General features: G+C 40.5%; 7 protein-coding genes and 1 long non-coding RNA gene across 11 annotated transcripts; 5 read left to right on the top strand and 3 right to left on the bottom strand.

Annotated features, from left to right (window-relative positions):
* The first annotated feature begins 9,692 nt into the window (after window positions 1–9,692).
* On the top strand, window positions 9,693–11,000 carry pou3f3a (POU class 3 homeobox 3a). Its single transcript, XM_085920516.1, has one exon. The coding sequence runs from the start codon at window positions 9,693–9,695 to the stop codon at window positions 10,998–11,000; it is 1,308 nt and encodes a 435-aa protein (XP_085776642.1).
* Window positions 11,001–18,330: 7,330 nt separating this feature from the next.
* gpr45 (G protein-coupled receptor 45) lies at window positions 18,331–20,097 on the top strand. Its single transcript, XM_085920777.1, has 2 exons — window positions 18,331–18,417; window positions 18,857–20,097. Exon 2 carries the CDS (start codon window positions 18,937–18,939, stop codon window positions 20,095–20,097), a length of 1,161 nt encoding a protein of 386 aa, XP_085776903.1. The 5' UTR covers window positions 18,331–18,417; window positions 18,857–18,936.
* A 2,655-nt stretch (window positions 20,098–22,752) lies between these two features.
* On the top strand, window positions 22,753–24,592 carry tslig2 (tRNA splicing ligase complex subunit 2). The gene is made up of 4 exons (XM_085920779.1): window positions 22,753–22,917; window positions 23,080–23,243; window positions 23,882–24,140; window positions 24,464–24,592. The coding sequence occupies exons 1-4, from the start codon at window positions 22,777–22,779 to the stop codon at window positions 24,518–24,520; spliced, it is 621 nt and encodes a 206-aa protein (XP_085776905.1). The 5' UTR covers window positions 22,753–22,776; the 3' UTR covers window positions 24,521–24,592.
* A 790-nt stretch (window positions 24,593–25,382) lies between these two features.
* On the bottom strand, window positions 25,383–30,994 carry fhl2a (four and a half LIM domains 2a). Its single transcript, XM_085920778.1, has 6 exons — window positions 30,938–30,994; window positions 28,607–28,781; window positions 27,443–27,617; window positions 27,187–27,356; window positions 26,921–27,107; window positions 25,383–25,911 (listed from the first exon to the last, which is right to left on the bottom strand). Exons 2-6 carry the CDS (start codon window positions 28,760–28,762, stop codon window positions 25,760–25,762), a joined length of 840 nt encoding a protein of 279 aa, XP_085776904.1. The 5' UTR covers window positions 28,763–28,781; window positions 30,938–30,994; the 3' UTR covers window positions 25,383–25,759.
* Window positions 30,995–45,669: 14,675 nt separating this feature from the next.
* On the bottom strand, window positions 45,670–46,461 carry LOC147050620 (uncharacterized). 2 transcript variants are annotated; one of them, XR_015067286.1, is made up of 3 exons: window positions 46,080–46,461; window positions 45,880–46,017; window positions 45,670–45,741 (listed from the first exon to the last, which is right to left on the bottom strand). It is a non-coding gene; the product is annotated as an uncharacterized LOC147050620 (long non-coding RNA). The 2 variants fall into 2 exon arrangements; XR_015067287.1 differs by having other exon boundaries at window positions 46,150–46,461.
* Window positions 45,940–73,162, top strand: nck2a (NCK adaptor protein 2a). Its single transcript, XM_085920871.1, has 4 exons — window positions 45,940–46,228; window positions 64,723–64,964; window positions 69,874–70,652; window positions 71,256–73,162. Exons 2-4 carry the CDS (start codon window positions 64,739–64,741, stop codon window positions 71,448–71,450), a joined length of 1,200 nt encoding a protein of 399 aa, XP_085776997.1. The 5' UTR covers window positions 45,940–46,228; window positions 64,723–64,738; the 3' UTR covers window positions 71,451–73,162.
* Window positions 73,163–75,840: 2,678 nt separating this feature from the next.
* On the top strand, window positions 75,841–80,875 carry ecrg4a (ECRG4 augurin precursor a). 2 transcript variants are annotated; one of them, XM_085920086.1, is made up of 4 exons: window positions 75,841–75,952; window positions 77,846–77,899; window positions 79,288–79,460; window positions 80,541–80,875. In XM_085920086.1, exons 1-4 carry the CDS (start codon window positions 75,883–75,885, stop codon window positions 80,688–80,690), a joined length of 447 nt encoding a protein of 148 aa, XP_085776212.1. In that variant the 5' UTR covers window positions 75,841–75,882; the 3' UTR covers window positions 80,691–80,875. The 2 variants fall into 2 exon arrangements, with proteins under 2 accessions (XP_085776212.1, XP_085776211.1); XM_085920085.1 differs by having other exon boundaries at window positions 79,285–79,460.
* Window positions 80,876–81,475: 600 nt separating this feature from the next.
* Window positions 81,476–106,305, bottom strand: uxs1 (UDP-glucuronate decarboxylase 1). Of its 2 annotated transcripts, none has more exons than XM_085920083.1 (15): window positions 105,594–106,305; window positions 101,432–101,459; window positions 101,254–101,302; window positions 99,106–99,149; window positions 98,242–98,302; window positions 97,745–97,925; window positions 95,092–95,196; window positions 94,732–94,791; window positions 94,018–94,139; window positions 88,432–88,551; window positions 87,271–87,314; window positions 85,365–85,425; window positions 85,130–85,187; window positions 83,752–83,855; window positions 81,476–82,020 (listed from the first exon to the last, which is right to left on the bottom strand). In XM_085920083.1, exons 1-15 carry the CDS (start codon window positions 105,679–105,681, stop codon window positions 81,889–81,891), a joined length of 1,257 nt encoding a protein of 418 aa, XP_085776209.1. In that variant the 5' UTR covers window positions 105,682–106,305; the 3' UTR covers window positions 81,476–81,888. The 2 variants fall into 2 exon arrangements, with proteins under 2 accessions (XP_085776209.1, XP_085776210.1); XM_085920084.1 differs by having other exon boundaries at window positions 105,637–106,305.
* Between the last annotated feature and the right edge of the window lie 5,203 nt (window positions 106,306–111,508).

Here is a 111,508-nt window from a genome sequence, read left to right as displayed (position 1 = left end):
CTACTGTTTAACCATGTACTCTATTGTACTCACATTATTGCTGATCGATATTCATACGCAAATCCATCCAAGTCCTCATCTTCTGTATTCAAATTAAACAGTTGGGCAAGTTCACCATTAAACATGCCAAGTTCCCTCTCGTCATTGTCTCGTCGTTGTCACGTTGCTCTTCTTTCTTTTCCAGAAAGCTCTAATTGTGCCTCATAGGCATGTCTCTTTGTCTATGCCATTTAAGAAGGACCTAATGCTGTTTTCTTTGCACAAACCATTGTATTTATTTATGAATGGCGGCGTCGGTACGTACTCTACGTGTTACGTGGAGTCCTCTGATTGGTTTACCGCCCGGATCTACGTAAAACATAATGTCCTCTGATTGGTTCATTGAATCTCCATGTCAAAGTCAAAGTCAAAGTCAGCTTTATTGTCAATTTCTTCACATGTTAAGACACACAAAGAGATGGAAATTACGTTTCCCACCGTCCCACGGTGACTAGACACATTACACAACACATACAATCAAATAGCACAAAGAGTAAAAACGAATAGACAAGAGCGATGAATAAGTAATAAGCAAATAACCCAAATAAATAAATGAATAGATAAATAGATAAAATGTGTGTGTGTGTGTGTGTGTGTGTGTGTGTGTGTGTGTGTGTGTGTGTGTGTGTGTGTGTGTGTGTGTGTGTGTGTGTGTGTGTGTGTGTGTGAGATGCATTTATTGTTTATTATTTACATCAGCACACTCAGTTGAGAATTTCAGTGTTCAAATCTCAGCTCGGGCACTCCTGTGTGAGGTTTCCATGTTCTCCCTTTGCTTGTTCAAGTTATGGCCGAGTACTCCAGCACTTCCTCCCACATCGTAAAACATGGGTAAATAAATGCTTGTCCTTAAAGTGAAGGTGAATGGTTATTTGCTCTAATTGACTGGTGACCAATCCAGAGTGTACCAAATGATAATTCAAAATGCCACCAAGCTTTCCGCACTTATACCAACCTATCTTTTCATGACTTGAACCCGGTGGGCGCCAGAGGGCCTCTGTGACCAAATGGACCTCAGTGGGAAGGTTCACAGAGAATTCTGTCCTTTCACGAATGGCGCTGAGCTGGCCAGAGGAGGCCCCTGGGGGACACCTGCTGTTTGACTTGGCTCTCCACCGCACACTGCTACACAGGCCTGCAGTTGTCTGTGGGCACAAGCTGCCGAGCTGCAGGTATTTCCTGAAATCTTTCTCTTTCATACACTATGCAAGTTAGGTGAGAGACGGCTAAGCGGTCATTAGATGCAAGTATGAGAAGACAACATTCCTCCATGCAGACACAATGTGATTTTAGTGCTGTTGTAGCATGTGCCTTTCTGTCCAGCTCTCATCTGAACAAACATTGCAGGCGAGGGCAAAGTATGGCCTGTGGGCAGTCTTGAAGTGTGACCTAGTGAAAATACTTAGTTAAGAATTGACTTAGCTTGTTATTTATATTTCTCAAAAGTCACGATACGTTTCCCTTTTTTCTATTTTGTTTCAGGTATCATTCGTACCTATACCATCAGCATTTAAGATATTTTTTTGTTCGCGTATCATTCCCCTAGCCCGAATCACACCAACTGAAATCGGAGCAGTGTTGCAAAATTGCCATCAGACAAAAAAGTTCAGTGCCAATTTTAAAAGCCACATTGTCAAATTGCTCTGACGCATGGTAGAATTTATGCTGTTCGTGGCAAGTTTCTTGAAACAAGATCTGTTTTTGATCAAGACTACAGCAGAAGGCACAAACAAACCAACAGCAACAACTTGTAACTTGTAGTACGACAGACACTGAATTGATAGCCCCCTAAATAGGCCCTGCGCAAACACCTATTCTCAGAGTTTGATGTTTTCATGAGTGGTGGTAGTAGTAAACCTTTTGCTGCATGGTCTGTCAAGAAGAAATCCTGTTTTCAAAAATGATCCACGGCTAGCTAGCTAGCTCGCTTTAATTCTACTACAAATGGGAGAAGTGTGACAGCTATATAGCTGATGTAGTCCCGCAGTTCGATGCGAAAAAAAAACTTTATAAAAACTGTAAAAGTTGAGCTATCACATGTTGATAGCCTTAAATCAGTTCTGAAATAAAATTATAGACCAACAAGTGCATAGGGAGACCCTTTATTTGTCATTAGCGTTAGACCAAGTTTGTCCTCTGATGCAGCAGATGTTTCTTTCGTCTTTCTGAACTCTGTCACGCCAGCATCAATATGCATGTTCCTCCATTACCTTAAAACACTTAGAGCCAACAAAGTCATCTCTGAACACCTGCAAAGACAGGTACACACATAGAAAACACTAAAAGTTCTTCTCATTCCCTCAGTGGAAATATCCTCTTGCTATTTCTTGTCCATTTGGCCCTTTTCAAATTATCTCTTGGGATTGATGGCAGTAATTTTCACGCATTAGCTCCCTCTTTCATGCATAATAGGGGACCCGCCAACCAGTTTGTGCAGTACATCTGTCCATCGGGTGTCATTACTTACATCCCAGCAGGGGCACGTAATTGACAATTGTTCCTAATTAGCAAACATGATTGCACCCACTCGTTTTGCCCGTCCTGTAAGTCACTCCACCAAGACCACTCAAGATTATTTTACGGCAGAGTGTCCGAGAAAAACCTTACTGTGCTCTTTACACTATGCTAGTAAGAACCCAATTATGTTCTTCAAAATTAATGAAGAAAAAAAAAAATCAAAGTACTGACAAATATGAACAACTGGAACTTTTCAGCTGTATATTTGGTCTTTTTTCAGATAAAAAAAAAACATTTAAAGAAATTATTCAAAAGAAAACATTCAAAAAAATAAGAGGGAAAAACATTTAATGACATCAGGCAGTCATTTGTCAACGGGTGGTCCGCGGCCCTCTAGTGGTCCGTGGTAGTTTTGCAGGTGGTCCGCGAAATTTGAAATGGAAAATAATTGAAAGTTACAATCAATTTTGTTTTTAGAAATGTTACAATTTGTAACATTTTTAAAAATAGAACCTGACTTGATAAAGACTTGATTTATTTTCCAGTTAATTTTGTGAATCATTTACCCATCCAAATGATGTCAAATGTTGCTGAGATTCCCAAAATAGACATACAGATGCAAATAAATAGCCTGTATAGGTCTATCCTCGTTCGGTGCCAAATAAAATTATTTTCCGCCAAAGCAGTGGTCCCCGAGTTGCTTCTTGGTGATAATGGTGGTCCCTTGGATAAAACTAGTTGAAAACCCCTGACCTAAGAAAAAAATATGTGATGCTCCCAGATTTTAGTTTGACTTAAAGGGCTTTATGTTTGTGTCTACTGCAAGTCTGGGGAGAGATGTGGGGTAAATCTGCATAGGGGCGGGCTAGACTAAGTTTAGGTATTTTTGCAGACCCGTGTAAACCAGTGCAGCGTGGTGCATATTAAAAAGGGTGTTTTGCACCAGTGTGGGCGAGAACACAGCAAACTCATTTTGCCGGAGTACAGAAACTGTCTGTCAGGACCTCCATTAAATTCACTAAAATCGTGTTCAACTCCCTGCGCCAATAGACATTCTTGAAATTCCGGTAGTTTTTCGTTTTATGTTCAGGCACCAAATTGTCAAGGGTGACAGATGCATGTCCCTTGGTACGCCGGAACACCCAGCATGTTGGCAAGAGATGAATGAATTCTCAAACAAGCGAATCAAACCTTCCGTAGGAGCGAATATGAGCCAGTTGTTGAAGCTGCACCTTTTACAAGCATACAGATCCAAGAGAGCGGTTCAGTGGTTCTCTGGGTAGCACGTCCGCCTCACAGTTAGGAGGGTGCGGGTTCGATTCCACCTCCGGCCCTCCCTGTGTGGAGTTTGCATGTTCTCCCCGTGTCCACGTAGGTTTTCTCCGGGCACTCCCATTTGGTAAGCCGATCGAGCACTCCAAATTGTCCCTAGGTGCGAGTGCGAATGGTTGTTTCTCTCTGTGTGCCCTGCGATTGGCTGGCAACCAATTCAGAGTGTCCCCCGCCTACTGCCCGATGACGGCTGGGATAGGCTCCAGCACGCCCGCGACCCCCGTGGGGACTAAGCAATTCGGAAAATGGATGGATGGACAGACCCAAGATTCTCAACTTTATCATTGCTAGTTTATTTGTTAGCTGAATTACAATTTTGTGGTTTTTTGCTTTCATGTCAAAAAATCTTTTTTTTTTTTTCAAAGATTTGTTTTGAGCTCACATAGAGTTATTCGGTGACTAGTACATAAATTTCACTGACAAAATTCCAAAACATGCAATTCAGATTAAAATTGTTGACCTTTCGTGGGGGTTGTTGCTGTGATGCCAGTATTATTTATGTGCTGCATGTGGCAAAAGGATAAACCAAAATATGTCTAAAATTATCCAGTCAAAGGCTAATTTTTTCATATGACTTCCTACTATTCGTGCTGCGTTTCCTAACCTCTGCAAATAAGGGCCTGGCATTTACATCCACCCTGACCATTCCTCCATTTCCCCCGTTTCCCCTCCGTCTGAGCACGACTGGCCCCGCTGAGCTCATCTCTCGTGCTCCGCAACGGGGCCTGCTTCTGATTTAAAGCACCCAGCGGGGGGCATGTGGAGAGAGACTCACGCTGTGAAGCCTCGCTACAGCTGAAGGTCAAAACACACTCGTGATCGCAACCACGGGATGACACCACGGCAGGCTGAATTAGACGAAACCCAAGGAGTTCCCCCTTGGTGGCAGTTTAGTTAAGTTGTTTATTTAAACACAACATTCACAAAAATGTATATGAACTCCCAACAGGGATACTATAGTAGCTTGTTACAAGGCTGCGAACAATAAGGATCCGCAATGAATTAAAGACAATTCACTCTACAATCATGGCCGATCTGAAATTGACGACATTTAGTCACACTTGGGACTCTATCGATTGCGTAGATCTACTTCCTGTTCTATGGTGAGCACCACAATTTTTCTTGTTTGACACTGTTACACAGTGGAATTTTGAAAAATGTCGCAAAATGTTTACTAAAAACCAAAAAGAAAAACATATTTTCTTTGTATGACTGAACAATCTTTTTTTTTTTTTAATCAATTTTCACCAAAACATTTTCTGTGAATTACAATTTACTGGAATGAGGTAGCCTACTACCTTGAAAATTCTTCTGACAATAGATTAACTGAAAACAAACAGGCAAAAGATAATACTGTAAAGCAGCCATTACACATTTGTCCAACATTCCTGAATAATTTCACAAATATTCTTCAACAAAAATTTGAAAAGGCTCAAAAAAAATTATACAAACAATATAAATCCATATGTTGTAATTTTGGAGTAATTTTAACTTGACTGGTGAATCGGTTGAATTTCCACTTTAGAACTTGTCACTTTTCTCCTACTATTCAATTTTGGTGGCTATCCTACAAAATTTTTTTTTAAATAAGCTCCACATAGTACTACAATTGATTTCAACAAAACATGCTTTAACATATTTAGAAATAAATTGTGATGGCATATAAATTGAAGCGTTAGCAATGTTGATCTAAGTAACTCTACGATAATTCCTATTCATTACAGCTCATTTCTGAGCATTATTTAGGTAAATTGTCATGAGAAGAGGTTTCGAATATACGACATCCACTTAAAATCAACAACAACCAACATAGTGGTGTAACGGTCTGCAAACTTTCCTGAAGTTAGCAGGTCTGTAATAATCCAAAACATTTGTTTTTCCTCTGTTCTGCGTTACACTGTGTTTCTTAATGACACTGGCTGATGGCACAAACAAAAGCACGAACAAGGAAAAAAAAATACATCTGTTTCTTTTGATTGAAATCTCCAGGAGTCAAGATGAAGAATTTTTTTTCCTGCCCTTTCCGACTCGGCTTTTTTTTTTTTTTTTTTTTTTTTAAACATTCAAATATTTCAAAAGTCTACCCCAAAAAATAGCCCGGGGGCTAAAATGGTGGCCTACTCGCCTCGTGAAGATTTAACCTAGAGCAAAAAGACGTAAGAGAGAGCTTAACTGATTTGAGAATGATCTTTGATAAACAGCAATGCCAATTAGCTGACGATATTGTGCTTATTAAGCAAAGTTTAATTGGCAAATTCATTGCAACTCAAACACCCGCAAGAAGAGAGTGCAGTGAGAGAAAAACACGCATCAGAAGTCGGCCTCTTCACCCAGCTTCCTTCATGAATAACAAATAAGACGGGCAGCCAGCACAACACATGCAAAACATTACTGCGTCCCTCCACACTCATCTGGCTTCCTCAACATTCTGCCGCCGGACTTGGAACTTGGGTTGCTGCTTTTGGACCCGGCCGCACCGTTTGTATTATTGTTTTTATTTCACAGCTTCGACATGTAGTATTGGGAACATGGTCACAGCATAATCAATCATTCAAGTTGAAGGATTCAAAAAGAAGTGCATGCAACTGTAACTCTTCTTTTTCTTTTATTGCTTTGTGAATAATTTACTTTAAAGACTTTACTTAAAAGTTATTCAAACTCGTTTAAAGAAGAATTCAACTGCTTTTTTTTGTACAATGAAGTACATGTACAGGACTTCAGGTTGTGTGTTGGACAGCATTTATTTTGATAATTTAACATTTTGTAAGAGAATATTGTGAGTGTTGGAAACTGCATTTACTTAACTGTTACTTTTCAAACTTCTAATAAAGTAAAATAGATTAACTGAATTATTAAAGGTTTTTTTTTATTTTTCACTTTGTCCAAATGGAAGCAATTCAGTCAATTTGTCTCAACAAATGTCAATATACTGAATGAGAGTTATTATTATTATTACAATTGTAAAGCAAAACCATATATATATATATATATATATATATATTTAGATATATATATTTAGATATATATATTTAGATATATATATTTATATATATATATATATATATATATATATTACAAGATTATGGAGATTAGGGGTTCATTGGGAAATTCTGATGCCCATGCACTACTCTGAGAATGTTTGATTGTTGAGAGGCAGAATGCAGGACCCTTTCGAAACGCTGCCTATGTTCTATACAGATTGAACAGTTTCCATCTGGACTGCCTGACACACTGGTGCACTTTGACCTCAGTTGGAGAGCCTGAAATGTGCACCGGCACCTTATTTTTTGTGTACGCTAAATAACAAAATGGCACATTTCAACAATATTCTGAGTTTTCGAACTGTCGGCGTAAAACAGTGCACAGTCCCAGAATATTTTTGAACGCACCCTAAAGCTCGTTAGGCCCAAAATCCCTCTTCCCTTATCATTGGTGTGTTTGAGAATACACACAGACCTTTCAGAAACTAAAAATGTGCTTCAAATGTGTTGTTTGGTATTCAGAGTGCCCCCCAAAATTGAGCCCAGCAGTGTAGGAAGTAAACAGGAAAGTCAACAGTTTACTACAAGCAAGTAAGCGGCTGAGCATAGCACGCTGTGCACCCTGGCAGCAGACAACAAAACATCGGCTAACTTTAACTATGTTAAAGTTTTTCTTTTTCTTTTAAAATGTCTAACTAGAATCCCACGTCACATTGTAGCCAAAGGTACGATCTTGGTAGATTAATGGACCTTGGAAATCCTTGTACTGTAGTTGTACAAACTGAAAGTTGGTTGCCATGACTACCTCCAAAGAAGTAGTAGATGAAGAAATAGAAGAAACAATAGTGGAATGTACATTGTCCAATTTGGGAACGTGATTGATCTGCCTTTCTAATGGCTAACATACTGAATACAATTAATGTGAAGTTCAATTTCAACTTGTAGAGTTGAAATGTCTCAAAGGCATCTTATGGCGATATTGTCTAGGCAAAATTCATTAGTCACATTTCAAGTCGACCCAAGACCATGGAAGTAAAACGTTTGCAGCATAGTGTCTGTTCCGCTTTTCCTTTTGAGAGAAAAAAAAATCCCTTAGCACGTTCACGCGTCAGATCATCCTGTAAACTGGACCAGTGTTGGAAATACCCATGGTTTCTCAAATTGCATGGTGGCAGCTTTCTTTTTGCACTTCAGCAATGAGGCGCAACTGTGTTCTTTCTTTCCAACTTGAAAGGCAGAGCACATTAGCATGCGAAAGGCGTGCACACCTTATTTGTGTCCAAAGCTGAAGATCCTTGGGAAAAGTTCCAGCTATTATGCTATCTCATCTATATATTTGTATATTTATTCTGCGAGACAAGCATTCACACAGCTTTTGTGTCACAAAAACTACATTTTTGTTTTCAGTTTCATCATTTTCCCCACACATTCACTCAACAATTACAAAACAAAACATAAAATAAGTTTCTCTTTTGGCATGTTTTGTACTTTGCTCGCAACTGCAACATGATTATGCATTTCTCAAATCATTGAGAAAAGAACTGAAAGATAGGAAAGGAAATGTGACAAGTGCTTAGACATGTTGTTCCAATGTCATCAATTTGCGACCTGCAGTCTCATAATGTGCATTTGTGAAAAGTATATATTATATACAAGTATATAAATTAGAAATTATTATTACAGTTATCCGCCACACATTTGCTCAGATGTCATCACAATGCTACTCGTGGGCCGAGATATTGCGGATTGCTATTGTACATTTAGGTCATGCAATAGGAGTCATCAAAATTTACATACGTGCAATTTTTAGCTTTTCTTCCAGGCATTTTTAGCAGCATAACCTCTCGACCCCTCAAACTCAATCAATAAAGGAATACGGGTCCAATAATTCAACACAGGTGATTCCCCCCCATCGCAACACTAATCGGTTGGACATTTTTCAACAAAAGAACTTCAAAGATGAATGGGGAAAATGATGCACCACCATCGCTACAAAATTACCAAGTAGATAAAATATCATGTCATGATGTCGTTTTTCCCAACAACCTCAAGTGGGCATTTGTGTGATAGAAGGGATTCGTCGGATATGCTGCAATGTATTTAAGTCTACCATTTATTTTCTGCCTTTGAGGCACCTGTTGTTAATGTTTTGGTTATCTAAATTAGCTACATGACAAAATACTAGAAACAGTTCACTGCAACATTGTGGTTCTACACCACAGCAAACTCAACCTCACCATAACCAAGCTGATAAATGAATGCCTCCAATCAAAGGCTGACTTTTTAATAGACTATGTATTGGATCTTATCAGAAGGTATAAATTGCACATATTTTAATGGTCACTGGGTTATGCGTAAGTCATAAGATTTTCATATTATGATGTTATTGTATGTATATATAATAAATTTAGTGCACACTACCCAGATTAGACTGCCTCCGTACATACACGCAACCTCTCAGGCTGAGCGTCCAATCAGCGAGGACTCAGCGGGCTAGTTTGCACCTAATTGGCCGGTGATGGGGAGAGGGAAGCTCGGCTGTGGTCTCAGTTAAACACATGTTCGCCTCCTTTGCTCCGTGGAGGATGCGCTTCGATTCAGCGGGGAGTCTTCGACCTTATCATTTCGTCGCGTTCTGGAAAAAGAAAAAAAATAGACGAGGGGCAGACTTTTACGCACACTCCAAAATCAGGCACGGATCAAATTGTAGTGTCTTGTGGATTATTCACAACTGGGTAAACTTTTTTTTTTTAACTGAAACTTTTGCTGTCCCTTTGCAACCATTTTTAATGGCTGTTTTTGCTCTAAGGACTGTTTTGTTCTTTTTCCACATAGTGCTTTTGTGAGTAAATCGACTGTCAAGGAAAAGAAAAATCCAGATTTATGATTTGGGGGATGGCTACAGCCACCTCCAGCCCGTACCTAGCCAGCAGCAGGGTTTTAACCGGCCCGGTCGCTCACTCTGACCGGAGAAGCGGGAGCATGCAGCCGGCAAACGGTGTGGTCACCTCGGTGTCTTCCAGCGCTTTCAGAGGGGACCCGTCGGTCAAAATGGTGCAAAATGACTTCATGCAAGGGGCCACCATGGTGTCCAGCAACGGGGGGCACATGCTCAGTCATGCACACCAGTGGGTCACGTCGTTGCCCCACGCCGCAGCCGCGGCGGCCGCTGCTGCTGCGGCTGCGGCAGCTGCCGCCGAAGTTGGTGCCGCGTGGCCGGCCAGCTCCCAGCCCCCGGAGACGAAGAGAGGCGGCGGCGGGAGGGAGGACCTCCATTCGGGCGCCGCTCTGCACCACCGCGGCTCCCATTTAGGGGGTCATCAAGCACACCCTGGTGGCTGGGGAGGCTCCATAAACATTACTGAGGGTCAGACCCAGCAGCACCAACAACAACAGAGCCTCGTTTACTCCCAACCCGCCGCCTTCACTGTCAATGGGATGCTCAGCACCCAGAGCCTCATGCACCCCGGTGCGCTTGTACGCGGGAACTCTCCAGAGCTGGACCACCCTCATCACCATCATCACCACCACCACCATCCTCACCATCATCATCCTCATCACCAGCACGCACACCATCAGCACCAGCATCACCACCAGCATCATCACCAAGAGGCGCACTCGGATGAGGACACGCCGACCTCAGACGACCTGGAGCACTTCGCTAAGCAGTTCAAGCAGCGTCGCATCAAGCTGGGTTTTACGCAGGCCGACGTAGGTCTGGCCCTGGGAACACTGTACGGCAATGTCTTTTCGCAGACCACCATCTGTCGGTTCGAGGCGCTGCAGTTGAGTTTCAAGAACATGTGCAAGCTGAAGCCACTGCTGAATAAGTGGTTGGAGGAGGCCGACTCGAGCACCGGCAGCCCGGCCAGCATTGACAAGATCGCCACGCAGGGACGCAAGCGGAAGAAACGCACGTCCATCGAGGTGAGCGTCAAAGGCGCATTGGAGAGCCACTTTCTCAAGTGCCCCAAGCCGTCGGCGCAAGAGATCAACGGGTTGGCGGACACGCTGCAGCTGGAGAAGGAGGTGGTACGTGTCTGGTTCTGCAACCGCAGGCAGAAGGAAAAGCGCATGACGCCGCCCGGGCTCCCGCGAAGCCCAGATAACGCGTACTCGCAGGTGGGCAGCATGGGCGCGGACACGCCGCCACCCTCCATAGACTGCAAGAGGATGTACAGCGACACGTGAACGCGACACCAAAATATCCAAGCTTTATTTTTTTCTTTGTTTATCTCACGATTAATAATCATCGTTTTGTTACAAACTCCCGTGTGTCCTGTAATCCGCTATGACGTGCGAGTGTTTGAGTGTCCGAGTGTCATTTCAGAACAGCACACATAAGTCAAGTTTTATGCATCATATTGAAAACATGAGGACCATTAACATTAAACAAGCTTGTCGCTTTAATTTAGCACTGACTTGTTCCCGAAAGCAATAATTAAAATACGTAACCCCATTAAGTTGCTTACAACTGTGTTTTGTGGTAGTAGATTTACAGTGGAAGCAATTTATTTGTTTTTCCATCTATTATTAAGATACGTTTTTTAACATTCCTTTACATGTACAAGTTAAATGAGCATTATTGTGTTTGCACTATTTATTTCCCCCTTATTCTTACAGTATTTGCAGTGAAGAAATTAAATATTTAATAAATTGGAGTGACATGAAAGAGTTGAACGTCATTATTACACACACGTACACTGACCCGACTGAAAGGTTTTCTGTATTTATATCTCTATGCAGCTGTACAAATACTTTTTTTGTTCATACCGCTCAATAATTATTATAACCATAATTCACTAACTGTAAACTGAAAAGGACAGATGTAACCATGCAAAAAAAAAAAAAGTCCTTACTGATGATGTCCCACAATTTTGTGTCAGTTGTGGCCAACAACACTCACAAGCACATTATTGAGAGCAAACTTTCCTCTTAGTAGTTGATCTTTTCAGTGGCTCTGTTTCCAAATGAGCCATTTGTTTGAATTACCACTTGTAACCTTCAAAAGGGCACTGTGCCAACATGGGATATTTTACTAAGACATAAAAAAGTGGCATGAAAATTGACTCAATGTGAGCTCAATATTTGGCTGGCAAGACGTATCATTTCCAGCCTTTGCGGTGAATGTCAAGGCTTTATGTAGGGTTAAAAATCAATTGCATAGTATTTATGAAATTTTTATGTATGAAACATGCATGTAGTGTAAATGGACAACAAGAGTACTAACATAAAAAAAAAAAGTCTAGTTAAGCAAAAAGTCAAGTAACACTACTTATGTCGTTATATTGGAATTTGGTTCATTGGAGTACATACTAAAGTTTGCATTACATTAAATTAGCAAATTAAATCTATATTTATATTGTACTCCATGCATGTGAACAAAAATTTGTATCTAGTGTATCTGAATATTTAGTACATAGATACAGTGCAGGATTCTCATTTCAGTTTGGGGCTCAATTCTTGCCACCACCAAACCACATGGCAAAAACAAGACTGCTGGTGTTGGGATCATGTATTCAACGTACGTAAAGTGTAATGTGGTACCATTTTCTGAACTGCATTATCCTCACAAGGGTCGCGGGCAGTCTTTGGGCGGTAGGTACACCCTGAACCGGACGCTCACAATCACACCTATGCACAATTTGGAATGGTCAATCTGCCTATCATTTTAAAAACAATTATTTCTCATCTTAAAGCAGAACTAAGCAATGTAAGACTGTAAGACTTGTACTGCACAAGAATCACAGACTTATTGGTTTCTTTGCAACATATTAATTCTACCAGATACATAAATATAAAGTGAGTGGAAACAAACAGCTGTGAACATAGTCTAAAACAATTGCTGGAAACACATACTATTGACCACAGCATTAAATTCAACCTACTATTCAATTTGAAAACCAAATAGTACCTCAGATGAACAGTGAGAGCAAGCCCAGAAAAAGTTAATGCACAAATATTCATAATTTTGTTCGATAACTGAAAATAAAATGGGCCCTAATAGTGATCCCAAAACCAGCAGTCTTGTTTTTGCCATGTGTTTTGGTTGTGGCAAGAGTTGAGCCCCAAACTGAAATGAGCATCTATGTATTAAATATCAGATACACTAGATACAAAAGTTTGGCCTATTGTCATAACGAGCTGGGCCTACAGAGACTCAGAGAGCTAAAAAGAAATCAGCAGGTTTGAGAGTATTCTCTATTCGAGTTCTTGTAGCCTGGAATGCCTGGGGAAATTAGAGTGGCTACATCAGTGGAAATGTAAAGCGGGGGTAGGGTGGGGGGGTCACACCCGGATGCACAATCAAGGTGGAAGAGGGTCTCCAAGTCCCCAGTCCAACTTTAGACCATCTGCAAGTGGAGATCTTCTTGAAGTTCTTTTTCAATGAACGCATCGATCTCCTGCATGAATTGGTTTATTCATCTGCCGTGCAGACTGGTCACCTGCATTGAGTTCAAAGCGAATGAGAGAAGCCGTTTCCATTGGCTGGGAAGCAAGTTGACTGTGTTCACTCCCACAACGGCGCAAACACTCTTTTTTTTTCACCGCGTGCAAAAAATAAGATTTTTTTTTTTTTACCCATGCGCACAGTTGGACTGTGCTGTGTTCTATGCGTAATATCTTTATACACACTGTGTATGGACTGAAAAAGTTAACCACATTGCCTCAATGTGTTCTTCTGGTCTTTTCGGCATTTTGATGTGAGGCTGATCGCATTCAAGCACAATCCTGTGCCAGCCAGCAAAGTTCAGCGCTCCCAGCTGGCAGGTCAACGTACAAGTGGTTGCCAAGGTGACAGAGTGACACCAGGCAGCAGATCTTTGGCTACACATGATGGATTATGGCGATGCGTGCTTCCACACCCTAATCAATATTCAGTCACACACAAACACATACACACACACACGCGCACACAGTCTCACACACAGACACACGCACAAACACACACACTCACACACAATGCACTTCGAAGTGCACACACTACTCACAATAAAATGAAAGAAACTTACCAATGACAATCAGGAAGTCGAGCCAACAAAAAGCACAGGTTTCTGCTAAAGAGGAATAAACAATACTGTATGTTAATATTTCACTTGTGGTGTCACACTGAACTCACACAAATAACCATCAGGCCCTGTTATGATTCCTTTTTTCCTTGGCCTCATATGCACCTTTTAAAAATATACTCAGTAATGTGAGGCTATCCAGTGTATTGTAGCGCCAATGCAGTATGCCACAGTGTGCATTTTAAGAAGTGTTGTGCAAAACCGCATTGTATCATACTGGAAGCCGCTTCTAATTTCTTGACCTTCACAAGTAGCTCAACAAGGCAACCACAATAACAGTAACATGATGCAGCACAGTTTAAAATTGCTGCGTTAAAAGTCACTCAAATAGAGTGAAATACCAAAATCAACGCTGGGTCCAAAAGTCAATGCTGAGTGGGTTGAGCATTCGACCCAGCAAGTTGCGTCAAGATTTTAATCCAACAAGTGGTAAAAAGTACACATACTGATGAGCTGAAGTTACCAAGACATTTGGTTACCAGGTTTCCATTATAGCAGTCGTTAAAATTAATATTAATTTCAGAAGCAATATTTTCCAAGAAGAAGAAACAACTTACTCTTGTTGAGGGTGGACACAGCGAGTCATTTCAGAATACTGAAACTGTCCAAAGTGGCAACCAGCTTCAATCTTCCGGTAATGGATGGTATGGAATTCCCAAAGAATTTTTGCTTTTTCTTTGTCCCTTTTGGTGTAAGGTTGCAACATAAAAATAGCAGTGATAGAAAAGAGGAAAAGTACAATGCTGACCTTAGAACCGGTTAACCTGGCAGGAAAGCAACGGGCTGCTCAGTCAAATCTGAGCAACACACTTTGACAATCACAAAGCAGATGCTAACATAAATCCACCCATCATACGCTACACAATGAATGTTTTATTCCAGTTCTAGCTATAAAATGCCACACTGCAAAGCCATTCCTGTTGGCTCACCACTGTTGTTTTATTTTAGTTTTTTTATACACTGGAATGATAAAATATTATTTAAACATTGCTTGGCCAAATAAAGGTCTTCATAAACATGAAATGGACTAATTTACGTTGCAGTAGTATATTAATTTACAGTACAAGTGAGCCAATTAGTGATTTTTTTTCAAGATACACTGCTCTTTGCCATTTTTTTTGTCTTAAGTGGTTACATGTTAATTTCTGTATACTGTAGTAATATTGTGCAGTATAGTTGGGTTCAACAACACGGTGTCTGGTTGCAGCAGGTAATAGCCCGTGGGCCTAATGTAAAGTCTTTTTACCAGCTGAGACATTGTGATTTCCATGGGATTTTGTACACGTGTGAATTTGAGAGATTTATTGAAATAAAGTGCTGCATATCGATAATGGATCTATCTCCTTCTTTCTTGAATTATTCTTGATAATTATAATGAGAAAACATAAATATGATCTATTTTTTTCCACACAGATGACTAATCCTAACACAACCAAAAGCGATTTATTCAAGCTAGTTTGTTTTTTCAGAAGAGTGTATTAAACTGGAAGCCCTTTACATTAATCAGTACTCATGAAGTAGCTCTCAGTTTCAAATATGTTGGTGGCCGCTGTAGTACACTGTAGTCTCTATACTAGATTACTATTTTGTGAAACAGGGCTTTTTTTTCTCAGACACCTATCTTAAAGTTCCACTGAGGTTTGCACATTCCCCAATCTTGTTAATTATTCTCACTTTGCCCAGAATGGTTGACCACCTCGAGTGTTTTACCATTGATTAACACCTTCCGCGGAATCTAAATTGACTCTCATAACTGGGAGCTGAAGTCACAAGCAGCAGTGTGTCAATACAAGATTCAAGAGGTGTATTTAAGTTAGATGTTGTGCAAAATGTCCTAAATGTAACTCTCTGTTCTGCGTATGTGTGTGTGTGTGTGTGTGTGTGTGCGTTTCCTTTTCACTCTCAATATTCTGATTTAAGGAGAGGAACATTTTTCATGCAGGCAAGCCAGTGTTTGCTTTTTAGCCGAATGATGGAGTGGCAACGTCTCGGTAGAGGTGTGGAATAAAAGAAATTAATTCTCCCTCCCTATGAGCTTGCCAGTGGACGTGATATGCATGCATGCTTCACATCAGTGGAGTGGAACTGAGGTGGGCACGTTCAACACATGGGCACCGTGCCAATTTACACTATGAAGGGAAGATAATACAGGACTGTATTCTAGTGCCTGCGCTTAATGGAAAAACACTAACAAGACTATTCATAAAATTGTCAATAATTACTGAAAACATCTTTGTGGATGCTATTTTGCACATGTGACCTGTCGTCAGGGGTTTGAGGAACTAGATATACATGGTGTAATGCTGCTATCTATAGGACAGAATTGTCATAGCATGTGAGTTTAACAAAATATTTGATCATAAGTACTATATACTGTGCGATAGTTACAAATTTTATATTAAAGTGTGGTTCATAGCGAGCCAGTCAGCCAACTATAGATGCAGACAGACAGACTGACTGACTGACAGACAGACAGATAAATGGGATAAATGGTTACAAGAAAATTAGTTCTAAAAAGGTGTGCTAAAGACCAGAAAATTAAAATGTGGCATTTTAGTATACAGCAAGTAATTATTTTACTACGTTACACTAATATTTGAGCCTGCCATTAAATATCTAGGCTTTATTTTAATTCTATTAATCCATTTACCGTTTCTCACATTATCACTTGTACTCTATCCTTACAATAAGTAATTACTACATAAATCCCGACTATAAGACGTGATAGTTTTTAAAACCAATTTGTTTTACAAATTAATTAGTTACAATAAATGATTCATTACAATTGTATGGTCACTAATCATGTTTATTAAAGTAATTACTGCAACGAAACTACTAACACTTAACATATTACACTGTAAAAGTTTGACTAATTTGCACATTCTCCAATGGAATCCAAACTTACTCAGTTACTTCGAAAAGTAGAAGGAAAAAAAAAAGTGGTTGTGTTGGTGTGTGTTTTTAAGACTTGCGCGCACTGTTCCTTTAAATCTGCGTCCACCTGCTTTTTGTGGCGTCTGCATCGTCTGCAGGCGGCAGGCTGACGACCGAGCTCGCTCAGAAATGTTCTCCTCGGGATATTTCTATTCATCGTGATTAATTTATATTTTCCGTATATGCCACGGAGGAGGGCCAGTCACTTCACGTATTACTGAGAAGTCGGACCATGATGCTGTCACCACTGCTCCACTGTGAACATTTCAAGGTGGGTCTATTTTTATTTTATTCTTTCATATACTGAATACACATTTCTCTATGTAGGTGCTATTGCACTCCCCATATTCCCCGGCAGGTGAAATGATAAAACGGAGACAAAATAGGCCCGCCAAAGCCATCATGAGAAAAAACCTGCATTATTGTGTTTGACTTCATTTTATGTAGGCATAGCTACTAGATATTATTCAGCATTTTTAGATATCATCTAATTTAAGGCAATTTCACACGTGCCTATTTTAATCCTATGAATGATAAGCAAGCTCTTCCTATTTATAAATACATAAATTTAGTTACTGTTCGAGTCCAACAAGATCAGGTGACCTTGTGCGTAATCATAAAGTTGGCAGTAGTAGGCTGTGCTATCGAAAATATTTGGTCGTAGAAACACGAGTATATGGGATGCTTGTTGCCATGGAGCTGCTAATCCTGTTGCCGTGGCAACAGCAGCAAAACTATGCAGCGGTTTTGGAGAGGGTTTTGTGTAAGAATGTCGCAATAGCAAAGCCGTTATTTGTCATGTTATTTTAATGCTTATTCTTTGCTCTGGTGTGTGAATAGCGATAACTTTATATTGAGGTTGGGAATTTGTTCAAATATTACCTAATATACATCAGTTTTTACCTTAGTTTGGATGTAATCCTGTAAATATAAGGAATAACATCAATAAAAGTATAGGTTGGCGGTGGGATTCCTTGCCATTACGACCATTTCAAAGTATCCTTGAGCAAGATACTGAACCTACATTGCTTCTGATGCTGCATCATCAGTAGGTGAACGAGGAATTTAGTGTAAAGCGCTTGTGGCAGGGGTGTCAAGCATCTTTTTTTCGCAGGCCACTTTGTAGATACGGCTTCCCTCAGTGGCCCAATTCAATATTTAATCAGCTCATCACATATTACACAAAAACTTGATACATTACTAGCTTTGAAATCAGATAGCAGTTCAATTATTGTTTGTTACTGTAAAAATGGTAAAAAGAAGTTCTTGTAAAATCTCAATGTTATTTATTACACGTGACAAACATTTTGGCACATATTTTAGCGAGGATCATGAAGGTTGACAGACAAGATTTGCGTTCAGGGGCCACGTAAAATGATGTAGCAGCACGCATCTAGCCCCCGGGCCTTGACTTTGACACAAAGACAATTTACCAAGTTAGTGGCAACGTAGTCTTAATGGTGATGATCATATTCATAAGCAGCTCTTCCTTCCCCTCCCAGATGCCGGCATCCACCATGGTAACAGACAGGTCCTGTTTGTGCTCCGCCTCGACGTCTCATCCGGATTTGATCTGATCCTGAAGCATCCTCGATTGTCTGGAGGTGTGAGAAATGACACGTATTGTGTAACGGGTGGGAGGAAGGAAGGTGGTAGCTCAGGTGTTAATATTCAACCGAATTAAAGCCACTGAGATGCACATCTGTCTCATGTGACTGCATCTATTCTTTTAGATCCTACACAATACATTTTCTTCAGTTTTGGACAAAATAATTTAACAGCTTGCTTTTTTTGTATTCTATATCTATATGTTTCTTCTGGGGCTGTCATGATGTTTAAGTTTGGTCAAGGTAACGAGAACCATATTTTGTATTGTCAAGTGGGTATGTTTGTTAGATGTCTTTACTGATTGGCTGGGAGACATCACATGGTTCTCCTGTTTCATTTTCACCTGATTTTGAACCTTGACTTTCATGACCAATTACAGTTTCTTGCCTGGGACAGCTAACCTAAGTTGGTCTATTTTTTTTTTATGTGTTTCAGATGGATTACAAAATGTTGCTATGCCTTTGACAGAGCTCTCACATTTCACCCACGTTAGTATTTGCTGATAAAGTGCCACTATGGCTTTTTGCAATGAAAGCCAGCTGGACGGATGTGACTTCATGGAGCCGGACGATGCTATTATGGCCACCAGTAGTCCACCGGCCGAACCTGGAACTCCTCTCATATCGGTCACCCTGCGTGTAACTTTGGCCGCAATTATGATCTTCATGATTACCATTGGTTTCCTGGGCAACTCCATCGTGTGTTTGATAGTCTACCAGAAACCGGCCATGCGCTCCGCAATCAACCTGTTGCTGGCGACGCTGGCCTTCTCCGACATTATGCTCTCGCTACTTTGCATGCCCTTCACCGCTGTCACGCTGGGGAGCACCGACTGGAGTTTCGGAAGCGGATTTTGCCGTGCCTCCATCATGCTCTATTGGCTCTTTGTCTTGGAGGGCGTCTCCATACTGCTCATCATCAGCGTGGATCGCTTCCTCATCATCGTGCAGCGTCAGGACAAGTTGACCCCACACAGGGCTAAGGTTTTGATCACAGGCTCGTGGCTGCTTAGTTTGTGCGTGTCCTTACCATCTATTGTGGGCTGGAGGACGGGCACGGCAGGCGTAGGGGTCGTCTGGGTACCGCAGTGCGTGCTGGGATACAGCGAGTCCGTGGCCGATCGCGCTTACACCGTCCTCTTGGCGGTGGCGGTCTTCTTTGCCCCCTTTTCGGTCATGCTCTACTCATACATGTGTATCCTGAACACGGTGCGACGCAACACCCTACGCGTTCACAGCCACGCCAGCGAGCCCTCCTGCCTGCCAGCCCTCAATCAAGTCAGCAAAATGAGACTCATCGGTCTGCAGAGACCCCCGCAGATTAAGGTGGACATGAGCTTCAAGACCCGCGCCTTCACTACCATCCTCATCCTCTTTGTGGGTTTCTCCGTGTGCTGGCTACCCTACACCGTGGTTAGTCTGCTGGCTGTCTTCAGCCGCCAGTTCTACTTCAGTCCCAATTTCTACCCAATCAGCATTGGTGCCCTGTGGCTCAGCTACCTGAAGACAGTTTTCAACCCGATCATTTACTGTTGGAGGATCCGAAAGTTCCGGGAAGCCTGCCAGGAGTTCTTTCCCAAAAGCTGCCGCCTGTGTCCCAGGGCCGGTGGCCGCAGCCGAAGGAGAGTGCGACCCAGCAACATCTATGTCTGCAGCGAGACTCAGTCGGCTGTATGAAGGACACAAATTGTCCTGGGATTCTACTTTTTTTTGGTCTCAGATTTACAGAAGTGTGGAACTGCCAATGGGAAGTAAAAAAAAAATGGTCTGGGCTATGTCATTTGATCATAGTGAAAAGTGTATTTGATGTACTACTAAGTTGGTAAAAAGTCAGCTATATACATTTCAACGACTTTACCGGTATGTTTGAACGACTTTGTTCAAATGACTTTATCAATACGTTGAATGACTTTTGCAGTACGTTTTAACGTCTTTGCAGTACGTTCGAACAACATAGCCCAGTCAAAACTGTTTCCTTCATATTGGCAGCTTCACACAGATCTGATGGCCAACATGGCAGCAAAACAACTTCATATTGTCCAATGTAAACATTTCTTTCTTGTTTGTGAACAATTGTTGATGAGCTGCCATTTTGTACATTGAGTCACAATGGTGGTAAAGGATGGGTATTGGATTAACTGAGTGATTTTTAGTATTGAAGATTATTCTTTTTACTGGAAAGATTTGCTTGGGAGACACTGACTTGGTTGTAGATACATACAGTGTGAATGTGATTGTAAATGGTTGTGTGTCTCTATGTGTGCCCCATGATTGACTGACGACCAGTCCAGGGTGAAGTCGAACTTTTGCCCAAAGTCCCCTGATATAGTTTCCAATTTACACGACCCAAAAATAGGACAAAATGAAATGAATGTCTCTGAATGTTTCATACTGCTGGCCCCATTGTTAAGGGGAAAGTCAACACCAACATTTTCTTTACAAAAATATCTTGTCTCCCCCACTAGCCTAAATATGGCATTCCAATTAATATTGTGTTTGTGAAATATGAGTTAAGCAGCAAAATGCATCTGTATTTATCTATCTCAGGGGCAGCCAGCTTCAGAAAATAGGAGAGCCATGATTGGTTGTGCCTTGAGCCATGGGCACTGTGATGTCATTTTCAGTGGCAAGTGGCAAAATAGCCTCCCTCTGAGATGGATATAAACTGGTGGATTTTGCCCATTTAATTTATATTCCATCAATGAAAAATGCATCAACACACTGTGTTTTGACTAGTTGGGCTGTACAGAGCATATTATTACATATACAATTTTGGGGTTGACTTCTTAAAGCGGAAGTCAACCCCAAAATTTTATTTAGAGTGCTGTATGTGCCCACACAAATCTAAACACAGCATTGTGATTAGAATTTGCGCTTGTGGAATGAGTAAAGCAGCATTTTCAGTCGACAGCAAGTGGCAAAATGGTAGCGCCCTGAGACAGGTGAATTTTACCCATTTAATTACATATTTCACAAACAAAATATTAATCAGAACCCTGTGTTCTGACTTGGAGGTCTGCGCAGAACCTAAATTTATCACAAAGAAAACTTTAGGGTCGACTTCTTTCTTAAGAAAGAATCCTTGGCTGAAGCTAGGATTGGCTGTACTTAGCGCCTCTCAAAAGATTAATTTGGCTGCTTAATTAGAGGTTTAAATATTGGAAAATCTGGAAAGTCAACTACCTGTAAACCATCAAACATCCAGTTTCCAAGATAAATCTCCCCAACAATTACTCAACAGTAAGTTCCACAGAGTTGAGAAAATATGTAGTCAATTTATTGGTTCTTTTGCCATTTCGAAATGCGATCATAATAATGTCCGTTATGTTTCAAATAAAAAATAAGGGGAGAAATGTGATTATTGTCCAATGGTGTTCTGAAACATTTGTGCAGGAAAACAATGTCATTAATTAAGCTGTAAACATGTACTTGGATACATAATGTATTAGCAAGAACAGAAACAGACAAATAAAGATGATTTTTAGAGGAGTGGTGGTGCACGTCGTGGCAAAAATACAACAAAACATTGAGGTCATCCACTTGCGCAATGTAAACAGTGTTGATGTCATATGATGTGAATATATTGCCATGTTGCTGGGATACGATAGACCTACGTTTCCTACGGGTGTCCACTTGACTGAAAACTATTGAGGCAGGTGAACTTACCAGAGTGAGGATAATCGTGAATAAATTGAAATGATGTTTTGATTACTTATTGTGGACCTCAAGCCCAAAAATGGACAGACATCACATTTTGTGATACATGTATTAAATGTATTATACATGGGAGTAACAATATTATTTGGACTCCAAAAGGCTTAAACATCCAATAAACAAAAACAAAGGTGGTGGGGGCTTAATTTGGGATAGATGGAAGCCTTAGGTAAGGTTTGTGCCCACGCCACCGATAAAATACATCAAAGTCTTCAAATTAAGTCAACCAAATCAAACGAGTAGTATAATCAAAGCTGTAACAAATATTGAACGACAGATATCTGACATTAAAGACCACAATAATAGTAATAATAATAATAATAATAATAATAATAATAATAATAATAATGGGCAAATGTAAACTCTACAAATGCTTTAAATGCAGTAAAACAAAGTATTTTAGATATGATTTTACATAAAAAAAATTGAAGAAAATCACCACGTAAGAATGACCGGCATCTGTCCGTTTTCAAAACAAATGTGGCTCTTGAGCTCCAAATTTTGCCCACCCTTGCTTGAGAATGATCTTAAGATTTATTTTTTCAGTGGGGTATGGACTGCTCAGTTTTGTGCTGCTGTGTTTGACTGGCTACCGCTAGATGACAGTCTTGCAGCCAAAAACTATTAAACAAGAAGGCAACGATGACGCGGAGCATGCTGGGAAATACCAACATGGCGACCTCCTGTGAATTAACCGGCAAAGCTATTTACGCTTCGGACGTGGATGTTTTACTATACCCTGAATTGCTGTCTCAAGATTTTCTTCAGTTGATTTTGAATGAGGTGAGATATAATATCAAAACGATGCATTCACATTCCAATTTAATGAATGAATTAGTTCGAGGAACGAAACAGTCGCGTTAGCATATTTGGCTAAAAACTCAATGCATCTCCTCTGGTCATGTTCGTACTTAAAAGATGGTCTCACCAGTGTTTATGGCTTAGAAAAAGATCAGTTCCAAAGATTGTGGGAGTCGGAACCAACTCATAGACCTCTACGTACGACACGTTATCCCGCGACCTCAGCGCACTTTACCCGACAACCGCTGGGGAAAGAGGATGGCGAAGACTCCAGACAGACAAGCCCCAGCCGGCCTGCGACCGGACAGGTGAGTCGCCCTACCAATGCACCTTCAAGCGGAGGGATCACACTGAGGTGTAGAAAGGGATAAGGCAAGGTCTGGGAACAGAATTGCGCCTGACTGAAAAGAAAGTAGTGCGATCGCGAGACAAGAAACTATTAGTGACGTCATCATTCTGTAGGGAGTGATTTGAACTTTTCTGAGAGCAGTGTGTGATTTATTTTTTGGGTATTTATTTTGCGAAGATGCTGGCTTTTACACAAATCGTGGGCTTTCTTACATTTTGTCATTTAGACAAAAATAATAAACCATTTTGGACTAGCATCATATCTCCAGAGACACACTTACCCTTTACTTGAATTTCAAACTAGCCACCATCACATTCAAAACAATGAAATGACAAAAGGTGTCAGTAATGAATTCACAAATAACCAATTATCATAGCATGCAAAATAAACTATGAATGAATGCGGTATCTCACCGGAAGAGAGAAATATGACCATAGCCCAGTTTATATGAAGTCGCTGTTTTTTTTATACGCCGGCTCACGGTTCCCCTGCTTTCTAAGTTTGGTTATGGCGTTCACTAGCTGACCTGTGATTGTTTGCTACAGTTTACTGTTTCTGTCTAATGCTTGGTTGTGCCTGTCGTTCCTTTCTTTCCAGGGACCACTTTAGGTCCTCTCATTCTATTTCCTATGGCTCAGCTAAAATCAAGAAGCCGGAAATGAGTACAATGTCATCATCAGGGGTGGCTGACAGGCTAAAACCCCCACCGGCGCTAAATCTGGCCAACCCCATTCGTCGTTTATCTGGCAGTTCATCTACATTGTCACCATCATCATCGTCGTCAATGTCTTCTTCCAACCAGAGGTTTTCACGCTGCCCTGACACAGCAAGCCTAAAGCGGGAGGCAAACTGCTCTGTAAGAACCATAAGTTATGCTATTGGACTATTCGTGTTTTGGAATTCCAGTCCTTCCAGACTTACAGTGGATATAACAAGTCTACACACTCAAAAAAAATTTAAATGCTTGCTCTTTTAGTGTCATGTTTACAAATCACAAAAAGAAACTGCATTGGGAGTGTGTTGAAGTTCTTTCTTTCTTTCTTTCTTTCTTTCCTTCCAATTTAGAACGTTCATAGTATTTTGAAATATTCTTCACGATTGGTTCAGTCACTGACACTTCATTTTATGGTTGTTAATTTTCTTGACTGTTCTTTCATTGTTTATCATTTTTGTCTTCAGGGTGTTTCAATGTCTCCAGAGGTGAAGAAAAAGATTCAGCATGTGACATGGCCATGACGTTACCCTTTTCAAGACTTGCTAAGTGTGATTTCACAGGCTGGCTTCAAATAAACTTTTTAAAAATATTAATTCACTGGTCATCTCACTGGTAATGCGCTATTATGTGATGCTGGTGGGGTTGTTACAACTTTTCACTTGAGACCAGTAGTAGTAGTTCTTCATGTAGCATTTTACAAGTTTTGTGTGTGTTATTGACGAGTGTGTGTATATATAATACTTTATATATTTCTGTACTGACATTTTCTGAAAGCTTGTTTTGTGTGTGTTATGTGGTTACTTAACGTAATAACGCTGTCATTTTATAATTCACAGCCAAGTAGCTCAAATGGAATTAATAATAAAATGGCTCACTGTCAAGAGAAATTCTTATATTTTTCACAAAAATGGGATCAAATTCACCTTTAAAAATAGCACTCTTACATTTTTAAGGCACCAGGTATGAGCTATAAACATTGACTACTTTTTTTGTTTTGTGGACTCTGTTGACTTTCTTTTTAGATCAGAGATACCAACTTCATACTTTTGCCCACAACTTTTTTTTGTTAAAATCAATAAAGTGTGCCAAACGAAATGATCAGCGTTACTTTTACTAGAGAAGGGGAAATCAATGTTGCATTTATGACCATAAACGCTCCATGTGAGGATAAATGACAGTCGTGGTCAGGGATGAAAATCAACTGGTTCCCAATCATTTGATTCCCAGGAATAGAGCTGATCAATTCCTGAATAAGAAACCTTGCTTTAGTGTTTCATTCTCGGTTGTTTTGAATTGTGAAAGAAATTGCACGCTTGTCTTTTGTGGAAGGCATCATGAAAATCTCCAAAATGGATTGATGGAGTATGAACGAGTGACGCTATGCCTTGTTAACACTTTATTTTGGATCATTCTTAAATTCATAAATCTGACTCCATGCATTTCTACATTTTACACAAGTCAATAACACCAAGTAGCACATAGGCGAATCCATGCAAGATATTAGTAACATTAGAATCGTGCAATCTGAGTTCATGTCCATTCTACACAATAATTCATATTTTCAAACATGTCCTCTACATTCATGCAAGTAGTTAACTTTGTTAGCGTTATTCTTCGGTTCTTGTCATATACTGCAGTAGCTATGCCGTATACCCCAATGTACATTAGAATGGAGTAACGAGACTGCAGCGTGTGCCGCGTATGCTCGATGAGCATTTCTATGTGTGTATGTATGCAAATTATGCGTGCAGCGGCATCCTTCAGATCTCTTTGCCACACTCCGGGCACAGGATGTCGTCACGCTCGGTCAGAAAGCCGCGGCCCACCAGGGACACTGAGCACTTCTTACAGTTGAAGCAGTCGTTGTGCCACTGGCGCTCCTCAAAGGAAATATACTTGCTGCCTCCGAGGCCTGAAAAAACAAAAGTTGCACTGATGGGAACTTAAAGAAATTCATGGGAATACAATAAAAAGTGTAGCTTGGAGGTTTGTCTGGAACAGGGAACTTACAGGTAAGTCATACTTTAATTTATTTAACCTGATTTTGTTTTTGAATAAAATAAAAATGCGTCTTAAATTGGTTTTTATCATCATTTTGATCTTAATCATTTTTCATTGAGGGCTATGGACGTCAAATATTGATTTTAACAGAGCTGGCAGTCAATGAGTTAAATATGTAAAATGTCCAACAATGTAGTGGAAACTAAAGTTGAAAAAATCTGAATTTGACAAACATTTTCCTAATTTTGACAAAAATTCTTCACCATCTGAAAGATTATCATATTATATATGAAATCTGTCAATGATTTAAGTCTTGCTTAATGACGAATTAGTATTTTTGAAATTTTCTTTCCTGAATGCAAACAAATCAGCAATGAAAAAGCTTTTTGGGACCTCAGAGATTCCTCTGTATTTTCCCTATGGGAAATATTTAAAAATTAATTCAATCTAGATCTATAGACCCACTGCTTTTTCTAAAAATATAATGAAAAAGTCTTGGCTAAATGTAAAGTTGTTCATTTTCAGAGTAGGATTGAAAATCTATTTTGAAATATAGCCCATTTTGTCGCCCCCCCCCCCCCCCCCCCTTTAAAATCTTTATTCCCAGTATTTTAAACTTACACTGCATGGGCCAGCGTCACAGGTTATGGGTTCAAATCTCATATCTTGATTATTTTGTGGGTTTTATGTATCTGTGTATTCAAGTTTTTTTCCACATTAGAAAAACATGCACAATAGGCTAACTGAACACTCTAAATTGTCCATATGTGTGAGTATGAATCAGGATTCATTTCATATTTCACTCCTCAACTGCAATGGAGAAGAAGGATGAGGTGTGGAGACTCCAGCTCAACTTAATGAAGACAAGCTATATATTTTTTTAAAAAGTAGGAGAGGATGTATTTAGTTGAACTGTTTACCGCTGATGGGCGTGGTGCAGGATGCACACTTCTTGGCGTAGAGGTTGCAGAAGCAGTTGAGGCAGTAGGCAAAGTCATCTCTGGAGGTGAACCTCTGGCCAGACAGCTGCTGCTTGCAACTGGTGCACAGGAAGCAGTCCTTGTGCCAAGGCTGGTCATGGTAGGTCACGCCGCCAGTGGTAATGGGCTGAGATAGAGTATCATGTGGCATTATGGCACTGGCGGTAAGTTATTTTCGAAGAAAACTTTCTGGCCCACCCCCCTACCTTCTTGCAATGCACACACTGCATAGCGAACTGCTTCTCGTAGCAGGGCACGCAGAAGTTGTGGTTATCCTTGGGGATGAAGCTCTTGGTGCCAATGGGCTGCTGGCATCGCTTGCAGGTGAAGCAGGTTTCGTGCCAGCTGTTGCCCTTGTGCTCCATCTTCCTGGAGCCTTCAGGGCAGCAACAACAAAGACCGCCAAGATGAGAAAGAGAACCGAGGAGGGTGTCGATACAGTGTTTTTATTTCCGTCCCCACCAGGCATGATGGTTTTCTTGCACTCGTGGCACTTGGAGGAGTATTCGTTGGAGTAGCACTCGGTGCACAGGAGCTGCTCGTCCTTAGTGGAGAAGGGCTTGTCCACCAGGGAGCGCTTGCACTGGAAGCACTTGAAGCAGTCTTCATGCCAGTGGCGGTCTTTATAAGACAGATCCTGCCGGGACAGGGATTCTTGTTCAGTGGGTTCATGAGTGGATGTGCTGTGCAAGATGAACTGGGGATGCAGTATCCCACCAGATTCAACAGATGGGGCTGTTTCTCTTCATAATATAGGTTTTGGATCTACTACAGACGAGTGAATTGTGGAATTATTGTGCGTGAATAACAATAGTACTACAGACGAGTGAATTGTGGAATTATTGTGCGTGAATAACAATAGTATCAATATGAAAAATATTTGTCTATAACAATATTTACCCTTTACTTACATTAACATTTCTCACTTTTCTAATGCATATATTATATTATATGCATAACTAACTAACTAACTAACTAACTAACTAACTAACTAACTAACTAACTAACTAACTAACTAACTAACTAACTAACTAACTAACTAACTAACCCTGTAATAATGATCTATTACATTTAATAAATTTTAAATGAATGAAGAGAAATTCCAGGCGCACTGGGTATTACATCCGCCTCACAGTTAGGAGGGTGCGGGTTTGATTTCGCCTCCGGGCCTCCCTGTGTGTAGTTTGTATGCTCTCCCCGTGTCCGCGTGGGTTTTCTCCGGGCACTCCGGTTTCCTCCCACATCCCAAAAACATGCTTGGTAGGCCAATTGAAGACTCTAAATTGTCCCTAAGTGCGAGTGCGGATGGTTGTTCGTCTCCGTGTGCCCTGCGATTGGCTGGCAACCAGTTCAGGGTGTCCCCCGCCTACTGCCCGATGACGGCTGGGATAGGCTCCAGCACGCCCGCGACCCCCGTGGGGACAAAGCGGTTCAGAAAATGGATGGATGAAGAGAAATTCCAGTCAATTGTGCTGCCTTTACTTACCAAAAGTTATCTTAGCCATATGTGAAAACAATTGAAGTCAAAGAATACATTCTGTTGCTCACATTTGAGCAAAGAAGAAAATTATTTGATATTGAATCCAGACTTAGTAAGTTTTTATGTGTTTCCACATGCATACTCACTCTGGTATTGCAGCCAATGGGCTTCTTGCAGTCCTCGCAGGTGTTGGAGTACAGACTCTCATAACATTTTACACAATAGGGATTCTCCTCTCGCAGGACATACTTCTTCCCAAACAGGGATTCCTTGCAGTAGTGGCAGTCGTAGCGTTCTGTCATTTTTACCCGCGACTGATCACTTAGGATTGTAAAGAAAAACACAGAGATGAGAGTGAAAGGTCATCTATTGTTACTGGGCATGCTTTTAAACATTTCAATGTTCTCAATGTTTTTTTTCTCTCTCTCTCTCTCTCTCTCTCTCTCTCTCTCTCTCTCTCTCTCTCTCTCTCTCTCTCTCTCTCTCTCTCTCTCTCTCTCTCTCTCTCTCTCTCTCTCTCTCTCTCTCTCTCTCTCTCTCTCTCTCTCTCTCTCTCTCTCTCTCTCTCTCTCACTCAGCAGGCTTCTATTTTGTTCTGGCTCTAAATGAGGATGTTATAAATAAGCCCTATCAGTCTACTTGGTGTATGAGCGAGCGAGAGTCCACGCACATACACACACACAAGTTCTGCATACCACCAACTCACCCCACTATACTGTATACATCCATCAACTAACCTCCAGCTGTCAGCACTGCAGTATCCCTTGTCACTGTGTGTATAAGTGGCTTGAATGGCACTTGGAAAAATGGCTACTCACTTCCACAGCTGCTCACCTTGGGTTTCCCACCTGTGTCTAAATGTATACGCTGGGTAATCTTTTGTCATTAGGCGAGCAGTATGGATTCAAATCAAGGGTGGGATATTCTTTTCAAAGAAAAAAAAGGTAGTTTTTTTAGAGGTAATCTGAAAGGTTTTTTTTTTTTTAATTGTGCGTTAGGGCCCGATCAAAAGTTATCTGAGGCTGTTTGGTGTCCCACACCTGCTTTGAGCTCAACAGCTTTCATTCCATCTCTCTATTGATCCAAGAAAATAACTTCCCAACTCTTCTGTAGTGTCCAGTGTTTGTTCCAGATAAAATTTATCCCACTCTATCATCAAAAAGACGCAAGATGTTTCCGAAAATATTCAAAAGCTGAGTGGTATTATCTTTCCGTTCACCCCGCCCACATTCTCTTATTGTCTATCACAGCCCACCATGACTCACCTAGCTTACACAAGAATTTATCTGCTGCCTAAAAATAAAAACAGCTAATCTGAAGTGCCACAAATACAATCTGCGGGCTCGGTTCGACACGGTGGGCAGCTGTTTCCCAGATACTTGGGCTCCCTTTGATGGTGGACAAACTAAAGCCAGTGAGATGATGAACCATCATGTGGGTCCTGAAGGTCTATCCCTGCAAAGCCCAGCCAACTGTTCTTAAGGCCTGCATACTACGGGTGGCAATCACAGTACGATATTAACACGATATTTTCCCAATGCTAATCATAATAGTCTGATAAAGCAGTATGTACGTATTTGAGAAAAACCATGTACAAGAAAGGGATTTGAATGTATTGATGAATATTGATGCAGTAATTTGCGATGTCTTTGCAGTATTTTCAAAAGAATAATGATAAGAATCCAATAAAGTGAAGGAAAAACCAAATTACCATGAAAACAGATGCAGTACTTATGATTGGACATTATTTTTCCATACTAGACATTTTTCCAACCATTTCACCAAAGTGTACTTGCGAAAACGTTTACACTAAAATCCAAAATTAAATGCTTTCCTCACAAAAATAACCACCCATACCATAACTCACAATATATTACTGCCATATTCCGCCAACAATATTGGTGATATTCAGATATGTTGGAGATCAAATTAATACAGTCAATAAAAAATATGTTTTACTTCACAATGTTACGATCAAAAATGATTCTCCATACTCGTGTTTTTTATCTCAATCTATTTGTCATTCATGTCTGCCCTCTTTCCGTTACGTCTACATTTCAGGATGCAGAAAATATGAAAATGCCACAGATAGGCAATGACCATATGTTGCCAACCCTAAAATTGCAGCGGTCTGATCTCGAGCCTCAGTAATGGCATAACCTAAATGATAAATCAAGTGAAAGACTTTAAATCAAACGTGTCCATGAGATCACTATCTGTACCAGATAAAATAAGGCCTGATGCCTTCAGAGGTGAAAATGTTGGGAATTAAAGGTGGAAAGCGGCCTCTAGGATGAGTACTTTTAGGATGATAAGAATCAAAGAGGCTGCTGCCCAAAGGCCCGACAACTGGGATGGCGGGTGAAGGAGAAAGATGATAAAACAGTGACAAGACCACAGAGGTGGGATGAAAGGTTTGATGGGGGGGATGAAGATGATGATTGGGGATGAGCAGATGATGGATAGATCGGTCTTACCTTCTTCTGTGAGAAGTTTGTGCCTGTGCGGAGTCTGGATCAGACTGAGGCAAGACTCTCTGGGAGATCGCTAGTCAATTGCATTACTCCACCCATGAAGGGCTAATTGAAAATGGGGGAGGAGCAACATTAAGAGTTAGTGGGTGGGTCGGTAGTTGTTGGGCTTTTTTTTTTTTTTTTTTTTTTAAGATCTATAAATAAAGCAGGGCTTCTCAGAGATAAACCTGAGGCCACCCATTCACTCACCGACTCCCAGAGTCAACCATGTGGCCTTTTACGGTCACTCAGATAGTTTACGGTCACCATCACAATGCAATATATTCTCACTAATCTTTACAAAGTGTTTTAATCAAATATTTACGTGTTTTCCAACTTTTTCCATGTTTTTCTAGAAAAATGTTGGCAAAGATCCCAAAGACGCAAACCCCTGCAAATTGTTATGTAACTTCACATTATTTATTGCATGAAACAGGACACTATCCAAAGCGTCGAGGGTCCAACCAAGAGGATTGTCACCCCCCCCCCCCCTCCTCTCTCTCTCCACTCATATATCTCATCTGTCTCTACCTCCACTCACTGGGGAAGACACATACAATCCCAAACCTCCAACGCATCCGATATAGTATTCAGGCCTGGTGATGACAGACACCCGCATGGTGGCAAATTATAGCGCTATTTTCTTCACCCTCTCGCTGAAACATGCACAGTGCACACGCATCTTAGTTCGTTATTTCAGCCAAAGCCTCTATCGTTCTCTCTCAGGTTTTCCTGACCCGATGGGCCCTGGATTCCCTCCAGTGAGAAACACGTCAGCAGTGCTCGACTAAGCTCCGAGTGCTCTATTTGTGGTGCACCACAGAGATTAGTTTGTGTGAGGAGACAAAAACGGGGTCTTTACAGTAGAATGTGTTTATTGTACGTATTTATGTACGTGAACTGACTGATCGATGGCTTGCTTATATTACATGCTGGAAGTAGGGATGTTTGATTCCGCAGTTTTTTTTCTTTCAGACCAATACCAACATGAGTACTTAGCTCTCGAGTAGTCACAGATAGCAATACCAAGTACCGACACCACGAGTACTTTTGATACAAAACATTTCGAATGAATTTACTGTTATTAAGGACATCTGACGAAGACGGGCAAAGACAATTTTAATCTTGAGGATTTTGTAACCACAATAACCCCAAAAGTGCTCGGTTCAGAAGATGAATGAACGAATGAATGAATGAATGAATGAATGAATGAATGAATGAACGAGTAATTGAGTGAATGAATGATTTTCTTAACATAATTCTTATTCACTATTACAGTAATGTGCTTTATTGCAGGTCATGTAAGGTTATTTTTCAATGCCTGTGGGAAATCAAGTTTCAAGCCGTGGAATCAAAAATTGCTCTCTGCAGAATCAGCATTGTTTTTTGTGGAATCAACACGTTTTCGTGGGTGGATTAATTATGGCTGTCACTTTTAATTGTATTTTTTTTCCAAACAAACCATGATTATATACAATGTATGCTTGAAATAAAAGTAAGCCAGTGTATATTACGTGATGCATCATAAAATCATACTCAAATGTGGAGAGTCGGACAAACAGGATGCCATGCCCTTTGACTCAATATTTTTGACTCCCTAATTGAAGGCAGATGGTTGAAGAGAAGACAGAGCAGCATGTTGTACTTGTTAGGGAGAACATGATTAGTAAAAGATTAGATTACTCTTCCTGTTACAGACATGGGGCATATTTTTATGCAAACTGTATGTCTTTGTTAAACAAGAAAATCACAAGGTATTTTGACTATGCAAGTACTAAACAGGAGGAAAAAAAGCCTACAGTATTTACAGCCAAGCCATCATGTTTAATTGTGATCATATGATCAAACATACAGTATAACAGCAATACACTCTTAAAAGTGAATTAAAAAAAATACATCAAAGAATTTGTCATCTAACGGATATAAGGTTTGCTTTTTCCCAATGGAATGTTATAGGAGATGTACTGAGAATAAATGAAATAATAAATACAATCATAAATCAAATTTGTCTATTATCAGTAAAACAAGAAAATGGAGGAAATGCGATGATGTAAAAAGCACGTTGTAGTTTATCTTTGGGTATTTGAAAAAAGTGTGTTACAGACAACATGCTGTTTTACCTTCTTACGTGCTTCTTACATGCTTGCAACACAGTTCAAATGGGCTCAGCTGTGAACTATTTAAAGAAGACCCCCTACCAAACTTTTGCTGCACCCTTCACTAAAATTTGAAATCGGCGCACACATGGGGTGTTACCTGACTTGGACTTGGATGGGGGTCAGAGGGTCAGCCGTGATCTGGCAGTGATTGACAGTAGCAGAAAGTCCGACCAAAATATTTTCTATATTAAGACAAGCTATGCTAAAGAAATTAACCAAATTCTATGCTAACAAATCACTAATCTGTAAATTGTTTGCAAACGCCACTACATAGAATTACCCCTACAACACAGTACGGAAGTGTGTACAAGACTGAGTTGCTAGTATACCCCATGGTAGCAAGATTCCGGGAGTGATGTCGGGACTCCCTGCTCGTCCAATCAGAGGCCAAAACAATCACTTGCAATGTTTAACTTGAGGATATTGGCACACAAACAGATTTCAAGCGTGAAGCTTCAAGCAAATTCAAGCTTTCACCAAACATGCACTGAATGTCAAAATGACCTAGACGTTAGTCGACACCTGTTTATACAGTTTATCAGCAAAAAAGAAAAAAAAGATTTGGGGTTGAGCACTCCTTTAAGTGCGTGGCCTATACCAAATAGGAGATTCTATCGACAAAGTCTTACAGAAAAGTCTGGCAAAATGTCCCATTACTTTTATCCAGCTGGCCCATAATGACCCCTCCTTGGTGTCTAGCTCAGCTCCGCAGTCCAAGGGATAAAAGTGCAGCTGTCTCGTGATGCTTCAGCTTGACGCGTCCTTGCGTTGCCAACACAAGAGGCCGCGTGGAAAGGTCAGGAAAGACGGACCCCGTTGTCTTTTTTTGGACTGCTAATCATTGGTATGCAGGAGACCAATTGCACTGGAATCCTTGCAACTCATCTGAGGACCAAAATGAGCATCCTGAAAAAAAAAACTACGGAGGAAATTGATCCCCGGGACCAACTTGAGCGTCATAACGAAGGTCACTCAAAGGGCAATTGTATCTGATGGAGGATGGATTTTTTTTTAGGCTTCCACTCATGGGACAAGAGAACCACTTAGTGACCGGACCAAGAATTGAATTGGATTGAAATCGGATTAAATACATGAATCTACACGAATTTTGCCCTATTACTCCAGTGGTGCCGACTTTCCGGTGTCACCACAGAAAAACGCGCGTCCATTCAGTAGCCTAACCATTTCTCCAGACCAAAATCAATGAAACTTGACTTACTCAGAAGACAACACGTTATTGGATTCCAATATTTAATTTAATTATGCTCAAAGTAATACAGCACCAATTTCTCTTATGAATGTCATAAGACTTTGATGACTTTAAGATCAGGGGATGTTTGATAATATTTGTCATTTTTCACATTTTTCTGAGTGTTGTTGGTCACCTAAATGTTGAACAGAGGCTGTGATGTACCAAAGTCAAATTCCTTGTTTGGCACGCTCAAACATGGCGAATAAAAACTCTTGAATCTTGAATGAAGGGCAAAATGTGTCAGTAAGCATCGTTAATGAAACCTAACAAAGAAAAGCTTAATGGCTGGCATCAAATCACTGCTTCCAGGAGAAAATATATTTTTACACCAGAAATCAGAGGGAACCTCAAATTGGTCTTAACGCTGCAACAAAATATGTTCGGGGGCGGGGAGGGCAGTTTGGGGGATTGATGTCTTGCTCAAAGGACACAACAGCTGTGTGTCTGGGGATGATCTTGACCTGGGGTCCCTGCGGTGATAGGTGACGATCTTATCCACTTGACCACGGCTGCCCCCATATATTTTCACATACATATAATGCTGAAAGGCCTTAAAGGGGCCCAGAGATTTCTGACTGGGTTATAAACGCCCCACCAGCCTCGGTGTAGCAACACCATCCCTGACCCTTCAAAAGCTTTAAGCAGCAACAAACTAATATATCTAAGATCAAATATTCCTCAGGTTCACATTTTTTAGTCTTTAGCCTTCATAGGAATCTTAATAACATCATTTGTAACACCAGAGCATACGCTTGATCCAAAAGCATTTTTATCAGATTATCATAGTGATTTGTCACCTCTCGTTGAGTCAAATATTGACCAAGCCTGATTTTCACAGTCTGCTCTCGCTGCCATCGTGGTGATACGAGTCTATATCTGACTTGGCGATTCTGCACACATTTAACCTGGTGTTGTGTTCCCAGGCAGCTAAATCCCTGAAAAGATTAGTGGGGTGTTTCAACTCAAGCCTTTATTTAGAAAATCTCTTGTCTTTGTTCACACAAACACTGCACACACGTAAACCTGTAGTGTCGTACTACAGATTGAATAGCTTGTGCGTGGTTTATGTGCAAAGTACGTTTCAGCATGCACGGTTGTTTTGCTACATTGCAAGCAGCTGAATGACTGTTCCAGTGTCTTGTTTTAAATGAGCTCTCCCACGTCCACTTTTACTGAGGACAAAATGGTCAGATAAATCCCCATCTATTGGAACTTATTTGCGCTATAGGAAACTTGAGGATCTTGGGCACAAGGAAAGACTCATATTCAGCACTTAACTAATGGTCTCAAATGTATTTGGTGCTTTTATTTAAGTGGAAGTCCTGTTTCCACCTAGCAGTGTGGTTTGGTACAAAACTTGAAGGATGGAGTTTGACACTCTACCAAAAGTGAAAGTAAAAAAATCAACCTATATCCTGAGCCTAATAGAATAATTGCCCAGGTCATTTTTAACACAGTCACATAAATAAATAAAAAAATAAGAAATAAAATAAATAAATAAATAAATAAATAAATAAATAAATAAATAACAAAGTGCTTGTGCAAACTGGACTGTGTTAAAAGTGTATATAAACCCCTATTTTCCAAAGACATTCCAAAATGACTTTTACAATTAGGCAAATCATATTCATCATCACTTCTTACACCTTTTGTTGGGTTATTAACCAATGTGGCAGGGTACCTAAAACTTGGCGCTATCCACAATGGCTAGCCGTATTGCAGTCTCTGTCAAAACTTGTGAAAGTTGCAAAATGACCAATCTAAAAAGTCAAGCTATTCACACTACGGTTTGTTGGTGTTTCCACTGTTATTGTATTGTTATTGTATGTACTGTATGTATTGTTGTGTGTACATACATAGTGTTATGGTACCTAAATCTTGGAGCTAGCCACAATGGCTAGCTGTACTGCAGTCTTTGTCAAGTCAAAACATGTAAAAGTTGCAAAATAAGCAATCTATAGCACCTCTCTGTTTGGGTCGTAACCACAGTGGGCATGGTAACTAAAGTGCTGAAAAGTCAGACGTGCAAAAGAAAACTAATCTAATGGTGGGTGTAAACCACATTGACATAGTAACTAGAGGGTAGAACCTGGCACCCTGCAGTCAGTTTCTGTTGATGCTTGACTGTTAAGCTTTTCTAAATTCAGTGACTGAGTGAAAGACACTCACTTGTCTTGCCAAAAAGCGGAGCCCTCTGTTCCCGAGTGTGTTTATCTGGCAAACTCTATCCGTCGCATGGCAATAGCACCTGCTGTAGCCGCTCGCAGTTACCAGGCCTCGAGTGTCCAAAGGCAAGATCAGAAACTGAAACCCAGGTTGTTTTCTGTGACACTAGAGAGAAAAGCACAGTTGGGTATGAAGTTGTCAAGCAAACATTACTCTATATTTGATGCTTCAGTTTCAGTCTAAATATACAGTATATGGTGTTACATGCTCACTGCCACTGTTTCCACACATGTCTGTGTACAGACTCGGGTGACTGTCTGTCCTCATATTTCCTATATTTCAAAGTGACTATTAAAATACAAGTTGATTTTGTGCTGATTTTAAAACCTGTTTGTTTTGGTGAACATTTTGTACACACATATAGCGGTACTTATGAGGTCCAGGTTTTAAAACTAATCCAATTTGACATACTGTACACCCAACTTTCCATCCAAGAAATTTCTGTAGCGCTTAGGGTTGCGGGTGAGCTGGGGCCTATCTCAGCTGACATTGGGTGAGAAGTTACGTGCATCCTGGATTAGTTGATAGTCATTCAGGGTACATATCGACAAATAGACATTGACACTTAGTCTCTATCCAAAATTTAGAGTCTTCAGTGAGCATGCAAGTTTTGGAATGTTTACTGAAGGTTATGATTGTGAATTCTACGAAATTGTGTGAATTTTTTAACGACACTTTTGTTTGCCAATAAACAGCAGTCAAGTGTAGTCACTGTCTCTAAGTTCATTTATGTAATATGTACAAATGAATCTCAATCAGTGATGAATGAACAGCACAGCTGCCTCAAAAAACGTCCATACCGCACCACTACATCCTGAGAAAGGATTTACAAGGAAGTCCAAAGGTTCTGTTTCCTCATCATGTTTAATGGCTTTGCTGTGGCAGCTGCAGCCATTTTAGAAATGTGCTGATGACCATGTAGTTTTTTTCCTGTTTGAAATGTAGTATTTGAAAACACATAGAGACTTACCGTATTTTCCGGACTATAAATCGCTCCGGAGTACAAGTTGCGCCAGCCATAAAATGCATAATAAAGAAGAAAAAAATATATAAGTCGCACCAAAGTGCAAGTAGCATTTTTAAGGGAACTTTATTTGACAAAATACAACACCAAGAACAGATATGAATAGGAAACAACAGGCTAAATGATTCGGTCTGCTAACTTTACATAAACACAAATGAGGAACTGAGAACGTGCCTGACGTGACATATTAACAGTTATTCAAATAACTACAACATAAATAACAAGTTTAAACAACACCGCTGCTAACTCCGGAAGTGCATGTGCCGCTGACGGACTCATCGTCAGTTGCTGTTCTAATTATTCCACAGGCCTATTTAACTATATATAAACCATATATCAAATAACTATAATCTAAATATCAATTTTATCGAACCATCCGTGTCACTCCAAATCATCAAGTTAGGAACGTTCTCGTTGTGACCCTGTTAATCCAAGACCAATTCTAACATTACACGCCAAAAACAGTCCAACCAATTGCGATCTTGTAGGTGCTAAAAGGATAAACCCTCGATCCACCGATAACATGAATATTCGTGTGAGTGTGGAGAGGGTGCCCAGACCATCGAGCATATCCTCCGAGCGTGCAGAACTCCATAGAATGGTTGGCTGTTTGGCGTGACAAGCTAAAACAAACAAACAAACAAACAAACAAACAAACAAACAAAAAAACTCCAAATCATTGTACTAAGTTCATTTTGTTTCACTTGTAAGTCACTTCACTGACATGTACCGTCGGAAGTACACGCCGAAACATTGTTTGAGATGAAAGAACCCATCCATCCATCCATTTTCTGAACCGCTTTGTCCCCACGGGGGTCGCAGGCATGCTGGAGCCTATCCCAGCCGTCATCGGGCAGCAGGCGGAACCGGTTGCCAGCCAATCGCAGGGCACACAGAGACGAACAAACATCCTCACTCACACCTAGGGGCAATTTGGACTGCTCAATCGGCCTACCAAGCATGTTTTTGGGATGTGGGAGGAAACCGGAGTGCCCGGAGAAAACCCATGCGGGCTCGGGGAGAACATGCAAACTCCACACAGGGAGGGCCGGAGGTGGAATCGAACCCGCACCCTCCTAACTGTGAGATGGACATGCTACCCAGTGCACCACCGAGCCGCGATAAAAGAACCAGTGAAGTGAAAACTCCAAATCATTAAACCCATCGAAATCTTCGTCCTCTGTCACTTATAAACAACGCCGCTGCTGACTCTGGAAGTACATGCGGCGCTGATGTTAGACTCATCGTCAGTTGCGGTTCCAATTATTGCACAGGCCTAGTTTGCAGTTTAAAGTGAAAAATAACATGTGAAGTGATAAACTACACTCGTCAGTTAGTGATGTGTTAATGACCAAGTAATAATGTGTTAATAATTTCACATATAAGTCGCTCCTGATTATAAATCGCACCCCCGGCCAAACTATGAAAAAAAACTGTGATTTATGGTCTTGAAAATATGGTAATTATATTAATCACAATTGGCAGAATCAATTAGTCTTAATTTACTACTGTATGTTTGCCAAAAATGGATAATGTCAATATTGTCTCGACAAACAGCAGGATCCCAGACCTGGATACCGGTAATCTGGTATATATTGCATTCTACTAGAAATTGCAATGGCCAAAAGATTGGTACATCTGCTGCACAATAATGAACTTTGAACCCTCATCCAGTCTTTCCTCTCTGTACATGTGTGTTCATCCTTCCGCCCATATTTTAAAACAAGCATGTTCGCTTGGTTGAAATTCCAAAATGTCCATTGCCGTGAATGTGAGTGTTGAATGCACTGTCTGTCGCTTTAAAATACTATCCCATTAAAATGCATCCCACTTGAGTCACGTTTCACTAGCCTGCAGGCCACAGAATAGCCCACATTGCCCAGGAGTCATGCTGAGTTCCTTCTACATCATCATTTCCAGTCAGGTGGGGCATAAAGGCGGCCGCCTCCAGTTCCTTGGGCCTTGTAACTATAGCTTCAGCCCCCACTCAGCAGTCACTCACTTGCCGTCTTTTAGTTCCAGCAGGTGAAAGGCGAGGAATATAAAATGGGGGCGGGGGTTGGGTTGGATATCCTGGCAGGGGGAAGCCATCGCAAGTAGAGCGCTGACTTGTGTAACTCTGACTTGACTGATATCTTCTCCTCAGGGTATAAGTGAGGACATGCGAGATTAATTTTGCTTTTCAGTTTTTGTTTTGTAATCAAGCACAAGCCAAGGGAATTCTCTTGCTAAGTTTCCTCAGCAACAACCATTCCAATTGAATAATAATTACTATGGAAGAGTCATTTGTACCAGGGTCATCGTCATCATGAAGGCTTTAGAAACTATACAGGTGATGTTTTAAGTAACATTTTAGTCTTTCTGTCTGTAATGCAATTACCTCCTTCATCATAACGGGCTGATACAGAGTCTGTGCAATGACCCGCCGGTCTATGTTTCACACCATTCTTCCATCACTCGTGAGCAAGACAACAAGATACATTGACTCCTCCACTTGGGACAGGATTTTATTCAAAACCTTCTGAGGGCACTCCACCCTTTTCCGACTGAAGACTAAGACCTCAGATATGAAGGTGCGGTTTTTCATCCCAACAGCTTCATGCTCTGCTGAGAACTATACCAGTGAGAGGGGCAAATCAGAATTTGATGGAGTCAACAGAACCACATCATCTGCAACAAGCAGAGAATAATACTGAGGTCACCAAACTGGACTCTCTCAATGGCTCACCTGCGCTCAAACATTCTGTCTATATAGGTAATAAAAAGAATTGGTAACAAAAGCCAGTCTTGGTGAAGTAGAAACCTCAGTGGAAACAAACCTGACTTACTGATGACAATCCAGACCCAACTATGAGACATATCATACAAGAACCAAACAGTGGGTATCAGAACTTTGGTACTTCTTACTCCTGGAGCACCCCCCCAGAAATTCAAGAGAGAAAGGATCTAACTCACCAACAATATAATGTCATCAAAGTCGGATGAAGGTGGAAGTACAAGCCAAAACACGTCAGGTAATGCAACCTAAAATATCTTGTTTGTGATAAAAGAACCAGTGAAGTGAAGATATATAACAGCTAGAACCTCTATGTGATGCAGATTAAGTATTTCTAAGTCAAAAAGAACATTTCAGATGTCAATTAGGGATGGGAATCTTCACCATCAAAGCGATACGATACACATCTCGATACACTGCCAACGATTCAATGCATTCATGATTCATGGAATTGGCAATGATAAGATGTGATATGATTCTCCCATCTCCTGTGATACGGTGCGATACAGTACGATTTAATTTCAAAACAATGCGATCCAGTGCGTATCGATTTTCCGATGCATATCAGTGAATCTCCCCTCCGTGAGTCATCATCTTATCGCGGTGGAGGGGTTTGTGTGCCACTATGATCCTAGGAGCCATGTTGTCTGGGGCTTCATGTCCCTGGTAGGGTCACCCATGGTAAAAGGGTCCTAAGTGAGGGGCCAGACAAAGCACAGCTCACCCAAGCCCCTTATGACGAAAAACACAAATGGACTTCATTTTCCCTTGCCCAGACGCAGGTCACCGGGGCCCCCCTCTCGAGCCAGGCCTGGAGGTGGGGCTCGAAGGCAAGCACCTGGTGGCCGGGCCTTCACCCATGGGGCCCGGCTGGGCATAGCCTGAAAAGAAAATGTGGGTCCCCCTTCCCATGGGCTCACCGCCTGCCTGTAGGAGGGGCCAAAGGGATCGGGTGCAAAGTGAGCTGGGCGGCGGCCAAAGACGGGGACCTTGGCGGTCCGATCCCTGGCTGCAGAGGCTGGCTCTAGGGACATGGAATGTCACCTCTCTGGCTGGAAAGGAGCCCGAGCTGGTGTATGAGGTAGAAAAGATCCGACTAGACATAGTCAGGGGACCGGAGGGTGTGTTCCAATTACAGGGGAATCACACTCCTCAGCCTCCCTGGTAAATTCTATTCAGGGGTGCTGGAGAGGAGGGTCCATCGGGAGGTCGAACCTCGGATTCAGGAGGAGCAGTGTAGCTTTCGTCCTGGCCGTGGAACAGTGGACCAGCTCTACACCCTCGGCAGGATCCTCGAGGGAGCATGGGAGTTCGCCCAACCAGTCCACATGTGTTTTGTGGACTTGGAGAAGGCGTTCGACCGTGTCCCTCGGGAGATTATGTGGAGGGTGCTTCGGGAGTACGGGGTGCCGAGCCAACTGATAAGGGCGGTTCGGTCCCTGTATCACCGATGCCAGAGTTTGGTCCGCATTTCCGGCAGTAAGTCAGATTTGTTCCCAGTGAGGGTTGGACTCCGCCAAGGCTGCCCTTTGTCACCGATTCTGTTCATAATTTTTATGGACAAAATTTCTAGGCGCAGCCGAAGCGTTGAGGGGGTCTGGTTTGGGGACCTCAGCATCGCGTCTCTGCTATTTGCAGATGACGTGGTGCTGTTGACATCTTCAGGCCGTGATCTCCAGCTCTCACTGGAGCGGTTCACAGCCGAGTGTGAAGCGGTCGGGATGAGGGTCAGCACCTCCAAATCCGAGTCCATGGTCCTCGGTCGGAAAAGGGTGGAATGCCCTCTCTGGATCGGGGATGAGATCCTGCCCCAAGTGGAGGAGTCCAAGTATCTTGGGGTCTTGTTCACGAGTGAGGGCAGGATGGAGCGCGAGATCGACAAGCGAATCGGTGAAGCGTCAGCAGTAATGCGGACTCTTTACCGGTCTGTCGTATTGAAGTGAGAGCTGAACCAAAAGGCAAAGCTCTCGATTTACCAGTCCTGTCTGGCTCCTACCCTCACCTATGGTCATGAGCTATGGGTCGTGACCGAAAGAACGAGATCCAGGATACAAGCGGCCGAAATGAGTTTCCTCCGGGTTCTCCTTTAGAGATAAGGTGAGAAGATCAGTCATCCGGGATAGACTCAGAGTAGAGCCGCTGCTCCTCCATGTTGAGAGGAGCCAGGTGAGGTGGCTTGGACATCTCATCAAGATGCCTCCTGGACGCCTCCCTGGGGAGGCGTTCCGGGCATGTCCCACCAGTAGGAGACACCGGGGACGACCCAGGACGCGCTGGAGAGACTATGTCTCTCTGCTGGCCTGGGAACGCCTTGGGATCCCTCGGGCTGAGCTGGATAAAGTGGCTGGGAGAGGGAAGTCTGGGAGTCCCTCCTAAAGCTGCTGCGCCCGCGACCCGACCCTGGATAAGCGGAAGAAGATGGATGGATATCGGTGAATCTTCCCAACCTTAATGTCAATATTTTGTTCCATCCCATCATGACATTGCAGCAAAATATCGTTTTTCTTACAAATCTACAATCAGATTATGTGCAGACCAGTGTGCATGTGCTTTTACTTATTATCTCTCTCATAGCTTTCCACTTAGTTCATTTTAAAAGGAAAGGTTGTCATGACTGTTCAATGAGCGTTAATGTGAGAAGGGCTACGACCGCTTGACCACTCAAGGCCCCTCTGAAGGTCACACTATTAGTCATGAGACAGTACTGATGAATAACTATGTAGACTGACAAGCTTTTAGCTTTACAGAGATGCTCTGCCCCTTGAAATTGAAAATGTAGCAAAATGGTCACTCAGTCAAGCGCAGGCCTCCACCAAGAGCAAGAAACCAAAACATCTCATCTTAACTATCAGGTTTCATCCATTAAAATCATTGTATTGAAGTTTAAATCTATCTATCTATCTATCTATCTATCTATCTATCTATCTATCTATCTATCTATCTATCTATCTATCTATCTATCTATCTATCTATCTATCTATCTATCTATCTATCTATCTATCTATCTATCTATCTATCTATCTATCTATCTATCTATCTATCTATCTATCTATCTATCTATCTATCTATCTATCTATCTATCTATCTATCTATCTATCTATCTATCTATCTATCTATCTATCTATCTATCTATCTATCTATCTATCTATCTATCTATCTATCTATCTATCTATCTATCTATCTATCTATCTATCTATCTATCTATCTATCTATCTATCTATCTATCTATCTATCTATCTATCTATCTATCTATCTATCTATCTATCTATCTATCTATCTCATTCATGGCAGCTAAAACTGAATGAAATCCATGATGAAGCTGTGACGTAAAGGTTCCTCTGACATTGTTTCAAGATGTACACGAAGTATGTACATCTTGAAACAATGTCCCTTTTGTTCTCAACAATGTTAAAAATATCCCTTTCCAATAACATTTACAGTACATCCATATTTCTAACATTTATTTCAGTAAAGTTGCAGGAATAAGTGCAAAAAATGTGTGTGTGAGAATAGTTATTGTACAAGAAGAGACTTTTGGTTTTTCCCTGTTAGAAGTTGCCACCGCGAGTCATTTGCTGTTTGTGTGTGTGTGTGCATGTGTGTGTGCTTTTTTTTTTGTAGACCTTTGCTGCCACCAGCTGGAAATTCACGCCACATAACTGCATGAAATACACAGCAAAAAGGACTGCAGAGAGAACACCTCCTTGCCCCCCTGGACATCGGAGGAGCAGCAGTGGAAGAGGTCCACCTTTGCCAAGAACATCAACTGGAGCTGAAACATTTTCTGTCTACAGAAGAAGGCTCAATTTCTTCTTCCTCAAAGAACTGGAATGTGCCGGACTAGAAAGCTGTCTTGAGGAGCTTCTACAGACAGATGCGTGGTGGAGCGTGTCCTCAACAACTGCATCAGTATGGGCACAGTGGTTGCTTGGCTCGGTTAAGAAATCTAGACATTAGAAGGGAAGAACAAAATTTTGGAAAATTTGGCGTGAATTTAAAAATTGAAAATTTTGAATTTTTGGTAAGTGGGACGTTTTGGAATAGGTAGGCAAAAGATGAACAGTTGAAAGTTGAAACGGGTTGAATCGGTTGAAAAATGTAGAAATTAGAAGTGAATTACAAAATGTGAAATTTTGCACAAATTTCAAACGTGAAAACGTGAAACTTTTGAACTTGGCAATTTTGGGAATGTTGAAAATCTTCCCCGATGTGATTTGAATGTGCTGAATGATGTGAATTTCAAACTGGAACATTGTAAATGTGAAATGTTGAATGTACCATGAAGAATGAATGGGGAAAAAATTGCTGTAAATTTGCAAAAAAGTGCAAGCGCTCATCACGCGAATATTTGGAATACGTCAAAAGTGAGTAGAGAGGAGCCAGATGAGGTGGCTTGGGCTCTCATCAGGATGCCTCCTGGGCGCCTCCCTAGGGAGGTATTTCGGGCATGTCCCACCGGTTGGAGACCCCGTGGACGACCCAAGATGCGCTGGAGAGACTATGTCTCTCAACTGGCCTGGAAATGCCTTGGGATCCCCCGGGATGAGCTGGATGAAGTGGCTGGGGAGAGGGAAGTCTGGGAGTCCCTCCTAGAGCTGCTGCCCCCGCGACCCGACCCGGTATAAGCAGAAGATGGATGGATGGATGGATGGATGGATGGATGGATGGACGGATGGATGGATGGATGGACGTCAAAAGTGGAATGGAGTGAATTCTATGAATTATATGGAAGGAGTAGCGCATCAAAAATGAATCCAGACCGTTATATTGCTGCTAAGTTCAAAACAAAATTCAAAATTTTTTGTTGCGCTATAGCGCTATAGTCCTCGTTTGCATTTCATGTGCATGTTATATTTTTTATATTGCCCAAATTTTGAATTCTTAGAATGGTTTGTTGAGGGCTGTTTATGTGACTTTTTATAAATTGGATGCAATTCAATAAAAAAATGTGTCTAAATTAGAAAACCTCTTCTTCATCAAGATAAAAATTTGCTAAAATAATGGCACAGAAAAAAAATCATGGGATTTTTACAATAAAATGTGTGCTTAACTATAATTAAACAATAAAAAATATTAATCATGATTAATTATTTTAATTGCTTGACAGCACTTCTAGTAATACTTTTATTTAATAATAGTAATAGTAATATGATTATTTATATTTTTATTGATTTGTAAATCTCATGTGCAAAAAAAGCTGAGCAATGACTTTGAAAGAAAATAATTAATCGCGGGGAAAAACACACACCTTTGAATTCACAATTTTGTATTCTTTTATTAAACTTAGGCACTTTTGATCCTCCATCCCTTCGGCGCTCCGTACACTTCTTCCTTTAATCAACAAGAGGGCGACATTATCCCCCTCATGTCGCTCTTTGTCAGCGGCGTTCTGTGCCAGTCTGGGTTTTGACGTCACCAGGACGCCATAAAATTCGGTCATCCAAAAGTCAAACAGGAAATAAATTATACCTTCAGATTAAAATTCAAAGTCGTAGCTCAGGCTGGTTTTATTTTGAAGACCATCACCGGAAGTGTAGCCATCACCTCTTCCAGCTTGTTACGCGTGAATGCGCTGTGGAAGGCTCCTGGTGGTGGTTGCATTCAAGCCTGCGACAGAAAAACAAGCGAGGATTTCTTGAACAGAACAGTCCGCAATTTTCACCACTCACCGCGCCTCCACAAAAATCTGCAGAAGACCTCATTTAGTGTATTTAAACATTCGTTGGTTGATTAAGTTACTTTTGCCAGGCGTCTTATTCCTGGGGTCGTGCAGTCAGTCAAGAGAGTGTCGCCGTTTCTCCCTGAAGCCAACACTAAGGTAAGCTCCGAATCGTTCACCAACTTTACTTTTCACCCTCAAAAGCCCACCTGCTGCCGTCTTAAATGACGTAAGGCTTGAATCGCCAACGGCAGTAAAAGTTGTGACGAAACGACTGCGTGCTCTCGTCACTTTAGAAGCTCTGACGCAGGGTCTTTGTCCGGACAGAAGTGGTGCTGTCTCCGCCACTTGCGCCGCATTTGGCCTCATTGTGTGCAAAATAGCCCAAATTATCCGTTTTTATCCTTCACCTTTAATTATTGAACAGAAAGTGCTTCAATGAATGTGTTAAATGCGATGGAAAAATCCAGAAGCTGTTTCTAATCTTGCATAGGCGCCTAATTGCACATCTGTTTTCCTATACACTACACCCCCTGTATTCTTATAGTCAAACAATATTGTCAACTTTAATGTTAGGGTTTTGTCATTGTTGCAATCCTTACATTGAAACTCATTGCTTGTCATTGTTTGATTGCTTGTCTTCATGGCTACTGCAACCTGTCTTGCATGACCAGATTTGCGATTACTGCCTGACAGACAAATGTATTCATATTGTTTTTACTGATTGTAAAAATTTGAGGGGAGGGCCTTTGGTTTCGGTACAGGTACTGTTTGCAAGGCCCACCTTTTCTGCAGGCACACCCTTCCGGTAAGGCCAGTGGTGTAGTGCTAGTACAAGGTTCACTTGAAATGTCAGGTATGTGGAAGGTGAGCGGACGAAAGAGCGCAAGGAATGTTTCGAACAAACTTGCCTCTTCATTGAAAACCTTCACGGCTATGTCCTAATTTAGTCTATTATACCTTTGATACTTTTGACAGCTGGCCCTTGAAAAATTGCAAACCAATACCTAGTGGTATACTATACCCTTAGCTACCACTACTGTACAACTATTTCAATCATGTAAAGACACCAGTTCCATTGTTGGCTACCTGGGATCTCCTAACACAGGGGTGTCAAACTCATTCTTTTTGCGGGCCGCGTTTTAGTCATAGCTTCTTTCGGAAGGCCATTATGACTGTCAACCCAAATAAATGTATGAGCACCTCATATTATATACAGTAAATGCGAGTAAACGAACTGACAAATAACTCATTTTCAAATCAGACGAGTAAAAACTGGTCAAATATAAAAAAAAAGACATTATTAAAAGTGAAGACAATTTGCAATCCTAGTAATGACACAAATTTGATGCACAATTTGTCTTCGCGGGCCACATAAAATTATGTGACGGGCCGTATCTGGCCCCCAGGCCTTGAGTTTGACACTGGTGTCCTAACAGGTCGACCTTTTCAGCATTAAATAATGATGTGATTGTAACAAATTCTGCCACGTGAGGAATCGATTTTCGATTGTGTCTTAAAACAACTATGGCAAAACAGAATATCTACAGGTTCATCTTGATAAATCAGAATGTCATAAAGAAGTCTGTTTATTTCATCGGGTCAGTTATAAAGACGAGAAACATTTCACCATCTAATTTAGCTAATCACCCAAAGTTGGAAATTTGAATATCTACTTATGTAGACATTGGCCTCCTGAAAAGTAGCAAATTGAACTACCGAACTCTATTCATTGACATGCACCTGCACTGGGCCACAATTTTGTAAAGTTTTGCAACATCCATGGTAACTACTGCTATAGCAACATCAGTTCAGACCTCCAGTGTGGCAGCATTAGTCTGCTTAAAGGCATCGAAAGAAGAGTTTAGATCAAATTTGGCCCGCAGTGTAATTATATTTGGCCCGTGAAGACAAATTGTGCATCGACTATGTGTCAATACAAAAATTGCAAATTGTCTTCACTTTTATTTTATTCATCTTTTAAAAAATCGGAACAGTTTTTACTAGTCTCTGATTTCAAAACTAGTTATTTATCAGTTTGGTGCAGTGTATACTGTATATAATATAAGATGTTCATACATTTATTTGGGTTGACAGCCATAGTGGCCCCAGAATAAAACTATGACTATGATGCAGCCTGCGACAAAAATCAGTTTGACACCCTTGGTTTAGTTAATGCTGATATTCTCCTATCCTATTAAAATTTCTGTTATGATGCGATAACTGCCAAGCTCATTGCTGCATGACACTGACGATCTGCCGCTGTTGTTGCTTTTGATTATTTTCCATTGATAAAAACTGCTACTATGTCTAGTAACTAATCAGCTGGGGTTCCAAATATGCCCAGTCAAAAGTTTAGATGAGGGATTTAAGCCACTGCTGCAAATGGATTTGGTTTATCTCGATATTTGAGGATGCCGATTTAAAATGACAAAAAAATGATTTGCTAATGTTAGTTTTCCTGTTTCTGTATCTTAGCTCTGGCTGCCGCAGTGTTATAATCTGCAGTCTCAGTTTTGCTGCAGAGATCAGTCCCCTAATTTAATTTGTCTCCTTGCAGTAAAAGTCAATACAAGACATTCTCCATTTTTGTAGTCTGCTAGCATGTTTTTTTTTTTTAACCCAAGCATTCAATGCGTTTGGGTTCACATTTTACAATAGTACCAAAGGACCCGGGCCAAAGCAAGTTAGCCGAGCTAAACTGCTACTGTGCCGTTAGAAAGAGAAAAGTGCCAGATACTGTGTCTGAAATGCTACCTTCACTTTTATTAGGCACAATACACCCGCTCCTGGAAATGATTCTGATCAAAAGTGGGATTTAACATGACAGTGCTATTTAACCCTGCAACGTCTTATCTGTCACACTTTGCTATGACTCAAATAATTGAAATGATCTAGTAAGAGCTATGATGTAATATTTGACCGTAATATCAGACACAATACTTCACCTTTCTCATGCATTCTCAATGCCAGCTTGTTGCATAGCTGCCAGCACTTCTCCAGTCATGTTAATTGTTTGTAATTGTACTTTTCTCACCAGTGACTCTTCCTTCTTAGCTGAAGATCAAGAATACTTTATTGTCCCCTTGGGGATAATTTGTTTGCAACTGTAGTTAAAAACATCACATCACACACGTGCATTTATAAAATGGCATTTGGAACCATGGACTTCCTACTAGACGCATGCTGTCAGAATTGTGAAAATTAAAAGTGCCTGATTTCACTACCACCATTTTTAAAAGTGTCTGTGTTTGCTAAGCACCAAAAACAATTGCTGCATACTATTTTCCAACAGACATCCAAGCTTTATTGCCCTGTAATGACATAAGAGGAACTGGTTATTATGAGTTTCTGATAAAGAATGGTCACTTGATCTAGTAGAACACCAATTATTAACCATTTTTACCCACAGATATTCTGCAAATAACTCCATTAGAGCCATAACAGAGGATATGGCAATTGGCTCTTTCTTGCACTGAACTCTCTGAAGGCATGTTATTGACACAAGTCTGTGGTTTTACTCAGGGACAATGACATGGTTAGATTTGTGATGATGTCAGGGTGTCAGGGCTAGGATCAGGTGTGACAGTGACATTAGTTTTGACACAAAAGGGCAGATGATGTGAATTTGGGCCGACTGCTCACGGAGCGACGTTGCTGAATCTGACTTAATGTCGCATGGTGGTCAGGTTTCACCAAGTATCGTAACTTCTGGACTATAAGCCTCACCTGATGTCCTCATTTCTATTACCTGTGTTAACAAAACAAATCCTCTTACATTATCATAAAAATCATGAAAAATCCATAGACTAAACTAGACTAAACCGTACGGTTCAAAGCTTGTGCAAACAATAGCGGTTTATCGTCCGGAAATTACGGTAGTTTTCATTCGTGTCTGACCACTAGCAAGGCACTCATGGATAAAAAAGTGCAGCGTGCAGAGTCCCAGTCCCAGAAATGCTTGTGAGCTTTCGCAACAAAAATGATGTTTTGTGGTAGAAGCGTGGAGTCAGAGTTTTTCTATTTGAGCTTGCCTTGTTTGCGATTGGGAATCATCAACTGTATTTCCTTTTAGATTGTTTCTTTCCTTTTCTGCCACATCGTTTGTTATGCAACAGGCCTTAAACTGTACAGCATTCTGTATTATCTTTGTACACAGGTAGTGGCCGAGCTCTGATACTACTTTGTACCTCTGAAGGTAGTAAATACTCAGTAAAATCGAAAGGAGAGAAAAGGCTGTATTTTTTCAGACAATTCAAAAGAGTCTCTTGATTATCTGGACAGTGCCACTGAGTTACAGATAGGAGACACGCATCCATCATAGTAAAGATTATCCCACGAATCTGTGTTTCAATGTTGAAAGTGAGATTTAAAGTCCTTACTAGAGCAGAGTTTAATGAAGAGCGAGCACAGATGGGCACATGGGCGACTGGGTGGTGTGAGATAAAGGTCATCCCATTGTTATTATAATCAACTGTAATCTGGCCAGTGGGTAACCATTAAACGAAGCGTGTTTGCTGCTAAGACAATAGAGATCACTGCTTGAACGCCAATCGTAAGGAAGGGGAAAGGATTTGTGCTGCCGCTAGCATCTGTCTTATTTATTTATTTTTAATCAGTTTTGAGTCAGCATGTTAAGCTCTTTGTGCTGAGAGTTCCCCTTTATCCATTAAGTGTGTTTGTTCTGGCCTTGACGCCGTCCGTGTCTGTCATCGTCTCCGTTGGCAGCCACCTGGGTTGAGTTCCTAATTTGCGGTCCAACAACTGAAGTGACAGTCTGTCAACTCACAAACTGTTACCACCGGGCAGCAGGCCTAATCCTGCTCTGGGTTTCCGAAGCAGAGAGGGGAACCAACGAGGAAGAAAAATGGCAATGAGTCAAGCCAGTTCCAGTATCTCTGATGTCATAACTCTCGATAGTATGGGAAGTGAAGGTGGATAAATGGTAATGTGATACTGATTTAAAGGGACTGTTTGAATATTTATTTTCAAAATGTACAATAAATGGGGAAATTACATTTTTAGAACTGGCGATCAATAGCTCCTGCCTACTTTGTGTACAAGATTTGTCATCCACAAAAAACGTCTTATGGTGATACTAGGTGAAGTGAAGTTTGCCTTGATCCCGAGGCAATCCAGCACAATTGCATTAAGATAGGTGAGTCAGTGAGTCAACAGTCTTCTTGTAGCTTGCCCTGTTGGTACATTGTCCAATAATTTTTCTCACTGTTGAGTTCAAGTTGTCCAATCTAGAAATATTAAAAAAAAAAGAGCTAAGATAAAGCCAAACATTTCTTTGAAACACTGTTATTATGCAAGTTTGTTTTGGACCAAACAAAATGATTAATCTTTTTTTACGATTATGTCAACTTTGTAATCGTGGAGTGTAATAATTGTACTTGAATTTTGATGATTTGCACAGCCCTACTATAAATGATTAATCGATCATCAAAATCTATTGTCTATTCATTTAGTCATCAATTTAGTAAAAATGTATTGGGCTGATTAATCAATAAAACTTTGCACCTCAATCAGGTGATGTGCTAAAGCTTTGGCTAATGCTAAATGCTATTGCTGTCTTGGTTAACAGTTATACATCAGTAAACACGTCAATGCACTTCCTTGTTCACCATTCGCCAGTGGAAAAATGGCCACCTACTGACATGGATAAAAACAGCTGTTTAATTCATATTCCAATAACAAAACATTTATTAGATTACTGTTTCGACTAGTTGGGCTACACGGAACATTTTATTACAATGCAAATTTTGTGGTTGAATTCCTCTTTAACGACAATTTTAAAAGTACCTGCAGGAGACTATGGTGAATCTCACTATGTTAGTCAAAATGGGAAAGGTTGTCATTGGGCACTGACATGAACATCATGGACAGTTCAGTTCTGTATTATCCAGCACAACAAAATCCAAATACTCCATGAAGAGGGAAAACACGTGATAGTTACGTCCTAGGGAAAAGACCTGCATGTTTTTTTGGGAGGGCTCCTGTGTTTTCTCCAATTGTTGGTGACTTCAGAGTAATGAAAATATTTTAGGTGTTTATTCCATCATCTTGTTTGGATTAGACACTGCAGCCCTTCATGCTCTAATTCTTTTGATTAAGCGACTGCTCTTCCTTTTGGCAGTTCCAGCAGTCAATCAGGCAGCCAAACATTTATTCGTCTAGACCACAAAATGATCAGCATCTCAGCAAACGCTCCATGCTAGCGGGTTCCCCGTAGAGCTATGTAGCCCATGTTAACATGCCTCCCTCTGAGCTTCGCCCTCATTAACAGTCTACTTACTCTCCTGCCGAGGCAGTGAAAAGGCGTTTGCGCGCCGCTACCCACTCCAGTTCAAAGATTTTCCCTGTAGGTTGATGGAGAGGGAGGGGAGAAATGGGAGTGAATTGATGTTTGCCCACCCATCAATACTATGTAGCTATGAGAGGAAGAGCTTCCTGTTCATTCATGGGTGATGTGTGGAAGTAGCAACTTCACATGTGCGCTTGTATCGGAGACAGATGGTATGATAGCCTAAAGCAAACATAGTACATTAGCGCAGAATTGGACTTGCAGCTCTGAAAATGTATTATTTTTTATTTTTGTCAAAATAGTTTTCTCAAACAAAATATAGACAGTTTGGTATGTACTTGCCAAAATACAAAAATAACTTATACACTATGTACAAAAAAAAAGCTGCGTTAGCTTAGCTCAGGTGCCACGCGGCTAGTTGGGCCATGTGCGTGTCGTAGCTGAGGAAGTTTAGCATGGTCTGCACCAGCTTGGGCAGGACGTAGTCGTGCTTTCAGGCCCAGTTGCGTTTGGCGTTGGAGTCGTCAAAGTCCATCGGCCAGGAGTCGGCGATGGCCTTTCGGATGGGGGGGGTCCACGTTGTACGGGACCTCCAGCTCGGGCACGTGCCTGCGCAGTTCCCGCACTAGTTCTTCAGGCGAGAGGCTCATGGCGCCGATGCAGCACGTGCGCATGCCGAGCGTGTCGGCCGTCGCCTCCAGCACCCCAAGGGTGGCGCGCAAGCAGTCGTCGACACACACCATGGGAAGCCACGTGTCGGGCCGCAGGAAGCACCCAAACCTGCCCCTCCCGAGAGCGTCACCAGCCAGGCCAGCCAGGATGCGCTGGCGGGGGCTGCTCGCAGCCAGCAGCTGGCAGTGGAGGCCGCCGCCACCGCTGGCAGCCAAAAGACGCAGGGAGCTGCAGAGGGCCGCCAAAAAGCAGCAAAAAACACGCTAAAATACTCACTTAAAAATAACTTTAGTGATTTAAAAAGGTGATGAAGAAAAGGACTAAAACTAAGCTAACTCTGGTGGAGAAGCGGCGAACATTCAGCGCCAGCGTCCTCTCCGACTGGAAGTCCAATATATGTAGACATAGCGGTGTCCTGGTTAGCATAGGTCACTGTTTGTTTGAACTACTCCCCTCCGGACGGCGTTACAGAGCGCTGTACACCAAAACCAGCAGACAGACACACCTTCGTTCCCCAGGCTGTCACTCTGATGAACTCACACCACTCATAGAGTCTCACAGGCATCACTGGGCAATAATATCCTGTTCTTGCCACTTAAATGTTGTTAGTAATCTGAATGTTGTTCGTCACTTAAATGTTGTACAGAGGCTGAGATCAACCAGAGTCAAATTACTTGTTTGGCATGCACAAACTTGGCCAATGAAGCTGATTTGGATGTCCGCCTCACAGTTCAGAGGTTGTGACTTTGGTTCTGGCTCCAGCCTTCCTCTGTGGAGTTTGCATGTTCTCCACGAGCCTGCGCGGGTTTCCTCTGTGTACTACGGTTTCCTCCCATATTAAAAAAACTTGCATGGTAAGATGATTGACCACTCCAAATTGTCTGTGGGTGTGATTTTGTGAGTGCGAATGGCTGGCAACCGGTTCTGGGTGTACACCCCGCCTACCGCCAAAGAGTTCTGGGATAGGCTCGTGAGAATAAGCAGCACGGAAGATGAATAAATGAATATCTGTTGTCTGTATTAAATATGTATAAGTCTACAGCACAACTTAAATGCAGTAACTTAATGTAATTATTTGTAGTCTCAATTTCGTTGTACAATTAAGTTGTAAAATGACAATAAAGGGCATTCTATTCTATTAATGTACAACAATTGTGATTATTAATATCAATATTGTTATTGTAGTCAGCGTTTTCCATTGGACCTATTTAATCCTTTTTTTGGTACAGAAAACGTATAAATATGAAATGCGGTATAGAATTGAGCCAATATTGCTGACTCCTCCTGGTTATATGTACGTTTTACATTTGTATTTTTACCCTACCATTTTTTTGTTGTTGTTCAATCAATCAACCAACATGACATCCGTTCTATTTACTACCTTGATAAACTCGATGAGACAATCCAGCAGTCTGTTAATTATGTCTCCCGCTTGATGGATGTTTCTCATCAATTGTCACAATTGTTTCAGCTTGAAAAATGTCTTAGCTTCGTAAAGATGATTAGGTCAATAGCCTTCTGGTTTTGAGCCTGTGCCGTTGTCCTCAAGGACGTTAGTCGCGAGATGTGTTGTGCTGCTGCAGAGTTGAATGAAGGAATATGATAGGCTTCCTTATCCATTTGCCCCTCCACCACATCCCATTCGCCTCTCTCTTCACACGCGCGCGCACACACGCGCACACACACACACACACGCACACACACACACACACACACGCGTGCGCACACACACAAAGATGACTGAAGTCCTGCTTTATTTATGAGATGGATCGCTCTGAATGCCACAGGGCTCTCCTGAGAATTCAAGACGGCACACAAACAGTATTTGGTCTCATGCTCAGACACGAACACACACAAAACCACACTCGCTGCAGGCCTCCAGTGCACAGTTGGTCTTTCTCGGCTGTGCGCTGAGAGTTTAACGGCAAGCGATGAGCACAGATCCACACTTCTCCCACTTGGCGCGTTACATCACCCACTCAACAGCTGAGGCTGAACTTTAAATTTGGATGAAATGAAGTCCACTGTCACACTCAGTCTATACCGGCACACTATATAATGAGAACTAGTGATTCTCAGATGTTGAGGTGGGACACAAAAGTGGGTCGTGAATTCACCTGGGTGCTGGTAGTTAAAAAAAAATAAAAAATGGGGGTCTTTGTTTTAAGACGCTACCAATGGATGACTTTTTTCACAGATGATTATTTTTTTCATACCAATACCGTATTTACTGAAGTTAGTGGTGTAAGTTACTGGCAGTCTATGACCTGTTGCGGCTGATAAATTTGCAAGAGCATTTTCATTGTAAAAATAATTTTAATATACAGTCTATGTCAGAAAGGGGATGGAATCGGTATTCATTAATACATTGAACTTGGTCTGCAAGGGGCTTTCTTAAAAAAAATTGTCGTGGGTGCAAAAAGAAATAAGTAGAATTTCACGACCATATTTTCTTTATGATTTTCTTTTTCAGTAGTTGTTTTTTCATTGCATTTTTAATTGTCTGAAAAAGTATACCTTATTTGGCAAGTCCCTTGTCACACCACATTACAGTAGTAGTACATAATACAACTGTGTGTATTGCCCCGTTGTGTTAAATACTTCAATCCAGACACTTGCCTGCTGCTAATTATATGCTAGCGGGTTGCTATGATGATAGTTCTTGGAAGTTGATGCAGTTGCAGCAATATACCCTCCTGTATAAAATGCACCGGCAGATAAACTACCGTATTTTTCGGACTAAAAGTCGCTCCAGAATATACATCGCATTAGCCATAAAATGCACAATAAAGTGAAATAAAAAACATCTAAATCGCATTTGCGGGGAAATTTATTCGACAAAATCCAACACCAAGAACAGACATGAACAAGCAACAACAGGCTAAACGATATGGTATGCTAACGTGACAGAAACACAAACAAAGAGCTGAGAAGGGGCCTGACATAATTATAACATAAATAACACCTATATCAAACCATCTGTGTCACTCCAAATCATTAAATCCATCGATCGTCCTTTATGTCAACAATGCCGGGTGTGCACTGCGCCGCTGACAGCGGTTGCAGTTCAAATTATTCTACAGGCCCATATAATTATAAACAACAATTTTATCAAACAATCTCTGTCACTCCAAATCATTAAATCCCATGATCAAATCCTTTGTCCTTTATGTAAACACCGCCGCATATGCGCTGCGCCGCTGATGTCAGTTGCAGTTCAGATTACAGTAATCCCTTGCGACATCGTGGTTCGTTTATCGCGGTTTCACTACATCGCGGATTTTTGAATTTGGAAAATTTGTGAATAATTTCACATATAAATCGATCCTGGGTATAAGTCCACCCAAACTATGGAGAAAAAAAAATCGCGACTTATAGTCCGAAAAATACGGTAATACATTTCTCTCAGGCCAGGCCGTGTGCTGCTTCCTCCCGGGGGACACGTAGAGCAGCTTTCAGTTATTTAGCACAAATCATTACTGTGTGTGTTTTTCACGGCTGGGTTGTAGGAATATAAATTGGTGGTTTTCATTCAGCATCGTTGCAAGGATTGAGGTGCGCGCTAAATTCACCACTGTCGTTGCTAGCTTATCCCCCACGGGCAAACATGGTTGAAGTTTGTTGATGTTCTTAGCACATGTACAAAGGGTAATCTATTAAAGGCAGTGGGGTAGTACATTTATAGTTTCACTCATTGGCTCACTTTTTTTCTTCTTTAAATAACAGAGAAATGGTTCAGTTATGTGCAGCTTTCGCTGATTGGCTGATTTCACTTTGAAAGATAAGAACAGACAAGGATAGTTGCACACCTGACCAATACCTCCATGTATTATTAACATATAATGTCTTAATTTTGTCTAAAAACAGGCAAAGTATTATTTGATATCTTGTGAAAAACTGCATTCAACAAGAAAACAATTTTGGGGGGGAGGAAAATGAGGTTTAATCTTAAGTGAATTGTAAACATCAATCCAATTTCAAAATTAACGCGTATTAAGAAAAAACGAAACCAGTTACCACATTATTGCAACTTTATTCCTGTAAAATTATAATTCACCACCTATTCAAAATTTGCCGTTATTATGGAAATAAATATATCTCGTCTTTTTCAACATTTTGCTGTCTACCGGTATTTTCTTTTCATTCATAGGTTGTTTTTCTTTTCATTGTAGGGCTACCACTGTTTTGTGTGATCGTTAATGAAATTAATGCTCGAGCATATTAGACTGAAATGGCTTGAGTAGCAAAGAGTTCGGTTCTACTTGTTATTTTATTCAAAGAAATACACCTACAACTTGTTAACCTTTGTGAAACAATGTAGATCCTCATTTAGATTAACTGGAAATGGATGGATGGAAAACAAGCTCACATCAAAGCTTCCTTTTTCCTTCTTTCCTGAATTCACACCAACGTTGCTGCATAGTGTTGCCCGCGTTTTTTAACATTTTTCTTTTCTGGTTGTGCCAGGGGACATAAATACGACACTGGGGTGCGAGAAAATAAAAATAGCAACCTTTCTTCCGGCTATACCTGACGCAAAAAGCTAATGATCGCAGTTTGCAGCAGGTTGTTGCAGAGGATAGCTTTTGAAGAAACAAGTTGCCCTGGAGAGCCAGACGTGTTTTGCGAGAGCTGAGATGTGTCCGCGGTGAAAACGAACTACACTGTTTAGGAAGGGAAAAAGTGGGCATCAAGGAGCCCCCACAAAAATGAAAAGAATCCATCAAAGTGAAATTAAGCTGCTGTTTGAAGCACAAATGCACGATGTGTGTGTGTTTGTGTGTGTGTGTGTGTGTGTTTGTGTGTGTGTGTGTGTGTGTGTGTGTGTGTGTGTGTGTGTGTGTGTGTGTGTGTGTGTGTGTGTGTGTGTGTGTGTGTGTGTGTGTGTGTGTGTGTGTGTGTGTGTGTGTGTGTAATTAAAACTTGCTTTTAGTGCAGGAATATTATAAATCTCAGAGGGTGACGGAAAGTCTCATTCTTTGGTAATGGCCCCGTCACTGAAAATGAGACCACCCAGTGATGGTTGCTATGGAGATTCACTCAACAATGTTGGTTATGCTGATGAGAGAGAGCCCAGAAAAAGTGAGAGAAATGAAAGTGACATGAAAAACTGCTGTAATGTGGGACGAGGGCTAGTCAGAATAAATATCTTCCTGTCAATCAAAACTTAAGTGTGTGCTGCGGCATCAGATATTTACTTTTCCAATAACTACTACTCCTATTTTTGTATTATCTCAATGACACATTTGGCTACATTGTACGTCTTAATGCTCAATTCTTATTTTTGGATGGAGTGCGTTTTTTTTTTTTTTTCTTTGACGAGCAGGCGCCATGGGCTTATTCATTTTATTTTTTTAGTATTATTATTTTTTTTTAGCTCGTGTCCACAGAGGAGCAATTCAAGAAAGAGGTGGAAATACTTTACAGAATTTAGAGGTAGTGAAGTGAGGCTTTTCAAAAACATTCAAAAACGTCGCTGGGTATCTACTAATATCTACTGTTTGTGTAATTTTTGCATTTTTTTTTTACTTGGAGCTTTATGTTAATGTTTTTGCTTCAGTTTATTTTATTTTTTGCATTCATGTGTTTGATTTTTCTTTTCCGGATCAATCAGTTTGGTCGTTTGCAACATTCCTGACTTGCAGCATTTTTGTTTTGCCTGTTTCTTTGTGTTTGTCTTATTTTTGTCAGCATCTTTCTGTTTTGCTTGCAGCATTTGTGCGTTTGTCGCGTTTAGCTGTTTGCAGCGCGTTTGCCCTTGTCGCGCTCCACAGTTTTTTGCTTTGTTATTGTCACAAATGAGCAGTGCTGATAGCTAATTGAAAATTTCACCGGTGCGCAATGATGGTTTTTACCCTTGCAGAACATCAAATCACTGCAAAAATTGATTATTAGAGCAGCTAAAGGCAAAATATGCCCAGAATGATCATTTAAATTGACTTTCTCTTTTTAATTTATGAACTATAGGTAATATTCTGCATTGCAAAACATTAAGTATGTACGTGTACTTGTTGGCTCTCTGGTTTATCGGTAAAGATGCCCCAGTTTGGGATTGCAGTAGTCCTTTTTTATCTTCTTGGTGGGTTAAGCGCAGCGCAATAATCTAGCCTAAGACTAGTCCTGTTTTGTGAACAAGACTAGCTGACAATCCATAAACTGATTCCACAGGGTGAATCAGGAGTGCCTCTGTTGGTTGAAGCCAGGTATTGCGCTCTGTTTGGTCTCAACGCAATCATATCAGCAATCAAGTTCACATAATTGACAGAATCAATCAATTGCTATGTTTTTCTCGAGTCTAAACCACTCAATTCTTTCATCCATTTCTGTGAAAACTGCCTCCAGTAAACTGTGTGCGCGTGTGTGTGCGTATGTGCATTTGTGTGTGTGTGTTGAGGCGACAGATTGAAAGCTTGTTAAGTTGATAAACTGTTCAAAGAGTCGCCAGTCAACATCTTTTAATGGTGATGTGGCGCAGCAGCAGCTGCTATACTTGTAAACACCACCGAGGTGTTCAGTGAGCCAAGTGTCTTTAAACGGGACCATTGGTCTGATTAACATTGTGGAGCCTCAAAGAGAGTTGCTGGCTCTGCTCCGTCACGTTCCAACGTTCATTGAGTTTACTCCAAATGTTCTCTTATTGCCAGTAAAGCAGCTTCCCTCTTGAAACTGTGTGGGATGAAGTGGAAGCAGGGGGGTAGGTGGGAATGAATTCCCATTGGCTGAATGCTCCTTGTGTTTGACCTGAATGGCAAACGCAGAAAGCTCTGCCAGATCTTTTTCTCTTTAAACATCTCCACTCTTTTTTTATAATCCTCTTTTACGTCCCTTTTCTCTTTGTGCCGTGTTGAAAGAGCTCCCCCCCCCCCCCTCAAGCTTTCCCGCCTCATTATAGTAAGGCGTCAGGGTCGGCGAAGGGCAGTTGAGCTGCCTGTCGCTCATCTATTTTCCCTCCTCTTTCAATTCTCAGAGGAATGAACTTCGTTAGGGGGTTTCTCTCGCATTTGATTGCAGTGCAACTGGAAATGACACCTACTACAAAACACACAGTTTAGATGTCTAATTAAAGCAAAACTAAAGTGGACTGAACATTGGCTCTTATGTGATAGGTCTGGATGTAAAAAAGTTAATAGCACTAACCGCACTAAAGGATATGTAGTGATTTAAGGTTTTTTTTTTGGGTTGAGACTTAGGACAAACTGGCCCGTCCACCTTTGGAGCTCACTTCCTTTTTCCTCAGCTTGTCTATGTTACAGGAGGCAAGCATTGTAATGTGTATTGTTTCCTGCCTTGGTTTGTCACATTCTGATTTCACCTAGTGTCTGAAATAGTGATTAATTGCCACTAGGGGTGCGACGGTACAGAGAACCCACGGTACGGTCCGTACCTCGGTTTTTACGTCACGATTTTGGGGAAACCTTTTTGTGCATACAGAAAACACATTTTCGAAATATTGCTTTATTTTGCTTTTCAGCAACATTTTTTTTTTTAATCTGGGATTAATTTAATTAATAATCATATAGGAAATAACAATAATAATTTCGACAAGAAGGTACAAAATTTGCAACCATACTGTAGCTGGTAAAGTTAGCTTATAATGAGGCTCTTTAACCATTTAGTGATGAAGCACAATTTAGAGTTTATTTAGTTTTGATTCTCTTTACTACGTGGAGACAAAGGATCAAGTTGAATTAAAGGAGCAAATGGAAAAGATAAACTATTATTAATAGGTGTAATGTTATGTAGTTTGTCCAATTGTTGTGCTGTAGCATGAAGTCATCACACATCTTCCACTCTGCTCAGATTTTGATTTGTTGTTTTGTATTCTTATTTTATGAAAGCATGACTGTGACTGGTCTCACAAACAATGACTTCTCTATGTGTTGTTGCAACTTTTAACTGTCTTCCGATTATGGAAATGTGAAAGGTACTTTGTGTAGTCAGCTGTGTACAGTAAAACTAGTTAGGGACAAAGGAACAAGCTATGTACCGGGTTCGGGAGCAGAAAAAGTCCAAAATAGTGGCTGCGCTTTTGGAATAAGTAAATGTTAACCTTAACTTATAGCTGCCAACATTATCAAGCGATTTTTCTAATCAAGAAGCATAAAGTAACCGATGATACGCAGACCTGGCAACCATATACAATAGCACAAGATTGGTTTGAAGCAGTGCTCATGATTTCTGGCAAATGAATAGAGACTTCCAGGAGACAAAGAAATTGATTTATGAAGCAGAATGGTGCTACAAGCTTGTGGTGTTCTGCTTGAATAACTAACCATGTGGCAATTCTTGAAAGAAACTAAAAGGACATTGTGGTTATAGAGCGCAGTGTTTCTTCTTCCATATTTTTAATGACCAACTATGGTGGACATGGTAAAAATAGTCCTAGAGATAGTAACAGTCATTGTGCTGGATAACTACTGATTTTATATCGATGCCCAAATGTGTCATGACATTGGACGCCATTTTACCTACTACAACTCAAAATAGAATTGGCAAAATTTCTTACCTGTTCTATAATCTAAACATAATACATATGAACAGTTGTGAGTTGTAGGGGTGGTACGATACACAATTCAATATTGTGATGATATGTGGCCCACAATACAGCAATATCGATATTTGGGATATATTGTCAGAAATTTTTAACTATAATACATTTCTGTAGATGTGACTCAAAAAGAAAAAAATACCTATAAAAAGGACATTTGTGAGCTGTTCATTAATTTAATGCCAAAACAATGCACAAAGAAGCATTTAAGGTGTGTCACTCCCTCCGAGCTTTATGAATATAAACACTACAGCTAGAAAAATTAAAGTTCATGCCATGAACATTAATTACACTTTTCTGTACACCAGAACAATGCGCTGCTTTCTGACATTGAAGTAAATAGCGACTTAATTTTGCATCGTACCTCACTGGCATCTTGGAAATGTAAACACTGCAATTTCTAAAGCGCATTAACATTAATTGATAACACAACACGGCACAGCTAGAACAATTAAAGTGCATAAAGTTATTAACACAAAACTGCACAGCTGCGTTAAAGTGGATGAAAATTAATTACATATTTTGTAAACATGAACAGCATACTATTTTCTGATTCAGAAATGTCAGCAGCAACTTAAATTACACGCGTTTAGCTCCTCTCTGTTCATTTTAGCTCTAGCATCAGCATACAATTGAGGGGAGGGGGGTTGTATTTCTGAAGTGCGACTGGGTAGCTCCCATCTCAGTTCCAGTGTTGCAACATTCAAAGAAATTTGGCATGGGACGTACAAAATGGGGACATTTCCGAAGTAGTGATTGTCAGCACATTTGATTTGCCTTTGTGTAGTTCACCGCAAGAGAGAATGAAGCGGCTTTAGGGATTGTAAGTCAGATATTTATGAATAGCTAAATGAGATTCACTTTAAATAAATTTTAGATGCCCAAATTTGTAACTTCTGCAGCAAACATGTCTAATCTGGTAGATATTTGCCTAAATCCAACATTAAACCCCTGTGCAAGGATCATAGCAGCTCAATCAACCATGCAGGATGAATCATTGCAGTACGAAATGGAAATAGAAAAACTTGGTGTGATTCAGCAGCTGTAGCCTGAGGCGGACAGAGGCCGCAGCTTGTTCGCATACCTTACTCCTGTTTTATGGAAGAATCTGTGTCACTATAGAACTACTATTTCTCTTTCCTTGAATTTGGTCTTCTGCATCTCCTCAGCATTTGATTGCAGCTGCTTTGTGGAAGGGACCCTTCTTCACTGCCCTTGTTGCCCCAATTGGGGTGAGATCTCTGTTGAAAGCAATCAGATTTTCCGAACGCTGTGTTGCACAACTTCTCTCAAATCAAGTTTGACAGCTTTAGTGACTACAAGCAGAGACACACTCATCTTTCCATTGTAGCACTTACAAAATGTTAATGGGATTATGTCACTGCTCCTTTTTTTGCTTGTGACATGAAGCTCCCTTCCACAGAGATCCCACAAAATTGCTGTATCGGGGCCTTGACAGGAAACCTGGCTCTCGCCTTATTCACAAAATTCACCGAATGCAGAATATTGCAGCTTGTGTGAGATTTTATACAGCAACACGGTACCTTGCAATCTCATTAGATACATGACAATGTTTTTGTGATATACAAAAGATTCGGCATGGGAGGTGGATGGAGTGACGTACATGTGTATGTACGCAATACGCGTGTAAAATTGCTATAGCAAAATGCGCATCTACGTACGTATGTACATACATATGAAAACATTATTGCAATTGCGATCATTAACAAACAGTGTAACAGTTGAAGCCAGTAATGTCTGCATTGTTGCACGCTTGGTGAAGATGAAATGTAATACCTCTGGACTGCTACCGTCCACCCAAGATCTTTCCACAGACAATTGGATCTTTTTATGTAACCTAATTGGTGCGGCTGCATTCCTCATTAGCCATCACTCTCTCTTGCGGTAGCTTGGCTGGCTCCCCCATTTAGTATCTCATTCATATGGTTCGGCATCCGGTTCGAGTCTTATCATGAAGAATCACTTGAGCAGTCCCCCTGAAATGGTTAGAAACACTTGAATTGCCTTCAGTTGTTGAACAGCAGTGCTGCTTGAAAATAAAAGGCGTGCATTGGAATAATTGCACTTTCTTTATTTCCCCTGCGATTGGGCTCCCAGCTACAGGGTTTTGACCTACTGCTGAGATAAATATAAACCTGATTGCTCAGATGTTTCTCATTCCATGAGACTCCCCTATTCGTCACAAAACGGAAATAAACGGAGCTTCCCATATCCCAGAATGCATTTCTTTGAACAATCTCTCACGACCCTGCTGTACCGTCAGACTTGTCGAATCCCTTAGAAGTCAATTTGAGAAAGGCCAACTGATGTTCAGGGAACTGCCTTGTCTTAAACTGGAGACATTTTTATTGTATTTGCCGTTTTTTATGCCTTTTGGGTCTTAAAAGTGCAGGGTGTTTTTGTCTACACTAACAGCAGCCAGCCACTAGAGTGTTTTGCTACCCGGTGGAATTCATACAAGTTGATATTCGAATTAATATTACAACAAGTTTTGCCAGATTATGTAATTATGTAATTTAACCTTTTGACAAACTGCAAATCCCTTTAGGGCATAACCTCTACCACGACACTGACTGATTTAAATTATGGAATTCACTTTGCTGCTACACCAAAACTGAGCTTCACACAACTCCAAAAGTGGCCTTTACATGATGATGACATGGCATTTTTTGTAGTAGTAGGAATAAGAATTATAATCCCCATCTCTCTCTCTCTCTCTCTCTCTCTCTCTCTCTCTCTCTCTCTCTCTCTCTCTCTCTCTCTCTCTACCTCTCTCTCTCTCTACCTCTCTCTCTACCTCTCTACCTCTCTCTCTACCTCTCTACCTCTCTCTCTACCTCTCTACCTCTCTCTCTACCTCTCTCTCTCTACCTCTCTACCTCTCTCTCTACCTCTCTCTCTACCTCTCTCTCTACCTCCCTCTCTACCTCTCTCTCTACCTCTCTCTCTACCTCTCTCTCTACCTCTCTCTCTCTCTCTCTCTCTCTCTCTCTCTCTCTCTCTCTCTCTCTCTCTCTCTCTCTCTCTCTCTCTCTCTCTCTCTCTCTCTCTCTCTCTCTCTCTCTCTCTCTCTCTCTCTCTCTCTACCTCTTCCTTCCACAGGGGGACTCCATGAAAGATGACAGAGGAGGTGATTGTTGTAGCCAAGTGGGACTACACAGCCCAGCAGGACCAGGAACTTGACATTCGAAAAAACGAGCGTCTGTTCCTGCTGGACGACTCTAAAACATGGTGGCGTGTCCGCAACACCGCCAATCAGACAGGCTACGTGCCGTCGAACTACGTAGAGCGCAAGAACAGCCTGAAGAAAGGCTCACTGGTGAAGAACATCAAGGACACGCTAGGTAAATAACTCTAGGCTTTCACTTACTGCCAAGTATCTTGAATGAAATAGTTCGACCTTTAATCTGTGCAGGTTAATTAAAAAAAATCTGTTGGTAAGAAAAATCTGAAAATAAAACACAATAGGAAATAAGATGATCTCCACCCACCTCCCAAATACTTTTAAAGCTTATAATTTCGTTTTTGTTTTATAAAAAAAATAACACGTTACTTTTACACATCAGCCAAGAGAAGCCTATAAGATCGAAATTATATTCATTATATACTCGATATTGTAATATTTGCTGTCAGTTGCACCATAGCGCTGAATCTTAATTTTAACTTGAATATTTTCTAAATTCCTTCCTTCCTTCCTTCCTTCCTTCCTTCCTTCCTTCCTTCCTTCCTTCCTTCCTTCCTTCCTTCCTTCCTTCCTTCCTTCCTTCCTTCCTTCCTTCCTTCCTTCCTTCCTTCATTCATTCATTCATTCATTCATTCATTCATTTGTATTAATTTAACTGCTAGCTAGCTCAAAAGACGAAAAGATACAATTTTTCATGTTTTTTTATCGTCAAGCCCTAGTTGTGGGACACTAAAGATTTTGAGGAGATTTTTTATGGGCATCTTTTAGTATCCCCTCTGCACGTTTGGCACAAACAACATGAAGTGAAATTTGTGTAAAACAAGCTTTTAATTGGGAGACTATCTCTGTGAATACCCTGGACTCTTGTTTCCATGCCAGTGCCCTATTGAGCAGAAAAAATGCTGCCCGGAGGAGTTGTGCTGCCCACAGCCTGAATGTAGTTCAACTCGCCATAACAGATTTTGATTATTTTGCCCATCCCCAGTCAGCACAGCTTTCACGTGTTCATGCACTGTGTCTATTTTGTGTTACCTAAAATAACGCAGTTACAAAATGTTTGACGCCTTTCACTTCTGCTTCAATACAACCAGTAACTGATCACAGTTCCCAACTGTTGCTACGAGTCTGCCCGACTTTATCTTCTTCTATGTCATCCTACAGAGCTGACATATTTCATAGATGTGAGGTATACAAAACAGCTCTGATCAAATCGCTTTACTTTATATACACCAACTAGTTCAAACTGAAACAGGGACCAATGAATGACTAATTGATATTACAAAAGCAGGAAAAGAGCGGGGAACCACACCCATTATGATGTTTGCCGCATGACTTACCTATTTTTGCCCTGACTAGTAATATGTAACCTCATAAGACACAATTGATACCATACTGTATCAAAAATGACCATTTATTTCTTTGAAATTTATTTACCAAACTGCAGTTGGGGGAGGCCTTTATTTGTGGAAAAATTGTTTCTGTGCCGATTTTGCCTGTTCCCAACCAAGGACGTCAAATACCTTATGTTGTATAAGATTGTCCTAAAGGTCTTTGAATCCCCATGTATGGGTTCTGTTATAAATAAACAATCTTAATAAAAAAACCCTCATGAGACTGTTTGTATTTCAGTTGGAGACGAAATAAGGCTTCGTGTGGATTGGCACTCTCGGGCTCATTTTGTCATTGATAGTGGTGTCGGAAAGTGAGAGGGTCAGAATTGTGAATGTTTTGCATCAGCGCAAGCCACAATAGGCCTCGTTGGTGGTGTTTTGACAGCCAGCGTGGCACGGCCTGTCACCATCACCCCTCCCCCTGTCCCCCGCTGTTTTACATCCTACCAGCCGCACTGTTCCCCACATCAACCTTTTTTCTCCACACTCTGTCACTGTAGCTGCCTTTTTTTTTTCTGACAGTCCCTAGATTGATTATGGAAGAAAAGCGTCCATCTAATGGATGTGCTGGAATGATGAATTACTCTACTGTCCTATATTAGAACATTATCGACTGCCACATCATGGCCTCGATGTTAAAAGCCCAAGCTTATGCTGCGGTGGAGGACATTTCCTTGATTAGGTGAAGTCAGGAGCTAATGGAACATACTCACATACTTGAGTAGAATATGTTAATTGGTTAATGTGTGCGTTCACTTTCGATTATGCACTGCCTCTCTTTCTCTGTAATTGGACAACTTTGTATCTATCTTTTTTAAAATTCCTTTTCTACTTACATTTTACTCATGAAATGCTAATGTCAGTTCCATGCTTATACAATATATCCCAAACTTTATAAATATAAGCATGTTATAACAGATAAACAACCAGAAATAAAGATAATTTTACTGAAGCCACAAGAATTGGAGACGTGAGCTTTTGCATTGGAACTCTTCAAAAAGAGTAAAAAAAAATCTTCACTATACACCTTATTAATTTCAACTTAATTCCACATGCTTATTAGCATTCAACACAACAAAACAGTTGCAGATGAATGCCTGCACCATAGACTAGGATCTATTTAAAATCAAAAATAATAATGAACAACAAAATACATAATACATATATTTCTAAACAGAAACATTTTGATCGTTACTGTCATGTTCCTGTATTGATTTATTAACACAGCAATCACCTGCTGTTTGGGAACCAGGAATATGCGATGGAATCACTATTTGGTGTGCTCTTTATTTTATTAATATTGTATGCTGTATCACAATAACAAGTAAATATTTTGGTTGCCTCTTACATTAGAAGGTGCAATAAAACTGTATACTCAAATGTTAAAAATAAAGTTCATCAATAAAGAGTATTAACATCCAAGGTAAAAAAAAAAAAAAGAAAAAAAAGAAAATCTGCTCCACAAAATTTTAAGGCACCAATCCCTCATACAGCCCAGTTCTGCTTTTATTTCTCCATATAGCATAGGTTTTCTCTTTTCTATCTATACATATTTCTTATATCTAAGCTTTCTATTTTCTACCAGTTATGTCTTGGTCTTCCCCACCACCCTTTCCTCAAGAGTTCTCTAATGCACATTGATCCTCAGTGAGTGGAAGCCTTTCGGTGTGGTTCCACCGGATGAAATGTGGAAGAAGCAATTCTAACCGCTAATGTACCAAGCAACATTATCCAAAACGAGTGAGGGTGTATTTAAATCAGCAAGTGGCTTTTTTTCTCTAAGGAAAACAAAAATACTATTTTATGCTTATACAAGTGGCAGATGGAGAAAACTCTCCGTCAAACTAAAGTAAGACTACTAAACATGTAGGATGTGTGCCGTGTTATCCATAAACATGATCTACTTGTGATTCCCATCCCATGCCTCGTCATTGTCAGCTGGCGAGTACCATCTGCCAAGGGACCCCCTTGTCTCTTTTCTCCCCCGCCAACAAGTTTCATGCTACTCTGCGTGAACCCCGCCACACTTCCAACAATGCAAATGGGCCCGGTCTGCAATCGGCGCTGACATTTTGTGGCATTTCGGCAGGGCTCTGTAGGCAAACTGCAAGATTAGCTGTCAAGGCGTGCACAAACGAAAAGATTTGCTGACAAAAGCCTCAACCGTCAGATGAACTGTTTTGTCGGCAAATACATGTCGCCATAAAAACGGAGCAACAGTTTTATTGTCTGTGATGTCAATTTAAATGCAAGTAAAGAACTCACGTGATTTCCCACTTGACTACTCCTAGCATACACTGAGCTGTTACTGTTCCACTTAAGCTGCCCCGTTAGTGACATTACTTCTTTTCTGTGGGCTCGCAATGCTAATGTGCACAGTGCAAACAGCAAAGCAAATTTTGTCTTCACATCCGCGTCTATCAAAAGTGGCTTTTTAAACATTTTTTTTAGCAACCTATTCCCCCCCCCGTGGGAACGTTCAAGACTATTAACGCTACTAATTCTGTGTGAAAGGTACCAAATATAGAATAATAGGGGACCATCGGTTTTCCTAGCTTCCTATGTGAAACGGAATAGAAGAAAAGGGTGAAAAGTTTAACATCCAAGATGTGACCTGCCGTATTTTCCAGACTATAAATCTTTTTTTTTTTTTTCATAGTTTAGCCGGGGGTGCGACTTATACTCAGGAGTGACTTATGTGTGAAATTATTAACACATATCTTTTCACATGTTATTTTTCACACCAAACCGCAAGAGGGCGCTCTAGGCTTGTGTTGATAATTGTGTTGATGAGTCATACTGGTTTCAGTCTAAAGAAAAAAAGTGATGTTCAACATAAATTACAGAACTTTGAGTCGTTTTCGAAGATCCGTTTTAATGCATTGACATAGTTGCAAAACAAATACCCCCTCCCCTCATTTTGTCAAGATTGTTGCTCTGTAAACGTACCATTCCAATACACTCTGTCTCCGTCAAGTGGGGAAATCATAGCTTTGATTTCGTATGAAGCAGTCTTTCCTGGGCCCTTGGTGCCTGCTCCACTTTACCCTCCCTGACTGTCTATTTTCAGCCTTTTGATTAGCATTGGATGCGCATGCTCATGTCACGACTCCACAGAATGTGATGGTATGTGGGAGAGGGAAAAAGTGCACCTAGCGGGTGTTCTGGAGAATCGATCTATCCTCCACCGCTCAGGTTTTCTCAAGATGTCAAGTATCCTTTTCTTGGGGCTCCTCCTCTTTTCCCTGAGGAACGCTGACCTGCCGTTTTCTAGTTGCCATGACGACCTAAGAGCGCTCCCGATGGCAAGGCTTAAAACCTGCTTTAATAATAATAATAATACATTTTATTTCTTTGGCACGGTACACCAGTTCTGAAGTGGCTTCAGAGAGTTCAAAGCGCAAAGGCGTTTTTCTTGGGTTGCGTTGCGCAGTGTGCATGGCTCTGCAACAAGTCGGGTGGAAAAAACATTGATGGAATGTGTTTCAGAAATATTAATAAAAATTATAGCAAGTTCAAATGTATTTAAAGACTAGAAAGGTGGAAACTGTACTTAAAGGAGAAATCCATATTGCAGATTTTCACCTATTTTAAGGGGCTGCCTGGAATGTAATCTTCATGATGATCGTGATCGTGTTGACTGTAAAGGTCACGACCCTCGTTTCATTCTCATTGCAGGTTTGGGAAAAACAAAGAGGAAAACAAGTGTCCGCGATACTTCGCCGACGCCGAGCTCCGACACGGAATATCCCTCCAATGGTAGCGGCCTTGTCGGGGGGATGGGAGGAGGCGGCGGCGGTGGAGAGGCCGCAGAGAGAATCAACGACCTCAACATCCCCGCTGTGGTCAAGTTTAGCTACACGGCGGGAAGGGATGACGAGCTGACCTTGATGAAGGGCTCCCGGGTGATGGTGATGGAGAAGTGCAATGATGGGTGGTGGCGAGGCAGCCAGGCGGGACGTGTGGGCTGGTTCCCTTCCAATTACGTGCAGGAGGAGATGGTAGGGCCAGATGACAGAGGGGAGGGGAATTCCTCACGGATATACCACACTCAAGGGACCATGCTGGCCAACGGGAGCGCCGGCGGCGTGCTGGACCTAGTGCAGACCCTCTACCCCTTCAGCTCCGTCACGGAGGAGGAGCTCAATTTTGAGAAGGGCGAGGTCATGGAGGTGGTGGAGAAGCCGGAGAACGACCCCGAGTGGTGGCGGTGTAAGAACTCGCGTGGCATGGTGGGCTTGGTTCCTAAAAACTATGTGATGGTCCTGGACGAGCGACCTGGCCCACTGTCCTCCACGGCTGTGTCGCCGCGCAACCGCCACATGGCGGCGGCACGGTCAGGCAGGTTCGCCGGGAGGGACTGGTACTACGGCAACATCACTCGACACCAGGCTGAACGCATTCTTAACGAGAGAGGCGACGACGGTGACTTCCTCGTACGGGACAGCGAGTCGTCGGTGAGTCAAAATATGTGGTCTCAGAGGGTTATAACTTCATTCCTGAAATGTGAAACCTGCTCAAACCATTTTTATTTTGAAATTTGTTTATTCCCTAGTGTTGCTTTCGGTTAGAGTGATTTTTTTTATTTTTTTTATTTATTTTTTTTTATTTTTTTTTTTAAACATGCGCACAGAAGCACTTTATGAATAAACATGGCTACAAACAGCTAAATAGATAAACGCACACAAAAAAGTGACTCCTGGGGAAAGCATGCTAAAAAAGCAAATACTGACTCATCCTTGTGGTCCCGGAGAGTGCACTTGCGTGCTTTGAGTCATCATGCATGGAAAATACTACACATTGGTCAGATGAACTCATTCGTCACCTCTGCTTCACCTCACAAGCATTTTCATTTATTTAACATATTTAAACAAAACGGTTGCATTCGCTGTTCTCGCTTCACAGTTCAGATCAACAATAACCCAACCACACGGTTTTGCAACAGTCTTTTAGCTCCGCAAAACAAAACATTTCAACAAGAAAATGAATAAAAATGCATATGACCTTGTCACAAATAATTTAGCGTGAATGTCACTGTAACTCCTCTTTTTGCCTTTCAGCCCAGTGACTTCTCGGTGTCTCTGAAAGCGCCGGGAAAGAACAAGCACTTTAAAGTGCAGCTGTGTGACGGCGTCTACTGCATCGGCCAGCGCAGGTTCACTTCTATGGAGGAGCTGGTGGAGCACTACAAGAAAGCTCCCATCTTCACCAGCGAGCACGGAGAAAGGCTGTACCTGGTCAAAGCACTGCTGTGAAACACACACACAAACACACAAATACAATGCTCCTTGACTGTCTTATGAATCAAGCCTTATCTGGACATCCTCTGGTGACATCCACATCCTCTGTCGCCCCCTAGTGGCCATTAGGTAAAGCTCCCAGCAGGTGACCACCGAGGCCCTCCCGTGGGGGGGGTCCTGAAAGTCTCTGTGATGTCATACATGTCATATTGGAGTATTATCTAACACCACTGCTCTAATACACAGTTGAGAAAAATCACAACTAGCTGCTGTTGATTTTTTTTTCCCCCCAGTGTTTTTGCTTTCCTTTGTTTGATTTTACTTCTTCATCAAAGGTGTCAGTCATTACAATGACTTCAGTAATTGACCAGAATCACTCGTTTGCCTTTTTGTCACATCAGTTTTCATTTGAAATATTTCTTTCATTTTCCACTTTATCCCCTCGACTTAGGTTACACCAATGACACCATTCATAACTGTTGCAAATATTGAGTTCCAATTTACCCCCAATTATTCACAAGTACTACACATTATGATTTAAAGTCCAAGCTTGTTTATAACCTGAACACATAAGTCATTGATAGTCTTAAAATATTTTGATGAAGTGCAAAGGCCAAATTACTCATAACCTGAACCCGATTTGAGTTAAAATCAATGACAAATTATTCATAACCTGGGCTTTTTTTTTATTTTTATTTACAAATCATATATTCATAACTATTTGAGTTAGCATTAAGTCCAAATTATTCACAACATGAACATATTGTTAAAAATGTCGAATGGTGTTAAGATATATTAAGATATTTTGGTTTACCAAGAGTTTTAAAAAAAAAAAAAAAAAAAAAAAAAAATTGTCTCAAATTTTCTAAAGCCACACAACAAACATATTTGGAGAACAGTTATTTGTTTTCATGGCATTTTTTTTTAAAACAGGAACTGTGATAACAAGCTCTTAATTTATCTAATGATGGACTCTTGCTCTAGATGTTCAAGTTCCCATAGTAAAAAAAAAAATGTGTTAACTTCAAATCCTGTTTCAAAATAAAAAAACAAAACATTTAAAAACTTACTTTTTCCACATGAATGTCTGTAACACAACTTAGCCTTTAACGAATACAAATTCAGTCCAAATGTGTGGGGTGCTAAAAATGATTTCTTGTTCAGTTAATCAGTGTAACCAAATGTGGCCACCCAGTCGCAGTGCGTCACTGTACTCATCCGCTCATCAGTGTATAAACTTATTGTGAAAGCCTGCTTAAGCTCGTGAAAGCATTTGGATCCACTTCTACTAAGAAATGCAGTAATGAGATGGGGCTGATTGTCAAAAATGGTCTTTCAGGGGCCATTACATGTGCCAAATGTTTGTCTCTGGTGCGTCCCAGCATCACAAGTAAACACTACTCATTTGGTTCCAAGCCAACCAAAACATTTGCTTCATTAATAAAGGTGACCTGTCTTGTCCTACCAAACACATTCTTTGGATTGTTTGTTTGGTTTGTTTACCGATGGAAGTGTTGATGGTTGGTTGAATTTTTTTTTAATTATTATTACTATCTGAATGTTATTGAACATTGTTATTTAATTCTTGTCTCCACCGTATGTATATATTCCCAAATAGGACACCAAGCGCTCGGTCATCCAACTATGGTACTATATCACCGACAAAGTGATGACAATTGTTCAATAAAAGTTTTTTGAAAGAATATTATATAACCAATATAACCAACTTGATGTAATTTCTTGGTTTGTGTTTATGTTTTATTAAATATGTTTATGGATAAACATCGGGCGGCTCGGTGGTGCACTGGGTAGCACGTCTGCCTCACAGGAGGGTGCGGGTTCGATTCTACCTCCGGCCCTCCCTGTGTGGAGTTTGCGTGTTCTCCCCGTGGCCGCATGGTTTTTCTCCGGGCACTCTGGTTTCCTCCCACATCCCAAAAACATGCTTGGTAGGCCGATTGGAGACTCTAAATTGTCCCGAGGTATGAGTGTGAGTGCAGATGGTTGTTCGTCTCTGTGTGCCCTGCGATGTCCCCCGCCTACTGCCTGATGACGGCTGGGATAAGCTCCAGCACGCCCGCGACCCACGTGGGGACAAAGCGGTTCAGAAAATGGATGGATGGATGGCTAAACATCACATTAACAGTACAAGCATAGTACGAGAATAGTGCAGTACTCAGATATTCCCGCAAGATGGCAGTAATGGGCTTTTCTTGACTGCTGCAAGAGGTCAATTGCTGCCTTGACAAGTTTGTCCTTTAGAATACGTACAATAACATCTAGGAAGCATTTAATGTATTGTATTCATCTACAAGTGACATTTTCACACTTTGATTAGAACATTTGCAGACAACAAGAACATTTTAGAAACATTTTCCAAGAAGGGCAGCACTAATTAAAAAAAGTAAAAGCTACAGAAAATGTTTACTCCAGTCAATCTGTGTAAAAACAATAACACAACGCTTTCTGCGTTGCCCTGATAGACCTCATCAAGCTAATTTGTCAAATGGATACCGCAGTGTTTTGGTACCCGTTACCATGATGACTGTATCTACGCGAAAAATGTCAGTCTGGATAGAAATGAATCCGACTATTGACTAAAATGAAACTATTATACTGCTTTCATCCCAGCAATTTTAAGAGCATCTAGAGGGGGAGCTGTTTAGAGTTGTTTGTCCTTTCAAGCGGAGCAAAGTCACAGTGTGCACACGCATCTGAACGGGCAACATCAAGCTGGAGGTCAGCTAAAGCAAGCATCCGTCCGTGACTTCCTTGCCTCTTTTCCATTTCCCCGCCTTCCCTACGGGCAGCTTCGTCCCCGGGATCGCCCGTTTTCAGACCCCCCCCCCCCCCTCAGAGAAGCGGCACGCTCAGACTTTGATGAGCCAGGCCAAACGGGGGAATTTCCTCTATGTGCATCTGTTTTCCCTTCAGGGTGTGTGTGCTGTATTTTTAGTTGTTTTTCCATCTGCAGTAGCAGCTTGTGCTGGAGGATGAAAAGAGCTTGATCTCTCATTTTCACCTCGGTCGACTCTAGCTTAGCTTCAGCGCAAATCAAAGGGCACGCTGGTGTGTTCATTAGGTCAAAATATGCTTCATGAGGTAGTAGGAAGTGGAGTATCGGAGCCAACACATCCGTTTTTACCTTGAAGTGTCTCTACACGGCTCACGAGGCTCCTAATCTGACTGTCTGGAAGATCTATGTCAGGTTGATGAAGTGGTATTGGCGTCATAGCATCGGGGAACTTTTACCAGCGACAATGCTTTTATCGGTGCGTTGGGTGCTGAGCTCCTGGCCATGCGAGATAAATTTCACTGTTCTGTAAAAAAGGAGAAGCATAACACAAGGCCCGATTAGGACCGATTAAAGGGATAATTAAATCTGATTATGCCTTTGAACACCATGCAAAGTAGTTGGTCTGGTTAAAATGGTCGCATGGAAACTTTCAACTATTTGTCCAAACTATTTGCTGACTAGGGGAATTTGCCTCTGCCTGCCAACATCAGGCTGCTTCCCGCATACCAGTGCTACCTGCACACACACACACACGCAAGCACTCATGCACGCGCACACACACACACACACACACACACACACACACACACACACACACGCACGCACACACAAAATGCCCTACGTGTCACTTGCATGCATGTCACAATCTTAAAGATTCAAAGCTAGTTCAGTTGTTATCCAACAATATGGATAAAACAAGGACAATAACTCCTTTTAATAGTCCATACATGTAATGAACAGATGCATGTTTATTTCACGAGGTGATGCAGGACTCACAGCCTTAATGTGGATTACATATTGATTCTTTGCAGTTCTCTGTAGATTGATTGACTTGATCAATGCTGACTGGTTTGAAGAGTCTAATGTGATTAATGTTGATTTTGTCAAGGTTTGAGGCGAGCCACTGAGGTGTGAAAGCTCTCAGTTTCAAAAGAAATTGCAAAGGCGAGTGACCTTCAAAGCACGAATCCAAAACTTTGGATGAAGAAGATTCGACAGATGCGTGTGGTGAATGTCATCATATTTCGTTCATACACACCGCATCAAACCCTCTGAATCATTGGAAAAACCAATTCATTAAAAGCCTTATCATTTTTATAGTTGATACAGCTCTTGCATATCATTGCAGGATATTTTTCCACTTGAATCACTCTCTGGAATTCCCAATAAATATCAAGTAATTGAATTCATCCAACATGAATCGAACCAAACTTTTTCACGACTGATGGAAAATATTCCCGAGGTAGTAATCGAGACTTCCAGCTGCAGTCAAACGACATTCCACTGCCACGGGCCGCTTTCCCACTTGGAAAAGTCAGAGAGTGAGTGTGGAGGGGTGCCGACTCTCCCCTCTGGTTATCAAAGCGCAGTTGTTGCCTGCAAGCTCAGCTTCGTGCAGGACTTTTTCTCTCTTGCGTAAGGGGGGAAAAGATGGCATCCCAGATGTTGAGTTTGAGGGTCTTTGGGTTCGCTGCGCTGCTGATAGTCTTGGCTCTTACAGGTAAGTCTCAACATTACTTTCTATTACACCTCGAGAGCTACAGAAGACACTTGAATCATGTCCAGGACTGAAACTTGCTATTGTTCTTGGTGTTTAATATCCTTTGCAAAATTGGTGGACCTTTTTCTATGACATTGCTGATCAGGCAAAACACATTCATCTTTTTTTTTTTCATCTTATTAATGAAATAGTGAAAAAACAGAAATAAGGAACAATGAGATTGTTCCCATTTGGTCAGTATCAGTATCAGTATCATCATTTCAGAATAGCAACAGACAGAAATAAAGAACAGTGAGATTGTTCCCATTCGGTCAGTATTCGTGACCTGATAAAAAGTTACCATTTTGACCTGTGTTGCGAGTCTCAACATGCTGAGGAATTTTTTTAGTTAGGGGTCCTTTTTTTATATATCACCAAAAGTACATCGATTTCTTTCAAAAATACACTGCAATAATGTGTGATGTTGCTATAGCCCTTCAAAAAATTGTGTTAATCTAAGGGAATACTTTTTCCTTTTCCTCTGCTAAGGCTTAGTAAAATTAAAATTGGTTTTTAAACTATTTTTGCTAATTCACAAAGAAAGACTCATTGTGCGTCTGCCTAGTACACATAAAGAAATTCCCAAAAAAATGAATAATATACAGTAAAAGTAGCTCAAAATGTTTTCGTTAAATCAATGGAAAAACCATAAGAAAATATATCTTAAAAATTGGGAGTAAATAGACATGTTTTTTTTAGGGTTAGTCAAGATACTTTTCATGTAAAAAGGAAAATAATCACTAAGTTTTAAAACATGTTTACACTGGATGACCATGATTTGGATCTTGATTCATATACATAATATACAGTGATTGTTCTCTCAAACGAGCTAACGCACTAATTAAGAACAAAAGCAGAATCAAATTACATTGGATATTTCCCCACTTTTTCTTTTCTTTTTTCAGCAAATAATTTGAGGTCTTGAGTGGTTAAGATGGTTTATCCAGATGCCCAAAAAGAAAGCCCACAAGAGACAAAGAAAAAGGAGGAGCGGAAAAATCTGCTCATGCTGTGAAAAGACTTTGTAAAGCTCATTTCCACTACACATTTAATACATACTATTTCATGTAAAAGAAAAAAAAATATTTTCGCACGACTTGCTGCTTTTTGCCAAGTTAATGGAGCATTTCAAATGGAATATGGCTCAGTCAGTCATTCCTGAAAGTCACTCTGTGGGGGAGGGGTGCAGTGTGGACAAAATGGGGGTGGGCTCAAATGGCGTGTGTGTGTGTGTGTGTGTGTGTGTGTGTGTGTGTGTGTGTGTGTGTGTGTGTGTGTGTGTGTGTGTGTGTGTGTGTGTGTGTGTGTGTGTGTATGTGTACACAAGGCTGACTGCAGTGGTACATCAATGTATTGGTTTGAGATACGAGTTAAATTACCACACTTACAACTCGAAACACAGCTGCTCCATGGCCACTGGGGGCAGTATAATACATTCATATTATACACGCTTGTGAGTACTGTTACGGTATATTAACGTTTGTGTTGATGCATACTTTGTGTTCAAATAGGAACAGTGCGACACCGATGCTATTTGTTAGCATGTCTAGGGGTTTGTTAGCATTCAGCTAAGCTGTATTTTCTCAGACAAAGATGTAGTTTGGAAGACAAAGCATCATTTTTGGTTTTATGTATGACAGCAAGATTCACCATGTATGGCAGTTATAAAAATTAAACTGTTACATAAATACAGCATATAGCTTAAATAATTTTCACAAATTTTTACGTTTGAGATGCAATTCCCATCATTTTACCTGCCTCACAGAATGGCTAGTGTTCCACTTATGAGGTTCCGCTGTACATCAGCGAACATGGGTTAAATATGACTTCACCTGTTGTCTTTTGTCTTAACAGAAGTGAGGTCTGGTGATGGCAAGACCCTGCATAAGATCCTGAGAAAGAGGGATGGTAGGTGTGACAACAGCATGACTAGCAAAAACAGAGTACCGTATTGGCCTGAATATAAGACAATGTTTTTTGCATTGAAATAAGTCTGAAAAAGTGGGGGTCGTCTTATATTCGGGGTCTAAACATTATACCCATTCACAACGCTGGATGCCGCCAGATATTCCCAGGCCAAAGCAAACCCCTGTCACAAAGAAGAAAAATAATAATAGCGGTAGCACGAAGAAGAAAAATAAAAAATAGCGGTAAGAAAGAAAAGAGAAGAAAATACGACAAAAGATTAACAGAAAATGGAGAAACAGTAGGTTTATTTACAATTCAAAAACCAGAAGCCATTCATTTACAAATGTGATTGCACTTTAGTTTACATATTTAAATGTTCAGATGTTAAGATGTGTTACAGTTTTTGCATGATTTGAATGAGGCAAAATACTGTAGTTTTTCTCTCTTATATATTGTTAGAATCATTTGTTTCAGATGTACTGTAATTATTTTCTGTATCAAAATTAAATTTGGTGTTCAAAAAGATTTTTCAAACTTGAATTTGAAAAAGAGAGGGTCGTTTTATAATCATAGTCATCTTATATTCGGGCCAATATGGTAGTTCTAATACCGTAATTTTCCGACTACAAGTCGCGGTTTTTGTCATAGTTTGGGTGGGGGGGTGACTTATACTCAGGAGCGACTTATATGTGATTTTTTCACAAATTTTCAAAATTCCAAAATCGGTGATGTAGTGAAACCGCGATAAACGAACCACGATGTAGCAAGGGATTACTGTCATTTGAACTGCAAGTGACGTCACCCGTGCAATAAAGGGCAAAGGATTCGATCACGGGATGACGAAGGGCCCCACGTACTACCGGCATCATTAGCGGCTTTGTTTGTAAGTGACACAGAGGACGAAGAGTTTGAAGGATTTAATGATTTGGAGTGACAGTAGGTTTGAAAAACTATTCTGGCTTTTACCCACGCCCGGTCCTTCTCGACGGGAGCTTTCTTTCACCTCCGTGGATGGAAGTCGGGGGCGGGTCGAAGTCGCTCGGCCGGGTGGCTGTCTGGGGACGGTGGATGGGGCTCGGACACGGCTTTTACGCACGCCTGGTCCTATTTATGGAGCTCTCTTCCACTTCCGTGGCTGGAAGTTCAGTAGTTGTTGGCTCGTTGAACTCTTGTTTTGTTAAATAAAGAGCCGTTTACCAAACCCACGTCTTTCCTGGTACTTTGTTAACGCTACAATATAGTTATATACTAGATCTCTGCAGCGTTGTGGTTGTTGACAAAGAACGAGGAATTTGATCGATGGATTTAATGATTTGGAGTGACACAGATGGTTTGATAATATTGTTTTAATATAAATTACGGTATTTTGTCGTGTGCCAATCCAGCAGCAAGTGTCCCTGGTTCCGCCACCTCGTCCAAGGCCTCCGTGGCCGTGTCTCCCTCCAAAGCTCAAGAGTTTCTGGCGAAACTGAGCCGAACCAAGAGGAACATTTGGGACCGCAGCAGGCCGGATGTCCAGCAATGGATTATGCAGTTTATGTCCTTGGGCTATGATGAGCAGGTGGGTGTTTTAATCCCCAAATTGTTCTTCCTCACCAAGGCAAACAACCAAGCACGCTTGCATGGTAGGAATAACACGCCGGCTGGAGTATCTGATTAACCTAGATTTGCTAATTTCCCAACAACGTGCGTATTCAGTGACATTTTCGCTCTGTTGGTGGTGGCACTTCAAATGCTAATGTGCGGACTCTTGGCGGTCACATTTCGCTGCACATGCTTTCACCGACAAGACGTTCATAATGGCTGACAACTGGTTTTAATTAGTGTTTAGTCTGTAACAACCTATTCTACTGAATTTAAAATCTCAAATCAAGTTTTTGAGCAATATGGTTCAATTAAAAGTGATATTCAACCAGCTTAATTTATAATACTGTTGACATTTTCACATCATGGGAACTAGACGGCTAACACTTGATCGGGAACCGTGAGATTGTCATCGGCGGGTGGCAACGAAGAGAGACTGGCAGTCACACAAAGGTTTAAAAATAGACGACTTGTGAAATGTATTGATTTAAATTCCTGTTGTAAATTTTGCCCATCCCGTCCTTGTTAGAGAACTTCAAGTTTGGCAAAAAAACCAAAATCAAACGAGGACAAAATATTTAATAAATAAATCACCTGTAAAGGTTTGTGTCCATTTTAGTCATGTGTCATCAGTTTATGGGGATTTTTTTGTTTAGTGTCTATTCATGCATGCAGCTTGCTGTATGTATTTTACAACTGGTTAGCTTTCATTCATGTAGTTGTCACAAAAGTCTGCTGCTCATTGTCAACTGAAAGATGCAGTTATTTTGGTTCGTTGGCTGCTGTTTTCCTGTTGCGAGTGGCAACATCGTCTAAATGGCATGTCAGGTGGTATTAAAATGACAGACTTAAGAATACTAACACTTGAAGCCACACACAAGCGCCTCCCGCATAACCACCTTCATGAACGACCTTTGCCGCTACGTCGCTAAAAGGTGAATGCTGTCAAGGCGTTGGCCTTTTCACCAACCATGTTTGCTTGCTTGCTGAGTCTCACTGGGCCACTTTATCCTAACGTCATTTTATTTCCCACCCCACCCGGTCTCTCTGTGGCCAGAGGCTGGAGACAGATCTGTCCTACTGGATGGACTACGCACGCTCCAACGACCAAGGACGTCAGCATCACTATGATGAGAACGCACCCATTGGCCCACGTGACCCAAACTCGTACCGGCACGGTGCCAATGTCAACTATGACTACTATTAGCTGTAAACACGCACGCATACACCTTACTGCCGTGGGGCTAAAAATATATATACAAATACCCCTTTTTCGTTTTTTTTTTTACATGAAAAGCAGCTTTCTCCTGCCTTCCGCTTAGAAATAAAACCAAAGTACAGGTGAGCTCTGTGAAAATTTTGCTTTACAAAATGTTATGTTCTGAAATAAATAAATGGTACTTCGTTATTAAGCCTTTTTCTCCTTCCTATTGTTAGCGTTGCCTCTGCTGTAAATCTTTTAAAATCCAAATTATCACCTCATTACTTCCTTTTTGGAACACAAAATAATACCCATTACAAGGGAAATAATTTCTGTCACTTCTGGTTTAAAAAAGGCCACATAGAAATTTTGGGAGACATTGATTGAAGGGGCAGTCTGGTCTAACTTTAAAAAAAAACATACTTATTTTAAAAAAAAAAAAAAGGTGAGTTTATCTGCCCCCAGCCACAGTGAAGAAAACAAAAGCACCCCACAAAAAAAGAACTTTTTTCCTACAAGCTATTGCATAAAGTGGGACTTTTTTATTTTGTAAAATGTCAAGCTCTAAGCCCCCATCACTTCCATTCTAATTCACTGGCATGGGAATACAAGCAGATAAAGGAAAGCTCATGCATTTTGCATTAAGTTGTGTTTATGCACATCATTATGCTTTAATACGAATGTGTAGCCTGTGAAAAAGGTCTTACATAAAGCACATGTAAAACAAAAAGTTCAGAGGTCAGAGAAATTTAAGAACAAGATTGTGCCACATGTTCTCGTACCGCCATGAGTTGTTGTAAATATTTAATTAAAATACCCATCGTCACCTGATATGAATAATGCACATCACGACGCACAATGTTTCGCAAAGTGAAGCACAGTGTCGCAGCAACAATCTTTGTCACAAGAGAATGAATCGTATTTTATAAATTTAAAAAACAACAACCAAGCACTAAAAGCACTGAGCGTTTTATATATCTTAAGCACAAATTGACACAAAAAACAATAGACAAATGAAAACCAAAGATGCTCTAGGCTGTGTTTTAAATAACTGGCTTGTCCAACCTAAAAAGCTCAGGCGAGGCAGGCCTCAGAGTGCAACTTGCAACTTCTTCTCAAGGCAACAATCAAAAGTCTTCTCGCAATAAATATCCAGGAATGCACCTCTGCACACACTTCAGAAAGGAAGGCAGGTACGTCCTGTTCAAATGTGTCTGGGTCGGCCTTTCTTCATACGGGCTGCTTTGGGTTTAGGGATGTACTGGTTGTTGGCCTGGTGCTCCAGTTCTCTGCTGAAGTACTGGATTGTTTTCTTCAGACCCTCCTCCAGCGGCACCTGTTAACACACAACCACCATGACTCATTCCAGCTAGAAAAATAATAATAAAATCTACCAATCTTTCAAATGTTTCACAGAAAAAAAGGTATACTGTACATTTCGAACTATTAGCCGCTACTTTTTGCTCAAGTTTTGAACCCTGCGGCTTGTAGTCTGGTGCAATTTATCTATGGATTTTTTTTCGATGAATTGATCACTTTTATACACTCGTAAAAAATGCTGTGGACTGCTGTGGTGCGGCAACCGCTTTGCTAGGCGGAGGGATACATATGTGACACGGTCACTGGGGAGAACAGTGGTGTGTTGATCGCATGTCCGCCAGGCAAACAGTGCCGTATAATTCACACAAAGAATAGACAGAACGAGATCAAGGCGGACATTACTGAAGAAAGGAAGCTTTTATACACAAACCGTCATTATTACCGAAATGCATATGATGCCGCTTTTAAGTTAAAGGCAGTCGATGTTGATGACATTGTGTTGCGTCACCCTTTTTTCCCGGTCACGTCTACTCTGGAGCTATACGTGTCGCTCGCCAGTTTAATGTAACTTAGTGCTTCGTGCATAAATAAAATTAGCATGCTAGAATGCTAGAAGAAATGGATAAAAGCGATGACGAAAGAGAGACTGAGAAAGTGTGTGGTGAAGGAAATCTAACGTTACTCCAATCGGACACTGAGGAGGAAGACTTCGATGGTTTCAGTGCACAGGAGGAAGATGAAGACAGCTCTTTTACTGGCTCTTTAGCTCTTCTTACTGGTATGTTTGTTTAACGAGGCCTTTTAGTGCTGTGCTACCGTGTTGCTGCTGTTACCGCCGCGTCTCAGTGACTTTTACCGTTTTTGTTTTTTTTTAAATCCAGCCCTATCAGTGCTGTGTTACTTCCGTGTTGCTGCGATATTACTGCCGTGTCACAGGTAGTGTTTGGAAAGAAATGTTAAGGTATGTTATTAAAACTTTAAAAACGCTTGCTGTGTACTGTCTTTCTTTGTAAATAACTCGCGTGCACACTTTCGTGTTGCTGCGGTACTGCTGCTGCGTTACAAGCAGCATTTAGAAAGACAACTTTAAAAAGGCTTTCTGTGTACTTTCTTTCTTGTGTAAATAACTCATGTGCATGTGCGGTGTATAGTCCGGTGCGGCTTATACAAGAAAAAAAAAAAAAAAAAATCACAGAATCTTTGCTGGTGCGGCTTATAGTCCAAAAATTACGGTATAATTTTTTTTCTTTCTATCTATCTATCTAATTATCTATCTATCTAATTATCGAATTATCTATCTATCTATCTATCGAATTATCTATCTATCTATCTATCTATCGAATTATCTATCTATCTATCTATCGAATTATCTATCTATCTATCTATCTATCGAATTATCTATCTATCTATCTATCTATCTATCTATCTATCTATCTATCTATCTATCTATCTATCTATCTATCTATCTATCTATCTATCTATCTATCTATCTATCTATCTATCTATCTATACATATGTACATATGTACATATGTACATATATATATATACACATATATATATACACATATATACATGTACGCACACACGCACCCCCCCCTCCCACACACACACACATAAATAAAATATGTTTATTAAAAATCTTCTCAGGCCCCTTAGGTGGTGTAGTTACAATTGCACTCCGTCCATCCTAAGACTAATAGGTACAAAATGCTCTGCAACTTGACAAAGTGTACAGGGGATCATACCACTGGTTCCCAGCCCAGCATCATCTTCGCTTTTTGGATGTCGGGCTTCCGCCTCTGTGGGTCATCCTGGGCCTCAGGGAGAAACTGAATCTGACTTTTGCTCGCTGTGGGAGAGGACAAAATGGGCTTGAAATGACTGAAAAAAATACCTACAACACCTACTATATTACAAAAAGAACATGTACACATAAAGGAAGAAATTAAACAGTTTTGGTCATACTCCGTTGTGGTATGCTCTGACAATCGCAACAAGCTCTCACACACACATGGTCCTGGAATTATTTTTTACAGAAAAATTCCAAACTTAAAAAAAAAAATGAAATGAGCTATGTGTTTAAGATCATGATTGGTGTTTTTTATCGCGAAAGATAGGTAGGAATTTCCTTTGGTTCCCTAGTCATCATAATTCACAAAATAGGCAATCAAGAGTCATCATATTTCACACATTTTTGGGAGCGAGTACTGAAGACGATAAGTATTTGAGATCGTCGACCCCCCAAAGCATGATCCTGGCGTTTGTTGTTCTTGATTGCAAAAGGACAAAATTTGAAACAATTTGTCTCCTGCTTCTTTCTTGTCAGAGAGCATGCTGCAGATTGTAGAGGACTGCAGGAAAATGAACAGGCAGGTACTTTGTCTCCGATTTACAAATTATGATGCTAAAACAGGGTCGCGAATTGTACGCCTGTAGAACAGACAGTAACCCATTCCTAGATGAAAAAATAAATAAATCAGTGGATTTAAGTTTTGTGGGCAAAGAGTGTGAGAAAGCACTCTTTCTGAATGTGAAACAGTTCATCAAGTGGTGATGGACAGGATCAAAAGTCCCCACTTTTCTTGAAGAAGCTAAACGTCACACGAGGACAATGGTGTTGGCTGTCAAAAAGGGCAACTGACTTTAACGCTTCAATGCACGTTGACATCATCACAAGCCATTAGGGGCTTTGTATAAGGGCACTTCCACAAAGGGAGTGAGAAAGAGTTGATGATTGAAGTGGCTTTCTCGGGCACTGTGGCATCTGGCTCTGTATTGTTTGGCTTACTGTTGTTTTATATAGCTGCTCAAATGTGAATTTGACGACTTACTGTTGTTTTATATAGCTGCTCAAATGTGAATTTGACGACGATGCATTTGCAATTATCGTCGTCTGAACGAGTTTGGCATAACTAGTAAAATGACAGATTAAACTTTAATAGACAATCGTTTTCTGCACAGGGAGCCTCTTAATTTGGAGGAGGAGGGTGTAAAGGTGAGGAGACGGACAAAAGGTGAATAGCATTAAAAGAGAAGAAGGACGGTTGGCCAGACCTGCATTGAAACAGGAGGGCTGAAGAGACTGCACAATGACAACTATCTGGATCGATTAGACACCCTTACCGACTAGACTTTTGATGAGCTGAGCAAACTCCAGTATGGTATGTTCCTCAGGGTTGCCCTGTAGATAAAAAATAAAAATAAAAAAAATAAAAACATTGGCGTGTTGGACTGAGGTTGGGTATTGACAGTTGGATTGGGGTTAAAATTAGGAGGAGGGACAAGAGTTAGTGGTTGGAAGTTGAAGTTAGTGTGAAAAAAGGTGTACAAATGTAGTGGATTATGAAGAGCAACTCACCAGATTGACTGGACTGCTGATGTTACTGTTCATCAACAACACCAGGCCGTTAACCAGGTCGCTGGAATTCCAATCACAAATAAATGAATTTACAAAAGGCTCCATTCATGTTAATTCTATAGTGGGGCCTCACATTCCCTGCATTGTTTTGCTTCATTATTCGAACAGAACCTTCCATATATAGAGAGACACATTTCTCCCATTTGAGCTCACAAAGTAATAAAATGTGCAATGGTCAGGCCAAACATGGCAGAGTCAGCACTTCTGAGCCACTATTTCTATCCATGATGCTCATCAGGACACCAGCAAGAACTTTGAAGGTGACCTTGGGCGGAATAAAAAAATAAAACACATTATATAGGGGATCCTTGCAAGTCAAATGTGCCGGAGGTTGAACATTTTGGAATTCTACCAAAACTCAGGAAACAGTTTCCTAGATAACACGGACCTCAGCATAATCACACACCTAATAAGAATCTGTACGGCTTTTTATTTTGCGACGCAATCGTTAAGCAGCCACAACAAGTGGTATATAGAATACACGGTGGCCACTATATGAAGAGACTCATTAAAATGCGAATAATGTGCAACTTCTACAAACATTAAAACATTCTGTTGAAAAGAGTGCTTAAAATTTTTGAGCAATGATGCACCTTTAGTGTTACATTTTCTGTGGTTGAGAAGCTCAACAAATGGCATCGAGTATCCCCGAGGGCTGAAGAAAGCGCTTCATGCTAAGTAAACCTCACAAAACAGTGTAGTACTTTGCAAAGTGTTTAGACATCCTTGGACATTCAGTTTATTACTGTTGCTGCCATAACGGTGCAAGCTGTGGGTCAGCATGTCACTGATAGGTTTATCGGACAAACACCATCCAGTTGGGAGAGCAGGAAAATCGAAAGAGGCCACTGCAGGTGCACAAAGTGGCAGTCTAGAAAGGGGAGGGGGAAGGAGGGGGGTCACATGCTAGAGGTTGGAGAGTGTGATTGGCATTTGACAGCATGCGCATAGGTGGTGAGTGGGAGTGAAAGCGGAGTGTGAGGGGAAACATGATCAATAAATCATGTTCTCTAATATTTTTGACCTTCAGGAACATTTGCTCCAGGGGTTTGTACATTTTAATCCATGTAGTTGTGTATTTGAATGGACAAAAGCAATCAGGCTGTAGAAATTTTTAATCAAGTGTGATTTGGAATTTGTTCAAATTAGGACCCAAGGGATGTAACGTAGAGCGTGACCTAGCAATGGCACCTTTTGAATTAGTGACATTTTAAATTTGCCTACCCATGCATGATTTTCTTACACTGGTGTTGTTGATCTCTGCAGCTGTCCCTTTGAGACTCTTGTGTGATAACGGGGTGCAGTACAATCTGACTTGACTAACAGTGATTTATTTGCGACACATGGCAACGTGTGCCGCTGCACAAACTAGTTCACTGCCTTCAAATGTCACGATTAGTTCAAGGTTATGAATAAGGAAAAAGAAAATGTAAGTCACAAGTATGATGCCAAATCCATGCGCCCGTCGTACCCTCCAACTGTCATGGACTGTGGTTCATTTCCACAGTCACATGAGACATCAAAGCTTCTACTCTACTCTCACCTCTCTGATCACGTCTCACCAGACTGATCAAATGATCTGATTACTCAGTCAAAGGAAAATCGAGGTTTCTCTGTTCATAGCTTGTGCACCTTTCATTTATTTATCACAAATTATATTGGAGCCAGTCAAAGCCAGCACGCCACAAAATTGAATCAACATCAATAGCGCCTAACTGGGTCTGAATATTCAGAGTACTGAATGCAAGAGGAATCCTTAACTATGGCAACTTTTAAAAACTGAATTAAAGTCATGCCAGTGGATAGACCGAACAAGATTCAAATCAATCAGAATGTCTCTGCTTACCTTACATACTGAAAGGCTCTTGTTTGGGAACCAGTGCCATAAACCTGCACAACAGCAGGAGATTCATTAGCACGATGCAATATGAGTGTCTACATCAGTGTCACAAAATGTATTCAAGTACATGCACATCAGTTGATTACGTTGCCTTGATCAGGTTCCCAGGTGTAATTGCATTGTACATTCACTTAATTTAGGAGACAACATTGTGTCCTGCTGCTGCTGCAAAACAGTTATGTTGGTAGTCATGTCCAGTCCAGTGATAAGAAATGATTTAATGTATGAACACAGGAATGTTCTTTTTAGTCAGAACATAACGTCACAATCATTATTGGGAGTCACTCAAATAAAACGGTCACACACAGCAGATATTCAACTGAGACTGGGCTGAATGTGTTGTTTTATTTTTTTGAAGAAGATGGGAAAAATGTCTCTTAAAAGTTCTAAACTCCAAATTCCACGCCATGTTTGTAATGACCCAAATGTCTTCTGAATAGATGTAGCTCAACTCCTCAAAGGTCATGTCATGCTCCTCTGCTCGCAAGGAATCTAATGTACAGGCATGGCCAAAGGTTTGGGGAATGACACAAGTATTGATTTTAAGTGCTGCTGCTTCAACCTTTTTTTTTTTCTCTTCATTAAATGTTATTATGTACTACAGAAAAATTAGAAGGCAAAGTATTTTGATTGACAATTACATTACGTTGGTCAATATTTGCAGTGCTGACCCTTTTCTTTTTAAGACCTCAGCAATTTTCCCAGTCATGCTGGCAGCTGGACTTTGTTGGGTGCCCTGGAGTCTTCATAACAACTGACCCTCTTGGATGGAGATTTTTATTTTTATTTTCATTGCAAAGAGGGATCTTGCAATTAATTGCAATCTATCTGATCACTTTTCATACCATTCTGGAGTACATACAAGTTGCCATCATAACAAAAATGAGGCAATAGACTGACAATATTTGTGTTTTCCCTCTTCTGAACCTCTTTATTGGCAATTCCCTACTTCCCACTTAAATATTTTAGCTCATCAAACAAATGTAGATACGAATAATTGAATGACTCCCAAGAGTTGGCGACTTTGACAAGCTGCAAATACTTTTTCACAAGACTGTGTTTCACCCGTGGGATACAAAATAGAAATTTTTTGATGGCGACTCTTACTGTGAGTTGTTCTCCCTGGAGAGCCTGCAGGATGAAATTACTCACAACTCTCCCATCGTTCATGTGCATTCGAGAGCCAAACGTGTTGAAGATTCTCGCCACTCTGACCTCCACTCCTTCCTGAAAGCGTACAAAATAAAGCAAATCCCTCAAAGAAAATTTGGCATATTGTTGCCAACTATGCAATTAAGTTGTTTCTTTTATGTCCTATTGCATTGTCAGCTTGCAATCGATGCCTTTTTAGCATTTTTCAAAGAAATGAGAGCATCCGTATGAATTTCATTGGTGCCATTTACTCCAGAGGACAAGAACAATATTATGCGCGCACACTCAAACAAACATACTTTCTCTTCGAAAATCCTTGGCCTTCGCAGGTGGATATAATGCATTAACGCTCTTTCTGAGGTTCAATATGGACACTTTGGAGGCTGAGCAACATGAATAAAAACATGAAAATTATGCAGTATGCTTTCTGCTAATGGGGAATTTGTGGACAGGTAACCAAATGTATTCAGCGCCGTGAAGAAGCGCTGACAAAATGAGGACAATGTGCTGAAAAGGTCAGAAGTTGAGTGATTATGCATTCATACACTATACCACAGTCATACACGTGTGCACATTTTGTCTAGTGTGCGTTTGTGTGTGAAAGTAGTTTAAATGATGTTAGTAAATGAGATCAATTTTAGAATCCACGCACCGTTAATTACTCATACATAGAATTCATGTGTTACTTGACTGAAATCTTGATAATGTCCATGTCGAGACCTCTTAAGCCGAATTACTGGAAACAACATTTTAAGGTAAGGCCAAATCAGAAGTTGGGGAGCACCTAGGCATGGAATCTCAGATGTTCCAACATAGGAATGGAACCTCAGAGGTTCTAACAAGATGAAGCTTTTTTGGGTTTTTAGCTACCATTCAAGAAAGACATTTTGCTACTAGAATTAACTGATTTTCTTGTAACTAATCATTTAGGGGTCTTTCATTTCAACTAATATGTTATTTAGTCCCTATTTTTGAAAAGGCAACATTTGTGCATGCCAAGAGTAAACAGGAAAAACTCACAAGGCCAATGAATGATTAAGAAGAGGCAAATTTACTTAATGGTGGGATATGAATGCATGACAGGTTAAGTTGGTGATACATTTTGGACGATAGAATTTTTTTTACCATAAATTCTCTTGAAATATATGTCACACCTCTCAGTGAATTATGAAGAAAACAAGTCTTATTTTGGGGGGAAATTTTATTTTAATAAAACCAAGATCAAGAACAGTACAGCTTGGACTTATTGGTAAAGACGTTTCTTGTAGGTGTTTTCATGCACGCCGATCGGATTATCAATCGATATAAATCATCCCTCTCATTTGGTATAAAATCTTGATCGGAATGGCCTTGAACCAATTAGACTATTCCAAATGGGGGGTGTAACATGTAGCATTTTTATTCCAATCAGGTTTTTAATCTGAATAAATGCATCCAAGTAAACGTAGCCTCATCATTTCTAATTTTCTGGCAATTACTCTTGCCTATTTACTACAACACCCTCTCCTCCTGCCTCACTCAGTTAGCCCCTTCCAAAACTACCACACTCTCTTTTTCCATCTCTACCCCATGGTAATTCCTGGACAAACATCACAAGCAGCTTGAACGACTCAATTGAAAAAAAATCGGTCTCACAAGCCTACAAACTTACTACATACAACTCTGCTCTCAAAACTGCCCACTCCAATTTCTATTCACAACCCATCCGACGCAAATCTCTCCTTCCCTCTGTTCAGAACATTTCCTTTCTCATCAAAGATGACAATGTCCCCACCTCCCCTTCCATTCGCAACCTAGGGGCCAGAATGGACTCCACCCTCTCATATCAATCCCATTTCAACCATATCACAAAAACATCCTTTTTTCCACCTGTGCAACATTGCACGTCTCCGTCCCTTTATCTCTCAGACTGCAGTTAAGATACTCAATCACATCTTCACCATCTCCGGAATTGACTACATCTTCTTTATCAACTACGGTATTTTCCGCACCATAAGGCACACTTAAAAGCCTTTAATTTTCTTAAAAAAACGAAGGTGCGGCTTTTAATAAGGTGCACCTTTTGTGTGAACCAAATTCCAAAATCTGTAAAGTTGTTTTGTGTGGCTTTATACAGAAGACCCGATGAACCAATCAGAGGACATTACGTTTCACGTAGATTGGGGCAAAAAAACAATCAGAGGCCTGTACGTAACATGTAGAGTACGTACATCCGCCGCCATTGATAGATAAATAAATACTACCATTTGCGCAAATCTGCCACACAGAGACGTAATATACAGGCACCCGATGAACCAGTCAGAGGACATTACGTTTTACATAGATCGGGGCGGTAAACCAATCAAATGACTTCACGTAACACATTGAGCACATACCTCCGCCGCCATTGATAAATAAATACTATCGTTTGTGCAAAGAAAACAGCATTAGGACCCTCTAAAATGGCATAGACAACGAGACATGCTTACGAAGCACATTAGAGCTTTCTAGAAAGCCAGGATCATTGCAGAAGCGCAATGTGACGACGAGAAGGAACTTGGCATGTTTAATGGTGAACTTGCCCAACTGTTAAATTCGGATACAGAAGATGAGAACTCGGATGGATTTGCGTATGAATATCAATTAACAATAATGTGAGTACATGGTTATAAACAGTAGAATAAAGTACAACTGAACTTACTGTCTTGCTCCTGTGACATTTATTTTCTTTTTTACCGTAAGTCATGGCATGCATGCGCCCTATAATGCGGTGTGGATTAAATACAAAATGGACCCCGCAATTGAGTCTGCGCCTTTTAACCCGAAGCGTCTTATGGTGCGGAATATACGGTACATCTTTGTAATTCCAATGTATTATTATTATTATTTACTTTACTTGAACCCTGTGACGCGTTGTGGCCAAAAGTAGAATCCTGGTCAGTTATTGCACCAACTGCAATAACTCAAATACTCAAAGCTTTACATTCCCGCTTGACTAAACATGTAACTGTTTTTTTGTGCTACCAATTACATAACTATAGGCACCAAGTGTAAATGTCAATAGCTTTGATTACGTGACTAGGCAATAGATGGACAACACGATAGTCTCATCCCTGCGCGCCTGTGACTGACAGTTGATTATTGAATGCAGGATATTTCCAAGAATTAACCCAACGAGTGGGGGTAAAAAAACAGAGCAGCCGAGCAGAGGCTGAAGCCGATAAATAAATATCACTTGCCTGAAGCAAATGCAACAGAAGTCAACCGATAAATAAATATCACTTGCCTGAAGCAAATACAACAGAAGTCAATCACATCAGACTATTAAAGGCTGGCATCAATCAAATCTAATCGGCGGGGAAAAATCATCTAGAAAATAATTCAATGTTGGAACAATTTGTGCCCTCGTTAGGTTAAACTGTATTGTGCTCATTTTCCTGGAATTTTATGACACATGAAAACTGTTCAGTCATGAAGGCATGATTTGTGAAACTACAAAAAATTTTTACATTTAGGTATTTTTGCATATTTAGGTCAGTCTTTATTCACGCCTCAGCTCTTTCTTCCGGAGAAGTTTTGAAATCACACAATCGGTCCTGCTCCACTGAGGCAGTTTTCACACTTAATAGGCTCCTCCTTTCTAACGTACTTGCCGTTGCTTTTTGGCCCAGATGACTTTAATGTACTTCTTGAGACTTCCTACAGTGCGAGTGGTCATTGAACACACCCCGACGGCAGACCGCGAGTGAGAATTCGATCAATCAACAAACACAAAGTGTGCTCTTCATATTTATTGAAAAGAATCGTAGTATTGTCTGTCGCGCGACTTCCACTCAATGTCTGCGCGCTCGCGCTGAAGGGATCCAGATAATTCTCACTGGGGTAAAGTACTTTAGCACAACATAGCGTGTGCTTGTCGGTTTGAAGCCGTGTTTCTCTTGCACACACACACGCAGAAGGGGGCATGCCAGGCACTTCACCACATATCGTTAGACAGGCGGCTTTGTGTATATGTATACTTACGTTGTGGAACTACAACACCAGTATTGGTACCTGTATCCTGTGCAACACTGCCTCTCTCCCTAACTTCTGTCTCTCCCTCCATTCGATTTACCTGTCAATCTACTGCACCATCATGGTTCAGATGTACAATAATAAAAGAAAAGATACACGGTGACATATCTGGTCCACTTCGTATTCACATTGACAATTTCATTGACATTCTATGTACTGTAATTTTCGGACTACAAGTCGCATTTTTTTTTCATAGTTTGGGTGGGAGGGCGACTTATACTCAGGAGCAACTTATAAGTGATTTTTTTTCACAAACTTTCAAAATTCAAAAATCCGCAACGTCGTGGAACCGCAATAAACAAACCGCGATGTAGCAAGGGATTACTGTCACTTAAACTGCAAGTGACGTCACCGGCACCGCGCGGCGGTTGTTTACATAAAGGACAATGGATTCGATCACGGGATGACCAAGATGACTAAGGGCCCCACGTTTGAAGGATTTAATGATTTGGAGGGACACAAGGTTTGAAAAACGTATTTATGTTACAGTTATTTGATATATTTTATTTCGTGTAGCAACTTGTATATGTTTTCATCGTTACAGTTCAGTAGTTGTTGGCTCGTTGAACTCTTGTTTTGTTAAATAAAGAGCCGTTTACCAAACCCACGTCTTTCATGGTACTTTGTTAATGCTACAATATCGTTATAAACTAGATCTGTGCGGCGCACGCGCGCGGCATTGTTGACATAAAACACAAGGAATTTGATCGATGGATTTAATGATTAGGAGTGACACAGATGGTATGATAATATTGTTATATAAACCCACGTCTTTCCTGGTACTTTGTTAACGCTACAATATAGTTATATACTAGATCTCTGCGGCGCACGCACGGGTTTGTTGACAAAGGACGAGGAATTTGATCGATGAATTTAATGATTTGGAGTGACACAGATGGTTTGATAATATTGTTGTTATATGATAGTTATTTGAAATATACTTTATATATTGTTATATGGGTTTGTGGAATAATTAGAAATGCAACTTACAACGGGTCCGACGTCAGCATATGCGCCATTGTTTACATAAAGTCAGATCGATGGATTTAATGAATTGGAGTGACACAGATGGTTTGATAAACGTGTTATTTATGTAATACTTACTTGAATAACTCTGAATGTTAGGTCAGGCCCGTTCTCAGCGCCTCGTTTGTGTATATGTCACGTTAGCATACCGTATCATTTAGCCTAGTGTTGCTGGTTCATGTCTGTTCTTGGTGTTGGATTTTGACAAATAAATTTGCCTCAAAGGTGCGACTTATACTCCGGTGCGACATATATGTTTTTGTTTTTTTTTACTTTATTGTGCATTTTATGGCTGGTGCGACTTATACTCCGGAGCAACGTATAGTCCGAAAATTATGGTATTTGAATCCATCAAAGTGCCTTTTTTTTCTCTTCCTAGTAAATCTTTTCAAAACACGTGTTGGGGATGCAGACAAAAAGGATATTTTTTGTTTAATTGCATAGTGAGTGTAACAATGATACCTGCTTCATGTAGGCGTAACACATGGTCTCGGCAACACGTTTCCCTTCGTCGTAGCATGCTCGAGGACCGATGGGGTTTACGTGGCCCCAATACGCTTCATTTTGGGGGTGTACTTCAGGATCTGGACCAAAACCATTTCAGTCATGTCAAGCTAATAAAATTTGAACAATCATCATACCACTGTATGAAACCTAAGATGTGAATGGCCTAAAGGTTTAGATATGAATCCATCTTAAGTAGTTGAAACGGTCTTTGTGACCTAAGCAAATTCTGTGACTTCAGCTCAGTGAGCATTGACAGGATTACATCCACAAATGTGTCTTGCTTTTTCATTGAAGGGGAAAAATGTGATGATTATGATGAAACAGCCTGAGAAGAACCTCAGTCTAGTGCCAGCATAGCAATGAGTGGATTACATTTCTGTAATATTCTCGCACACTGACTTAACCACTATGACTTCTGGTACTGCCCACACGTTAACATTTCATGCACCCCTGATGACCTGTACTCACACTGTAATTACAATCTTCTGGATACCCTAGCTCCTTTAAAAACTTAAGACTCTTAAGCATTTCTTTTTGTGTGTGGGGGGGGGGGGAGGGGGGGGAAATTGGAACTCTACAATATAACTTGTTATTAAAATTATGATAAGAATAATTGGTTTGGTTGTGACTACTTTATAAAATGAAGCCATAATTGAAAGGGTTTCTTACCCCCATAAACTTCCGAGGTAGAAGCCAAGAGAAGTCTGGCGCCCACTCGTTTGGCCAAACCTAAGGGATAGCACAACTCTGTATACAAGGCTCAAAGAAGCTATGAACTTAATTAATCGTGAATGCATGCAGACTGCAGAGAGCGGAAACTTCTAGTAAGGCTGCACAATCAGCAAATATATTCCATGCAGAACCACACACGGCTTGACAAAGAACAGTTGATTTTGGCCAGGCTAATGCTAATTCTTTAACAAATTCCACCCAAAATTGAACAGTTTTAACAACTTTAAGAGAGGCTAAGAAATGTTATTTCAGAACAACACAGTAGTCGTACAAACAGTGTACTAAACTTGTACTCACCAAGCATGTTGAGCGTACCGATGGTATTGGTCTTGATGGTTTTGATGGGGTTGTACATGTAATTGGGGGGAGAGGCTGGAGAAGCCAGGTGGTAGATCTGATCCACTGCAAAAAGACAAGAAATGTTACTTGTGTTTTGTACTTGTAGTTTGTAAGTGTGAAGCTGAGTTCTGGTTATCATGAGGTTTAGTGAGACATTTGGTGGGCGAGCCAAAGACGATGCTGCTACGTAGAGTAGCCAAGTGTGGATGTGATGAAAACATTCCGCTGCGTATAAGATGGGCAGGTGTATGCAATCGAGGTGGACGAAAAAAGCTGCTTTTGTTATGTTACTGATGTGGCTCTCAAAGGTGAAGTTGGTGTATTCCCACGTCGTGGATTTTAGGTGGAATATTCAACCAGATTTAGATTTTTGTATTGATTGTCAGATTGATTGAACATTTATCGATTCCAGGGGTGGGGAAATTTAGGCCTTAGCAGTATCCATACCACAGAGCGGGTATACAAAAGACACGCAGATGGCATGAGCGACACTCAATAGGCTCTCATAAGGCTGCCGCACAACGGCGCCACAAAGAAAGCCAGTAAGCGCGAAAGATAAAATAAAAGCAAAGCAAAGCAAAAAGACAAAGGAAAAAAAAAGTAACAGCGGCCAAACAGTATCCCTCAATATCAGAGAACACCCCAAAACACACAAAATAGCCTCCACGCGGTCCATAGACAGGTGTAAGGGCAGTCCAGTTCAACAGCGCCCAATGGACTGTGGTTGTGAATTGGTGAAAACATCACAAAGCAGGCAAACGTGTGAGCAGCGTCCCGGGCACCCAGTCGAGGCACGTGCAGATGGTCACCACGGGGCTAGCACGGTGAAGGTCGTTGGTTCCGACGAGCACGAGAGGGCGGACTCCAGCTTTGAGGCCAAGGCGAGGGACCCGGTCAGCACCGGCCAGATAAGCAGAAACGTCGTAGAGTAACGCCGGTCTCGATCGATATGCGCAGCCATCCCAGTCCCAGGGGAAAAAAAATATCCGATCCGAAGCGATACCGAGGTGCGGTAGAAAGCACCAGCATCGCCAAATGGACAAAAAGACAGAAAGAAAAAGGAGAAAACAAGGAAATAAAGAGGAAAAGAGAGAACACTGCTGGGAGGCTGCCACTCACATCGGCGCCATACCAAAACAAAAGTGTAAGTTGTATGAACAATGCCTGAACAAAAGCCATGGCTTAATTGCCAAATAAAAAAATCTGTAGGTGTGAGGAGGTTTAGATAATGATTTTGTTTCGGGATATGGTGTTGTCAAGGGAAATAACAATCAACATTGCTCGAGAGACTTCCCACTACTTTTGTCTTTCTCCACTGTTGCACAACATAGACAATGTTTTAGGAGCGCTGCAAGGTTGTTAAAATATTTCAAACAGTACTACAGACAATTAAAAAGGACACGTTTTCACATTCCTTATCGTTGATCCATTTAACGTATTTTCCGGACTATAAAGCGCACCTAAAAACCTCAAATTTTATAAAAAGCCGACAGTGCACCTTATAGTCAAGTGCGCCTTATATATGGACCAAATTTTGGCCCGCGTCGAAATTTAAACTGGCCCGAGCATTGTGTCATAAAATCAATCATAAGTGGCCCGCTGAAGACTATGAATCATGAATCAAAAAGACTATGGATCATTATTTGTGATTATAAAGTAATTTGTTCCATCTGAAGTTGAAATAAAAATGATAAAATAGAGGACGATTTGAAACTGACATTATGCAACCTGGCCTGTTTACTGCAGTCACAAACACCAATACCATCCTTCTTATTCATACAACAATAACAACAATAAAAAAACTTAATACATCTAATAAAAAATTCATTCTACTTTCATAAAATTGTTAATTTGTTATTATTTTAATCTTTAACTTTTAAAGTTTACTGATCTATCTGACTGTTTTGTTTTGTACTTATTGAAGTAAGCTTTACATGTTTATTTTGTGTGTTGAGTGATATTAACATTATTGATATATTGTTATTGTTTTCACTATTTCAAGTTATTATATTGTGTTTGCATTAATAGTGCGCCTTACAGTCCGGTGCACCTTATATATGGACAAAGTTTTAAAATGGGCCATTTATTGAAGGTGCGCGTTGTAGTCCGGTGCACCTTATAGTCCGGGAAATACGGTAAGTACAAACTGACAATTAGTCACATGTATTGTTAAGGAGTATACCAATGCAAGTTAAAATATTGACTTCCAGTTAGGGCGGCTATGAAGTAGGTAGTACGTTTGCAGAGCTCCTAAGTTAGGGCAATGCCGGACTTTGTTCATTAATTTATTTGATAAATTCACTGCCAGCAATACCATGAAGCCAGGGAGCTAAAGGTTAATGACGCTATTGCTAACCTGCAAATGATTCTGCACCAATCAAGAGCGTTACTGTGTGAAAATCCCAACACTCTCACTGAAATTAAAGATGAAATTAAGACCACTAATAACAGAATAGACGAGTGATTTCAGTGGCCTGCGGAAGATGACTTTTGTCATGTAGTCTGTTCCCATCGGCTCACAGCAAATTTAAACATCCATGGTTGCTCTGATCACAAGGTGCAAAGTGTGGGGCTGAAAAAAAATTTCAATTACTGTTTGTCATTCCCTTACCCTCAATGTAGAGTGGCTCCACCACATCATGATTGATGAGCTCAAAGTTTTCATGGCCAAGCCAGTGCTCCACATTCCTTTTTCTCCCAGTAAAAAAATTGTCCACTACAGTCACCTCATGGCCATCCATCATTAGCTTGTCAGTGAGGTGGGAACCCACGAAACCCGCACCACCAGTAATCTAGAAAAATAATACATTTTCACTATAAATCAAAAAGTTGGACATAATCCAGAGAGACAAACAGAAATGTGACAAGCTTATACAATCACAATTTGTCACAATGTGACGAACGTAAAAAAGTTGATCTCTTAAAAATAAAATAAATAAACCAATAAAAGATGCAAGCAGGTGCGTGCATATGCACTAAAACAAGGTTTTTCTGTCCAGCTGTGTTAATTTTCTGAAGATAAACCAAAGCAAAACCAGCAGAATCCCACCCCCCAAATAAAGACAATAAAAGTAACTGCATGCCCCAGTACAACTGCATTTTACATACCAGAATCCTCTTGCGATCCTTCTCTGACAGAAATTTGACGGGTGGGTATTTTTCAGAAAAGCTGGGACGATACAAAAAAGACTTTGTTACGTTGAGCATCTACGGGGGGGGAAATAGTACTATGCAAGACACTAAAATAAAAATCCTGTGATAAATATTTTGTGCAAAGAACACCCACAAAGCGCTTGTCTCTTCTGAAATGTACCATCATGAACCCAGGCCACTGAGGCACTGAAACAAACAGCATCTTCTTAAATCTATCACACAAAAAGCTCATGCTTACTGATTGAATGAAGGCGATGCGAGGTGGCTTTTCAGTGTGAAGCTTTGGCTGTCGTTTTACTTAGCTTCAAACTTCGGACTGTTTTTATGCTGCCACAGTCAAGACTCAAAATATTGAAAACATTCTCAGAAATGCTCAAAATGGAAACTAAAACCCACAAGAAAATGGGTGTGCAAAGATTAAAACTCATTTTCACCTCAGATCACATGGTAGACGTATATCAATCTGAACATCATAAAAAGTGCAATTTGCCAAATGAGATGACTATACATCAGCAAATATGGTCATGCTGTACCAAAAAAGGATGCAGCTGCCAACTGAAAACGTTTGGTAGCACAATAGCACCGGTGCCGCCCATGCAAAACAGTGTGGGGCCTGCTCTAGAAAAATCACTGTGCCTTAATATCACCATCCGCCACAATGTATTTTCAATTTTTTTGTCATTTTCATTTAAACATTTTGGGCTGAACTACCAGTACAACTGCTGTTTACACATAGTAGTACTACACATAGTACTGTGTGGTATGCGTAAATGGTCAAAACAACAAATAGATTAAGGAAAAAAAAATTATAATACAAACCTCTGCTCCAAATCATGTATCTGCTCACGGAGTGGAGCCAAAGCCTTAAATGAAAGAAGTGCAATGCAATCAGAGCACATTTGACATTTGACTCATATGTAATCACAGTCAGAGTTCAAACATATACATACAGTGGGGTGCGAAAGGTTTGGGCAACCTTGTTAATGTTCATGATTATTTTGGGATAAATGATTGCTGGGATATAAAAAAAAAAAAAAAAAGGTTAAATATATCATATGGAGAACAAACACATACGCACGCATGCACGTATGCGCACACCCGCACGTATCTATAAATACGCACACGCACGCGCATGCACACACACACACACACAACACACACACGCCAATGTTGCCTACCAATTTATTTATTAGTTATAGGACTTGAAGGGAATTGACAAGAAGTTTGACAAAGTTGACAAAGACCTCAAGCATGCATCCAAATCACCAAAAGAACAGCTTCGCCTGAGGAAAGTTGTTGCAATGGGCAAAAGATGTCACAATTTGACTCAGTGGGGTTCTCAACAAATGGTGGAAAATATATAAACCCAAAACAACTCCCTACATTTTCATGAAAGAGACACAGAAGTCTAAAATGACCATTCCTGTTTTGAGTGTTTGCGCCTGACTGATTTAAGTGCTCGCCGAGCTTGCAGATATGATTGTATCATAGAACGTTGGGCATTATTCAAATCTTCAGGAACTCTGCTTCTTAATGGTATATCACATGTTGAAGCAAGTAACCATAAGGAGAAGCAAACTCCCCAACAATACAAAGCAGCTGTCCTGCATGCGGTATGCTGGAACGTTGATGATACAATCAGATACAAAACAGGAATGGTAAGGTGTGAACTTTGTCAAAGTAAGTGTGTGGAATCATTTCCACTTATTAAACTGCCTTCACAAAGTAATCCGCCAGCTGTTGTGAGCTGCCAGTGATACACTGTTTGCAGCAAGCAGCCGGGTGGTCGCCGCTAAGGCCGGCAATACAAGGCATAAATAATATAGAGTTGGATGCCACCTTCGAACAACGTAAAAACAGCAGAGCCGCGAGTCAGTCAAGATTCCACAAGATTGTATGGCTTTACTGGTAAATAACCTGGAAAGGAAATAGATGACACGTCACATTCTCGTGACTTTGCACTACCAAAAGTGTGAAAAGACGTAAACACGGTAGCCTCCAAAAACGAGTAATGTGATGTTTCTGATTTTTTTTTTTCCTTAGGATAAATGCATAGTTGATTTGAAAGCAGGGATTTGCAATTATAAACTCCCTTACAGTTACAATTATTACACTGCACAATTACAAACTGGCATAATCATAAAAAAAATAATATCAATGCACTGTTTGTTGATACAAGGAAAGCATACATTAATTTATAAATTAGTGCCTTCTTGTTATTTTAAACACATAATAAATTTTGTCTAGTACAAACGGAACTACATATTAGTGTTTCACAGAAATGCGCGTCTTATTTTTTTGCAAATGTTTTTTCTTATAAATAGTTTTAATAATACCGATTTCAATTATTACCAAGATAGTCGTGATCATCTGATTTTTTTCATCATCGAGCAGGCCCATTTTTAAGTTAGAACATCTTAGCGTTAGAAGTTTTGAAATCTTACCGCAGTAATTTGTTTTTGGCAAGAAAGCTATTTTTTCAGTGTGCATTTTTTTTAATCAAATGTATCTTCGGAGACACCACTGGGGCAGCACAGCATGCTTCTGCTAAAAATAAACCATTTGACCAAGCTTATTACAATCATTATGTAAAAGTGTCATTTATAGCTGAATACTGACGGTTGGGGTAATTTTCAAAGCAACGGGTTATCTGAATATGAGACGACCAGATATATTTGGCGGCTACATTTACCTATGACGCTTTAAACCATAAGGTCATCACGATAACGTAGGAAAATGAGAGAACCTGCATCCTGTGATAAGCCATGCAAAAGTGATTAAAAGTTATTTCGTAATACGTCTGGCACATAAACATCAAATGGCAGACTACAGGATGTGGCTAATAGAGAAAAAGTAATCACACTTTTTTTTTTTTTTTTTTTTACACTGTTTTATGCTTTTTATACCATTGTACAGGTGACATCAAATGGTCACGTGGAAGCAGGGATAAATGTCAGTGAAACTCACTTCTTCAATCTTCTGCTCCATCTGCATCTCGCCAGGTTGTTTTGTTGTTCTGTGATGAGGAAAAACAAGCACAAGGAGACCAGTGACAGAGCAGTAGGATAATGGCAGTCACAATCACAAGCAGAGGGTAGGGGAAATGAATGGCTGAGTGTTAACACACAAGGACTGAAATCTTTACCTCATGTTTGCGTATGTTACCCAGACAGCTGAAAGAGAAAAGAGGGAAGTGAAAATATTAGAAGATCCAACCAGCTTATCATCTATTCATCCATTACTGTGGGCTGCTTATCCTCACTCGGTTCGACTCGTAAATGTGCCGGACACTGTCCAAGCTAACTTTTGGCAAGAAGGTTTCAACCTGAACTGGTCACCAGCCAATTGCAGGGCACCAAATAGACAACCAACGAATTGTTTTATTAATTTTTCAGTTTACTTGCAAATGGAGGAAGGTAACAAAAACAGTTGTGATGTCATCAATATAATAAAAAATTTGCCATTTTTGTACAAAAAAATATGAACATGCAGGGTTTGTGAAGTGCACGACATAAAATTATGCAATGAGTCGGTCAGACTTATAGTTTTTTTTTTCTTCCATAATTTAGTTGGTCCTGCGATTCAAGACAGGCGCGACTTATGTACATATGTATTAAAACAAGAGCTCGGACTTGCACCCAAAAACATGTTAATAGTCGCAGACAAGTTCTGGTTGGCTTCCAAACTTCTGCTTCTCACGACAGATACATTTTTTTGTTTTTAGTTTAAGATGGCTTATCCTAACCAGAATCCGGCATCACACTGTGGCCAAAGATAGAAATCTAGTCGTGTAAATCAATCCTTTTTGTAAATGTGGCATGCATACGAGCTACCTGGGGAGACGATCCCTTTGTTTGTTGTCACGAGAGGCAGCAACTAATGACTTAAGTCACACAATAATTCCCATGACTAAAACTACTACCTCTTTTCATAATGCAACATGGGATTCTAATTATGGTAAGCCATTTTAAATTAAAAAGAAATAGTAGTCATACAAGTTTAAATTTAACCAGAACTCGTTTGTTGCCGTCAATTAGGCAACAAGGATTGTGGGTCCGAGTCCAAGCTCTATTGTTCTTAAATTGGTTTCTGTTCAATAAATTCAGCGATAAATGTGACTTATAGTCCAGTCAGACTTGTGGGGGGTTTTTTGTTGACGAAAATATGTGATGGTCCTCACAAACACTGAACACACCATCAACAATTCTCATTTTATTACCACTCAAAAAACATTTTGCAGTACAGAAATGTCACCTAAGAGGGACAAACTCTCATGGTCCATGTGAACAATCCACCCATTTTTTTTTTTTACTACTTGAACTATAGTTAAAAACAGAACAAATCAAAACAAAGCTGTCGTGACAAAAGTATCTTTTCACATTTGATATGTAGCATCATAACTTAGAAATGATGATGTTTACATTTTAAGATGTCTTGATTAAAGCTGAGGGGGTTTATTCCTGCCTGCCTGCAAACCACTCAAGCCTGTTAACTATTTCGCTCTTATTTTCTATTGTTTCACGTTTGTTGTAGTGCTGAGTGCATTATTCAAACTATTTTTCTATGTTCATCTTTTTTATTTTACCTGACAATGTCTAGTGATGTGACTTCACACTAAGCATGCGGTAGTTCATCAAACATTACAGCAGCACAAAATAAACTTCTCATGGCTGAATGACAGGATAGAAATACCTCTCTATCTCTAGATGCCCAATCGGAGGGCGATCTCAGTGTAGGAGTGTCACTGTGGGATCTAACAGTGCATGATTAAAGCATCATGTTGTAGAGAAGCTTATTTTCTTTTCACCCAAAAATAAACTAAGCAAATGGTTGCTCTGGCATGTACCTGGAGCGCTATATACTTGTGACTGTTTGCAAGATTTTGCTTTTCATTTTTAAGGGACAACTAGACTAAAGTAAGAAATGAAACTTCTTGATGAACTGTCAAAATACAGTACTGAATAGTAAAGTAATAAAGAGAAAAGCAAAAGGTTGTATGATCAATAAATAAAATCAAAATAAAATTGGGGAAGCTGCGCGTATTTACAACTAACCCTGAACATGGAACAATTAAATTAATTTTTAAGCAATGCCCCATTAACATGACTACAAATGACAATACGCTGGAACAAACCTTTGCCGGATTTACATTAGAAAAATATGGACATTGATGCATGCAATAAAATAATTTTGGTTTGTACAATACAATTAAATGTTGCAACAGCAAGTCACTGGCAAGTCTATTTTATATTTTAAATTGAGACTTATGTAAAATAAGGGCGGCTCTGTGACACATTGGGTCGCACGTCCGCCTCACAGTTAGGAGGGTACGGGTTCGATTCCACCGCCGGCCCTCCCTGTGTGGAGTTTGCATGTTCTCCCCGTGTCCGCGTAGGTTTTCTCCGGGCACTCTGGTTTCCTCCCACATCCACAAAACATGCTTGATAGGCCGATTGAAGACTCTAAATTGTCCCGAGGTATGAGTGCGAGTGCGGATGGTTGTTCGTCTCTGTGTGCCCTGTGATTGGCTGGCAACCGGTTCAGGGTGTCCCCCGCCTACTGCCCGATGATGGCTGGGATAGGCTCCAGCACGTCCGCAACCCCCGTGGGGACAAAGCGGTTCAGAAAATGGATAGACGGATGGACTTGTGTGAAATATTTCAAGCATTTGTTTCAGTTTTGATGATTATGGCAGTAAGACAAAAAAATAAAAATAAAAAATCCAGCATTTTACAAACTTTGCATGGCTCCACGTTTCAATCGTGCCAGCTAATTCATGCTAAACAACTGCAAAGGTTTTCCTCAGTCTGGTTTAAGGTTGGTTAATTCAGTACCCATTTTGGTTTTTTATCTGCTAACCTAGTCTGGTACTTCATCCGTTATTAAAACTATTTAAATGCTTAGAGCAAAAAAAAAAAAAAAGAGAAAAAAGAAACCCAATAACTGGGCCAGCAACATTTCTTCTTTTTTCCTAGCAAAACATACTGCTTGGTCATGAAACTTGAAAAACTTGTAAACTTGAAAAACGAGTATAGCGGAAACCAGCATCGCCTGGATTCCTTTGCAAGGCAAACATACATTTAGCAATATTTCTTGCACAACTCTTTGTTGCGTGACAACGTTCTATCAGCTAACAAGTCCACCATCTTGAACCTTTGGGAAACACCATCTTTTACAGCAATTTGGCACTTGCCCACGAAGCCAGAACTACCGATACCACGGATGGTTTTAAAGCCATGGAATTTAACTGGCCAACAAATTTGCCTGACTTGACCCTCTTATCTTCCTAATTGGTACTGTCAAGAAGAAAGAGCAGCCAATGTCAAGAAAAACAAGAGGCCGTTTTATTTAGCACAGGGGCACCTGGACATATCTTGAATGCGCAGAGAAAGTTAAGGTGCTCAAGAAATCATTTGTCATTACTCAACTAGGCATGCTGAGGAGAATGCAAAGTAGCAGAACCCATATTGTCATGAGGGAAAATCTCTGCAGGTGGTTTGTATGAATTCCCTGAAAAGATTAGAACACTGGGAGCCTACGAGTCTTGTTCTTGGGCACAATATTCTAATTTTGTGAAATACCAATACAGAATTTGTTTTCTTCCAATTTTATCTTTGTCTTTCTGACATAACCAAACATGAAACATTTCACTTTGTGTGTTGTAAACTAATGTACTTTTCCCTTTTTGAAACTAATTATTTAAATGATCACTCACTCACTCACTCACTCACACACACACACACACACACACACACACACACACACACACACACACACACACACACACACACACACACACACACACACACACACACACACACACACACACACACACACACACACACACACACACACACACACACACACATAGTGTAAGTACGCAAAAACTATGACTGTGTAATGAATGTGTAATTTAAATCCAATTACATGATTCTGGAGTGGGGTTGTGTTGGTGTTAATGTGCAACAAGTGAGTGATTTTAGACGATTCCGCCCGACAGTGACATGCATCTATACATATTGAAAAATGTATTCTAGTAAAAATGTAAGTGCACAAGTATGGTTCCATAATCATTTGTTTTTAGTACCTAATAATTATTCATACACTTCACAAGATGCGCATGTATGAGCTTGACAACTCTAACGGTCCCAAACGTGGAATCAATAAAACACCGTTCAACATGTGACTGAGACACTTCATGACCAATTAAAAAGCTGACATTGGATTCCAAAAGGGTTGGACAGACAACATATCACTATAGCACCAGCGTGTTTGGAAGACAAACGAAAAGTAAATGTTTTACTCACAGCCAATGTAGGCAATCAAAACGAGGGTAAAAACTAGCTTCACCATTCTTCTGTTTAATCCTGGTATCAGCCAGACGACTCGATTCATCCTCTGTCACAAGCCCCACCTCGGTCCAGCTATAGCATTTTGGCTTGCAAAGTTGAGTTCGTCCGTGCCTTTTCAAAGTATTTGACTTGACGCTTTTCAGTAATGGAGCGTCCACCCCCGTAGTTGACAGGCGTGTTAGCTGTTAGCGGTTGCGACGCCAACACCAATCAGAAGCGTTTGACGTGGCTAACCAAGTAGCTCACACAAGTAACATACAAACGTGTGGTCAAGTGACAGGCGAAAACGCTGTTCGGTGTCATTACTACGACATTTGCAGTTCAATTACATTAACCGCCTGCTTAGTCGGAGGTTTCAAATATTAGCAGGCATATCTTTAACCAACATTTGGAAGAGTAGGAGCAAAATGTACACACAGCAGCCAACCAACAGTTAGCACTCTGTTCGCCAATTCGGACGTCTGAGCAGCGGCTACGCTAAAGTACTACACGTCAAAAACAAAAGTCGACGCTGCTTATATGTTAAACGTGTTTAAGAGTCAAATAAAAACACAATAGCGACACGTTAAAACTTGATCGAATTGATTTTAGTCGGGCTACTTCCTGTAGGGAACTGGTGCCTATTTCTTCATCGAGCTGTTGGTTGAACACAAACTGGCGGAATACCGCCACTGTTGGTAGGGAGGGATAATCGCAACAATATTTTTGATTGATGAAATTCAATAAGTACAGTATTTCTGGCTCCACAAGCTAAATGGTTGGTGACAAATAAAGTCAAGGAATTGTCTATTAAGATTATTCACAGGTACTATCCAACCAAACATGATCTTAAGTTCAAGAAAGTTTTTTGTGTCCCTATATTAACAAGTTTTGCAAAGGTGTATCTCGATTTATCATTCATTTTGTTGACTATGAGTTAACACTTTACTCTAAAAATGTATTGTTTCGTTTTTTCAATGATGATTTTTTAAAAAGCACGTTTTTATTAAGAATTTGATAATTATTTTTGCAAAATTCCATATCCCAAAAACAGTTAAGACAGTTGCTTTATGATCTTTATTTGGTATTTCAGTTTACATTTACCCTAGCTCTTTTTCTTTTCTTTCATGTGTATTGATAACTTTGGAAATGTAACTAGACATGTTGAATAAAGATAACTTTGGAAATGTAACTAGACATGTTCAATAAGGATTATTAAAAAAAAACGCACAATGGTTGGTCATCTGAAATTATTGCTTTCTGATAACATGTTAAATTTAATAAATGAAAAAGGCCGCCATATCCTTGTATTGACTGTAGCTTTCTCAAAGATCGAAAAGGCTTGCCACATTTCCCCAAAATATTTGTTCCTCCTCGCATCGCTCCTCTGTAGATAGGTATAAAGAGGTTCTAATAATAGGATCCAAAATGGATGAGGCCAACAATCTTAATTTATAAATATGTTAAATATTTGCAAAAACAAAACCTATTCTACCGTCCGTACCCAAGGTAAAATACAAAACACATGAGCAGTTTGGAAAATGGATGGTCAAATTACTTACTACTGTACAAAATAGAAAATCCAAAGACAGAAAAAAACAGAGCAGCAGAACACCTTTCATGGGCCCTGGACAGAAATACAGTACATAACAGAAAGGTAATCTATATTCTATTCGCTGGGGAAGATGATGTACTCTAACCACAGCCATTTGTTTTGAAGTAATAAAGGCATTTTGTCTGGCCTGGAAAGCGGTGTGAGCACAGACTTTGATGTGCACTTCTGCGGGAGACAACAATTCCGTGAATCTTTTTGATCAAAGACAGTGACACATGCATTTCTTATAATAAAATTAGTTATTGAACATGATTTTGGGGTGATGGTGTGCAACAAGTGTAATATTCTTGAACGGTGTTTGGTAATTTAAGCGGCGCGGCGCACACCCGGCATTGTTGACATAAAGGACTATCGATGGATTTAATGATTTGAAGTGACACAGATGGTTTGATAAAGGTGTTATTTATCTAAAAGTTATTTGGATAACTATCAATGTTACGTCAGGCCCGTTCTCAGCTCTTCGTTTGTGTTTATGTCACATTAGCGTACCGTATCGTTTAGCCTGTTGTTGCTCGTTTATGTCTGTTCTTGCTGTTAGATTTTGTCCAATAAATTTCCCCCGAAATGCAACTTATACTCCGGTGAGACTTATATATGTTTTTTTTTCACTTCATTGTGCATTTTATGGCAAATGCGACGTATATTCCGAAGCGACTTTTAGTCTGAAAATACGGTATTTGCAGTTTTGAATTTTCTAGTCTCAAAAATCATTACCCAATGTCAGGGATCTTCAGAGGGATTCGGTTGTCATGGGTTTCTTACGGTATTGGTCAAGACCCCAAATATTTAATTTAATTTGTTGTCAATGATATGCAGAAGTCGCATGGAATAACTTAACTCGCTTGTAATAGGTCTGTACATTTTGTCAGGATTGTAAAGGCTTTAATGCGTTTTTTTATAGCCTTTCTTTTTTTTTTGCTATAGGAGTGGGTCCAAATATAAAACTCAACCTGGCAAAGTGGTGGGTGGGAGTGATGGCATCACCTGCCAGTGATGAAATTCACACACGTTTGGCAGACTGGTGGGTGTTAACATCAAGCAGTGTCTGCATGTCATTTTTTTTTTTTTTTTTTTTTTTAGGTCATGTAGAATGGAGATCTGTGCACACGCTTGAAAATGTTGGGTTAAAAACAACCCAATTCGGGTTAAATATTGGGCCGACGCAGGAAGTCAGGTCACATTTTAACGCAGCAGTTTTAAAGGTGCAAAGGATAGCACATCCTTCATTCCTTACTCAATAATTAATTTAGTCTCTTCCCTGCTACTTTTTTTGCATGCAAACAATAACCACTGGCGTTCTGTATCATTATTTTCTGTATCATTATTTTCCATTGTCCATAAAAGCGGCAGATGTCTGGTTGAAGCCACCTGGCTGCAAATTATTGCTCCTACTGGTCTCATTGTATTGCACAGAACATAGAACATCATCGCTTGATCATCCAGCTTGGATCATCCAGTTTGGATGATCAAGTCAGTAATCAAGTAGGTGTGGGTGAACATAATATGCCTGCAGTGTGCCTATGAATTAAGTTACTGCTCAAAGAATGCCTTCACCACATCAGCAATGAGAGTCACGTATATCCATGATATTACAAATCTGGGCAGAATTATTCTGAGTAATGCTAGCAATAGCAACCGGTGTTGAAAGTGAGATTCTCACATCCCATTGAGGATCAGGATCAGTAAACCCTTTGCCATGCCTTACAGTATACTGGAGGACCACAGTCTGGGTTCGGAACAAGAAGCTGTTCCATACAGACAGGGAAGTACAGTCAAAAAATTCAAAACTTGACTGGGTAAAAAGGGACTCAATGGAGTGGAGGTTTAGTGCATGACAAAATGTGCAGAGCAAAAAAACATACAAGTTAAGCCATCCCATGTGACCTGACAAATTAAATTTGCATATCAGCTTGTAAACACAACTCAGCTGGAGAAAGTTGAGAAGATGACATTTAAAGGGAGAAAATCATGGCTACAAAGAGAGAAAACGCAACAAATGGCATTCTGCCCAAAAAAAAAGAGTCATTTCTGTTTATTTTTACTTGCCACTGGGAACACATCATAAAATTGTAAATTTAAAATAGCATTAGAAGACAAAATATGATTTGAACAAACAGCCACTCGACATCTGAAGTAGGATGAAAATGTTATTAAGGGCATCTTGAGCTCAGAGATCAGTTATTGTTAAATGCACATGTAAAACTGGTTCACACTGTTGGATCAAGATGTTCAAAAGAAAATAATCTCAAACCGGACCTCTTTAAATTTCAGTTGACTACCCCTGATCTAGAGAATGACAAAACTCTCTCCTCCTGCATTCACTGGCCTCCAAATAATTTCAAAGTCGTTGTATTTGGAGATGAAAAAAATCTGGGTTTTCTCAAGAGAGAGTGGAAGAGGAGCAGTGACAAAATTCGAACTTTTATCTGGCTATCTTTCAGGAGAAGTCAGTAGCCTCAACAGAAGAGATTAATAGCCGTGTCATGGAGATAACCGCAATCTATCCCTTGGTTTAATGATTCATGAAACAGCGGTTAAAATTTCCTCTAGAGGAAAAGAATCTATAGGAAGTGTGTGATGAAGTAGAAAGGAATATCAAGCGGTATGAAACAGAAATAGAGCGTAAAAAGATATGGAAGTTGAAAAACATTTCATACTAATTCTCACCATATGATTTTTACTCACATTTAGAGGCACTACTAAGTGGAATCAGAAAGTCTCTTCTGACTTTTTGTGGGACTTGGTTGGTTTTAACCCTTTGAGAACCGCCTTCTTATTTCCAATTCTTTTCTTCTTTTCAGCCCATTCCTTATCTCTGTTGTGTGCCTTCTCTAAGACATTTTCTGCTCTCAGATACACAGCTACTTTCTTCTTGATTTTAGTTTGATTTGCAGGTTTCAGAGGCCTGGACCTGCAGTGACATGGGTTGGCACATTTGATGTTCCTGGCAGGTGAGGGAGGAGCTGCACTGGTGGAGGCCTCTTCTCCAGGAAGGTCAACAATGGCACTGGTTTCATGGTCTGGATTTGCTCTGTCTGTCACCATTGATGCTACTCTTCTGAGAAGATGCTACTGTGTTGTAAGGGCATGTTGCGCTGAAAACTGAGGTTATGCTTGTTGATGACATTGGTACGGAAGAGGATTAGGGCCAGTGAAGAAAAAAAAACGAGGGGTGAAGGGATTCTGATTTTTTTTCTCAGAACAGACTTTAAAGTCAGAATTCTGAGAATAAAGTCAGAATTAGGACTTCAAAGTCAGAATTCTGAGAATAAAGTCAAAATTCTGACTTTAAAGTCAGAAATGGGGAATTCTGACTTTAAAGTCAGAATTCTGAGATTAAAGTCAGAATTCTGACTTTAAAGTCAGAAAAAGGGACAAAGTTCAGCATCCCTTCTTTGGTGATGAGGCAAACACAAATAACCTTTGTGCAAATACACCATTAGTGATAGTTATAATGATGATAATAAAATTATTGCAGCGCTGACTGACAGTGAAGTGAGGATTGCGGGGTTTAAATAAGACTCCTAATGAGCGGCTGGCAGGTGTGGGTGATTGAGTTGATTGGTGGGGGTGTGGCTGTGAGTGCATGGCAGATGGAAAGTTACCGGTTGATTACCAGGTGAGCAGGCGTATGACACACTGCAATAATTTGCCTCATTTTTAGGCAACAAATCTTAAACATTCAGTCATGAATTCACAGTTTTGACATTTATAAACAAAGAGCATGTCATTTTCTGACGTTTCTATTTTCAGCAAGTCCCGAGATGCGTTATATCATTGGCTGATAAAAATCCCTTGGAGATCATTTATGCAGTGAGCCATCTGTCTGGGAAGATGTTTTGTAATCGACCATATGACAGCTGTTTATATAGAGGATTGGCATGAAAAGTGGAGAAAAAAAAACAGCTTATCTCTCATAATTTGTGATTTTGTCAAATCATTCAAATGAACCATGCAAAACACTGAGGGATAATAGAAAGTGATTAACTAGAAGGGCCACCCCCTGCTGTAGTATGCCAGCAGTTGTGCATTGTGATGAAATTCCCTCTGAGAATTGATTAAGGTAAACAAATCAATTAGCACAAATACCAAAGCACCTACAGGAAAACACAAAGAATCATTATTGCAGCTTGCGGCAAATATTTGTAAAACGTGTGTATACTTGAACAAATCCCATCAGCCTCACTGAGCCGTGAAATATTGCTGGAACAAATCCATCATGGATGCTTTTCATTGTTTACCTGCTATGAAAAAACATATTTGAAACTGAGTTATT

This window comes from Syngnathus leptorhynchus, chromosome 9 (assembly GCF_054491065.1).
Source record: "Syngnathus leptorhynchus isolate UIUO chromosome 9, UIUO_Slep, whole genome shotgun sequence".
NCBI lineage: Eukaryota > Metazoa > Chordata > Actinopteri > Syngnathiformes > Syngnathidae > Syngnathus > Syngnathus leptorhynchus.
This window is presented reverse-complemented; position numbering and strand designations above follow the sequence as displayed.

Coding starts and splice junctions, on each gene's coding strand:
- pou3f3a (XM_085920516.1), top strand. CDS start 9,693: ATGATTTGGGGGATGGCTACAGCCACCTCCAGCCCGTACCTAGCCAGC.
- gpr45 (XM_085920777.1), top strand. CDS start 18,937: ATGGCTTTTTGCAATGAAAGCCAGCTGGACGGATGTGACTTCATGGAG.
- tslig2 (XM_085920779.1), top strand. CDS start 22,777: ATGACGCGGAGCATGCTGGGAAATACCAACATGGCGACCTCCTGTGAA. Junction 22,918..23,079: donor TTCAGTTGATTTTGAATGAG/GTGAGATATAAT, acceptor TTTATGGCTTAG/AAAAAGATCAGTTCCAAAGA. Junction 24,141..24,463: donor AGCGGGAGGCAAACTGCTCT/GTAAGAACCATA, acceptor TTTTGTCTTCAG/GGTGTTTCAATGTCTCCAGA.
- fhl2a (XM_085920778.1), bottom strand. CDS start 28,762: ATGACAGAACGCTACGACTGCCACTACTGCAAGGAATCCCTGTTTGGG. Junction 27,618..28,606: donor CCATTGGCTGCAATACCAGA/GTGAGTATGCAT, acceptor CTGTCCCGGCAG/GATCTGTCTTATAAAGACCG. Junction 27,108..27,186: donor AGTGTGTGCATTGCAAGAAG/GTAGGGGGGTGG, acceptor ACTCTATCTCAG/CCCATTACCACTGGCGGCGT.
- nck2a (XM_085920871.1), top strand. CDS start 64,739: ATGACAGAGGAGGTGATTGTTGTAGCCAAGTGGGACTACACAGCCCAG. Junction 64,965..69,873: donor GAACATCAAGGACACGCTAG/GTAAATAACTCT, acceptor TTCTCATTGCAG/GTTTGGGAAAAACAAAGAGG. Junction 70,653..71,255: donor TACGGGACAGCGAGTCGTCG/GTGAGTCAAAAT, acceptor TTTGCCTTTCAG/CCCAGTGACTTCTCGGTGTC.
- ecrg4a (XM_085920085.1), top strand. CDS start 75,883: ATGGCATCCCAGATGTTGAGTTTGAGGGTCTTTGGGTTCGCTGCGCTG. Junction 75,953..77,845: donor GATAGTCTTGGCTCTTACAG/GTAAGTCTCAAC, acceptor TTGTCTTAACAG/AAGTGAGGTCTGGTGATGGC. Junction 77,900..79,284: donor GATCCTGAGAAAGAGGGATG/GTAGGTGTGACA, acceptor GTGCCAATCCAG/CAGCAAGTGTCCCTGGTTCC.
- uxs1 (XM_085920083.1), bottom strand. CDS start 105,681: ATGAATCGAGTCGTCTGGCTGATACCAGGATTAAACAGAAGAATGGTG. Junction 101,460..105,593: donor TTTGATTGCCTACATTGGCT/GTGAGTAAAACA, acceptor TTTCTCTTTCAG/CTGTCTGGGTAACATACGCA. Junction 94,140..94,731: donor TACCTCGGAAGTTTATGGGG/GTAAGAAACCCT, acceptor GTTTTGGTCCAG/ATCCTGAAGTACACCCCCAA.